At 38.0% G+C, this 101,646-nt stretch overlaps 12 protein-coding genes, 2 long non-coding RNA genes and 1 other non-coding gene across 19 annotated transcripts; 9 read left to right on the forward strand and 6 right to left on the reverse strand.

Moving 5' to 3' along the window:
- Window positions 1-2,018: 2,018 nt before the first annotated feature.
- LOC133712799 (putative NAC domain-containing protein 94) lies at window positions 2,019-4,613 on the forward strand. The gene is made up of 3 exons (XM_062138908.1): window positions 2,019-2,843; window positions 2,944-3,263; window positions 3,698-4,613. Exons 1-3 carry the CDS (start codon window positions 2,636-2,638, stop codon window positions 4,541-4,543), a joined length of 1,374 nt encoding a protein of 457 aa, XP_061994892.1. The 5' UTR covers window positions 2,019-2,635; the 3' UTR covers window positions 4,544-4,613.
- A 7,007-nt stretch (window positions 4,614-11,620) lies between these two features.
- Window positions 11,621-12,669, forward strand: LOC133713098 (glutathione S-transferase U10-like). Its single transcript, XM_062139220.1, has 2 exons — window positions 11,621-12,011; window positions 12,121-12,669. Exons 1-2 carry the CDS (start codon window positions 11,682-11,684, stop codon window positions 12,469-12,471), a joined length of 681 nt encoding a protein of 226 aa, XP_061995204.1. The 5' UTR covers window positions 11,621-11,681; the 3' UTR covers window positions 12,472-12,669.
- A 1,406-nt stretch (window positions 12,670-14,075) lies between these two features.
- Window positions 14,076-15,532, reverse strand: LOC133709637 (large ribosomal subunit protein eL34z). Its single transcript, XM_062135443.1, has 4 exons — window positions 15,374-15,532; window positions 15,182-15,261; window positions 14,523-14,632; window positions 14,076-14,438 (listed from the first exon to the last, which is right to left on the reverse strand). Exons 1-4 carry the CDS (start codon window positions 15,450-15,452, stop codon window positions 14,345-14,347), a joined length of 363 nt encoding a protein of 120 aa, XP_061991427.1. The 5' UTR covers window positions 15,453-15,532; the 3' UTR covers window positions 14,076-14,344.
- LOC133713218 (small nucleolar RNA snoR137) lies at window positions 14,964-15,103 on the reverse strand. The gene has a single exon (XR_009847889.1). It is a non-coding gene; the product is annotated as a small nucleolar RNA snoR137 (small nucleolar RNA).
- A 9,783-nt stretch (window positions 15,533-25,315) lies between the features above and the next one.
- On the forward strand, window positions 25,316-29,261 carry LOC133709775 (uncharacterized). Its single transcript, XM_062135645.1, has 5 exons — window positions 25,316-25,880; window positions 25,986-27,430; window positions 28,046-28,456; window positions 28,571-28,788; window positions 28,865-29,261. The coding sequence occupies exons 1-5, from the start codon at window positions 25,717-25,719 to the stop codon at window positions 29,120-29,122; spliced, it is 2,496 nt and encodes an 831-aa protein (XP_061991629.1). The 5' UTR covers window positions 25,316-25,716; the 3' UTR covers window positions 29,123-29,261.
- A 100-nt stretch (window positions 29,262-29,361) lies between these two features.
- LOC133709776 (uncharacterized) lies at window positions 29,362-30,547 on the reverse strand. Its single transcript, XR_009846376.1, has 2 exons — window positions 30,128-30,547; window positions 29,362-30,027 (listed from the first exon to the last, which is right to left on the reverse strand). It is a non-coding gene; the product is annotated as an uncharacterized LOC133709776 (long non-coding RNA).
- Window positions 30,548-32,671: 2,124 nt separating this feature from the next.
- On the forward strand, window positions 32,672-33,808 carry LOC133712520 (uncharacterized). Its single transcript, XR_009847447.1, has 3 exons — window positions 32,672-32,916; window positions 33,122-33,316; window positions 33,655-33,808. It is a non-coding gene; the product is annotated as an uncharacterized LOC133712520 (long non-coding RNA).
- A 5,067-nt stretch (window positions 33,809-38,875) lies between these two features.
- LOC133710105 (zinc-finger homeodomain protein 11-like) lies at window positions 38,876-40,432 on the reverse strand. Its single transcript, XM_062136095.1, has one exon. It carries the CDS (start codon window positions 40,309-40,311, stop codon window positions 39,184-39,186), a length of 1,128 nt encoding a protein of 375 aa, XP_061992079.1. The 5' UTR covers window positions 40,312-40,432; the 3' UTR covers window positions 38,876-39,183.
- A 9,727-nt stretch (window positions 40,433-50,159) lies between these two features.
- On the reverse strand, window positions 50,160-53,770 carry LOC133710484 (uncharacterized). Its single transcript, XM_062136559.1, has 8 exons — window positions 53,634-53,770; window positions 53,199-53,470; window positions 52,675-52,746; window positions 52,060-52,121; window positions 51,401-51,557; window positions 51,216-51,296; window positions 51,027-51,116; window positions 50,160-50,805 (listed from the first exon to the last, which is right to left on the reverse strand). Exons 2-8 carry the CDS (start codon window positions 53,466-53,468, stop codon window positions 50,683-50,685), a joined length of 855 nt encoding a protein of 284 aa, XP_061992543.1. The 5' UTR covers window positions 53,469-53,470; window positions 53,634-53,770; the 3' UTR covers window positions 50,160-50,682.
- A 2,370-nt stretch (window positions 53,771-56,140) lies between these two features.
- Window positions 56,141-60,348, reverse strand: LOC133708613 (probable apyrase 6). Of its 2 annotated transcripts, XM_062134078.1 has the most exons (9): window positions 59,546-60,348; window positions 59,070-59,182; window positions 58,678-58,785; window positions 58,519-58,573; window positions 57,636-57,827; window positions 57,444-57,541; window positions 57,034-57,230; window positions 56,746-56,830; window positions 56,141-56,651 (listed from the first exon to the last, which is right to left on the reverse strand). In XM_062134078.1, exons 1-9 carry the CDS (start codon window positions 60,144-60,146, stop codon window positions 56,616-56,618), a joined length of 1,485 nt encoding a protein of 494 aa, XP_061990062.1. In that variant the 5' UTR covers window positions 60,147-60,348; the 3' UTR covers window positions 56,141-56,615. The 2 variants fall into 2 exon arrangements, with proteins under 2 accessions (XP_061990062.1, XP_061990061.1); XM_062134077.1 differs by having other exon boundaries at window positions 56,141-56,830; window positions 59,546-60,347.
- Window positions 60,349-63,116: 2,768 nt separating this feature from the next.
- Window positions 63,117-64,675, forward strand: LOC133710496 (amino acid transporter AVT1I-like). 3 transcript variants are annotated; one of them, XM_062136581.1, is made up of 4 exons: window positions 63,117-63,284; window positions 63,377-63,691; window positions 63,779-63,984; window positions 64,070-64,675. In XM_062136581.1, the coding sequence occupies exons 1-4, from the start codon at window positions 63,170-63,172 to the stop codon at window positions 64,583-64,585; spliced, it is 1,152 nt and encodes a 383-aa protein (XP_061992565.1). In that variant the 5' UTR covers window positions 63,117-63,169; the 3' UTR covers window positions 64,586-64,675. The 3 variants fall into 3 exon arrangements, with proteins under 3 accessions (XP_061992565.1, XP_061992566.1, XP_061992564.1); XM_062136582.1 differs by having other exon boundaries at window positions 63,118-63,284; window positions 63,935-63,984; XM_062136580.1 differs by having other exon boundaries at window positions 63,118-63,284; window positions 63,377-63,984.
- Window positions 64,676-66,805: 2,130 nt separating this feature from the next.
- LOC133707973 (pentatricopeptide repeat-containing protein At2g02980, chloroplastic) lies at window positions 66,806-70,464 on the forward strand. 2 transcript variants are annotated; one of them, XM_062133429.1, is made up of 3 exons: window positions 66,806-69,013; window positions 69,861-70,020; window positions 70,272-70,464. In XM_062133429.1, exon 1 carries the CDS (start codon window positions 67,004-67,006, stop codon window positions 68,783-68,785), a length of 1,782 nt encoding a protein of 593 aa, XP_061989413.1. In that variant the 5' UTR covers window positions 66,806-67,003; the 3' UTR covers window positions 68,786-69,013; window positions 69,861-70,020; window positions 70,272-70,464. The 2 variants fall into 2 exon arrangements, with proteins under 2 accessions (XP_061989413.1, XP_061989414.1); XM_062133430.1 differs by lacking the exon at window positions 70,272-70,464 and having other exon boundaries at window positions 69,746-69,875.
- LOC133711084 (extracellular ribonuclease LE-like) lies at window positions 69,964-70,814 on the forward strand. Its single transcript, XM_062137255.1, has 4 exons — window positions 69,964-70,020; window positions 70,272-70,336; window positions 70,434-70,474; window positions 70,588-70,814. Exons 1-4 carry the CDS (start codon window positions 69,964-69,966, stop codon window positions 70,812-70,814), a joined length of 390 nt encoding a protein of 129 aa, XP_061993239.1.
- A 10,617-nt stretch (window positions 70,815-81,431) lies between these two features.
- LOC133710947 (extracellular ribonuclease LE-like) lies at window positions 81,432-83,476 on the forward strand. The gene is made up of 3 exons (XM_062137102.1): window positions 81,432-81,598; window positions 81,740-81,895; window positions 82,876-83,476. Exons 1-3 carry the CDS (start codon window positions 81,482-81,484, stop codon window positions 83,296-83,298), a joined length of 696 nt encoding a protein of 231 aa, XP_061993086.1. The 5' UTR covers window positions 81,432-81,481; the 3' UTR covers window positions 83,299-83,476.
- An 8,650-nt stretch (window positions 83,477-92,126) lies between these two features.
- Window positions 92,127-94,104, forward strand: LOC133712512 (ribonuclease 3-like). Its single transcript, XM_062138618.1, has 4 exons — window positions 92,127-92,382; window positions 92,512-92,667; window positions 93,442-93,640; window positions 93,730-94,104. Exons 1-4 carry the CDS (start codon window positions 92,278-92,280, stop codon window positions 93,951-93,953), a joined length of 684 nt encoding a protein of 227 aa, XP_061994602.1. The 5' UTR covers window positions 92,127-92,277; the 3' UTR covers window positions 93,954-94,104.
- The last annotated feature ends 7,542 nt before the right edge of the window (window positions 94,105-101,646 follow it).

A 101,646-nucleotide genomic window follows, 5' to 3' on the forward strand; every position in this document is an offset into this window, starting at 1 on the left:
TAAAAAAAAAAAAAACTCTTAGTCCATATATATTAGATCAAATTTACGAGGAGGATCCTAATAAAACTCTTAGTTAATATTTTGGAGTTTTAACTTGGGATGATTGGAACCCGAAGCTTTTCCAAAGGGGTGTATGAATTGGAAACGTACGTATATACACACTCTTAAAAGTTAAAATTCAAGTTCAAGAACTGTGGATTCAACAACTCAGTACTAGAGACTCTAAATTAGTGGGAGTAGGGGTTCGAACTATCACTGTGGAAATACTAGAACAAGAGTCCTACGACTTCGGTAGAGACCAAGAGAGTCTCATTTCACCCATCATCAACGGCCAACAAAGTGACGCATGTTTGAATGGAAGCCTGACCAAGTGATCGTTAGGATTTATGCATTGTAATAATGAGATGAGTAAATAACTATGATTCATGAAGATTAGGCAGCCTCGTAATGGGTTTCAATTAAGTGTTGTTGGTAAAATTCATCAACCTTGTTAAGTGGAGTTGCCCCCCCTTGACAATTTACATGGTAATAGTTATGAATGAAATCGACCGAAGTTGAGGAGAGTTACTAATGTTCACGTAGAAAGAGGTAATTTATATATAGATGCTTGAGCTTGAAGAGTTTGACCCAATTTTAAACTTTGGTTGCACGCTTGGGGAAGCAAATCCTAGGTCAATCCACAGACAAAAAGGGTTCCAACCGAGGGTAGGGTTTTGGGAGCTTCACTGGATTTGGAGTCCCGAGTGTGCCATTTGACTATGTGAACTTCCCATTAAATACTTGGTACTTCTTCACTTCACTTGCTCTCCAACCACTGGACATTTTGAGCAAATTCAAGTGTGACAAATTGGACTTCAAATTCATATATATTAGATCAAGTTTATGAGGAGGATCCTAGTCCTTTAAGAGAACTCAAGTAGTAATTAATTGCTCTCATTGTTGAAACCTATTCGGTTTTACGCAAGGCAAGGAAAATTGAGGAATCCCACACTCCACACTTGGTTTTCCAAAGTCCACAAAATCAGAGAAAATTTTAACTTGCACATCTTAATTAAATGACCAAATTAAACCCCCCAAATCCTTTTTCCACTCATGAATACATTTACCAATACACACACATATATAACACGACCTACAAGAGATATATGAACCTTCAAGATTAACAGATCTTATGGTTTAGATATTGACTACGAATTCAAAATAAAAAAATCATCCTACGTCCTAACAAGATGCTGGATAAACTTTAATTCATGAATTTCCTCAAACCTCGCAAGTATAAACAGACTCGAGTCTACATAATTGGTTTTTATGTGATATAAATTGTGATAAACGTACTTGTATATATGTTTGATGAAATGTTTGAAAGAGTAATAAATTATTGTAAGTCACACTTCATTCAAAATTTTCATTCAGTATGTACCTTCTGAAAATTGGAGTACTCGATCAACTTAGTTAAATCAAATAATGGAGAGGTGAATAGTACTCTATAAAAGTTTACATCAATGCAACAGTTAATTAAAATGAGTACAGTCATTATGGTAATTAACATGACTTAGTGAACTAAATAATTTGAGTTCTTACATTTGAGTGTTAATTAGCTACAGCTCTCTGATCCTTGATTTGTGAATGATAGGTGGGATTCTCCTGAAATGTCAAACAATTTCACCATTGATGTAACAAGAGGTCCATAAGCTAGATTTGGACGGTCTGAATATGCCAGATTAAGCTGATGACCTAAAATAGTTATATTGCCCAACCTGACAAAGTCAGTGGAATAGAAGCTGTGAGAATGGAATAGAAACGGGATTTAAGGATTCTGAGAAACTAGTATCACGTATTATAATCCTTTTCTTATATACAAGTCCTCTCTCATAGCTAGGACTCCATTTTTAAAATACGTGTTGGAAGTTGGTTCTGGTTCACGTTTCCAAAAACCAATTCAAACACCTCAAATTTATATAATACTTCTACTTGCTTGAAGTTTGCTTTGTCTTGATTTGCAGTGGATAGACCAAAACGCTCTAATATGATAATAAGAGCAATTAAGATATTTCTTAATCCCTATAAGCTACTGTGATATATGCATGGTAGCTCCTTGAGATTCCACTACTTGGATTAAACAATACCCCAAAATGAGGTTTATTCGAGTCCAAGCTAGCTACTTAGTGAGAAATAATTATAAGAGTACTAGTACTATCTCTCTTAATTGTGTTAACCTATTTTTCTTGACTTCAGGTTTAATTTTCTTGGTAGTTGTTCTTAATTTTGATTTTAAGTGCCTGACCACACTGCTAAATTTCAAGTCACCAGAAAAGGCGGCTGATCCTTCGGGGGCAGACCCCTCTTCAGGAAGCATATATTGGCTACAAATTAAGACCGAGCAGACCCTCACCGTCAACTTGGGCTAATAATCTTGCTTTCACTCCACCTCTCTTCTCTGTACTTCTGTGTGTTCCTCTTGTTTTCTTAGCTAACTAGGGTTTGCTTATTATTACAGTTCAAGACATCTCAGCACGCTTATCCATAGGTAATAAGTTAGCACTAACTTCTTCAGTTTCAGACCTCAAGCAGTTTCGGCAAAAGATTTAGGGTTTAGTTTGGTACTGCTCTAGAAAGGAGAAGTACAAAAGAGGGTATGGATCAGGAGAGAAGTAGCAGCTGTGATATGAGTGCAGCAGATCAAGACAAAATTGATGAAGTGATGCTGCCAGGGTTTCGTTTTCACCCAACAGATGAGGAGCTTGTTGGGTTTTATCTCAAGAGGAAGATCCAGCAACGCCCTCTCTCGATCGAGCTCATCAAGCAACTTGACATCTATAAATTCGATCCATGGGATCTTCCAAGTAAGTTTTAACCTAACCCTACTCAAGTATATGCATGACTTTACATTTCTTCCGTTTCTTATAGTATTAACAATATCTTTCATTCTTTGCATACATGTAGAGTTGGCAGCTAGTGGGGAGAAGGAGTGGTATTTCTACTGCCCGAGGGACAGAAAATACAGAAACAGCACGAGGCCTAACCGGGTCACCGGAGCCGGGTTCTGGAAAGCCACGGGTACCGACCGGCCCATTTACTCGTCGGAAGGTAACTCCAACAAATGTATTGGGTTGAAGAAGTCCCTTGTTTTTTACAAAGGTAGAGCTGCCAAAGGGGTCAAAACCGACTGGATGATGCATGAGTTTCGCTTACCTTCTCTCACCGACTCCTCAGTACTCCCACCAAAGAGATCGTTCATGGACAAAATTGCCATTCCCGCAAATGTATGCAAACCGCAATATGTTTTTAACTGCATCTTAGTTTTGAAATAGAATCTTCTCTTTATGCTCGTGTTTTTTCCGCTAATATTGTGCTTATTTATCTCTTTTATGTACTTCAAGGTCAATAACTATTCATTTTATATTTAAAAGAGAAACAAGAAACGAAGTACTTTTGACGATGTGGTGTTAGCTCAGGGTTAGAGCACTCAATATCTATGTACAAAGTCATGGGTTCTAGTCACCATGGGGGTAGGAGTGAAATCCTTTGATCCTCTTAGAAAAAAAAAAAAAAAAAAAAAAAAAAAAACAAAGTACTTTTGTAGATTCAAAAATACTAGCAGAGAAACATGCAAGAGCAGAAATAGTTTTGCACATATTTATGTATTGCTGGACTAATATGGAACATGTGTACTAATTGCATGTGTTGTAATTTCCAGGACTCATGGGCAATATGCAGGATATTCAAGAAAACAAATTCTAGTGCCCATCAAAGAGCCATTTCTCATCATTCTTGGGTGTCTCAGACCTTGCCTGAACCAAACACATTTCAAGATCATGTGTTAGGCAGCTCCAGATTAGGTGCACAAACCACTAGCACTACTCATTACAGTGGTAACAATATTGACACACAACAGATCTCAACTTCCACCACAACCAGTACTCTTTCCCCAGGAGATTATTATGCTAATAATTCCTACAAAACCTTACACCCATCAATCGCTTGCAATCTTAAACCCTATCATCAGTACTTCCCCATTTCCAACGCCGGAGAGTACTTTAACCCTAATTTCACATTTTCACCTCTGGAGAGTCCGGCAGCCAAATGTTCCGTGGATGTTTCGTCCTTGTTGTTAAACATGTCATCATCGGTCCTTGGAGATTTCGGAACCAAGCGGGCCTCGGCTGAGAGTAGTACTACTTTCGACTTTAGCAGTACTACTGGTTCTCAGGAGCAACAGTGTAATAATGGCTTCTCCTCCTTGACGACATTACCACACCATGACGTGATGCAAGGGAACCAGCTTGGCGTTGTTGGGAGTCATGATCACAGCATCGATGCGTTGATGAAGAATATAACGAATCATGTGAACTCAAACGCGATAGAAACAGATGATCATGGACACTGGGAGAGTAGTCTGCGATCATCGATTGGATTTCCTTTCATGAGTAGTTTACCAGTAATACCTTTGAATATAGGAGGTGGGGATGCATGGAAGTCCAACTTGACGTGGGACTCTTCACCATGTCCGAGTGAAATGTCCACTACCAGATGCTATTCTTAGTTTTTATTATTATTAGTATTGTGTACTAAAAATCATTGTTCCTAGCTTTAATTTTAGTTAACTAGCTAGCTCAAGTTTGATGTTTTGTAGGATTTTTGGCTAGTTCTTAATTAGGCTCTGTATGATTAATCAAATAGATTGAATGTGAGAAAGTTGACATGTTTAAGGTTCTTGCTAACAGCTTTAATGCTCTATCTTTTTGATAAAATGGAACCATACCAATAGTATGTCTTGGTTGATAGATCAAGAATAATACAGAAGACTACTCCAATAATATATTTTTGCTCAGAGTAGTCTGTGCCACATAAAAACACCTTGCCTTGCAGACAATCTATTTTACCTAACCTTATATGCCGAGCACGCAATTCGGCAATTGTGATACGCTAAAGCTAAGTATTTCCACAAGACTCATAGAGACATTCTTACTAGCATAGACAATCAAACTAGGAACACCTACTAAACAACTATGGGTTCCTTCCCCTTAGATGGGTTAGGACCATTGACAACCTCAACTAGGGTGAATTCCGGCAAACCATTCACCAACTTCTCCTATTTTCTTGGAGACTTGCTCTTCTTCGATGGGAACTTATTCATAGGAGAAGCTTGAACAACCTTGAGCTCCTTGGCCTTATTTTTTGTACCTTTCGGACTACGTACCTCTCTTCTTATACACCTGCTTCTTAACAAGTTTCACATTGCACAAACCCATGGTCATAGCATGACAGGACCCGCCCCGGATTTCACCTTGAAATCCAAAGTGGCCCTGCGGGGCCCACCTTAGAAGAAATTCTACCAAAAATTTGGCGGAACTCCCTCTAAAAGTGGACTACCCAAAACCTGTAGAAAAACATTTACACTTCTAAAATAATCCACCCTTAATCTTCTGGAGCCACCCTGCTCCCTATACCACAACATCTCCCATAACACAAAACAATTCTGAACTTAAAAATATTAATCTCATAGGTTATCAGAGCAATCTAATGTACAGGCGTACAAGATAAAGGACCGAGACTTTTATAATGCGGAAGCTATGACAGCTATGCCTCAACCCCATGTACGCTCGACCTCAAGATAAATTGGCCTGTAAACTGGGCATTTGAAACCGAAGGGCCCAGGGGAAAACATTTAAAAACCGTTAGAGTGAGTGGACGAAAATAAGTAATTTCGGATGTATAAGTAAAACTTAATGCTTTCCCAAGTTATTCTCTAAAAACTCGCATGCAGTAACAATCTTGGAAATACTCTTAATCATCATCTTTACTGCAATCTTAATCACGTAAAATAGAACATCTTGCAATCTCTTAAAATCTCCAATCCCTCATATAAGTAATCATATTTCAAATATCATGCAGTGAGATTTCACAATATTTCCAACTCAATCCTTTTCAAGAAAACTCATTTGATGATTAGAAAGGACTGCTGTCTAATCATCTCATGCCATCTGGGAGGGACTGCCACCCAGATGACGCATCGGAAGGGACTGCCAACCGGAATAGGAGGCGGTGGGTAGAAGGGACTGCCAACTAGCCACAGGTAGTTAGAAGGGACTGCCAACTGACTACCTCATGTCATCTGGAAGGGACTGCCAACCAGGTGACGCATCGGAAGGGACTGCCAACTGGATTTAGGAGGCGGTGGGTAGAAGGGACTGCCAACTGACTACCTCATGTCATCTGGAAGGGACTGCCAACCAGGTGACGCATCGGAAGGGATTGCCGGCCGGGATGTAATCTGGAAGGGACTGCCGACCAGACTATTACCTAGAAGGGACTGCCGACTAGGTAATGCATGCATGCGCTGACTTAGTTGCCTCCTCAATAAAATAGAATCAACCTCCTTAAAATAATTGCTTTCGGAAGGAAACCCGTTATTAATCCAATAAGTCATCAATAATTCACCGAAAGCATAACTTAAGAATATCTCGATAACTCAAAACTCAATATCTCAATAAATCCTCGAAAGCATAAATCCTCGGTAAATCAATAAATGCTTTCGGAAAGAAATCTCAATATAACTTCAAAGCTTATAAGTGTGGAGCTCAAAACTCAAGAAATCTCGATAATTCGATCATGCTCAAATATTTGCTAAATCATTCATACTCGTAAATCACCATATAAATCGATATTCGAAATCATTAATTCTCACAATATTTTCTTAATCAATCACTTTCCGAAAATCATTTCCCAACTCAAAACTCATAAATAAATAGCTTGAAAATCTATTGAAAGCCCTCGGGAAGGAAATCCACTAATAATCCCGTAACTCATAGAGCATACTAAATCTCAAGAAATCAAGCTCATAAAATCATAACACTCAATAATTCAAATAATAAATTAAACCTCAATCGGAAAATAATAATATACTGCATGCACAATTAATTTAAAATAAATGTCCACTCACGGTTTGCGGTTACAACGGCCATCCAACTATCCCGTTCTCAAACTCGCATATCCGTCGTCTAGGAACGGCCGGACGCGCCCTCACGCACCGCAACGCCTGGGTTCCACGCGCCGCCGGTCAACCACCATATCTCAACAATTAAGGAGAAGTTTGAACCCGATTTGTGAATAGTGACCTCAAACTTCAAACCGTCGATTCTTCCTCCACGCTTCAAATCGCTGCAAAATACTTGGGGAGCATCATCTACGTCTCAAGGTGCTCCCAAGGACTAAGGTTTGTCGTCTGTGGTGGCCGGAATCGGGAGAAACCGGCGTTGACCTCAATCTGCTACAGTGACCGTCCTCTTCTTCTCGTTTCTGCACCTTCCACAGTTCAAATTAAGCTACCAAACGGACCCAGAAATGAAGAGAAGGAAGAGAGCTTTCCAACGACATCTTAAACGTCAAAATCAGTCGCCGGATGAAGGAGTTATGGCCGGAAAATGGTGAAGAGCAAGGGCGTAGCTAGCCTAGGGCGAGAAGGGTCAATTGACCCTTCTCAATTTTTAGAAAATCTTTAATTAGTCTTAATTATCTATGAATCTTAATGGAATGAAATAAAATTGACCCTTCTCAATTTTTGAAAAATTCTTAATTAATCTTAATTTTTAAAATTTGATATAAATTTATCTTAATTAGTCTTAATTATCCTTGAACTTTAATGGAATGAAATAATATTTTACAATACTTATACACTACATATATCCAATTAATACGAATCTTTTCAAGGTTTTCTTACCTTATTGATCGATATATGCCCATATGTGAATATTTACCATTCTTTGTTAATATGCTAAATCGAAGTAACACATAATTTTTTCTATATTTATCGTTCATCTCAAATCCCAAAATTTATTCAACATGATTTAAGGGTCTTTCAATTTCCGCATTAATATGGGAAATATTACACTTAATTTTCTTATACTAATATATTATTTATTTATTTTTAATAAATCTTTTGTCATTTCTAGAGGATGACTGAAAATGAGTTTAATTTGTTAGTTAATAAAGTTTGACTCTCTTAAGTGAGATTTTTGGCTACGCCACTGAAGAGGTCGGAGAAGAAGAGAGAATCGGGGAGAGAGAAGAGAGAGAGCTCGGTAAGTTTCTGGAAATGGAAACTTACCACAGTAACTCGGCTATTTATAGACAAATTACCATGAACAGTAACTTCTATTTTTCGCTTATAACTTTCGCATACGAATTCCGATTTTTACGTACCACATATGCACGCGCTCGGTTTAACGTCCTCTACCACTTTCATGAAGGAAATTTTCTCAAATTTTGACCCGAACAAAAAGTCAACTTTTAGATCGAAACTGAGTCAAAAGTAAATATGAATGTCGTTTACCGATCGAAAGACTAGTAAACTGGTAAATTTTGGTTCGGGACGTTACATATATAGCATCCACGTTAGTTCTTCCAACTGCCAAGCTCAATCTCATCTTCTTTGGAGAAATGTCATCCTCCTCTACACGCTTACGGCGCATTCCACAAATAGGAGAAGTCACTGCATGATTTGGTGCATGTTCTGTCGAACTGTCTATTCCAACTGCCCCCTTACCTGAGCCATCAAACTTTGGCTCACTACCACAGTCCACCTCATCAGCATTTGAGTCTGTCTGCACCCCACAACTGCCCTCTCCACTACCAACAGAAGGTCATCGGCGTATCTCCTTCCTCACCTTAGGCTTAACAGCCAGCATAAACCTCTCCAAACCAACCTGGGGGGGTATTTTGTGCCCCAAAGACCAACACCGGCCCAGCATGTGGTACCACGTCTACCTGATTCAGGGCACGCTCCAGAATTCGGCGTGCTGAGGGAGTATCAGTTTGCAGCTCTGCAGGCAATGGAGTTCCAGAACACGGAAAACCGACATGAGTGATTAGTCCACAATCCCTGCATCTACCATAGAGATTCTCGAAAAAGAAATCCAAATCCACAACAATACCATCATCTACGGTAAAGCTACGTCGAAAGATGATAGGTTGCAGCAGGTCTAGTTCAACTCGGATTCGGATTCTTCGTGCATCAAACTCTGCCAATCTTTCGAAGACAGCGATCAGTGTGAAAATCCGGTGGTAGTCCACGCACCTTGATCCAGAAATCTAGGGTGGTAAGTGGTACGTCTTTGATCGCACCAACCCCATCATATGGTGCCAAAACCACCGGAGCTCTGTCAAAACCCCACGGACCACCCCGGAGAATCCGGTTACGATCAGTTGGGTCCGACAAGGTAAAGAGGAAGCGATCTTCATGCTCTTGAATGGTGTAGAGTCCATTTAACCGCCATGCTTGCCGGAACATCCTCATAAAAGATCTCTTATTGAAAGCTCTGGCTGTCAAAATTTTTCCAACAAGGCGTCTGAGAGAGACGTAATCCTTCACCACAAGTAGGTGGCAGATCCACCCGCCAGCGTGCATCCGCCAGTCCCAGGGATGCAGCCAGGCGCACGGCCATCTCATCGACGTCCTCCATGCAGTCCGAAAGTAGGGTTTTTGTGAGCTAGGGTTTTCCTCTCTCTCCCGTGTGTGCGGCTAGGGTTTAGAGAAAGAAAAATAAATTGATTGCATTTTATTTGATTAGCTCTAATGCTCTATCACTTGCGTATCATATGTTAATTCGTCTCCATACTCGCAACTACTTCAGTATAACAAGATGTTTTTGGCATAAATAAGGTCAAATTGAAAGCAGAAGACAAAACACAATTTTCTTAAAAAATGCGGTTTTTGTGATTTCTCTGAAATCAGATAAATATGTCTCAGCCATCGAAAATCCACTAAATAACTCAAAAAGTAATGATTTAAATTTTTTAAACGACGCGCACTAGCTAGGTGTAGGAGATTTTGACCTCGATTTTTAAAAATTTCATAGAGCATCTGAATTTATGATATTTTAAAAATCCTTATGATGTTATAGGATTTATAAGTACTCACAAAGTCATTATGATGCTATAAAAATAAAGGGACGGGTGGTAGACTCTTCGCCTACGGGTTTGAGGGTGGGTCTTGTGCTCTACAACATCTACCTTCGAGGAACTAATACAGCCTAATCCCTTATATGTTAAAAGAAAAAAAATTATCCACAAAGTCACAAATGAAAATTTAATTGTTTAAAGGTCATTATGATAAATACACTTTGAACAATCTTTGGGTTCACCCCTAGGGTGAACGAGCATATTCACCGCCATTGTCGATTAACATACTTTTACTTAATAAATTTATAATCCAACGGTCTATATCTTAAATAAGCCTTTATAGATCATCTCTGTAAAAAATCAATTGAATCATAAATCGTTTAATTATCTAATTGAATCAAACAAATGGATGGTTCTAACAACACTTACTATTATGATGAACCGTCCATGTATTTCATAGAAATGAATAACTAAAAGGTCTTCAATTTGATTGATTTTTTACAGATCTAATCTTTGTATTACGTTATACAACATGAATGGTCGGATTAAAAAATTATAAAGTTATTATGCCTTAATCGCAAGAGAGGGTGAACATGCTCATTCACCCAAGGAGTGAACCTAAGAATAATTGTCCATATACCTTTCTTCATCACCAATTATGTAGCATTAAATTATCTTTTAGAAGAGAAAAATGATATTTTTCCTTTGACAGGCATGTTTGTACAAGTCTCAGTCAAAATAGGAAAGAAAGGTACTTTGTCTGCCAAATAGCCTTTATATATATATATATATAGAGCTTCGATCTCCACTGCGGACGTCCGCAGTTTTTCTTAGGTACGGATTTCCAGTTTTTACCCACTTTTCGATCATATTTTCACATCTTAACCATTCAGTTTTTAGGTCCTAATGTATAGATCATCTCTACAAATTTTCAGCCAAATTGATGATCGTTAAGGCATTCAAAACTGCAATTTACCATTATAAACACGAACGGTTCCGGTTCGACAGATTCGGTTCGTTCGCGTAAATTGCAGTTTTGAATGCCTTAACGATTATCAATTTGGCTGAAAATTAATTTGTAGAGATGATCTATACATTAGGACCTAAAAACTGAACGGTTAAGATGTGAAAATATGATCGAAAAGTGGGTCAAATATGGAAATCCGTACCTTTTTGCTTAGGTGCGGATATCCGCACCTGAGCAAGGTTATATATATATATATATATATAGGGGAAGGTTCTGAAGGGGACGTCCGCAACCCAGAAAAAGTGCGAACGTCCCTCCTCCGGGCTCGATCAAGCTTCGATGGCGGCGTTTCTGTTGCCGGATGGAACAGGCCACGATGTGGAGCAGTTCAGAAGCAGTTGGACTCGTCGACGAAGGGTTCGAAGTGGAGCTCGATGAGCTTCCATGGTTTCCGACGACCTCGCCGCACATCTCTGAGAATCCAATCTGCTGAGCCTTCGCCTGGATGGTGACGTCGTTCGGGATGTCCAGGGGGTCGTCCGGCAACTGCAGCACAGCCGTCGCCACCTTGACGCCGGAGGAGGGACGTCCGCACTTTTTCTAGGTTGCGGACGTCCTCTTCAGAACCTTCCCCTATACACACACACACACACACACCAATGACCATGGGTAAGCTGACCTCAGCCATGATGTCAATCTTGTTAGACTATTTTACGCGCGACGACCTTGGTAGGGAGCAATTCATGTATATATTAACCTCTACACACCACAGGAGTATTGCACCGATTCACAGAGAGAGCTAGATAGCTAGAATATGGCTCATGAGCGAAATGATCATCAGGTTGTAATCTACGGATCATGGATTAGTTCATTTACTGCTAGGGTGAAGATAGCCCTAAAACTTAAGGGCATAGATTACGAGTATGTGGAGGAAGATATCACAAACAAGAGTCAGATGATGCTGAACTACAATCCCATCCATAAGAAGGTACCTATTCTTGTTCATCAAGGCAGGCCGATCGTTGAGTCACAAGTCATCCTCGAATATATCGATGAGAATTGGAGCCATGCCCCCAAACTGTTGCCCGAGGATCCTTATGAAAAAGCCAAAATCCGCTTCTGGGCTAAATTCTTTGATGAGAAGGTGAGTACGTGGATTTAAATTACACTACTTTTATAGTTCTACTCCATTGACTGTGTTTTATAAGACTATGCAGGCATGATACTAACAAAATGATGATATATGTTATCAGATAATACCGGTAATACAGGCGATTTTGAGGTCCAAATCAGGGGAAGAGAGAGAGAATCTGATTCAAGAGTTGAGCGAAGTGATTCAGGTTTTTGAAGAAGGGATGAAGAGAGATTATGGAGAGAAACCACCCTTGTTCAATGGAGATTCGTTGGGGTTTATCGGCATCGTGGTCAGCGCATATGTGTGCAGCTACAAGCCAATTCATGAGGCTTTTGCTACGATTCTTTTAGCCGAAAAGAACCCTGCATTTTTCTCATGGGTGAATGAGCTCCTAGAGCATCCTCTTATAAAGGAGACGCAGCCACCTCATGACAGACTGATAGCTAGGTTCCAGCCTCTTCAAACTTGATCTTGGTTGAACCTTGACGGCTTGACGCCCATGATGATATGAATAATCTTGGCAGATTTGTCTTTTTGGCCCCAAGCAGAGTTTCTATATATATTCGGTTTGTGACTTGAGTTCATGTAGAAAGTCATTTGAAATGAATAAGACAATATATATTCGGTGACAATGTATATACAGTTGACCGACTCTTGCAACCATCCAATGATCCAATGACGCTGGTGTATCAAAAACACAACATTGATTTAAAATATATATATATATATATATATATATATAAAAAAAAATAAAATAAAAACTCTTTAGCCCATTTCACCCTTACATACGTCAGTGAGAATCAAAACCATTACCTTTACAATGTTGGAATTATAACTTATCAACAGGTCACAGCTCACCGACAAAACACAATATTAATTGTGCCACAGATAGTTATTAATTGAAGATCAAAACGTTAAAGTTCGATCCCTCTGATTTTTTTCAAACACAAGTTGGCATGCCTGGTTTTAAAATTGCCAATGTACACAACTGGCAGAGTCAAGTTCTCAGATAGTTGAGTCTTTCTTCGTTAGTTGATGTCAGGTTTAAGTGCAAGCTATGTTGAAAGGCTAAAAACAAACATATCGTAAGACTTTCCGGGAGTGACATTTAATAAGGCTAGGAAATAGCGGGTAGAACTGAGAATGGAGCAGGCTTTTTGGTACAAAGGTGACCCAACTTGAGACGGAAAATGGAGCATGAGCAATGTGAGGTTGTGCTCTTTGGAAGATGGGCTGTCGTTTCAGCGTCAGAATCAAGATAACCCTCAAACTGAAGGCCTGAAGGGAATAGAGTATTGAGTATGTAGAGGAAGATATAACAAAACAAAGTCAGATCAGTTACAATCATGTTCAGAGAGAGGTTCCAGTTCTTGTTCATAAAGGAAGGTCCATCGCAGAATCACTTGTCGTCATCGAATACATCAATCAGATCTGGACAGGAACTCACAGGCTGTTGCCGGAGGATATCGGGCAAAAATTTACTATGGGAAGGAACAGTGGGTTTGACATTTTTACTCGGTATTCCGTTCAAATGCTCAAGTTGCTAACCACTCAGCAGTACAGATGATTATGAGTTCCAAAGCAAAAGACAGGGAGAACCCCATGACTCACTTGATTGATGCGTTTGAAGAAGGGATCAAGAAAGATTTTGAGAAGCCACCCCTATCCCTCTCAAGGAATGGGAGATTCCGATAATTGTATCCTGCTCAGCTCATGCGCTTGCAACTATAAGGCTGTTAAGGAGGCTGTTACACGCTGAAAGGAACCCTGCATTTTTAGTTCGATGATCTAGTAGACCCCATGAAAGAGACCTTCTGAGATCACGACAATGCATTTTTCCAGCAGGATCACAATTGAGGCAGATAAAGCAATACTAGTTACTAGTGCTGTTATCATGTTGCATTCCTTTATTGCATTAATGAAATTAAACTTGCACAACATTCTAAATGATTCTTATTTTTCCGGGTAATGAGGACAATGCATTTCTAAATCTTCCTTACAAAACAAAGGAAGCGATTACCAGCTAGTCGTTTTGTGCAAGTTGTGGCAATACAGGGCTTGTGAAGCCAAGCATAACTAAACAAAGACATAAGCATTGCAGGAAACACTACTGATCTGTCATTACACAACAAATTGAAACGTATATCTTACCACCGAAAGACAACAAGCAAATTCAAGGCAGTGGATTTCTCAACGAAAATGTACTCAACATTATAACATAAATCAGCAGTACCAAAACACAGAAAAAGAAATTGGAACACCTCCAACTACTTTCCATAGCCCACTAATAGCCAAAATCACTCTAGAAGCTACTTAAAACTCACTAGACTCTTCATTCAAGCTCAGTGCTTGGCAGATAGCTTTTCCTTAGCCTTCTGAATCTTCAACACCTTTTTCACAATCTTTTGTTCTTCGACCAAAAAGGCGCGGATAATCCTGCAAAACAGTCATAAAAGTATGTTGTAAACATGATCCAATAAACATACTAGAAGTCACTCATAGGGCATATAAGTAACAAACCTCTCCTTGACGGCAGCTCCAGACAATACTCCTCCATAAGCACGGTTGACAGTCCTCCGATTCCTAGACAGTCTAGACCTCTTGTATTCAGCAGGCCTCAAATGAGGGATCTGCAAGCAAAGAGAACAATGTTGAATTGCTGAGGGTATACTCATAGCAAAAGGGCAAGGCAAACTTCATAACCACCACAATTGTCCCCGAACAGAAATGGATTGCAAAGCAGAACTTTAGACGAAAACAACTAAACTACGCAACTGAGCAGGTAGTAAACGAAATGAATCCAATTACCATTAAGGTACCACCGATATCAACGAATAACAAATTAATAAACTGAAAGAAATTTCATTTTCATCTGTAGTGTGCAAACTAAATAACAAAGGATTAACAATCATTCGACCTACAGCATTCCACTAAAACACTAACAGATATCGAGATAACAAAAAATGTACCAGGAGACAGGTAACACAGTGCAAGCAAATACGCACGGTGCTGTTTAATACTGGTAATCCAATCAGTCTATGCTTTGGAAACTTGAACATCCCCAACCAAAATTAACAGGGTGTTCACCATTATAAAGCAACAAAATTCACAAATCCAATCCAAACTCGTATTGCGGCGAACAAAAACATTCAAAATTTCAATTTTCAAAGAAACCATACCCCTTGAATCCTCTTGCCAGTAACAGGACACTTGGGTCCGCTTGCCCTCTTCTTAGTGGTCTGGTACACTAGCTTCCCTCCTATTCATTCACCCAAAACAGCCACCAATTAACACAACGAAATCGAAATCAAAGCCACAAAATTTCAAATTGGGATCCATATGAAAAATAAGGCAGGCGAAATGGGAATTACCAGGGGTTTTGACGATCCTGTGCTGGTTGGACTTGGTGGCGTAGCTGTGACGCGAGCGATACACGAGACGCTGAACCATCTTCGCAGTCGACTCTCTTTCTCTCTCGATTAGGGCTTTAGATGAAGGCGGAGGCTTTATACGACTGAGGTCTCGGGTGCCCTAGAGATCCTAGGGTTGTAATTAGACTCTGGCCTTGCGGGTCTCTGTTCTGTGGACGGTCCAGATTTAGTCTCCACGTTTTGGGCTGAATAGTGGATCAGCTCACAAACACAAGAAATTGACTTCCCAGTGTGAATGTAAAACCCAATTTATTTTCATACATCCTTCAGTCCACAGCCCAAAGAATGCAGCCGGCCCACTTGAAATTTAGTGGGAGTTTTTTTTTAACTTCAACATATTTTATTTTGTTTCAAATTGTTTAACTCATGGGGCTTTAACTTTTAAATCGACGGTTTTAATGACTTATGAGTTAAGAAAAATAAAATATGAGTGCGGCTATTACCATTTTCTTTATTCACTCTACATGCTCAGTACACCCTATATATTAATTTTGATTATTAAATTTACTTATCTTTTGAGTTGAAAAGGTCAATCTCATTACGCATTTCAGCAAGCAGTATAATAATGGTATGCCCATAGGGCCGTCAGAAAAAGTCATTACACAGAGTACACCCAACAAGAGGTATACCACTAAGTACACCCCTAGCACACCCACCTTTTAACCATGAAGCACAAAAACAAACAACAAATAAACTCCGAATTTAAATAAAACTACCTACGAAATCAAGTGTTGTTTGCCGATTCCTTCCACTCAAGCAAAAGATAAAGCCGCCACACTTCCCACAGTTGAGGTTTTCACCTCCCCAACTGGAAGTTGGTCCTCTCTAATAGCCGGAGTCACCTCCGTCTCCTCCATCGAAACCTGCTCACCTTCAGGCTTCCCCATCACAGCAATTGAAGTCATCACCTCTTCACTTGAAGCTTTCCCCACAACTGAAGTCATCACCTCATCAGCTTGAGTAGTTTTTTCTAGGGCTGGAAATTTCAGCCGAGACAAACCAACCAACCGCATTCGTCCCGAACCAAACTGATCGGTAACCGACAATTTCGGTAACCGAAGTATTGGTACGGTATTACCGAACCGAGAGGGAGAAAATGGTACGGTATTGGTACTGATTTTTAGAGAAATACGGTATACCGTACCGTACCATATATTTGATATAATATTTAGGGGCCGTGACCACTTACCCAATTTTAGCCTAAAAATTGCTCACTTACTCCACTAAGAGTTTTTTAACCTCATTTATCCAATCTAACAGTGTTTGACAGTATTGCCCTCATATTCTCTCTCTCTCTCGACTCCCCTTTCCCTCCCAGACTCTCTCTCTCTCTCTCTTTGTTCATTGCAGGAACTTCGCCGCCGAAACCCTCTGGTGAACTACTCAACCACCAAGTCCGATTACGTCCTCTGCCACCTCTAAGTCCGATTACCTCCTCTTCTTGATCTTTCTCTATCATCCCTCTGCCCCTCAATCTCAGATCGGCGATGTGCTGGATCAGTTGCCTTCGTCGCCGACCTCGAATGCATCTCCGATTTCGAGACAACCGCCATGCGATGAAGACGCAATAAGAAGAGGATCGGCGCAATTGCAGCCTCTGCAAGTCCTGCAGTTCAGAATCGGGTTTTGTTCCGGGTCAGGACTCGCACCGGCGTCGTCTGTCCAAAGCTCACGGAGGCACTCTAGTCTCGATCCGGCCAGTCCTGCAACCTCGTCGCCCAAAAGTTGTTCTTTCTGACCTTGCTTCCTGATTTCCGTTGCCGACCAAATCAACTTCTGCACTTTTTTTCTTTCTTTTTTTGTTATCGACGTCTGAACTTTTTTTCTTTTGGTCTGAGATCGATGACGTCTACACCCTTTTTTTTTTTTTTTTGGCCAGACCACATGCCACAATTGTCTAGTATGAGAACATATGCAGAAAAAAATGTTTTAATTCCAGTTATGTACTAGAATAGCATCTATTTGGTAGATTTTGTAGATTGGTGACTGCATGTACTAATATTTAACTGTTGTAAATATTGTCTTCTTGCAAGTTTATTGGGGGGCAATAATACAATTACTGGGGGGCAATAAAATGTTTATTGGGGCAATACTAAGATTATTGGGGGGCAATAATAAGATTATTTATTTGGATAAACCTACTAAAACATTCAAAATTAAAAACATCTTCATTTTTCACTAATTATTGATCCCTAATAAACTTGTTATTGAGGAGCAATAATATGTTTATTGGGAGGCAATAATATGATTATTGGGGGGCAATAATATGATTACTGGGTATTATTGGGGGGTAATAAAATCAGACGCCCGAATCCGGTCACCGGTCCGGTAGCCGGATTTGGGATTCCGGTCACCGATCGCCGGATTCCGGTCACCGGTCGCTGGAGTCTGCTGCCGGTCATTAGTCACCGGAGTCCGGCAAGGTCTCCTATCACTTCTCTCTCTAAGTGACAAAGAATGAGAGGGCAAAAGTGTCCCAAAAATAAATAAAAAGAATAAAAAAAGAATTAATTAGGTATTAGGGAAATAATCCCTTAGAGTGTTATGGGTAAATGGGGTTAAAAAACTTTTAGTGGAGCAAGTGGACAATTTTTAAGCTGAAATTGGGTAAATGATCATTTCCCCTAATATTTATTTATTTTAAATTTTATTTATATTTATCAATCAGAGACTTCAGAGCCGTTGATTTTCAATAGTTTTATTTGATATTACATAACAACCGTTAGATTAAACTTAAACTTTACATATCCCAAAGGGATCAGAATTCAGAATCCCTCAGTCTCTCTCTTTGTCGAACCGAGCCCTACCCTCCCTCTCTCAAACTCTCCTTCGAGGAGTTCGAACGCATCGCGGCATCCCTGAGCCCAAACCTAGACGGCGTCTCCTTCAATCGAACCATTCGATTTCATTTCACATCACATCAAATCCATTCGATTCATTCCCAGATTTCCTATTGCTGGTGAGTACGACCTGCATTTTATAGGTGCGCTGTTGTTTGCTTATTTTGCTTTGCTTCCAATTTCAATGCTTTTGTTTGTTTTGTGTGATTCGTAGATCTGAGTCTGTTGGGTTTTTGGAGAATTTGTTGTTCTGGGTTTGATTCTGGTGCATGCATGTTGGGTTTTTGTTGTTGAACTGTGTGCTATCTGATTTGATGTTAATTCAATTTGGTTGATAAGAAGAAACGAGGAGAAAGGGGACAAAGAATGAGGTTTTGAGGTTGATGTGTTGAAAAGGTTGAGTTCGATGTTTTGATTGTTGTTATTTTAAAAGTGGTTTTGGACTTTGGTATCAGATGAAAAATTGAAGCTTTGTGCGGTAGAGGATGATCTTGTTGACTTTTATGTTTTTCAGGTACAAAGCAGGTTTGGGCTTTTTAAAATTTCAGTTGGGTCGTAGCCGGATTATGGCCCAATTATAAACTCGGTTGGAGGCCCAACCAACCGATACCGAGATCTTGGTATACCGACTTTTGTGGTCGGTAATGGGAGAAGATTTTATGTACCAAACTAGTCTGGTACGGTAGGCGGTTTTGGGCCTGCAGCTCCGGTACCGAACCGAACCCACCCCTAGTTTTTTCCTTCCCCGGAGAGGAATCACTCCCCTCCTCCTCCTCAAGAAGCTTTAGAAAACGCTTCAGTCCTTTCACTTTGACTCGAGCATCCTTCTCCGTATACCCTTTAATCTTATTTTTTGATCCCTTGGGGCGACTTACATTCTTATTTTGTGGCGAAATGATCAGGCGATCATCCTTCTGGTAGAGCTAGGGACAGATTCCCAATCCCATCCATAGCAGGAGAAGGTAGGGCTAGTAACTTCTTCCCAGGCCGCACAAGAGAAAGATCAGCACCACGCTTGTGGCCACTGATAACAACAGAAGCTTCCTGTGTCTTTGTAGTCTCAAATGCTGGCAACTAAAAACCTCCTTGTCTGCATGCTTGTAAGAACCGATCCCCAGGTGATTCATTAAGCATACAGCTAACCAGACTACGTTTCGGTTCCAGATGGGCCCGGTTTCACCAAAGTTTGAAGCAGACATGCAGCCTTGAGTCCGGAATTGAGGTGTTCCGAGAAGAAAGCTGCTTGATCACGATGCTGTGCAGCACGTTCAGCCACCTCCGGAGACAAGAACCCAGCCCTAACATCCGTATCTCTTTGCACCATACCAGTCCGAGCCCTAGAAGTCCCAACAGAATTGAAGAGAGTCAGCCCCGCCATCGCATCCACAGCTGCAGCAGACTTGCGGGCTTCCTCCTCCTTGATGAACAGACGATCACAACCTTCCATTGGGTGATGAAACAACCCACAGTCACGACAAAGCCCTCAGACTTTCTCATATTGGATTGTGACATCTACTTCAACCGAGGAGGAGAAAGAAAAACTTCTGAAAACACTAAACCTTCTCCTGGTGTCAATAACCATCATGATCCTCTATTCCTCATCCTTACGCTTCAAGGCTACCGTATCAAGCCTCAACACCCTACCAATAGCAGATCCGATCATGGATAGGGACAGCTTGTTCTGAAGCGTAGGAAGAAGCCCTCGAACAGTTATCCACAACTCCAGAGAATGAAGAAGGATTGAATCCACATTAGCAATCCCATCATACGGGGCTAAGAGCAGCATAGTGTTACGGTAAAACCATGGGCCTTCGTGCAAATAACGGTTTCGATCTTCTTCCCGATCAAACTAGAAAACAAACGGATTCCCCACCGCTCTGATGGAAAGACCCCCCCTTCATGCGCCATATAGTGGGCATCGATCCAATGAATCCTGCCAGATTTGGCTTCAGAGTAAGCAACTGTCCCACCATGTAATGGTGAGAGTCCTGCAACGCCGCTTCCCTGGCTAAGCCGAGATCGACATGACCGTTGTCGTTGAGAGTAAAAGTAGCCGCAAGGCTGGAGATCGGATCCGTCATGATTGAAGGAACAAGGTTTTTCGAAGGTAGTCTTCGTAAACCCTAGCAGAGCAAAGGAGCGGCTAGGTTTTTTAAGAAATTAAATTTACTTATCTAACCCATATCGATTTATAGAAATATCCTTATATGACATATCTAAATATATGAAAAAATAACGAAAATCTCCCATTTAATTTATACCGATAAAAAAATTAAAATTTATTAAAGTTTCCTAATGAAATCATAATCTGATTTACTTCCATTTTTTTATTTTTTTCTTTCAGTTTCAATGTTAGTCTATTTCAATCAATGTCAAAAGATTAGTAAGTTACCAACTATGAGCAATGAAGAAGATAATGATTTTTTTTTTCATGTTTTAAATTTTTACTTTCAGTGTTCACAAAGAGTATTGCAAAGATTTTGATGAAATTAACACTAATAGTTTTGTGAACTAGACAAAAAAATAGTAATAAATTTTAATTTGGGTGGAGAAGATGAAGATTGATGTTATCCAATGAGAAACTAAGTAGTCTTTGTATGTAATTAATTAGTTATGTATTTCTTTTTTCCTACAGATTTGTATTTTAAAAAATTAGTGTACTTATTAGTCATTTTGCAGTTTGATAATATAATCTTTCAATAATTCAAATGTCTGATAATTAGAGATTTTTACCTAAATTCATAGTCATTTATGAATTGTAAAAACAAACTATAATTGATATTCTTAAATTAATAAGAACGAGAATGATGATTATAAAATGGCCGAAAAAATATTTAATTTGATTATTCTCTTGTAAAATTCCGTCCGTGCATAGTAAATTAAAAAATTAATACACGCCATTGATTGTTCATTACATAATGAAAAGAAAAATCATACTCGAATTTCAAATCGTAAACTCCTGCTTGGAATGAACCTCTATTATTTGATCATATTCTCCAAATACACGAGGGAAGAAGATTCTTTTGGAGTGGAAGAGAATACTTATCGACGGTAGAAGTAGAAGAGAATAAAAGCCTATAGCTATTGGCTATTGCATGGACTCAATCACTCACCAATAAACATTATTCCAACTCATGCACTTTGAACTTTCTCAAAGGCTTTAACCTTCTCCGTCCATCCATGCATAATTTATGGGTTAGGCAGGTCAGTCGACCACTAATTAGATCGACTTTAATTTGTATATCTAGCTAGGCTAGGGCACTTCTTGTCAAAAAAAAAAAAGCTAGGCTAGGGCACTCCGTTACCACTAGCAAATTTGCATTTTTGATTCAATCCCCACGTCAATTCATACCCTGAAAAACTAGCTAGTCAACCTGTATGTGTTTCATGCATCCACTGCAAAGTGCAAACGTACAAATTAAGCACCAGAAATAAAGCCTCATTTTCTTTTCCATACACATGGAAATTGGAAATTTAGAGCACAAAACAAAGTCGGCAGTTGACCTCTTTGGTTGGTTGCGTCTGAATCTGATCATGCTTGTTAATCTTTGAGGGTTCATTGGTTTAGGAAGAAATACATCAAAATCAAAGTCATACACTCGTAATTTCCAGCAAGTGGAAACCCTATTTACCTCTGTGCATGTTCAAATCACCTATTAACGTCATTGCAGCACATTATGTTCATATCTTTTTTTTCAATGGAATTGCACCTTTCATGAATCGCGTTACTGATACAGCACAAGAACTTTACTACGTACATACTAAACTGCAAAATGGGATTTGCTCTATTCACCTCGAGCTAATTTGGATTAACTTTATAGTGCTCGAAAATATGACCGAATTGCCTCTATCCATCGGATTAAAGTCTATGGATTGATAATTTGCACCGCGGAAATTAAACATCTGCTACTCAGCATCAGATTTCATTCCCTCTCTCAAAGAAAAAAAGAAGCATCAGATTTCATGTCAACGTCTTACCAGGACCTCATCTTACACGCGTGCATATTGGAACAATGAAGCTTAATGTATTCTAAGTTGTTATGATTATTACCCTATAATGACATTCTAATTGTTTGGTGATGACAAACAAAGCCGTCCAAAAGGGCCATCAGCACACCGTCCATATATTCTTAATTAATGTAGGGCAACGAGGCATGCACGATGCAACTTATATGTATCGTATGAAACTCGAATTGAAAGCAACTACGGCTAGAAATCTAGTATGGACATCGACCCCAAGTGGTTTCTAGCCTATGGTATCATACATATCATTTAGAGTATATAGACAAGAGCCTTAAAAATATATCAACATGCATAATTTTATGTTACCCTACTTAAAAAGTAAACCAAAAAAATATCATTCACATAGTTTATTGGAGACCATAATTTGAAAACAAAGACGCTAACTCAATATATATATGCTCACAATATTTATATCAGAACTTCAAAAAGAATAAGATCATATTACGAGAAAGAGACAGTCTATGGTATTACATTGACAATGAAATTACAACATTTTTTTACACTATTACATATAAGATAAATTTTATTAACACATCCCTAAATACTTAATACACATTCTAATTTTTTTACATTTAAAATCAGATTATATGGGTAAATGAAATGACTGAAAATACATTCATATTAGAAAATCAACTATAATTAGAATATGTTTAATAGCTTTTAATATTGTTATAAATTCAAGTTGAAATCTTTGTCATGAGTTCATGACAAGAGCTTGATTATTAGCAATTATGCATTACAAAATTCTTATGATCGTTCATATTGTTTCTTGGTAATTAATAGAAAGAAAATAAAACCTATTATGATATATATAAACCCTAATTGGAATCTTCTTCTACAAGCTTGACTACTAGTAATTTTGCATTACAAAATCCTTATGATTGTATATGTTGTTTCATGATAACTAATAGAGAGAAAATAATAACAATGTAGTTATAAACCTAGTTGGGATCCTCTTCATGTGTTCTTGATTATTTTTCAACAATTTTGACTACCAGCAATTTTGAATAACAAAATTGTAAAGATTGTATAGGTCTCATGATTAAATGCATTTAAATTCATTATGATATATATAGAATGTTGTGATTATGATAAAGTTTAGCATGATGATTTTAATATTGATTTATATATAGTGATTTTATATAGAATTTTGAGATTTGAGGATAATTTAGGTAGTTTGAGTGGTGTATTTAATAAAATGATAGAATAAGAAATCAAATGGATGGTGTATTAAGTAAGAGGTGTGTATTAAGTATTTAGAGATGTGCGAATAAAATTTTCCCCTTATAATTGATCTAAAATTACAGCATTAACAACAAATTATTCACAAACTTGTAACAATGTCCTAAATTGAGTAAGGGTAAATTCCTCCTATGGTACCTGAGGTATTGCTACTTGGACAGTTTGATACCCGATGTATTAAAGGGGACAGTTTGGTACCTGAAGTTAGACTATGTTTGACACTTTGGTACTTCTGTTAATTTTTCTGTTAAATGTAAGGATAAAATTGACATTTAGAATATATGTATAAAAACATAATAAAAAAACATGAGTTTGTGGGTTGATTGCCGTTCTTCATAATTTTATAGTATGAATTAATGTTTATGAGTTATGTTGAAGGTGAAATATTCGAATTTTATGTTAAAAAAATATAATAATCAGATATTTTTTTTGTACTACTCTCTATGAATCCACTGATTTTCCTCCAAAACTTAGATTTTTCCTCCTCTTCATAAACACAATGCGATGATATTATTTGGTATTACTTTAGGTCTTCATACCTATAAAATTATGAAGAAAATCAACCCACAAACTCATGTTTTTTTATTATGTTTTTATACATATATTCTAAATGTCAATTTTATCCTTACATTTAACAAACAAATTAACAGAAGTACCAAAGTGTCAAACGGAGTCTAACTTCAAGTACCAAACTGTCCCCTTTAATACATCAGGTATCAAACTGTCCAAGTAGCAATACCTCAGGTACCATAGGAGGAATTTACCCATTGAGTAATTACTTCAAACAGAACTAAGATCACAAAACACAATGACTCATGTTACCATAATGATAGCAATTAAACTTGTCTTCATATATGTAACTATATGTATGACACACATGTAGGCATTATAGAACTTTCCTTACGAGAAATACTTGTACATTATAAGATTTATAAACCATTCAAACTTATCTATTACGAATAACATTTCTTCGATAAATACTTCTTATCTTCCGTTTACTGTTTCCTTTACTTGAAGTCTTGAAATCATAGTGTTTTCAGTTATGTGTTTGGATATATAATCGACTTTTTTTCTTTTTTCTTTTCATAGTGTTTCTCACAGGGTGTCGAGTCACAATGTCACATCCTTCATCATCATCCCTGCCTCCTGGTAATTAGGAAGAACAAACCAAAATGCATACCACCTAGCTACTAGCCTTCCTGATATTTAATTTCCATTATTACAAAAAGCCAGATCACCATTTTTATAAGGGCCGGCTGGATTTCAATTCAACCAAATATTTTTACTGTCAATTCATTTATCAGTTGCAAAAATTGGTAATTACATAACATAGATAGTCACAAGCTTTTACATGAGATGAGGGGCATAAAAACGCAAATCTGATCACTCAAAATATTGCACTTACTTTGATTCCATTTGAGCAAGAAGCTAATAATTTATTTCCAGATTTAAGTTTGTCTTAATAATAATCCATTTTCTCAGGTTAGTATTTCCGTAGTTTTCCACATTTAACGTGCACAATAATACACAGATAATGAAAGTCATCAATGACTTCATATAATTTAGTTAGCAAAATAAGTCCAGAGCTTCAGTTACTTTCTTCTTTTGCTGACCAAAGAAATATTTCAGTTACCTGGTGGTAAGTTACCTAACTTAATTCGGTAATTTTCATCTGAAATTTTCATCCTGCATGTTTATATTTGGTAACCTACCTTTAAACATCTGCAAAGTTAGTAAGCAAAAACCAAGCAAGAGCCTAGAAGAAGCATCCAAAACCCAAAACCCAAAACCCAAACTCGAAGGAAAGGTCTGAAGGTACTATGGAGTTTTGACTTACTCGGGAAACGTGTTGGTCTGTTGCGTCAACATTCCCACCAGAGCTGAAAAGGCAACGCCTTTAACTGTTAGCTAGCTTCACAAATCGAACCGACCCTCCCACGAACGAATAATCTCTCATTTCATTTTCTGCTTCACATTTCTCCTCCAACAATCTCGCCTTTGGCACATTTATTTGCTCTTCCAACTTTGGCTTTAGATTTTTCACCACCATTAATCTCGCTTTCTGTCTCCACTCGTAGTCAGAGAAAGAGTCCCTATCCCAGAATGAATTCTGCTTAATCTTCTCCTTAGCTTTTTGCTCATAATTAATTCTCATAATTGAGAGCTTGTTTCAGTGGAATGATGGTTATTACGAAATTCATGGTGCTGCAAACCCAGTTTGATTTTACTAGCAAACGTGTGTCAAGCGGAAACATGCTTGGAGTCCTCGGTTCCATTTGGGTTTTTGTCTGCAACTACTTGTTCTTTGTGTCTGGACTCATTAGTGGATACATACTTATCAGGTACCTTAAGTTAAATCTGTGTTTTGCTAGTTGAATTTTCAGGTTTTTAATTGTCGTAAACTAATTAATGAACGTTTTTTATTATTATTATTATCATTCTCTCAGATTTCAGGCAGATGATCTCAGAAATCATAACCCTGTTGTTTGTTTGGAGCGTGATCATCAATTTGATGCAAATAGAGACGAAAAAGAAGAGGTGTCTTTGGATTCTCCTATTATAAGAACAAATGATGATCAAAACAGAGCAGAAACAGAGGATTCCGATCAAAACAGAACAGAAAGAGAGGATTCCGGTCAAAACAGAGCAGAAACGAAGAATTCCGATCAAAACAGAGCAGAAACAGAGGGTTCCGATCAAAACAGAGTAGAAACAGAGGATTTCGATCAAAACAGAGCAGAAACGGATAATTCAGATCAAAACAGAGCAGAAACGGAGAATTCCGATCAAAACAGAGCAGAAACACAGAATTCCGGTTTTGTGGAGACCGTCTCTGCAGTAACCACGGATTTGTATGAGTATACTTCTAATAGAGTTATCAATGGCTATATGGAAGAACCAAAAGCCACGAGCTTTATTGTCCAAGAATTCTATGTTGATTGGGGCAGTTCTAAATTCTCTGATTATCAAATTCCTATTAAAGCAGCAGAGGATGATGATGCTGATCAGGAAAAAGTAGTGGATTCTATTGAAAGCGTTGAGGCCCTAGAGAATGGAGAGCACAAGAAACCAGTCACTGATCAAAACCCTCTTGAGGAATTCAGTACTGGGAAGGTTTTAGATGCTGAAATTGAGCTTTGTGAGGTTGAAGAAGACAATTTCTCTGTAGTTTCTGATTCGAAACAAGACCCAGTTAGCTCAAGAAAAGATCATGATGTGGGTTCACTTAACTACGAGTTTTTGATATACAGAAATGTGGTTCAGTTTGATGAGGGACTTGACCCTCAAAGCTCTGGATTCCAGTATGATGAGGAAGATCATAGAGTCCACTTTGGTATGGAAGATGATCAATTGCTTGATGTAAGTATCCCAGATGGAAAATCAGTTGTCTTTTCCGATCAACTCGATGGTTCTGAATCTCCTGATGATGAATACATTGAATTGTTAGAGCCCCAATTGAGAAGTTATAGTCAACGACTTGATCAAGTTGTGGAGAGAGGTGAAGATGAAGAGGAACTAGTCCAAGTTGAGACAGAAGCCACGAGTCCACTAGTACAATCTGCACAAGAAGAAATAGGATTGCACCCTAAAAAGTTTGGATTCTATTCGGATGATGAAAACGAATTGGAGTCTCCTGACGAGCATGATGATCTAATTGAACAGATTAAAAGGGAAATTAAGAATGTGAGAACCGGAGGGCTTCCCACTATTTCAGAAGAAGATCATTCGGAGTCTACAAGAATGGTGGAGAATCTAAAGCTTAAGCCACTGAAGATTGATGAAAAGCTCGAATACAAAGATCGAATCGCAGAGATTCAGAAGGTGTACAAAAGCTACGCAGAGAAAATGCGAAAGCTGGACATCTTGAACAACCAGACCATGCATGCAATTGGTAAGTAATCTTCAAACCTCTTTGTTTTAGTTTGATTTCTCTGTATATTTACATTTGGTGCAACACCATGAAATTAATTTCAGTTTGCATTTTTGTGTTGCGATTTGTTCTGAATCTTAGAGGTCGCGTCTAAAAGATCTCTTATTTTCCGTATCCTAGATTGAGTTTCTTCATCTGTAAGACAGGCCAATAGTAGTGGAATTTCTGATATACTTGTATGGGTGTCTGAATGTGATTTTGTTGTCCCATCTGTTGCAGAATTTTCTTTTCTTTCATAGAATATGCTTCTGAGCCTCTATCAATCTTTATTCCACATCATTCTCCACTAATTAAGGGCATACAAACCCTGTTCTTTTCTTTACATTAATCATAAAGATGTTACATATTTAGCTTTACACCCCAAAGAAAAAAGAAAAAGAAAAAAAAAAGTCTCTGTCAAAGGTGAGTCTATATGCACTATATTGTATAAACCTGTAAAATATTATACATGGCTTTAACCCCACACTCCTTTCTTTTATGAACCTAAAGTACTTGGTCAAAAGGAAGTGAAACAAACTCTAGGTAGTGTCTAGTTGGATACATGTCTCTGCTGATTTGCTTTTTGATGATCCACAGGTTTTCTACAGCTGAAAGACCAAAGTAAGCCAATTTCATTGGAAAAGTCTTCCATTAATCCAATTATGAAGTCTCTTCTTTCGCAGAACCTGTTGAGGTGTAAAGCACAAAGACGACCGACAGTTGACCCTATGCCGAAATTTGAGGGAGACTTGCACAAGGACTTGGAATTGGTGTATGTTGGACAGGTTTGCCTCTCTTGGGAAATTCTTCACTGGCAGCACAGAAAAGCCCAAGAGTTGCAGCAATATGATCATCATCACTATCATGTTGTTGCCACTGAGTTTCAACTGTTTCAAGTGCTCCTGCAAAGATTCATAGAAGACGATCCATTTCAAGGCCCTCGAGTCCGGCACTATGTCCGGAACCGATGTGTCCTTCGTAGTCTTCTTCAAGTTCCAGCCATCAGAGGTACTCTTATGATTGTTCAATGGTTGCACATGTTATGCTATTAGACTGCATAAAGGCATTTTCACATGTCATTGATGTCACAAATAGGGTAATTTAATATAGTTTGCATTGCAGATGATTGCTGGAAGGATAAGAAGCATGACATGGGAGGGGAGGAGGATTTGATAATCTTAAGTGAGATGCTGGTGAAAATCATTGAAGAAACGATGCAGATATTTTGGAAATTTCTTCGCAAGGATGAGAGAAATGCGGTCCTAAAGAGCCTTCAAGAAAGTCAGGTTGAGCATAAGGATTTGGAGCTTCTTGTAGATATCCAGAGAGATCTTCAAAAGGTTTGTTTTATCACATCAATCTCGTATTGTTTAGCGTTATTTTGCTTATAATTTGATCACCAAAATCATATTGCAGAAGGAGAAAAAGCTCAAAGACATACAGAGAAGTGGAAATTGTGTAGTGAAGAAGTTCCAAAAGCAGCATCAAGATCAAGACAGACTCGAGCATAGTTTGTTTGTCGCTCAAGTTGAACTGAGGTTGGTTTCAAGAGTGCTCAACATGTCAAAACTAACATCAGATCAGTTAGTTTGGTGTCATGAAAAGCTAGACAACATCAATTTTGTTCACAGAAAGGTTCTTATGGAGCCTTCGTTTCTTCTTTTTCCATGTTAACATATGCCAAGCCGTATGTGCCTGGTCATTTCTTGACTTGTAAATGTATATACTTGTTTATATCTTGACACATTATTAACAACGGATATAGGATATAGGAATGGTCTAGACTAATAAATAGTAGTAGTCTTCGCACAACTATATGAAGTACACTATTATGTACATAGATCACTTTTATCTCTTTCTGAGTTGCTGATGAAGAAGACCCATTATCAAAAAACAAAACTTGCTCCTACATATATGAGGAATTATAATTTTGAAATTTCAATAACAGATCACAGATGCTGCAATAAGAGAAGGATGGTCAATGATCTTTCTAAATCTTTCAAGGACTAACCCTTAACGATCGACAAACCAGTGGGGCAATTAATTGAAACAAAACATATAAGAGGCATATTAGCAGCCATGTTCTAAGCTTGTCATTGCTCGATCTTACAGCTAGGAGGCGATGGAGAGAGAGAGGGATTTCGAAGAGGGTTACGGTGTTGGGAGAGGTTGAGGTCGTTCCACAGAGGACAGTGGGGATTCGGCGGCAGTGGATGTGGATTGTCATGACAGTAATCGCGATTCATCGGTGGATATTGGTCGTGGACGTGGCTCTTCCATGGAAGGGGATTGCTTGGGCAGGGCTTGTCAGGTGATGCGGGTTTAAGGAGACCGGTGTCGCTGGACCTTGGCCGTTTCACTTCTTTCTGGCATACTCTTGCTCTTATCTATACACTCACAACACCACACTGCATGTAATTTCCATATATTGTGAGATCATACAGTTGATCCTCCTTTGCTAGCTAGGAACATATTCAGTTGTTTGAAACTCCACCCTTTGAAGGGTCTTCTTTAATTTTCCTAAACCTCCCATTCCAAAAGCACCAAAACTTTTAACGCCAGCTGCCATAACATGATATCTGCACTCAATTTATCACAAACGCCAACCAGCAACATCCCTTAGCAACAATCCACTGACCACAGCAATATGTAGTTAATGAAGACATGATTATACAATACCTGTGCAAAGTATAAGTATGGTCCAGTCGTGCCATTTTAGCTCATCAGTCTCAAATTTAGGGAGAAAAATATACGAGTTTGGGTGAGGAGAGAATACAGAGCTAGATAGTTTTCAGAGAGATGGGACACGGAAAGAACAAGTTCGAGCAACCGAAAATTATAAACAGGTGAGGCTTGGACTACTTGTCACACAGCTTCTGTGTGATTTAGAATACTCAATTCAGTCAAATTCTCAAGAACATGTGAGTTGTGGTTGTTGGTTGCAGTTTTGCAGAGCATCAAATCCCGAACCGGTACAGAGTTCCCATGATAATGATGATATTCAGACAAAAAAAAAAAAGGAACAAAGGAACAGAAGCCTGAAAATTCGGTGGCCCAAAATGAATACACGTTTTTGATGATGGGGAAGATTTTAAAGAGGACTCCTCAAATTTCAAATTTGATGATGATGAAATTCGATTATGGTTCGGCTCATTTTCTAGTTTTTTATGTAGGTATGAAATTTTCGAATCAATTTTCTTTTAATTTCGGCCACCAAAAATATTTATGCAATCAGGAGTTTTAAATTGATCTTTATTCTCTTTCACAAAATATCATCTAAATTGGACATGTTAAATGATTCCAATTTCATAATTTTCATTCTAATACTCAACTAACAAAATATTATTTACACAATAAGCCTCAAACAACTCGATTAGGAGTTTAAGATGATAAGCCATGCATGATATAATGTTTTACTAGTGAGACAAACTACTAAAGAAGAAGTCAGAGGCCCAAGCCCTAAAGCAGCTTACTCACCTTCCTTCAAGGCAGTTGGACTGTTAGAGTTTAGATTAGAATTTTAGTGTGAGTGATAAAAAACTAATGGATTAATTGCACTGCACCTAATTATTGATAAATATTGTGTTATATAAATTATACAATGCTAAATGCTAAACTTCTATTGTGGTGAGCTGATCATGACAATGATGTGAGGATTGGCAATAGCTACAGTCTTAAAAATGTGAAACGAGGTGACTTTTAAGTGGCGATTTTGTAAAATATTGTAATACTTATAGTGATTTTCGACATAAACAAAAAAATCTATTTTCGTAGTCTGAACTTAAATCTGATAAGTTCTATAAATGAAAGAAGAACGTGCATGAGCTGATGCACAACAAAAGTTAAAAGAAAGAGAGTTTAAGAACTTTAAGGAGTCATCCATTGCATTTTCCTAAAACCTTCAACTTTCCTAAACTTTCCGATCCAACAAAAGTTGATTACCTTTACTCCTCAAAATTGTCTAACATTCTAACAATAATGGGATCTTCAATGGACTTTTCTGGTTCTTGATCTTGGACTCATGAGTGGTAAACTTGAAATATTTTTTTTGGTACACGTAAACTTGAAATATTTATAGTGCTAGATGCATTTTCAACGTGAAAATAGCTTTGGTCCCCTTTCCATATCTTAAACATAGAAAAACATAGTGGGGAGTTTAAGAACTTGTATAATTTGATATATGAGTTTGTTGTTTCTAAATTTTGTAATACAAATGTAAATGAATGGAGATGAGATTAATGATGATTTTGCTATCAAACTGATTAAACTAGAAAGGAGTAATTGGCCATCTATTTATTGTTAATAGTTTAATCAAGCTATAAAACTATACAATAGTGACTGTGTTTTTGGGATTCAAATCACCTAACTTGGTTCTTTGGACAAGTCTGAGAGGACCTGCAGACTGGCTTTTTTCACCTTGAGGCAAATTAAAGCTCCCACTAATAACTTTGATCCTGTAAACAACATTGGGGAAGGCAGTTTTGGTTGTGTCGACAAGGAACTGTAGTTTTCATTTACTATCTTTGGTTATATGCCTTGATTTCATAATGATTGAAAATTGAATAACCTGTTCAATGCAGGGCATATTATTGGATGGCATTACAATTGCAGTTATAATGAGAAAATCATTTAATTAAACAGTAATGTTCTTTCTTTACTCAGAAATAAAGCAAATTAGAGAAAATGAGAAAGAGAGTGATTTTGGTTTTTGATTAATTAGTCAAACACAAGCTTGGCACTCGGCCTTTGAAAAAATAAATTTTGATATTGTCAGCTTTGTTGTTTCTAATTCAGCTAACCACTATAAATGATTTGAATTAAGGTGTTTATATATGTATGGGGGATTTTGTGTTTGAGAATCCAGATGATACTTTGCAGTCATGGTACATTGATGGTTATAGTTTATTTGTTGATGGGTAAATCAACTTTTCCATTTCAAAAGTTCAGATTAACTATTTTTGCTGTTTGTTAAGTTTCTTAAACAAGATGGTTTTGATATGGACTGTATGGATAGTGGAAATTGGATACGAGCAAGCAGATTAAGATACAATTTGCAGGACACTATTTCACATTGCATTGTTTAAATAAACTCAACTATTCTTAACATGACAAATTTTTTTTGGCAAACTTCAGTAGTAGTTGTCTTAATAACCATGTGACTTATGTGTTCATGGTTCATTTTAATGTGACTTTTGACTTTTCTAACCTCAATTTGACATTTCACAGGTCTATCCAAATTCATGGACTGCAATTTACGTACCTTTGAACAATGTGGGAATGTGGAATGTGAGATATGAGAATTGGGCCCGACAGTACTTAGGCCAGCAGTTCTATCTTCGTGTATACTTCTGTATAATCACATTTCACCTATTTAATTCTAAGATTCTAAGCACACCAAGCAGCTTTTGACAGAAGATGAAACTTCAACATTCTCAAGTCTCCAATCACTCTAAGCATCGCCGATTCTGGTATTTACTAAACACCCAGCCACACATCTCCGTATATTTGCTTTATCGCAAGATTGCAATTACAGTTGGACTTAGAACTTTTGTGGCAAAATATAAGCACTTAATTGATTCAGTAGCATGTGTTTTTGATTAATGTTGACACTATTTTTGGAAGTTAGTTGACTACTCAGCATTTAATGACCATGGTTTCTACTGCCTTTGGCAGAATCAGAAAATGGGACAGTGCCTTGGTTATATCTAGGCTGACCAGTTTACTGTTGCAATCAGAGAAACTTTTGGGAATTTGATGATGTGCTTGAACCTGGTTGTCATTGTTTGTCTTGGTGTTTGGGTAGCGCAGTAGCTGATCATCTCTTTCTACGAGTGCAGCAATTGGATGTTCGCTGAAACAAAGACAAATGTTTGTTTTTAATTTCTTTTGTACACAAAAGATTGACCTTCTATGCACAGAGTAAGCACTGCACACACACTCTAGGTGCATCTCTTAGTTCTCTCACTAATGTAAAGTCTTTGTGTTGTTTCTCTTAATTGTCCATGTATATATTTGTCCTGTTTTGGTTTAGTTATTTAAGCTGCTAATGGGGGTGTGTGTGTTTGGTGGGGTGGTAAGGCTTTGGTCTCATATATAAGAGGTCAGGAGTTCGAGCCCCATCAAGGGTGGGAATGGGGTGGGGTTTTAAAAAAAAAAAAAAACAAAAAAAATTTAAGCTGCTAATGGTTGTTGCTTATTTTTCCCAGGTTCATGTGCTTCCGTCCATTTGGGATCTTTACTTGGGTTTCCAGAGCATTTTTCTCAGTTGTATTTTTTGACTTTGAGTGAATGATGTTCCAAGCAAAAGCGGAGACAAGAAAAAAACAACCCCGCAGCAACGCGCGGGAATGACAACTAGTGTCATATGATTTTGATGAATGGGAGGGTTTCAAAGAGGACTCCTCAATTTTCGATCAATTTTAGTACCATAATTCTTGCTTCATTATTCAATCATAAAAAAAAATTAAAAAAATTAAAAAATCACAATAAACCTCAAATTTATAGATATATGTTTTTGTTTTTCTCCTTTCACACTTTGTAATAACGGATACTAGAAGGGAACTATGCACTTTCGTGCCTCTAGCAAATCCTCTTGACTAGTTACGATGGAGGATTCTCGAGATAAGGGCATGGGAAGCTTTTGGTTCCCGGGTCTCCTTGCCTAGTACTTGACTTTGAGTCTTTTACTACTTGCTTCTTAGTTTTCTCTAGTTGTACACCAATTGAGGTCTCTAGGCGACTAGGTTTACTTTTCAAACGAGAGGTTTTGTAGTGAGGATTTGATCTCCTGTATGTAGGCTCAATAAGTGAGCGCATGTGTTAACAGTGAGGGTCACCTGTCCTTTGTCTGTTAGCTTATACCATGTATGATTTTGGTGTAAGACAGCATTTGATGTACGTGTCTTCTGGCCATGGATAAATGAATGAAATTATCTCTTTTTCTCAAAAAAAAAAAAATAATAATAATAATAACAGATACTAGAAATACGAAAATAAGAATGGCTTAGACTAGGGAAATTGAAATAGCAGTCTCTGCTACAGTTGTCTAGTATAACTTTTTATCTCTCTTATCAAATTATACACAAAATATACCCAGAGCGGAACCAGGATTTGAAACCGGGGGGGGGGGGTCAGGCCTTACTTTAGTTCCGCCCCTATATACCAACACCATAATTCTAAATGCATGCCATAAATGCTTTACGGTGAAAACCTGAAGAGATAATTTCAAAGTTGGATTTGGCCCTATTGGGATTAGTAGAAGAGTACTTTTCACAATCATGAGAACTCTGAATGTCGTTAATGTTGGATGATTTTGTGATGGTGATGCGTCCATCGAAATCTATTTTATTGGGAAAGTAAAAAAAAAAAAGACCAACTAGGTCAGATGCCCAACTGTTTCCTCCTAAGCTGTATTAATTGAAGTGAACTGATCTCCGCACCTTTGACATTGTTAGATTACTTGGGAAGTGGCATCCGCAATTTCAGCAGTGGCAATTCAAACCTCCAGTCAAGGTTTAATTCCAATTTTCCTAAATCTCCCACTCCGAAAGCAACAACAAGATTTTTAACTCCATGCCAGCTGCCATACTCAGTATCGATCTGCACTTAAATTGTAACAAAAATGAATCAACAACAGCCTTTAGCAATCATCCACTGATCGCAGCAATATATAGTCATTCAAGAAAACATGATACAATACCTGCGGCAAGTTCACACTTCATAAATAGGTAAGGTTCGGTCGCGCCATTGTAGGTCATCTGTGTCAAATTTGGGACTAGTGAGTTCGAAAATTTTACGAAAGAGAGATTGAGAGAAGAGAATCCAGGGAGTCTATGAAAGCAGAGACACAAGCGCTTTAAGAAAGAGAGGTGGGAGAGTAAGTGAAAGTAATTGACGTTTATAAAACAAGTGAGGCTTCGAGTACGTACTTACGTACTGATCAGTTATTCAGTCAAATCCATGTGAGTTTGCAGTAGTTCTGCAGAGCATCAAATCCTGAACTTGAACGTATAGAGTCGTTCACATGAAAGCTATGAAGCTATGAAGGGCAAATCTGATTACGGTCAAAGACGCCTGCTCAAAGATGTACGGACGGTCAGGTATTGAGAAATCATGACCATAAATAAAAGGCTAATGGGTGGGTTCTTGACGTTGGTTCTTCACTGCATCATATCCGTTTGTTCTTCCATATACGTTTCTTTTTCTATGGGCTCCAGCGTGAGATTTTGATGGCCCAGAGTGAAAAGCCCAATTATCTGCTTGTACGTGTAAATTATTTTGACGGCCGTAAAAGATCTCCAATCCTTTCTATAATTACTTACATATATATACAAAGTAAAATCACTGTATCACACTATGACAAATTATTGGTTTTATCATCCAGTTACGTCAAACGAGCAGTCAGTTTAGAAAACCATAGCAGGGAAGTTTGAGAACTCATGTCAGATTTATGATATGATTTACATGCTGACACATTAGATTGTTTTTTTTGATATATCAAAAAAAAAATCTGAATCCGGGTTTAGAAGAGAAATTCTCAAATTTGAATCTGAATCGTTTCCAGTAATATGGTTCATTTATTTTTAATTTTTCTATTAATGTAAGACATTTATAAAATAGCAACCAAATCAGTAAACCTTTCCTGATTTTAATACCATAATTTCCATTTATATTTGATCTATCAGATTACTTATATGGGTGAACAAAGAAAATTATAGGGTGGCAATAGCCGTACCCTTACTTATATTTGTCTAATTTAGATAACAACACGGTTTTTTTTTGTTAAAAAAACCCTTAGCCCGTCCATCCTTACATATGCTAGTGAGAATCAAACTCATCTTGGATTTATAACTTTACGTATAGGTCACAGATCACAGCAACAACACGGTTATTAGTAAAGATTACTGCATAGGAAAAAATTTCAATCATTATTCTCAATTGCACAAACAGATTTCAAGTTTAGATAATTCTCTCAACAATGACAAGAGTACAGCTTTATGTCAACCTATAATAAGACCTAAAGGTAAACTTATCAATTAGAAAAACTGCATATAAACTATAAGTTTGTAAACGTCACTGTTAACCTAAACCCTAATTTGACTAACAAGCATTTCCTTTTCTTCAACTTTTCAATACATGTTCCTAAACCTCCCGATCCAAAAACAATTAAACTGTTATCAATTCTATAAGCCATTCTGAATGGCTACAATAAAGTAAACTAACCTAATGCGATCCCTTGCATATCATTTCATGCTATTTAGAAAAGAAGAGGTCACACCGTGAGAGCAATATATATATTGGAAGTGAGCCTTTTTTTTTTTGAGAATGAATATTGGAAGTGAGCCTTAATCCTTGTAACATGTAGAATTTGTGAGCTTGAGGTTCTCACAAAGTAGGTTCCAATAACATACCTTTAGTCCAGCCAAAGCAAACCACATCTTTTGTATTTCATCATCGCCGTCGCCATCGCCATCGCCATGACCATGACAAGGAACAGAAGTTAGGGTTAGGTGTAGGTTACTGAAATGATTAATTACTTCTTAATGGCATCCCACTTCTGATAATCAGACCATTACACATAATTGCAGAATGCAGAGCCAGTTATATAACTACACGTGGCCTTTCTGATAAACATATAAAACCTAAATCATGCTTTTGAAATCATAGAATATCCGAGTTTCTATCGCAGAAAAGAATAAACAACAAGCTGATATCGACGCGTGTGTATAAAGGGGCGGTGGATGGTGGATCAAGCTCGATGCTTATACAAAATCATAATGATTATTAAACTGGATTAGTTTAATTCTTTTCAGAATCAACGACGATCATCATTCCTAAAAAGTAAAAGAACAAAACAATGCTTGCCGTTTTAATCAGCCAACCAAAAAAAGGAAAGCTGGCCGTTTTTTTTTTCATGTTCTGGGCACTGTTTCCACTACCTATTAAACCTTTGTTTAAGCAAATCCCGGTAAACGACTTGCCTTGAAAGCCCAGGGTATCTGTATAAACATTTCTTAATTATACAAATGCATGCAAGCATGACAACACATTCGATCTCTAATACGTGTTTTGTCTGGGTCCATTCCCAGGCCCGAACCAGTTTATATTTAAACCGGAACTATTCAGTCTTCGAATCCAACTTACTACTTTTATACTGCACAACTCTTATATTATTAGTACTTTTTATATCACATTCTGCATTTCTACGTTTTTCTTAATATAATCTGATACCAAGAACAATCATGAAGGGGGGCGCTATAGTTTTATCATCAGAGGCAAGAAATCCGATAAAATAACGTGGAGGCAAATATATTATTGGTACTAATGAGAATAATTCTGAAAATGCCACATGTAATATCATCAGCTTGGTAGTTAGAGAACTTCATATAATGATACCTGCATAATTTACGCGTTGGTCAATTTGGAACATTCGTCTAATTTTTGTTAAATTTGAATACATGATGCGTTCATGACTATATATTTTTTGATTAAATCACCGTAATAACACCTGTAGTATCAAAAATTAGGGTAAATAGTATGTAAAAAAGTAATCTCATATATATTCAACTTGAAAATATGAATTGAACAATTGATTGTTCAACCCGTGAATAATATTATAGAGATTAGCTTTTCAAACTCAAGTAATGTGAGTACTTGAATCAGTTTATTTTTCAAATACATGTACTTGAGACTCAGGTCAACTTTGATCTAATTGGTTTTTATCCACTAACACAAATGCTAGTTTGCAACTTGCAACTCAAGTCTGGTTATGATGGAATTTTGTATTGCATTTTCTTCTCCTCATCAAAAGAAAACTTAAAAAATGACAACAATGTACGTATATCATTTCCTCATGTGCCCTAGCATGCAAATTATACAGTAGATCGAGTAAAAGCGTGCTGGTGTTACAAGAGGTTAGTCAAGTACGATATCATATCACTCGAGAATCTAGAAATGTGACGAGAGTTTATATGACCCAATAAGCTTACCCATAATATTATATAAAATTTGTTGCTCGGTACTTGAAAATTTTAAAAGCTACTATATAAAATTTACTTGACGTTAACCCTAGAGTAAATTAATAACAACACGTTTGCCTCAGTCAGGGTGCACCAAACCCCCATGTCTCATCTAATCTCCATCAAGACCAAGACCGTTTTGGTGAAAGAATTCAATACACTTCGAGCAGAAGCAGGTCTACCCTTAAATGAATAACAACAAAATAGCAGGATGACACAGTTTTAACAAAATTTCGAAAACGAAAGGTGGAGGGATTATATTAAGCATATCCACAAACCTAAAAAAAAAAAAAACACAAGAAATGAAAAAATTCCCTAATGTAGAAAGTTAAATGAAGAAATTCCCTGATATAGATAGTATCCCTTTATAACTTTATTCTTAGGATGAATTTCATTGTCAAACTAAGGAAAAAAATGACCAAACGTGTCTGCAAATCAAAGAAGGCAACTAGCTAGCTTCATATATGATGCTACTAATTAAGTAGAAATTACTATGCCAAAAAAAAAAAAAAAAATTAAGTAGAAATTAAACTTGAATTAACAATGATTAATTCTTGTCTTTAACTGTTAATTAGCCTCTGTTCTCTTCCTCAATCCTCATTCCTCACCAAAGCACTAGTCAGTAAACACCATTAACAAGCTACCAAGAAAACCAGTAAACAAAAGGAGCATCGAAACATCTCCAAGCTCTCAAGCTAACTCTAACTCTCATTGATTTCAAGACGAAGAAGAGGACCCATTGTTGGAAAGATAAAACCTTTGGTGGTGGTGATGATCTCTGCTACTTTCATTGTGGGAGTCGATAATGACATTCACATTGTTGTTGTTGTTGTTCTCCTCAGCAGTGGAATCAAAGCTAGCTCCTCCGCCGGCATCACCGCCGTCGTCACCGTCATTGATCAACCCGGCCGACGACAACAACCTCTGCTTCTTCATCATGTGGTGCTTGTTGTTATGCATCCAAACCTTAAAAACGTTCCGACCAATCCCAATCTCGTCGCAGAAATCCTCGACGAACTTCTCTTCGCTCCTCTGCAGTTTCCAGCCTAGTTTGTCAGCAAAACAGAACATCTTGTCCTTCTGCTCCTGGCTGAACTTGGTCCTCGATCTCTTCCTCCCCGTCTTCCCAGCCGTCGGATTCCGGACCTTCTCATCCGACGGTGGTGGCGCGGTAAACGCGGCGGAGCTGAGGGCGAGGAGCATCTGGGAGGGTGTGCCGAAGAAGGAGGGCGGCACGTGCGAGACCGGCGGCGGAGAGTGCGGGCTCAACGTGGTGCTTGGGCCCGGGCTCGTGCTCCGGCTTGGGCTCGGGCTTGAGCTGTGCTGAGCTGGCGGCGGAGGAAGAAGGCGGTGGTGAGGAGTAGGGCTGACGAGAAGGGCCTTTGGAGGAGTGAACGCGCGTCGTTCGTCAGGCGCGTCGCGGCGGTGGAAGTTGCGGTGGCAGCCGCAGGCGGCGCATTTTAGCGAGGTGGGGTCGGCGGGGTTGGAAATGGGGCTGGGGAAAAACTCACCGCAGCCGTCGAGGGCGTGGCCGCCGAGGCTGGCCGCGTGGTTCTTCAAACATTCTCGGTACACAACCGCCGTATGAGGCGGCGGAGGAAGTGGGTGGTGGGGCTTGAGTGGGCCGTTGTTGAAGGATAAGGACCTAAAGGCGCCAGATTTGGGGTCTGATGTGGGGATGAGCTCAGTGTCTGTATCTGGAGTATTGATGGTGGCGGTGGCGGTGGCGGTGGTAGAAATGGGCTTAAAGTCCATGAATTGGGTTGGGAATCGGGAATCAAATATTAGGGTTTTGTTAAGCTCAAAGTTCTCTACAAAGAATGGGGACCTTTTTGTCTTGGTCATGGAGAGAGATTCATAAAGGAGCAAACTTTGAGAGCTCACCTAAGCTTAAGTAAGAGAGATGATGATGCGGGAGCAGGGAAATATATATATATATATAGATTGGTAATAGATGGGGATTAAACTATTAGTAAAGTTAAACCACCAGATTATGCACTGAACAAATCGAAAATAATTTGCAAGGATTAAATTGTCACTGCCATATTTAAGGGGCTTTAATCGGAGCTTACGTATGAATTTGTTGGAAGCAATAAATTTCTTTTTCATGGAAGTCAGGGATTTAAGTTCTGGGAACCAGCAAGCGAATTGGAAGAGAAAACGTGTCGATGGGGGAATTGGTGAGTACAGAAGGACATTTTGAGCAGTAGCAGCTGGAGCTGGACTGAGCTAGCTCTGCGTATTCTTGCAGACCAAGACAAAGACTGTGGCTTTTTTGCCACAATGCATGGAAATTCAAATCTGTGCTCAGACCATTTCGTACGAATCCGGCCATTTTTGATTTTAGAGGTTCCTGTTTTGAAATTGCTTCACAATTCTGGAGTAGCGTGCACTACACAGTATTATTACGTAATGGAGTCGTATGTGTATGTGTATTGTCTGGAACCATATATAGCTTAGTCTCCATACAATCAACCAACGATTTACGGAGTACTACAGAACTCTCTAGAGAGAGACGTACAGAGAGGGAAATTAGTTAGTGTAATTAATTTATTTACTGTTAATCTAATGATTAAGGGCAGATTTAATTAGTGGGATAAAATTGATGATGGGAAATTGGCACCACGTTTGGAGTTTACTTGATCTTTCAGAAACACAAGTCAGGCTGCTTAATTACAAAGCAAGTAAAATCAATCAAGTCATTAGGACTTACTACCAAAAAAGAGAAAGAGGGCGAATTTGAATTAAGGAGATTAATTGTCGTTTATGGTTCATCTTCAATCATATAATTGTGTCTTATCCTACGACTTGCAATGCTAATTAAGCTATGGGCCCAAGAATGTTATGAAGCAACACGCCATGTTTAATCGGCTTAATATTCATCCTCTTGATCAATTAATTCTCTTTCTCATCCCCCATTTTGGTTGCAATTCTCATTTCTTGAAAATAGTCAAGTTAATACGCGTGTATTAACTATCTAAATAATCCTCTATGCGATCATGTTTATGAATCCGAATCATAAAAACAACGCTTCAAACTATTAAATTTGATACATTCGATCATCTTGAAAACTTTAAAATATCATGAAAAAAAAATAAAAACAAAGGCTGGATTACCCTACACCCTAAAGTGCAGATCAAATTAGCTAGCAATAAGAATCCAAAACAAATCCTCCAATAAGTTAAGACGTGATGATTTTTGTCCTTTTTTTTTTTCTTTCTAATCCTTAATTATGGTCTCTAAAGAATCCAAGAAAGCAGAAAGAATAGAGCTAGCCAGTAGCCACATGAGATTTGCTCAGAATTCTTCCCAACTGGTCGAATGCCATGGAATTATATGAAATCAAATCCATCATATAAAAATTGGATTGTTAAGTACATGAAATGTCTATTAGCTAGTGATAAGTGACTTGTACAACAACCCTGGCTAGTGTTATTAGAGGAGGAGGAGGGGGAGGGAGGTGGTGCATTAAGTCAAGGAAGTGTTAATAATGACTGGAAAACAAGGTTCTGACAAGGAGGTCGTGGTCTAGCAGCATGCGCAATGAAGTGTTGACACAGGCTAAGGCTAAAGCTATCACTCTATACTACTGTTATATATGTCGTCTTGGCTTTTCCCATTACTAAATTTGGCTTCCAAGTTGTCCTCTTTGCTCTGTGCAAGAATCAATTCCAATCCCCCTTTAATTTTTTTCTTTATTTTTGATTTTATCATAACTATCTGTTGATTTTATCATAACTATCTGTAAATAGAAATGGTAGAGTTATTACAACACTATATTGGGATATTACCCCAGGCCCCCATCTTGTATAGGCATAAATGGACAGATAATTTCTGAGGGAATGGAAGTATAGGGTTGTCAATTTCCATAGCATGATTTGAAATCTGTACAAAAGAAACCAAATTGAAAGTATGAGTTTGCAGACCTTTCCGTGAAGGAAATAATTGATACTTATTTTGAGTGAATTCGCAAATATATAGCGCATTTTGTTCATTAAACGAGCTCATTCAAACTCGTTTATTTGGGTAGCACGTACAGTAGTGTCACGGACTTGACAAGAATTGATCGAGTTCTGATGAATGACTTTATATATATATTTGATATATTTAACAGGCCATGACATGATACGAATCTGAAATTGATTTGGTGCTTTGTTATAGTTGGTTCTATATATGCAGTGAAGAAATTGACATCAATTAATCTCAAGAAAGTATGCAGAGTGAGTGGTGTTAGGACCACAGTCATATGTGGACCATGAAATATTTATCCTGCCAGGCAGGAGGGAGGGTAGATTACTTGAAAAATTATGGGTGGATTAGATCGTAAGGATGAGGATCAGCTTCCACCTAAAAGCATTTATGTTCTTATTTCATATATATATATATATATATATATATACACCAAATATTACACAATCAAGATAAGACCCGTCCCCCAATGGTGTGTGAAGCTAAAGCTAAACAAATATCTTGCCGCAAAGGTGAATTACTATATGGATAAGCATTATCCTTAATAGAACAGAATATTTGCATATTTAGTTGGTCTTCTTTAAGTTTTCCCATAATAAAGCGTCCCAAAATGCAGCAACACATATAATCTACGTCTCTGCTTCCGGAAGATTAGAAATCAGGAATCGTTTTCAGATATTGGATTGGTTTTTGCAACTGCATGCGTACGGAGACCTGAGTCTTAACTCTTAACCATTCAATTAGGTAACTTGTACATGCATCTAGATAATGGCTCTTTTTCGTGTCAAATCATGTTAAATCTCATCTTTTATCAATAATGTTGATCTTAAACGAACTAATATTACTACAGGTCGTACTCACCAGTTGCATCATCCCCCAATGCCGAGAATATGAATTATTAATCAAGCAAAAACATGTATGGTTGTCTAACAATGATGAGGGTGTTTTTGCTAATTAATTAGCATACAAATGACCGGAATCAGGTGGCCGGATTAATGTTGCTTAGCGCTTAGTTAACGCTATGATTGATGTCGCTTACAGCATCACATTAATTAATACAGAGAAAACTGCAATGCAAACACAGATCGAGAAGAGGACCAACGTACGTACCACTCCAGAAGGCAGAAGCAACTCCTCCACCACCTTCTGGTTTGCTATGCAATATGCTTGAAGCATTTTGTGTTTAATTAAAACGTCATCGATCAAATTGCTGCTTCTAGTCAAAGAAACAAGACGAGTGTGGGCTATTAAAGATTTGTCTATACGTATAGCCGCAGTGGATCTGATTCTCTTCGAATTCAATCTTCTTTAATTTGCTTGCTTGATCGATCTGAATCGAATTTCTGGTTTGTACTTCTTCTTCTTTATTCGTGCTCATTAGGCGGCGTCCATTAACAGTCAGATCGAGTAGGAGGAGGAACTGCTAAGAGGCTGAGAAGGTATAAATATATGCGCCCCAGATCGATTCCATATTTTCAACTGTAGAACGATCCAAAGTGGCCATAGCATGTGTGTGTGTATATATATATATACTATTATTATTATTATTATTATTTTTTAGCAAAAAAGTCATCCCATTATGTAATTTAGCAAGCAGTTTAACTTCTATGGGGTCGACAGAAATAACCGTTCCGTATAAACTACTACAAAACCACCCCTAATAAAAGAGCAAACAAACTAGTAATCTCCTAGCACACACACATTTTAGGATTAAGCCTAAAACAAAGAAAAGTAGAGCCCCGAAGAAAATAAATTGATAACGAGGTCTCTCTTTTCGTTGCGATCTCTCCACTCAATACAAGAAAAGCATAATCATATTCCTCTTAAACAAAAGAGGAATAATGATCAAATGAAAAATAAAAAATAAAAAGCCCAGAGACCACTTGTAAGCCCAATAAGCCCAGATTGGAGAAACCCTAGCTAGCAGTCTCCACCAACGTTTCCCAGCCGCCGGCAAAGATTTTGTTGTCCACACCACAACCATCAATCCGACCCAGCACCTTCATCGTTGGCAAGATCCAACGCACACTCAGAGATGGCACTGCACCGGCCATCGCCATAACCACCGCTGGAACTGAAGACCACGTCAACCAGAGACCAGCCCGAGGCAAACTACCGCCTCCGCCATCGAAGACCAGATACTGCGCCAACATGAGCCAAAGACAGCCAATTAGACCTGCCCCGAGATCTGCATCACTACCATCATTGGAATACAACGAGGAATTTGAGAAGAAGACGAAGCCGTCAACCCACCAAAATTCACTATTCAGACGCACACAGCCCAACCACCAAGCACCACCACCTCCAATAGAAGCAATCTGGCTGCCGCGCCACTCGCTACCATCACCATCGATCGACGGATCAAGAGCAGATCCTTCCTCACTATCAAGAGGTCCACCAAACCAGATTTGAACAATCAGAGTTCTAATCCCAATCCCACCAACATCAGCAACATCGCCTCCTCTAACCGAAGATAGAGGTGGACGAAGAGATTTGTCGCTGCCGCCATAAGAATAGAGAAGCAAGCGATAAGTTTTGTCGCCGCCGCTCACCGAGGAGACGAAACGACAATATTTCTCTCTATCGAGAGAGAGAGTCAAAGCCATACAGAATAGTATTAGTTATATATATACTTTTTTTTTTTTTGAAAGGTGTATATCTATACTATTATTAAGATAAGAGAGTTTGTTAGTCAAAATCAAAATTTTTGACAGAAATGATCTTAGAAGATTGAAAAACTTTGAGAATTAATTAAATCACAAGGACAATTATGACATTTACAAATATACTTTTATTATAAAAAAATAAAAAATAAAACTCACAACCCACTTTTTACTCCCAGTATCTTCTCTTTGTAATGACGGTTTTCTTTTTTATTTCTGAAAAAATAAAATAAAAAATATTTGCACATGCAGAGCATGTGTGGAAAATGACTCGTATATATATATATATATATATATATATATATATATATATATATATATATATATATATATTTGACAATTAAGATCCAATTTTTGTAATGGTCCGTCCTCAAAGAATTTTTGGGAGAGAAATGTTAAGACTACGCTACCCAAAAAAAAAAAAAAAAAACATGGGATGCTTGTGTGAGCATTGGTGGTCGAGATTTGAATGAATTACGTAACAAATAAAAACTATTGTGGGAAATACCTTCCGAGTGGGAAATACCTTTGCTGAAGAGTAGGACGTCGCAAAAGGGTTGTTGGGTATCATAACCCTTAGAAGCTCCAAAATTTAGGCGAGCAAGGTTAAACTCCTAAGTCCTAACTATCAAAATTTAAAATAATATCTAGAAGAATAAGAGTTCATAATGTGATAATGACGAACTTTCATTGACAAAGAGTGTATCGGTGAAACTTTTATTTTCAGAGAATATCTTTATATATATATATATTTCTTTGTCTCTGTAATTAAAATAAATATTTTCGGCTCCCACTCCGAAATATCTTCCTCAAAAGAGCCCGTTGTCAAAATTTAAAAGAAAAGATAATTAAAGGGACCTCCAACCCCAATCGACTAACATAACCTCCAAAATAATTCAGCCCACAATCCAACCCTGCCCAGCCAGTTGAAGCCTTATAATGGACCCAAAAGCCCATTATTGTGCCCGGACTGCCCAATCAGTTGGAGGGGCCATTACCACTGCCACAATCAGCATCACTTTCACGGCCGTCATAGCTGCAAGCCCAGGACTCCCATCAGTGGTGATCATAGGTAAAAGCTTTGAACTATGCAATATTTTACCAAATTGGTTCTTGTAGAAGCATAAAGGAAAGTGCTTTGGTCTCTTTCAATTGCTATGAAGCTTCCTTACCCAACACCAAAAGAAGAATGAATAAATATTTAATGTAGCTTAATGCTGTAGTGAATATTGTAAAGCCAAGATGATGTTAATGACGTTAATTGGGTACAAAATTTTGTAGAATATTCTGTAAATATTTACTTTCCTTGTATGTGTAGATTAAGTATCCTGTATAATTGTAGGAGATATTTTCCTATTAGGATTACACTTGTACCTCCATATATACCTCCTCTTTTGGAGATGAATAATTATACAAACACATCCAATTTTTATATTCAACTTGGTATCAAAGCAGGTTCAAGGTATAACATTTGATTTAGAAAGCCCTTAAGAACCGGAGGATTACAAAAGAATTTCACTATGATCTGCAAGAACTCTAATACTGATGTGATGCAAACAGAAACAGAACATTGTACTTCAAAAGAATCGAAAATAGAAAAACTGAAAACAACTATATTGTTTCTTTCAAATGGAGGCACCACTATACACATCTCTGCTCTATTGTAAAAAAAAAAAAAAAAAAAAAAAAAAAAAAAAAAAAAACTCTCATGCAAGATAGAGAAAAAGACCAACCAACCAAGCAACCCTCAGAAGATTTCTCAAGAAAGCAGAAGCAATTGACCAGCTTCTGGTTTTCTCTGCATTGCTTGAAGCTGCAGCTTTGTGTTTAATATGTCAGCTTGCTCCTTCTACTCAAAGAAAAACAAGCTGAATGTATTAGCTAAGCCCGGTTGTGGATAGGATCTGATCCTCTTCTCACCTTTCTTTTGCTTGATTGATTTGGATCAAAATTCTTGTTTGTACTTGTTGAATTCTTCTTTCCTGTGTTCATTTCTTCAGTGACGACAGCCTTAAGAATCCGATGATGTTCTTGATTCAGTCTTAGCGCAACGCCTATACTTCGATGGCCAGAAACTTCACTTGGTTGAAATACTAACAACCCAATACAGATAGCAAGGATAAACACTCTATGATTACTCGACACCATGGTTTGATTTTTACAAAAACAAACAATGAGAACAGTTGTAGTATCTTCCTTTGGTTTGAGTATTGAGACCAGTTTGTAGTTTCTAATGGTATGTTCCATTCCTGTAGACATAAGCAGGCTATTTATGTCTTGTTGGGTTTAGGCAGCAGGGGCTTTAAAGTGTAAAAGCAAAGGAGGGACCCAAAACACCAAGAGGAATTTTAGATTCACCTCAAATCATAATAAAGACTGCAATCTAAGCAAATTAAGGCTGTTATTTCAAGAATCTGACATGACATGGATGATGAATAACTAAAGGTATATTTGAACAATACCCTTGACAAGCCAAGCATCTTTTTTCATTTGTTTCCCTACATCCCTATCATTTGCCTTGCTTTTGTCTCTTGGTCTCTTAGTACCCACATGCCACATCACTAGTGTATGCTTCTTATGTGTAAAAATTTAACATCTACTTACTTACTCAAAGTTTAACAGCTTATGATTCTTCAATTTTAACTCAGATTGTGTTCTGCTCTTAAGTTAACTACTACTTTCTGGGCCTTTAAGCTCATAATGTGAGATTTGTAATGGGGGTTTTGTGGTAAAATACAATTCCTTTCCTACTAAGAAAAGGAGGGTACGTTTTGTTTTTTCAAATAGGAATATATGTGACTGGGCAGACACACTACTCAGATGCTGCAATAGTTGCAAGCAAGACATGCATATAAAGAATAGGAGGAGAATTAAGAATGGGAAATAGAGCAGAGAGCAGATCAGAGCAGCCAACAAAAGAAACAAACACTTGCTTTATGCCATTTTAAGATCTCCTCCCTCATCCACTTTAGACTCTTCCAAGCTCTCTTCCCAATGAAACTAAAAAATAATTGAGACCAGTACTTGGTTTCTTGTGCTAAATGTGTTTCTTTATGCTTTACTTTGCTCTTCTTTGGGTTTGGTTGGGTTGCCAATACTGATTAAACCCCCATTCAGTTTGCAACTCCAACTTTTTCTTTGTAACTCATTGTTTAATGAGTATTGCGTTTATAATAGTATAGATCACATGCAACTTGGAACATTCTAAAGCATAAATTCCTACACTTTAATCGAATGTGAGAGACAATGACATGTAGCCTTAGGATCGATTGTGAATGCCGACTGGTCACTGGTCATGGTCCAAAGCAATCAAATCTCACTCAGCTTGAATGGTTTTTTGTTAATGTGCTGATTCTTTGCTTTTTATCCCCCAACTAAAGTGAAAAGAGCTAAATGAGTTGTAGCTTTCTACTCCATTTTTCTCTCCATAAGGTTTAAACCACCCAAAGGAGGTTTCACAAACCAAGCATCACAGAAAACAAGAACATACTCATCCTCCATTAACATTTGCCGCATCAAGAACATGTTCGATCTCTTCCAATGTAACAAAATAACTCGATGTAGACAGAAAATACGATGCCATATTAAGTATTGCTAAAGCCAATGGGATCAAGGTCTCAAAGTTTTATTGAGAAAATTTGGATTCCAAAACCTCCGGGTGTATCCTCCAACAGAACCAAAACTTGTAAGGCTAGCTGTGCCTTCAACTTCAAGTTCCAATTGAAGCCCTTTTGCCAAATTAAGACATAAAAATGCTAGCTAGCTGGGGCCTTTTGCTTCTTTGGGTACATATATATCGTCGTACGGCTACGTACTAAGCTGCCAAGGTAAATCAACCAATGCAACTAGATACTTATTCTTTCATTGTTCTTACTAATCTGGTGAATGTGGATCCCATCCCACATCATTTTAACTAAAAAGCACAAAGAAAATTATGTTAATAATTCGAATTAAGGCTTTAAGTATTCTCGAGGTTGGTCTTAAAGTTGTGGCTTTCTATACCTAAAGTTTAAACCCCCCAACTTAACTGTCTCGGTGCAATGACAGCAATGTTCATGAGGGAGTAAGCTACCAATGGCAATGAGTACCAAAGCAAATTTAAAGAAGATAAAGAGGAAATGAATAGTATTTTAACTATTCATTGAGTAGCATAGCCGATCTTTGCACAATAGCTTCTTCTTTCTCTTTTCTTCTTTTCCTTTCCTTTCATCCTTCAACATTTTTATGTTTAAAGACAATATTCATGGAGATAATGACAATGAAATGTTCTTGGCCTATTATTCATCACAAGTTGCTAAACTTTCTGTTCCCTGAGAAATGCCGACATTTCAGTTCAGAGGAGTACTATTCCAGCATGGCCGGGAGTCCTTCGCGCTCAGGCGCTCACCATGCCCTACTGAACTTTGACACAGGAGAGAAGGTGAGTGCAGATGGCGCTCCGATAATTCGAACATGATCACATTAGGACGCTTCTTCTTGATAAACCTATCTTTAGGATAAAGGTACAACAAAACAAAGGTGGGAACTGCAAACAGAATGTCCCCAAAATATATGCTAAAGAGAGATCGGAGCTTTCCTTTATGTACTTTCCGATCATTCTTCTTGGATCATAATCATACCAAGAGTGTGAGAGAATATATGCTCCCTTCTTTATCAACAAATCCACTGCCCCATCCTAGTCTGGGCCACTGCTTCATGAGATCTATAATGAATCCAAGATCCTATCTTATAAACAATACCAAGTTAACACGGTTCTTAAAGCTACAATCTAAAACTGCTCTTTCTGTAAAGAGTGAACTGTTCTAAACCTGACCAAGTTCATCGGTACAAGCAGCATTTCACGTTCTGAAATTCAGAGGATGAAGACAACAATTCTAAGAGCCTCAGCAACAACCTTGCAAACACAAACTTGATTTGGTTCCGGCTTGAAGCAAAGCCGAAAAATGTTTTTGGAGTATAAAGACAGGCATCGATCATGGGGGATGCCGCGGATGCATATCATAATGCATGACGATGGCAACATTTGTGTCATCAATCATATCCAGAGCCAAATGACAAGAATTACGGAAAATAATTACTGAAGCCTTTAATGAAATGGAAATTGGATAACAAAAAGTATAATACAAAGTAGGAATTACAGCCAATAAATCAAGTTGAACAAGACAACCCGTTCCAGATGACAACCAGCTGTGGCAGAGGTAACCGGAATGAAAATAAATATTTCCTTTTTCTCTGGTTGAATGAAAATAATATAAATACATACATATAATACATGACAACCAGAGATGGAGGTAAACTGGGAAGCCTTTTCAACAAGCCATTTGACAGAAGTCCACGCAGCTATAGCCTTTTCTGTTTTTTTTTTTCTTTCTATTTTCTCTTTTTATATTTTTAGAAAACAATTGTGATTATAATGTTTCCATTTATTGTTCACTACTTTCCGCTACTCGCCCTCACCATGGCACAGAAAACTCTCCAGCATTCTTCCAGACTGTATGAGAATTAGGCAGTTTCTTGCTGTGCAGTCGTTCCGGGGGGCCCTGATGCTACCGCAAACTGCAGACCCCTCCAGACTGTATGAGAATTAGGCAGTTTCTTGCTGTGCAGTCGTTCCGGGGGGCCCTGATGCTACCGCAAACTGCAGACCCCTATGTTGCCCAGATTGAAGAACAAAAGCAACTTGTGTTGCTGCCAACGCTGCAGCTTCCTGTTTCACACAATATAACGACAGAAAAATCAAGGAGAAATCATCAACACAAATTACATGGATCTTGTTGCAGTTTAAAAGTGTTAGGTTCTGTTTTTAAGTTGATATCATGGAATAGACCATGTAATAGTGATTAGCATGCAGCAATATAGTTATAAAACTTACAACAATGAAAGTTACAAAAATTAACATCTAAAAGTAGAATCAACTGACATACTAACCTGTCTTTGCTGTCGACGCTGCAAGATACTGATGGCCCAAGCCATAATGTAGCAGGGCAAAAGAAATCCAGCCGCTCGAAGCAAAAAGAGCTACAGACATTCATTTCATGAACTATTAAATGAGATTCATTTAATACTGAAGTATCAGGTGGGCGAGTTAATAGAAAATGCAAGTTAAAATCCACTTACCGAGAAAATAGCAGATGTATCATCACCGGAATCATCATCTGTGACCCTCAATGCATGTCGCAAGATCAGAAGGGCCATTAGCTGCCAAATGCAGTGAATAAAATTCCAATTAAATTTATTTATAATCACACGAGGAATTGAAATATGGAAAAGAAATTTTTAATCTTGAAAAATCAAGGGCTTACAATTAAGGCAGCGGATCGGAAAAATGGAGCCCCATTACTACTTGAAGCAGCATACTCATCATATTCAGTATCCAGAAACTGACGTTCTGCTTCCGTAATTGACAAGATGCGTGGATCGTCCAAACTCAAAGGAGACCCAGAAAGTGTCCAGCCTCCTCTGTAGGAAACATCCATAACCGAAAGATAATAAGACACGTGCAGAAGCTTATACTGTCTTGCTTATATAATTGGCAAATCACTATAGAAAAATTGGATCCCAGTAATAAACAAACAAGAATACAGGAGAAAACGCTGTAGGATTAAAGTTTAGAAAGTAGATAATTTAGTTGCAGTCCAAGAAACCCTAGAGAAACTCTAGTTATAAAAAGATAAAAGATAATAGAGTACCTACAAAGACGCATTACATTAAAACCTACTATTCCTATTTCCCAGCCCTACGATCATATTAAACCGTAGTCCTCAAAAACGGGAAAGGAACAAATCCCTAACAAGAACTACTACAACCCTAAACTAAATTGGAAAGCCTCTTGGATGCTCCTGCATCAGAATGAGAATGACAGAAGTATTAACTAGCATTGTTACCAAACATTAAAAAGGATATGAAAAGCATAAACATTACCGCTAAAACACAAGGTAAACAAAAATAAAAAAGGACTTACATTTCAATAGTAGTTTCATCAGGATGTGGACGAGGAGGTGCAGTGTAGCCTGGTTGGTAAGGCTGTAGATAATACAAAAGATCACCGTGTAAGCTGGACAGGAAACAAAGAAGTAATACTTGAAATGATTTAAAAACTTCAAGAATAAGTCAGATGCAGCAATATGAACTGCAAAAATTCAGACATCCGGTTTACTCCAAATATGATCAAAGAAAACAGAAGGTCACCTACTTCTTCAAATTCAAAAGGATAACTTATCTACACAATGTTGAATGAAAACAGCAAAAGCATACTTAGCAATGATATCTAAGAACCATGTGCACAAATTTATGCAAATGACTTTCTATTCACCTGTTCAAATCGAATTTTCATGGATACAATCATGGCCCTGCGGTATCATTTAATTCATTAAGTCAAGGTTCATCACACCCTTACCATGTCACATCATAAATCCATATGTAACTGTCATCCATCCTCTCAATACTAGTTCAGATTCCTTTCGGAATGGGGCAGCCCACTCATTCTAATCGGAAATTAGGACTTAACTTTTCAAGAACAGTAGCCAAGAAAGTAAGAAAATCTAATAAAGGCACTCATAAGATTCGAGGAGCCTACCTGATGGCAAATTTCACAAGTTATATCTCCTTTCTCATTGCACCAATGCTGAACACACTTCCTATGAGCATACTGAAAAAAAAAAAAAAAAAAAAGACGGTTAAACTCATTTACAATTCCATCGGAAACACATAACAACAGATGTAACTAAATTTTCAACACAGATAATGAGATTATATTTCACCAACAATAATCAAAAGAAAAGAACGGAAGACTATAAAGCACTAGTTCATCCCATATTTTCTCAGATAATCGACATTCACCAAGACACTTGCAAATAAATTGCAACATTTCTTTCGATTACATCAATGAACAAACAAGGAGGCCGAACAATTAGCACAGAATTTGAGAGGGCATGTCACATTGACTTGATGCCCCTAATTCATGCAAACATTTTCAAGTTTTCAATATCCTCTCTAACCACACGAAACGACACCATAGCTTATAGTCATGTCAAATCAATTTAACTCCACGACGACACAAATTGACCATCAGATACAAACTCAAAACTTATATGTATTTACCTTGAGGCTGCCGCAACAGGCACAAGGAGTTTCCAAATTGTTGACGCTATCCTCATCCTGGCAAATGCGGCACTCCGCCGTCTGAATCAACGGCTCCTGCTCCTCCTCCTCGCCGCAGTCGCCCTCCGCCGCCGCCGACGAGCTAGACGAAGGTCCGGCCTCGGTCTCCGGCGGCGCCGGGTCCTCCACTGCCGCCTTAACGTCGGACGGCGGCTGCGAGGCCATGGGCCTAATGAGACGGTCGACGTACAACACTATGTGATCACTCATTGCTATAATTCACAGAAGAAACCAACAAACAATAAGCAAAAATCAAAAGCCTAATTACCGGGTCAAATTAAAGCCCTAGAAACCCAGGATCGCGCTGGGAGAGAGCACAGCGCGGATCGGAGGTTTCAGAGAGAAAGAGGAAGCGGATTTGGGAGAAGCGTTTACCTCCGAATTTGGAAAACTGCGCTTTGAAAATCTCGGGGGGAAGAGAGAGAATTTCGGTTCGTCTTTTTGGATTTTCCCCAAAATACCAACTTCAACTTGGCTGCCTTTTCCCAAAGTTGGGAATTGCTATATATAGTGCGAGGTGGCTTTTATCCTCCCCTCGGCTTCACCGAACGATCCCGGGGGCATTTTCGTCAGTTTATTTTTCCTTTGCCGCGTAAACGACCCGTTCTTTTATAATTGCAATGCACGGGTGTGTGTCAGTGTTACTGTTAGTCAGCGACTTGGTGCAAGGGGTAAAATTAGAGACATTCTATTTCTTGTCCAAGACGTTGCACAATATGAATTTTCTACCTCATTTACATTCTATTCTATTGTTTGTTTAGTTTCTAAGTTTTAGTTTGGAGAGGATTGTATGCACCAAGTGCACTGTCGGTTATTTTAATCTCTAAAAAAATAACAGTCACTCATCTAATCCACCCATTTATATATTTTAATATCAAAAAAATTACATCCATTCATATTGCAAGTACCCATGCACTGACGGTGCATGGAATACACTCCCGTTTTAGTTTTTCTTGTAATTTCATAAACTCCATTTTGAGTCTTATCCATCGAAGAAGACAGACTTCAAGACTGAAACCTGCCATTATATAATAATGGAAGTGTGATTCTTGATGACAAAAGTGAATAATGCACAAAAGTAAATGACTTCGGAGCATTAGAGTAATTTTTTTTTTCCTTCAATTTTTGAACCAACCAATTCCTACACTTTGAAGACTTCCACCATCGTAGTCTTATGTATTTGCTAGTCTTTACTTATCCAAAAAAAAAAAAAAATTGCTACTAACAATTTTTCAAATTGGAGGTCTGGTAGAGAACATGGTCACTTAAAATGGGTTGTATGATTAGCCCCCTTTTGATAAATTTGGTAGGATTTGACTGGCCTCTGCCCTTTGTCATACAGCTAAGATGGGTAGTTCTTTAGACACCAAGGAAAGGATTTGGGTACCACAAGGCCCAAGGCCTAGACACGTCCAATTGAAAGACGATGAAAACCGGAAAACGAAAATTACGTTGTCAAACAAAAATTAGCCTAGAAGGGGCGTTCGTACTTCATTTTTTTTTTTTTTTTTGAGAAAAGGGCGGTGCGGCAGCCCTCAAGCCTTGATAGCCTTAATTAAAGAAACTGTCGAATACAAGGGGGGGACATTGAGCCTAAACCCCTGATTACAATAAGTAGAATATCCTGAAATACTATCCTGAGTCTCTACTAAATGCTTGTACTCAACAAAGCACCAACTAGCAAAGAGCGCTCTACTGGCGACTCTATTTGCTTTAACTGCATTAACGCAGCGGTGATACAACGGAAAGATAACTTGATCTGCAACCCGACTGCAGCAAAGCATAATTACCATACGCATAGCTTTCCCATCATAATGCCACTGGACACTACATCCGGTGACACATAGTTTCCCTCTGCTACTAAGAGGCAGCGACCATTTGCAAATGCAAGGAACTCGTCGCCTACCTAGAGCAAAACAGGCACACAAGGTGCAATGACTGGCACACAGGCCACTGGCACACAGGCCACTGCCTCCAACCAGAACACGGTTGGAGCTTATTACCGACAAAGCAATAACAGAAAACAAATAACTAAACCAACAAAAAGCAAAGCACAACCAGCAAGGGTCGAAGACCAAAGGCCCGGCCCAATCACCATTCTTCCCAGTAAAGACCTCAAGCGCCACAAGCAGCCATCGCCGCCACCATACTCTCGCTCCTCCGCTCCGCCGCAACGCATCACCACACCACCGCCTTGCCCCACCACACCACCGCCTAGCATCGCTACACCACAGATCGAGCACATCTGACAACAGGGACCAGATCCCAGGGCGGAACAGATCCCTTTCGGGATCGACTCTGTCCAGAGCATGAAGTCGCCGCCATCGCCCAGATCTCTGGTGCTTTGAGGATTCCAGAGTATGCCGCCGGCCAACCGCCCCGTACCGCCGCTCCTCACCTGCACTCGCCCACAACCCGCGAAGGACAGATCGAGATCGCTCTGTCCCACCCGGGAGACAGCCACCATCCACTTGCCCTGGGCCACGTCTCAGCCAGAAACCCTCGCCGGAGTGCACAGAACCATCACCGGCCCGTCCGACGACAACGCCCCAAGGACGCGCCGCCGGACGGAGCATCACTCTCGCTCAACGACACCAGGCGCGTGAGGCGCGTTCTCCTCAGCTTTTTTGCGTGAGGCACTTTTTGTCCGTACTTCATTTTTATAAGCAAAGAAAGAATAATGTTCTCAGGGAACGAGAAGACTGCCTTTTTGTACCATTGCCAGCGGCGGACTTTCAGATGGAACAAGGTTCGTGCTGTTCTTTCATAACAATGATGTCCGGAATTACAATATTCGTTTCTCACTGAAGATTACATTACAACACTCTTTCCATACAACGGTCAAGAGCTTCAGCTAATCCATGGAATTCAGAAACCTGATGTGATGAATGAAGGCTGCTTCAGTATAAGAATAATCAGATGCGAGCAGCAGAGTCCGTGCATTAACATTAACGTATTATCATACAACGATACAGCATTCTAAATCTCTCCCCACAACCAACCTACCCAACTTTTATCCTAACCTCGCGATGGGTGACAAGAGCCTGTGGTATAATCAATAAGAGGTGCTGGGCTCCCTTGAATACAAAATGGGAATCTAATCCTAGCTCCGGCAATTTACTCTACATTCTGTGTGGAAACCCCACAATGTACAATCTCATCTCCAGTTGGTAACTTTCAGAGGGTGGCCTTGGGCACTAAACCGAGGCTGCTAGAGTGAAATTCGATTTACCATATCGCGCCACTCACTCCCTCCACATCTACGTAACAAGTGGACATTTCCTCTAGCAGATTCTATTCAACTTCTACTGATACGAGAGACTATATACCGCCCTTTCTCCAGATCATAAATCGTCTTCAGCTGGGGCTTCCTCCACTTTGACAGAGACCACACTGTAAACAACAAAATTGCAAAGATGAAAATTACTGACAGCAGTGTGGGTGATCCATCACTAATTATGGCGGAAATCCAATCAGTGTGCCCTACGTCCAAGTCAGATGTGCTTTGCAAGATGAAAGCTCCAAGAGCCCAGTCAAGTGGAATACTTCCGACCTGATTTGCAACCCTGATTCTGGTATAGGAGTAATGGCAATCAAATAAGATTCATGTGCACAAAGTCAAATGTAAATAATACGCAGAAACACAAAATAATCCAGTGGGTGAATGATTAACTAAGCCATGAGGCAGAAGAGTTATTATATAGAAAAACAAACTGCATCAAGTCGGTCTTGTCTGTAATCGAGGGTATACAATTCTGCAGTAAAATGAGTATACCTTTCATCATCCAAAGAGATTCCAAGACTGTCATGAAGTAAGGCCACAGAATATGCTGAAGAGAAGCAATACTGCAGCAAAGCTTCTTCATCAAATGCTTGATATCTCTTCTTTAATTTTGACCAATCATCTCCACAGAATTGTTGTCCAGCAATCATCAGATTAGAAAGAAATGCCCTTGGGCCCAAACCAAAGAACTAAGCAAGCAGTAAAAAAGGAGGGCGTAAGAAACACAATATTAAATGCATCAGTTGAGTTAGTGACTTAGTGTATACACTCTTAACAGAAATTTAAAAAAAAAAAAACAAAAAATATCATCGTTACTTCCCCCAAATGAAAATTAGATCAAAATTGCTTAACAAATTAATACTTAATAAACTGATGATGCTGAAGCATGGAGAGGATAAAACCTTGGATGTGTGAAAGAAATTTTCTGTAGCCAGAAACTTCCCCTGAAGCTTTGGTGTGAAAGTTGATCCTATATTGCAGGGTTGATATAAACATTTATCTGATACCAGGCAAAGAGATAATCATTGTCAAAACAAAGCGAAAAGAAAATCTATTGCACACAAATATGGCAGTAAAGTGAAGGAGGGTATAACCTTTTCCTTTTTGCAACATCATGTTTGCAGCAGATCTGCACTCAGAAAAATTGCCCCTCGATTGCAGCGCAGATAAGTATTCATTCTTCTCACCCAACGAACTTGGTGAAAGCTTTGAAGACTCCATTTTATATGAATATCCTTTAGGAGTGCAAGGATCTATTATCATTCTATTCTGAAGTGCTTCTGAAGCTGCATTAAGAGAGGGAGATGTTAGAAATCTAGGAAAATAGTCTGAAGCTGCATTAATAGGGGGAAATGTTAGAAATCCAGGAAAATAGCATGTTATGACAGAGGCAGAACAACAACTACGTCAAACATGAATCTAACAACAGGAGGAATCGACAGCCGAATCAAATTGTAACAATCATTTCCAACCACCTTTAAGTATGGCCTATAAAGTTGTTTCAATATGGTTGTGTAAAATGGAAGAGAGGGAGGGAGTATGAAAAACCAAAGATATGCTGTGTCCCAGTGGCCAGTAAGTCCAATCAGGCCAAATTCCTCTTAAAATGAAGAGCCGATAAAAACGTAGGCAGTTCATACCACCAGTGTAATAGCATTGACCTTTTTGTATAAAATATAAATCCAAACTGTGGTATACTATTTCTAGAATTTTTAAATTGCCACTTGTAACAATCAGCCATAGAAGAATTGAACCAGCAGAAATTCATTCCACTAAAATATACAGACAGATTCTAGTATGATAGACAAGTAAAAACCATATCCCAAATTATGTGCATAATAAAGAGATGTCAAGTTAATGGTTGCCAGACTCGCAAGACTAAATTGGAATTCAATATGAGTCATGACAAGGACAAGTAACTTAAGTTTAATGGCATAAAAATAAGTGCAGAATGCACAGCTTTTCAATATTATTTACCTGAGCTGAAGTCTCCTAATGCAAGTGCTTCCTTCAACGATTCATATGCAACATTCTGCAGTATCAAACTAGTTAGAACTTAAACCCATAATATAGCACCTTAATAAAAAAAAGTATTTCCACTATTCCATTTGTCTAATAAATATGAACAAATTGAACCTGGCCATAATGAAGAAAGCTGTGACTGTAGAGATTGTAGGTGACATTTCCAACTTTGACAGGATGCGCAAACTGCGGAGACATTGGCTCACTTGAAACAAATGTCACCTGAAACATAATCAAAACAATTCTGTGAATAAAAGGAAAAAAAAAAACAATTATTCCCAACAGCACTAAGCAAGTATCACAGTGTTCCGGCTTTTTTATTATATTTTTAGTGATTGTCAATGACAAATGGCTAATCTTATTCGCTAGAAGAAAAAAAAAACCACATTCATAAAGCATGACTTTTCTCTGATTTGTTGTGATGTATTACATGGTTTGGCAAAGACTATGATTCTGAGAGCAGAATTCCAAATTTACAAATGAAAAGCAAATTAATATAACTAAACCTGAGCAGAAGCGCCGCCAAGTTCAATAATCCCAATTGTCTTCAGAGGATCACCACCAAGAGTTCCAAGGGCATGGTTTGCAACAACCCACGCATATAGTCCTTCGTCAGAACCTACATCAACCATAATTTTCAGCACCACGCTTCTAGAAAATAGCTCAGAAAATTCAATAAGTATATGGACATTACAATTGTATAATAAAACTAGCCACACATCTGCTTCTTAACTACACATTTGAGGCAAACATACAATAAGAAACAACGAAACATGTAGGCTTAGCTTATAATATATGAACTTGTAAACTGTTAATCTAGTAAACATACAATCAACTATGCACATTGTGGCTTACATTCAATTCTAGCACTTGAACTTGGCTCATTTCATACAATGCCACTCAAACTAAGCCACATAACTCCATCGAAAAACCGAAACATAATTCACAAAGGCAAATTATATAGCATTTCCCTTGCAAATACCTGTAATGACTGAAGCCCACTCGTCCTGAAACTTAAACCCGGAGCTCCTCAACACCTTTCTGCAAGACTCCAGAATCCGACTCTGAACATCCAAATCCAGCAGCCGGAGCCCCGCTGTGGCCATAAGCCTAACCTCCGTGTTCCCCCACTGCTGCTTCGGAACCCTCCCCTTGGCAAACTCAATAAGCTCCTTCAACGACCCGCCCGCCGCTTTCGGATCCTCCGCAAACGACGACAGCCCCGGGTTGACCCGCAGCGACGCCAACCCGTCCTTGCCGAAATCGAACACGGCGTAATTGGCGGCGTCGACTCCGTACCCGAACACGTGGATTCGGGTGCCCGTACTGCCGCCGTCGATCACAATCCCGTAGCGCTTCGAATTTCTGGAGCTTCTGGTGAAGAAGAGGAGATAGCAGAGGACGAGAGCGGTGGCGATGGTGACGGAGGCGAGGATTACGAAGCTTGATCTGGTGCTCTGCTTGGGGCTGCGGGAGAAGAGATTGGATCGGGTGCTGGGCCGGATTTGGAGCTTGACCGGATCCATATCGTCGTCGGTAGGTTTAGAACTGGTGTCCCCTTTACGGGCGTGCAGTCGTCGCATGAAAAGGTTAAGAATCGGCGCGTGAGGATGAAACGAGAGTCATGTGGCGAAAACGGTGTCGTTGTTAGGGTTTGGGATTGAAATCGAAATCGAAATCGGAAAATGTGGATCGGAGACGGAGAGGGCACTTATCGAAGGAGAAGTCTCGCCCTCTCTCTCTCTCTCTCTCTATCCCTGTGTTTCTGTTTCCTCTGGAAAACAACGACCTTTTTTGATTTTGCGCGTTAGCTCTTTCGGTTCGGGTTCGAATGTCCACGTGTCCGCTCCTGATTCTGTCTTTACTATTTCCCGGTTTGGCCGCTTTTTTTTTTTCTTAAAAAAAAAAAAACAAGTAAATGTTTTCCCCTCCAAAATCAAGGTTTATACACACTCTTCTCTTGTTGTTAGGGTTTTGGTCTGGTGGAGTTGGGTGGTTCTGGATCTTGTCTTTGTAAAGAATGAAGGAGAGGAGTTTGATGTACGTGAACGTGTTCAAAGTTCTTTGTTACTAACTCTCATCGCCTCTTTTTTTAATAATTTGAGTTAATTTTTTCAACTTAAGTGTCGTGAACTTGTGATCTCGATTTTGCCTTTAGAAATAAGCGGTGAATGTTGTATTCGCTTTTCCATGCATTGATGGCACGACTAATCAAATCGTGGTTGCGATAACAAACAAGATGGTCAGTTGACTCGGTTCTTTGTTGTTTAGCTAGGGTTGTCTTCTTAAAGATGATATGTGCTTCATATAATGCTTCAATATGTAAGTCTCGATGATATTTGTAGTTGATCTTCAAATTTTATTTTATCTTTTTTTTTTCTTTTTTTTTTTTTTTTTTTTTTTTACAATAGAGGGGAAACAAACTAATGATGCCTAATTCTATCTCAATTTCCAACTTCCCCTCACTTGGGCTAATCCCAAGAGCTTATCTCTAATTTTATATACTCAAGTGCTTCAATGTGTTAGTCATGATGATATTTGAAGTTTATGTGCTCAAGTGTTCCACATACGATTGTATTACTTTGTAAGTGACTGCTTTGAGTTTTATATAATGTCTCATTATGATAGTTTCACAGATCTGTGATTAAATGTTATTGTGCTAACTTCGTGTCGTGTTGAAGTTGTGTTGTGCGTGAATCACATGTCACAAATATTTTTGATTATGATGGACTAATTAACAGGCCAAGCCCAATAGGTTCATGACTTTTCAGAAATTAAAGCCAGTAGTGAGTTTGTTGATATAATAAAGAATAGCCCAACTCAAATCACCAAACTCCACTCCTTTACAAAGCCACCCACATCAGTTTCTCAACTTTCATTTCAACAGTAACCTGACACCGGCCACTGACAGGTCTCGTTTTCTACTGCTACATCATATCGGGTTTTTCTTTGTTACGTGCCTTTCCACCTCTTTACAAAAAGCTTCTGAATATTCAATATTCCATGCAATGTTAATCTTTACAGTAGAACCATCGAATCATTTTTATAACTTGCGAAAACAATCAAGTTAGGCAGACTCTTTCGGTCTTTCTCTAGAATCTGTGATGTACGCTCCTTTTTGGGTAAAGAAAGGCCAACGTCTTTATTTCTTTAATGAGGAATAGCTCCAAATTATTAAAGATGTTAGGCTTCCCTGAGACTGATGGTTTTCGATTTTGGAATATTTTCGACAATGAAACAACTGTAAATAATCATCTGCATGCTGATTAAATCTGACGAACTCCACACGGTAAGATTGAAGATTCATACCAATGCGTTACGAAACCTAGATGGTGACTGATACCGCCATAAAAAACTGAATGTAAATTTTTCCATTGCTGTAGGTCTATCCGAAAACAGTAACTATCTGCTCTATGCTGCTTCATTCCCCATTATAATGCAATAATGCAAAGCAACTGGAAGCACCTTAATTAGTTTATTTTTTATAATGGTGTCATGGTTCCACTCTTTGCAGAATATTGGTAGTCAAATGTCCTGGCATCATGGGACACTTAAAGCACAAGGTACAATGGATATTGGAATGGATTGGTTTCTAATTGCTTTCTGTAGTGCAAAGTGTGTTCATGCAATACCATCCACCAGCACTAGAACAAAAGCAGTTTTCATATCAAAGAAAAAAATAGTTCTCTACTGTGGCTTTGGATCAGAATTCCCTACAAAGTAGAATTACTCTGCCTAATATGATAATCCACATTGCTAGAAATTTCGTAGTCGTTTACTGATCTGCAAAATAAGAAAATGAGTTTGATTATTGTCTTTTCCATGAAGAATGCTTTTTCTTTGCAGCTAAAGAACGTGCTCAACATACTGATTTTTCAATGATTTCTTTTTGTTACAATTATATATTTTCCCTATAAACAAAAATATTGAAAAGGACATAGCTACGTTAGTGATGCATTAAGATAAGGGAGGGGAGAGCTTTTTCGAGCTGCTGAAGTGTTATTTTGTTATAATTATATGTCATTAAATTACTGAAGGGTGTGAAGTGAAGGACTGAACATACTCTCCAGTAGACAGTTTTTCAATCATGTTGTATTTTGGTTATTGTGAAAGGATGATTATAGAGTTTAGCTACCCTTGCTGTGTTTGGAATTGATTACAGATACTGAGCTATAAGACCAAACTAATTAAGCTATGTATATAAAGCTAGTAAAAGGGCACACGTCTCCTTGACAATTGATGGAGTGATGGACCCTAAAGATTGGAGAAGCTTAATTTCATAAAGAAGCAAAGCAATGGCTATGACATGTGTAAGTGGTATTCCTTTTAGAAAATTCTAGCACATGGACTTGAAATTGTCACCACATTTTAATTTGCAGAGATTCTACTGCCTAATGCTCCTTAACTCATTGCTGATGTTGTTGTGTGGCTATCTACTCATCCTCCTAATTAACCTTCTCTTTTTTTCCAGGGACAAATCATTTTCTTATTGAAATTTCAAACCATTTATGGAAATGCTTGCTAGCTTGTTCACCTATTTGCTTATATATATATTTGGATGTCCCTCTTATATGAAACTAAGAAAACTTAGTAGGCAACACAAAAGATGGAGTTGGACTCCCTCAAAGTAGAGAAGATAGAGAGCCAAATTCAACCACTTGAACCAAACAAAGGCACCACCTTTTTCAGAACCTGTTTCAATGGACTCAACACACTATCAGGTAACTTTTCTCTTCAAAATATGCAGGACAAAACCATTAAGCGAAGATAATGTCTTTAACTCGCTTAATCCATTACCTTGTTAATTTCTCAGGTGTGGGAATACTATCAATTCCATTTGCTCTATCTCAGGGAGGGTGGTTGAGCTTAGTGCTTCTCTTCTCGATAGCAATCCTATGTTGGTATACAGGGCTGCTTCTACAGCGATGTATGGACTCAAATCCGCACATAAAAACTTATCCCGACATTGGTCAAGCTGCTTTTGGACGCAAAGGAAGAGTGGCCATATCCATCTTTATGTATCTTGAGCTGTATTTAGTTGCAGTTGAATTTCTAATACTAGAAGGTGATAACTTAAACCAGTTGTTTCCAAACGTGAGTTTTAACATGGGAGGCCACACAATTGGAGGTAAGCAATGCTTTGTTTTAGCCACTGCCCTTGTAATACTGCCAACTACATGGTTGAAGAGCTTGGGATTGCTGGCATATATTTCAGCTGGAGGGGTTTTGGCTTCGATTATTTTGGTTGCTTGTGTTTTTTGGGTTGGTGCTATTGATAATGTGGGATTTCATGAAAGAGGTGATCTCCTGAATTGGAAAGGATTGCCTACTGCTATCAGCTTGTATTTATTCTGTTACTGTGGTCATGCAGTTTTTCCCACATTATGCAATTCCATGAAAGATAGAAGCCAATTCCCCAAGGTTAAAATTCATAATTTATAATGTTGAAATGATCGGTTTTATTCAAAGGAAATGTTATTAACTTTTGGGTTACTTGATGTTGCAGGTATTGTTTGTTTGCTTCATAACAAGCACCATCACCTATGGATCCATGGCCGTTTTGGGTTACTTGATGTTTGGAGAATATTTGAAGTCCCAAGTGACATTAAATCTTCCTGTACAAAAAATTAGTGCAAAAGTAGCAATTTTCATCACAATAGTTAACCCCCTGACTAAGTATGCAATTATAATCACTCCAATTGCTACTGCTATAGAGGACTCACGCCATTTTTGCAACAGTCATGCTATTATCAGCATCATGGTGAGGACGGGGATTGTGATCAGCACCGTATGTGTGGCATTGATGGTTCCATTTTTCGGCTATGTCATGGCATTCGTCGGTGCTTTTCTGAGTGTAACTGTCTCAATATTATTGCCGTGCCTGTTCTACCTGAAGATTAACAATGTTGCTCGTAGGTTTGACTTCGAGTTGATGACAATTGTTGGGATTATGGTGATGGGATCTTTTGTTGGCGTAGTGGGCACTTACACTTCTCTGAAAGAAATTGTAAACCATCTCTAATATCATAGTGGTGCATTTAAGCTTGTTCACGTATAAATAACTCTGATATAACCACGTTGAACTTCAAGGCCTTGTGTTGTTTTTTGCTCACCTTGGATTTTGTTTTCTTTCTTCTTATCTCATAGGTTGCTTTCTGCTCATCTTGTTTCGGCACTAACAGATTGCTTTATGCAGACATCAAATAACAACTTAGAACAGAAAAAGGTAGCAAAACATCATACTCACATAAGCAAACTCGTATATATCTAGGAAGAACCCATTAATTAATCTCTCCGAAAACCAAACCCCATCACTACACACCCATCATACAGTTCAACTCAACCCGTCACATTCCGGATTTCTTTGAAATTTAAATTCCCTATCCTGAAAGGTCCAATAAGAGTCGCATACTTACATCTTCGCCTCTAATTGCACATTTCATGATAGGAAATTTAAATATCAAAGAATTTCGGAATGTGATGGTAAGGTGAAATAAAAATAGAGTGAAGAAGTTAGGTGAATAAAAAATTTCAACCAAGCAAAGTCCTCACCTGTTGAGTTTTAATATTAATATCACACCTTAGAGCAAATGTACATAGTCAATCGTCAAAACACATATTGTAACGAAAAAATATGAGATTAAACTTAACCTCATTAAGTCAATGCTCATCGATTTAGAGCTAAACTTTTGTCCTCCCTAAGGACAAGAACAACACTTTGCATGTCACATTCCATCACTAAAGCAAAACAATTCGTCTCAAACCGTACTAAATAGTTTTAAAAATTTATATTTATGTTTCGAAATATTTTGAGTACCGCTCAAATGTCAATACAATATAATTAAAAAAAAAATCAATATTTCTATAGTTATTGAAAGGGTTAAACCGTTATTGAAATGGTTAAAGGGTTTTAAGGGACCTGGGGCCCTGAGGTTAAAATATCAGAGTAGGAGAGAGCTGATCGGCGCTTATACGATCATGGTTGGGATTTTAAGGATCCACACTCTTTCAGTGTGCTTCTCCACAATTACGGATTGATCAGTTCACAGAGGATCGGGTAAGTTGTTCAATGAATCTACATTCATTTTGCGGTTAATTATGATTTGGCTCTAATTTTACTTCTGAATTTCGTGTTTACACACTGGATTTACATTTCTATGTTTTATGTTTGGTTTTTCTGTAGCTTTTGTACTTTGGATTTGGACTGGACATTGTTACTGTTGTTGCTATGGACAGTGTTGATAGTAGGATGCCAGTGTCTTGTTGTGATCCTGTTGTTAAGTCAAAACGAGCAGAATCAAAGATTTTCAGTACTAGCATGCATTGATGATCTCAATCCTTTGTCGTTTGCCGAGTTGCAAATATGTTGTTCAATGCAAGTGTGTTTCGAAACGTTGGTGCAATCTTTTGTCTGATCCTTATTTGATTGGTCGCTTTCTAGCTGTGGCTCCAATTGGATCAGATACCCCCAATTGTAACTCGTAGTACTCCCATAGTAAACAGCAATTTCGGACTTGAACTCTTCACTGCTGAGGTGTTTGAGAAACTAAGGAGTTTGTTCAGTTTGAAAAGTAATCCACTAGTGCTAGCAACATGGAATGACTTAGTTCTGGGCTGTTCATTTCGTTCTGATTACCTCAATTACTTCATCTGCAATCCGCGCACCATGCAACTGGTCACTCTTCCTCCTGTCCCTCGGTACCACAGTAGTCAGCCTGTGGGATTCATCTGTGAGCCCTACTACTATAAATAAGGAAGACAGAAGTGGCATTGATCAGCAAAACCAAAGGAAAGTAATTAAAATTAATGCTGATCGAGTTCAGGTTCAAGGTTGTGATAATACTTCGTCCTGAAAAACCTCGCAGGACTCGCTTCAAATTTAAGATTCAGCTAGGTCTTCTCTAGTGAGATTGGTGAGTGGAGAGAATCAATTGTACCATGTGCAAAAGGTTGTCCGTCTTCGCACATCAGTGATTGTGGCTTTGCCGGCAATGGAATGTTGTATTGGAATGCTGATCGATAATGGGATATACTGGTGCTGGGACCATTCACTAATGGTGCTGAAAATCATGGCTATCAATTTCATGGTATACACCAGTTTGCTTAGGTGTGTACGAAGGTTGTCTGCTGTTTTACGATTACGAGTTAGATATTTTGCTGGAGGATGGAAAATTGAAAGTTATGCACTCACTGTAGTGGGTACATACGCTGTAATCGAAAGTTATGCATGTATGGTGTGGTGGATGTAAAATTGAACATGAATTAAGTAATAGAAAAAGACTGTTGAAGATATGAGGCAAATATATAGCATTTTGGTTTTGGCCCTCCCAATTTGAGAGTGTCAACTTTCTTCCATGACCTGCTGAAACTGAAAGAGCCACTGAATGGATAAGACAGAAATTGCTTGTATAAACTCAGCACTACCACTCAAAAAACAGCTATGGCTGTCCAGATAACCCCAGTCTCTCACCCAAAAGCTCACACTCACACTCACTCCCCAATCTCTCTCATCCCTAAATGCACCTCTCTCACAGAACTCCAGCAAATCCACGCCTTGTCCATCAAAACCCATCTCCAATATGACGACTTCTCTGTCCTCGCCAAGCTCATCAACTCCTGCACACTCAACCCAACTAGACACTCCATGGACTATGCCCACCACCTGTTCCACCAAATTCCCCACCCGGACATTGTCGTCTTCAACACCATGGCACGTGGTTACTCACGCTCCGATACCCCATTTCGCGCCATTTCACTCTTTTCCCAGGTTCTATCCTCAGGTCTCTTCCCAGATGACTACACATTCCCGGCACTTCTCAAGGCTTGCGCCGGCTCTAAAGCCTTAGAAGAAGGGAAGCAGTTGCATTGCTATGTTATCAAATATGGAATGCAACTTAGCATATTCGTGTGTCCTGCTCTTATAAATATGTACACTGAGTGCAGTGATGTGGATGCAGCTCGCCGGCTATTTGATAAGATACCGGACCCTTGTGTTGTTGTGCATAATGCTATGATCACAGGGTATGCTAGAAACAGTCGGCCTAATGAGGCATTGGCATTGTTTCGAGAGTTGCAAGCAAGTGGTCTTAAGCCAACCGATGTTACTATGCTTAGTGCTCTTTCGTCGTGTGCTTTGTTAGGTGCTTTGGACTTGGGGAAGTGGATACATGAGTATGTTAAGAAGAATAGGTTTGATAGATATGTTAAAGTGAACACTGCATTAATAGATATGTATTCAAAGTGTGGGAGCCTGGAGGATGCAGTGTCTGTGTTTGAGAACATGAGTGTGAAAGATACACAGGCTTGGTCTGCAATGATTGTGGCGTATGCAACGCATGGGAATGTTTCCAAAGCTATATCGATGTTTGAAGAGATGAAGAAGGCACGAATTCGACCTGATGAGATCACATTTCTGGGACTCTTATATGCGTGTAGTCATGCTGGATTGGTTGAGGAGGGTTGCAAGTATTTCTACAGCATGAGTGAGAACTATGGGATTATACCCAGGATTAAGCATTATGGGTGTGTGGTGGATTTGCTAGGTCGGGCTGGACGTTTAGGGGAGGCTTACAAGTTCATAGTTGAGCTACCAATTAAGCCTACGCCTATAATCTGGCGAACATTGTTATCTGCTTGTTGCAGTCATGGTGATGTAGACATGGGGATGCGGGTGCTTGAGCAAATTTTTGAGTTAGATGACTCTCACGGTGGGGATTATGTGATCATATCTAACTTGTGTGCAAGAGCAGGAAGATGGGAGGATGTTGATTACTTGAGGAAACTGATGAAAGACAGAGGCATTGTAAAGATTCCCGGGTGTAGCGCCATAGAGATGAACAATGTAGTGCATGAATTCTTCTCTGGGGATGGCGAGCGTTCTGTTTCCAAAGTACTGCATCAGGCAGTTGATGAGTTGATTGAAGAATTAAAGCTGGCCGGATATGTTCCAGATACTTCTTTAGTATTTCATTCTGACATGGATGATAGAGATAGAGAGCTTTCTCTTAGATATCATAGTGAGAAATTAGCCATTACTTATGGGCTCTTAAACACAGCTGCTGGGACAACAATTCGAGTGGTGAAGAACCTTAGGGTATGTGGGGATTGCCACTCTGCTGCTAAATACATATCATTGATCTTTAATAGACAAATAGTTCTTAGAGATGTTCAACGGTTCCATCATTTCAAAGATGGCAAGTGTTCTTGTGGGGACTATTGGTAGTTGAACAGGACATCATTTTTATCGTAACAGAGAAACTATATTGGGCTTTCCGGCTTCTCTGGTGACTAGAATCTTCATCGTCTTAGTGGAAGGTGATTCAATGAGGAAAATGAAAGCAGTTGGTTAGCATGGTTAGTAGTCTTGGCCAAATCCTTTTGGTCCATCGTCATGGACGTATTACTGTCATTCAGTAGACATCAATGATTAACTTCCAACTCCAAGGCTGAGGTATGTGTTGGAAATTTATTTCTGCAATTGATTCACTTTGCATACAATTTTAAAGATATACTCTGGTGATATAAAATTGCAATGTAAAATGTTCATGGACTCGCACTGGTGATATAAATTATACTTTTACCAATGTGAACTCTGCTTGTATTTGGTATAGATTTGATCAAGAATCAAGATACTATGTACTTTGTCACCTAAAAACTGTGTTTTTAGTGCTTCTGATCTGTCTATGAGCTTAGATCTTGCATAGGTGAAAGATTAGTTTGACTTGACTCATTAACACCAAGGCTGCATCTGTCATACTCTGACTTACAAACAACATTAACCCAATTTGTACCATCCTAAGCGACATGTATCTTGTTAACCAGGACATACATGAGACAGCTTTGGATATTTCTAGGACACATAGTTGATATATCGTGGGATTTGGATTAATTAAATGTAAATAAGATTATGGCGGCAGGAATAATATAGAAGTAGGAAACTGTGGAAGAGAAGAAACACGGCTTGCCGAGGAGATGTTCCCCTATACTTTTCTGTTTAATTACCTTTAACTACTTCACCATGAACACATTGAACTGCACCTTTTGAATGAGACTAATCCCAAAAACATAGTTTGAGATGGAAATGAAATTCAACCCCTCACCATTCATTTGGCTTTTGATAATACAAAGTCTAGCAGTACTTGGCGTTTCTCAGGATCATGATTTTTTCTATCTCGTACAACAGGTGATCAGTTGGTGGGGTGCCTGAAAAGAAAGATGACCTCAGCTCGTTTTATTTCTTAGTTTTTCAATTTTCATTGAAACTATTCTACTGAAGATTGTATTGTTATTTGATGCAGTGGCCAGGATCCTACGGTGGCCCTCAGCACAATATTTGCTATCCGACTACAGGAAAACCTGCACAAAGTTTCATTATCGGTGGCTTTCGGCCCAATTTTAACGATGGTTCAATCCCAACAACCTACTGCGATCCCAACAACCCCCTTCAATGAAACAAAGGTATACAGTTTGCAACATTGTTTCTCCAAAACTAATTGTCTAGGCAGGAAGAGGCAAGAAGTGAAGAAACTATGTTTTTCATTCCAGATGCAAAATTCGCGATGTGGAGTTCTATATTCCTAACAACATATACATTGAGTTTGCAATTAGATCGAGTAGCAATGATATGATGACACCATGTGTACTACTAGTTCAATTTGATACCCTGTATATTCTAATTAAGTTTGTTAATGCCGATGATGATAATGCAGGTGTCAGGGATAATCGACGATTTGCAAAAATATTGGCCATTGGCTGGCCTGCCCGAGCAGCAACGGTACGCAGCTTTGGGCCGAAGAATGGGAAAAGCATGGCACTTGCTCGCAGTCTGTCATTGATCAGTATAATTACTTCTTTCATGCTACCGGCCTCAGAGATATCTTGAAAGACATCCACGGATACCTTCAAGATTATGGTAACTATTCTCAACCTGTTATCTCTACCTACCTCATCATGTCGTGTGTGTGTGTGTGTGTACTGCAGTCATGCATTTGGAAAATGAACTATTAATGCTGTTACAACTTACAGGAATCCGACCAGATGGGACAGCGTACAACTTAAACACCCTAAAATATTATCTGAGAAAATCATTTCTCGGCCTCAATATAGGGATAGAATACAATGAAGATGCATCTGGAAATAGCCAGTATTACCAGATTCATATTTGTATAGACCCGTCTGGTAAATTCATGATTAAGTGTCCAGTGCTGGCCGATGAGAAATGTGCCGATAGCTTTGTGTTTCCTTCCTTCTAGCTAGTTATTACTTATTAGTACTAAAGAATACTCGAGAGTTCTGCTCCGATATCAAAAAACGTGAGACTGTCACATGACAAGGTGAAAGAGATTATATATAACCAACACATACAAGAAATAATGACCAAAATAACGAAGTTCTATCAAATTATTATATGATCGAAGTGCTTCCTAACTAGTTCACTGTTTCACTAGTGTGAATCCGCAAATTGCTTTGTTGAAGTTGTAAGCTCAAATATATATTGAAAATTATGAAAGAGAATATGCTTTTGAATGCTAAAATTTTCAATGTTAAACCATGTTTGAATATCACATGCAAATCAAGCTTTTGATTTGGAGGTTTCTTATTGGCAGTATTCAAAGTGTTCTGTTCATCATGGAAACGATTTGACTTGCACGCTGTTTCACCAAATTGCTTTGTTTTGTGTGGTGCATGTTATTGGACACCAATAGACTGAGTGTGAAAACCTTTACGTCACCATAACTTGGGAGGCTACTCCATCCACATTATCAGAACTAGTGTAGAGAAGCTTGTCTTGTACCTACTGGCTAAATTAATAGCTGAAATAACATGAAATACATTAGGGTTTAGTTATGGGTGGTTACTGATTTGATTACTTTCTTTGTAAATTTTTTTTTTTTGAGAATATTCTTTCTTTGTAAAAAAAAAAGAGTGGTTTTGACAATAGCATTACATGTACTACGTACCGTAAAAGTAAAAAATAAAAAATAAAAATAAACATGTAAATACAAATTAGTATAGACAAATATAGTTTTGTCATAAAGTAGAGAACAATTAAGAGACAGAAAGGTAAAAGTGTGTGTTTTATTCTCATTAGTAACCATTTGTATAGGAGTTACAGTTAACATCATAAAGACCTTATTAATGAATATTTATGTGTATAACCCCATATATATATAATATTTACAACACACTCCTTAGATGTCCACCAATAAATGATATGGTGTTGGATGCGCTTATTGTTGCCTTGTTATAACCTTGTCAAGTAACAAAAATCCAGTAGAGAAGAACAATCATGGTCGGAGGAGAAAAAGAGTGCAACCAAGTGTGTAGACTCAAACTTAATGTTTTGAGTTATATCTAAGATCATTATGGGCTATGTATTGACATCGAAATACGTTTCATTATACATATAAATAAATTATACCATCGGTCATATTAGAAAGAGACAATTCAAATGAATTTGATTATTAGAAACGTGATGTAGCACTTGGACTTTATCAACCCCTAAGTTACAAAAAGTTGTTCATACCAGTGAATTGAAAGCACTCTGACACAATGTCTCTTTGCAAACATGAGACTATGAATATTTTTCTTTTATACGTGCGACAACTTTTTTATAAGTACAGTGTTACATATACATGTTATATTGACGAGAGGCTTATGACTGGTTGTCTTGGTTATTATGGAGATGTTAAAGGCACATTGCTAATGAAAAGTAAATATTCATATCTTCTGTCTCATTATAAGAATTGCTTAACCAAATCCTTGTCAATTCATATTGCCAAAGGCAAGTCCATGAATGAATAAAAGAGTCTCATGCTCACTCATGGAATCTAAGAGTTTAAATCTCATATATACTCATCCTATTATAGTCAAAACTTATTACCTGAATGAGTACTATGACAATACTAAGATATCGAATTTGAATTATGTTGTAACATATTATAATTTTTGCGAAGTTATAAATTAAATAAGAGCTCCCATTGACCATTTATGAAATTATCAAATTATACAAGTTTTTTTTTTTTTTTTTTAGTGGAAGACGTCAATAGAACCAACACACACCCATGCAGTGTATCCCAGCATAGCCAGACTAATCATGCAGTAAATATACGTGTCAATTCCTATCCCTTTACATTGTTATTCTATAGCTAATGTCTTTATCTATGAAGTTGAGCATATGAAATTGTTTTCTAACCTTTTTTTTTTTTTTTTTTTTTTTTGACTTTGTCAAGGGGGAACCCAAAGGCTTCCTAGGCCCAAGATAAACTCCTCGACGCTCCAACTGTGCATTGCAGCACAGTGTCTGGCCACTTTGACAGCTTCGGGGTTCGAACCTAGGTTGGGGAGCACACCCAACTGGACAAGAACCACTAGGCCACTTGCAGTGGTTTTTGTTTTCTAACCTTATTATGTGAGGTAAGGCTTATTAAAATTGCCTAGTTTTTATGGTATTTATTTAACCTTTACAAGTATGAAAATTCATGATCAGTCCCTTTATGCAAATTAAGCACACATGGTCTCACTTTTATGATAGACACATTGAACCACTATACATGGTGCATTTATTTGATCATATACATGATTTGAAGGTTGCAACAATCTATGAGAGAATCTCATCAGGAGGAGCATCCAAAAGCATGCTAACTAGAACATATGATATGTTGGAGCCATCTATCAAGATCTGCAGCTCTTGAGATAGTTATAACTTTAGCTTTGAGAAACATCAACTGTTATGACAATTGCATGCACCAGAGCATGTCCATAGTTGCACTATGTGCAAAGTGAATAATTGTCATTGCTAGTGATCATGAATATCCATAGTTCAAATCCAAGCCTTCGATATGACAAGGTCTTGAGAGATCCAATTTATGTATGAACATGAGGTTCATAATATTATTGATATGGATCAATAATATACTTGAATTTCAAGTTATTGACAAAGGTTCATGTGAGTATAAGTGTATATGCCAACTAAACAGATGTCAAGACCTGAGAATCATAGCTCTCATCGAATTTGTTGCAGTTAACCTAGTTTTGGTGTGACTGGTCCAAACAAGAATGTGAATCCTTCTGTAATAGGGAGAGTATATTTAATCATAGATTAATAGGATTCTTTGTAATATTAGTAATCTTTGTACTCTTGCCCCTCTACCTAAAGGACATTATTATCAATGGAGAAACACATATCATTCTCACTTATTCTACAAATAAGTTTATTCAAAGTATTTTATCACCTAAAAACTAAGTTTTTAGTGCTTCTGATCTTTCTCTAAGCTTAGGTCTTGCAGATCAGATGAAAGAGTAGTTTGAGTTGACTCATTAACACCAAGGCTGCATCTGTCATATTCTGACTCACAAACAACAATTAGCCAATTTGTACCAACCTAAGCTACATGTATCTTGTTAACCAGATCGAACAGACATGATACATCTATGGAAATTCCTAGGATACATATATAGTTAATAGATCCTCGGTTTTGGATTAATTAGATGTAAATAAGATAATGATCGCAGGAACAATATACAAGTAGGAAACTGTGGAAAAGAAGAAACACGGGCTACGTTGCTGAGGAGGAACTATAGTTTTCTGTTTAATTTTACCTTTAAATACTTCACCATGAACACATTGAAACTGGACCTTTCGAATTAGACTATTCCCAGATAACAGAGGTTGAGATGAAAACGAAATTTGACCATTCACCGTTCATCTCGCTTTTGATAATACAGAGTCTAGCAGTACTTAGCGTTTCTCAGGTATGACTTTTTCTACTTCGTACAACAGGTGATCGTTTGGTGGGCTGTCTGAAAAGGAAGATGACCTCTGCTCGTTTTTTTTTTTTTTTTTTTTTTTTTTTTTTTTGCGATTTTCATTGAAACTATACTACTGAAGATTGTAGCGTTATTTGATGCATGCAGTGGTCAGGATCGTACTCTGGCACTCAGCACATTCGTTGCTATCCAACTACAGGCAAACCTGCACAAAGTTTCATTATCAGTGGCTTTTGGCCCAGTTTTAACAATGGTTCAATCCCAACCTACTGCGATCCCAACAACCACTTCAATGAAACAGAGGTATATAATTTGCAACATTGCTTCTCTATAAAACTAATTTTCTATGCATGAAGAGGCAAGAAAGTATGTACTTCATGTTGGAATTTACTTAGAATATTTCAAAATACCAGCTATATTTGAAACCTCCAATGGACCTTTAATTGTAGATGGTAATAGTCATTAACTCTCTTTGATTGTGATTGACACCAACATTTCATCAATTTACTCATATACCATTATTTGGTCAAAGTCTGCAATTATGGTGGTTCATTCCTTATTTGCTTTATTCCGTTTTGGTTTACTTATCAATGTCAAGATATATATTGCATTTCTGTTACATAAGTTACAGAGTATAAATGTCATTCCTAATTAGACGTTTTGATTCTTCCTAATCAATGTCATAATATTCCTTTCGGTTACATAAGTTACAAGTTTAATTGCTATTATTAAATTGTCATTGCATTGATCATTCCTGCCATATATATAATCCCTAGCTTTTCAGATTGAAATACACAAGAAAAATCAATCCTTTGTTTCCTTTCCGAGCTAAAATTTCTCATGTGTTTCCTTTAATTGTTCTACTCCACCAAAAGAAAGTTTTCAAGTTGTTCGATACGATCCAAGTATTGTGAGTGTACACCTACAAGGATCGAGGTTGTTGTACCCTGGAGGGTAGGCCGTCAACACTTGCTACACCGAGATATAATCTCCGAAGGGCGGACATCTACTCTTAAGGGCAGTGTACCACACGCCTCAACCTACAAGTTCTTACTCAAAGCATCATCCATGTCCAGAATTTCCAACACTTCATTCAAGACCCAAAATTGTTCCCAATGTCGAATTCTATGTTCCTAACAACATCTACATTGAGTTTGCAATTAGATCGAGTAGCAATGATATGATGATACCATGTGGACTACTAGTTCATTTTGATACCTTGTATATTCTAAATTAGTTTGTTAATGAGGATGATGATAATGCAGGTGTCAAAGATAATCGACTATTTGGAAACAGATTGGCCGTCGCTGGCCTGCCCGAGCCGCAACAGTACGCAGCTTTAGGCCGAAGGATGGAAAAAAACATGGCACTTGCTCACAGTCTGTCCTTCATCAGTACAAGTACTTCGCGAACGGTTCGACCCTCAAAGCCTTGGTAGACATCCTCAAAATGCTACAACTTGCTGGTACCTATTTTTTCATCTTTACCTCCCTCGTCATATATATATATATATACAGATCCTATCCAGAGCGAGGCCTCGCTCTGAAATTAAAGTGCGAGGTTGGAGTTTAGGGTCACTTTTCGGTCTCATATCAACATCTCGACCGTTCAGTTTTTAGGTACTAATGTATAGATCATCTCTGCAAAATTTCAGCCAAATTGATGATCTTTAAGGTATCTAACTCACTTAAACCAATGAACGAACTGAATCTGTCCACCCTGAACCGTACTAGGTTTAAGGCAGTTATCAATGCCTTAAAGATCATCAATTTGGCTGAAACTTTGCAGAGATGATCTATACATTAGTACCTAGAAACTGAACGGTCGAGATGTGGATATGAGACCGAAAAGTGACCCTAAACTCCAACCTCGCTCCGAAATTTCAGAGTGAGGCCTCGCTCTGGATAAGATGTCACGCCCCGAATTTTGAATAATAAATTCAAATCCGAAACATGAATAATTACAATTACAAAATCCAAATCTCGAAACTTCGAGTTCATTATTACAATTCACTCTCACAAGCAATATTGTAAAGCTCAAATGAGCATAACACACCTCACAACGTACAATTGCTGTAAAACTCTAACAATTGCTCTAACCGCACGATCACCGTCCTGGTTCTCCTGTCCTGTAGGATTACCCGCTACACAATTTGAATAGTGTACCGGGAGTTGCAACAACACAAAACCCGGTAAGCTTTTGACAGCTAGTATGAGTAAACAAGAAAGAACTGTTGATTTATTAAATTACAAGACCACCACAAACCCACGTTACTTTCTCACACTCATATATATATATATAGACACTTATGAGTTACTCTCAATTTCCCCCATAAGGTCACTCAATATTTGGCAGACAGACTAGAGCTCTAACTGATCGTTTCCACCTACCCGGCGCGAGAGCGTGGTTCACGATTTAATACTATTCAGTTCCACCTACCCGGCGCGAGAGCGTGGTTCGCTGATAGTATGCCATGGTCACCCCGTGACCTATTGATCTCCACAGATCACAACAATTTATTGTTCCTCAACAATAAAACTCAACATCTCTCTCAATATATTGTTTCACAACAATAAACTCAATACCCCTCACAATATATTGTTTCTCAACAATAAACTCAATACCCCTCACAATATATTGTTTCACAACAATAAACTCAATACCCCTCACAATATATTGTTTCTCAACAATAAACTCAATACCCCTCACAATATATTGTTTCTCAACAATAAACTCAACACAACTCCAACAATACATATTATTTCACGTAATAATATATATACAGACATTCACACAGGAATGTCTAATACACCAACAATAGTTCATATGATTGCAAAATAAAGCAATTAAATATATTGGGTTCGTAATATGAACCACGTGAGGTTTACTCACCTCCAATTCCAGCTGCGTCTTCTAAAAGCCACATATCCATCTGAATCGTCCACCAACTCGATTCGTCAATCACCTAATCAGATACTATCTTGACTTAGTAAATTACTCATAAACCACACATATACTGAAATCCAACGGTCGGATTCTAATTATATGATGATCTGACGGTCGAATCTTAATTTAATGATGATCCAACGGTCAGATCCTCACGGATCGCCCTTAGGATCATCCTCCAAAATTATAATGAAGATCCAACGGTCAGATCTTCTCGAATCATCCTTACAAACATCTCCACAAAATTATATGAAAATCTGACGGTCGGATTCTCACGAATCGCCTTCCGAATCACCATTTCTCAATTATACGAAGATCCAACGGTCGGATCTTCGCCCATGACCACACAAAGCCACTGGGACAGTCATAAGATCATCATATCAAAACTACAAGTCCATCTGACGGTCCTAACTTCACATATCACAAATCTAACGATCGAAATCGATCGAAACTTAAAAATTCATAACTTCATCATACGATATCCAAAAATTGCGCATAATATATCAAAATGATCGTATTGAAATATAGAATCTGAAATGTACAGAAACCATATTTTTGATCCCCGGAGGTGGCCGGAAAGGGCCGCCGGAGTTAGTGGCAGAGCCGCCGCCGACCACCGCCAATGGTGTCGGGGCCGGGCTGCCCTTCTTCATCTCAACAAGCTTAACAATTTTCATAACTAGCATGAAGTCTGAAAATGACCGGAAGTAGTCGAAAATTACCTAGAACAGTTGGAGTGGCCGGAATTTTTCCAGAAACCGGCGAAGAAATGCAGAAACCGATATGCTATGATTTCGACGTGAAAACTTCATCCTCCGGCCTCGATCCCTTCTGGAGAGTTGTTAAGAACATCAAGGCGAACTCACTGGTTTAAGAATCAATCAAAACGATGCACTACAGCTCGAGATATCACGATCGAAAGGTTTGATTCTCGATCAAGAACAGTCGAGCTCCGACGAACGTGAAAACCTTCACTCCAGGTGCGATCCTTCTCCGAGCATGATCACTAGGTTGAGGTGAGTTCAAGGAGCTAATGATTGTGAGTTTTGGTGGCCGGAGCTAGGAGAAAACCGGCGTTGACCAAAATCGAGCTTAAATCGAAACCGGGCCGCCGCCGCCGCTAGGGGCCGTGCCGCCGTGCAAGGTTGCCACAGATGGCTTCGGAGGAGTGAGGCGAAGCTGATGGACGTGGTTGCTCGTCCAGAGGTGGCCGGAATTGGAAGATAGACGCCGGCGAAGGATTGCCCAGTTTCCGTCGGTTTCGGACGCGTGAGGAAGAGAGAGAATGTTCAGTTTCCAATTTTGGAAACTTAATGTATTTTTGGAAAATTAACAAAAAAGGAAGCTTTTATATTAAACTGGAAACGTTTTCAAAAAAACATAACTAATTCTTACGAGCTCCGATTTTTGCGTTCCATATATGTACGCGATCGTGTCGACGAGCTCTACAACTTTCATGAAGGAAGTTTTCCCAAATTCCATACGTATAAAAAGTCGATTTTCGCGTGCCCCTAAATAACGTACGTTTTCGAAAATTAATCGTTCGAACTAATTCCACAACTTCTCAGAGCCTCGTACTCGCTCCCACTATTGTGAAATCATTTCTAAAAATCCACGGAAATTAATTTGGATTTTTCGGGGTATTACATAAGATCTGTATATATATATATATATATATATACAGATTTGCTCACATAAGGGACTGTGAGGGACAAATGTATCTTAACCACATGTATTAAATATAAAAGCAGAAATTATAACAACTTAAAACTGTGCATTTATTTTCAGCCGTCAGATTCACTTGTCCCTCACAGTCCCTTAAAAAGTAAAAACTGTCCCTTAGGTGAGCAGGCCTTTATATATATATATATATATATATACATATCCTCCAAAGTGAGGCCTCGCTCTAAAATTAAAGTGCGGGGTTGGAGTTTAGGGTCACTTTTCTGTCTCATATCCACATCTCGACCGTTCAGTTTTTAGGTACTAATGTATAGATCATCTATGCAAAATTTTAGCCAAATTGATGGTCGTTAAGGCATTGATAACTGCCTTAAAGCTAGTACGGTTCAGGTTGGACAGATTCAGTTCGTCCATTTGTTTAAGCAAGTTAGATACCTTAACGGCCATCAATTTGGCTGAAATTTGTATACAGATTCTATCCAGAGCGAGGCCTCGCTCTGAAATTAAAGTGCGAGGTTGGAGTTTAGGGTCACTTTATATATATATATATATATATATATATATATATATATATATATATATATATATATTATTTGATTCATGCATTTGGAAAATAAATTGTATTGATTATTCCAACTTGCAGGAATCCAAGCAGATGGGAAAGTTTAACTTAAACAGCCTAATGAATAATCTGCAATCATCATTTGGCTTACGCAGTGTAGGGATAGAATGCAATGAAGATGCAAATGGGAATAGCCAGTTTTACCAGGTTTATCTTTGTATAGACCCTTCTGGTTATTCTCTCATTCACTGTCCAGTGCTGCCAGATGCAAAATGTTCCGACAGTGTGGTGTTTCCTTCCTTCTAGGTTAGTGGTACTAAAAAAGGCTCGCATGAATTCTGCTCCGATATCAGAAATGTGTCTCCATTCACATAATAAGGCGGAAGAATTGACATATACAAGAAAATGAAATACTCACCGAAATTATCAAAATGTCACTCTATCAAGGTGGAAAAAATTATATGTAATTGACATATACAGAAAAATAAAATACGCACCGAAATTATCAAAATGTAGCTCTATCAAATCATTATTTTAAAGACCTTAATTCATGCTTTCTAACTAGCTAGTTCATGTTTCACTAGTGTGGATCCACAAATGGCTTTTGTTGAAGTTGTAAGGCTCAAATACAAATTCAGAAATGATAGTGAAATAATTGGGGAACATGCAAAGAGAATATGCTTTTGAATGCTAAAATTTTCTGTGTGAAACCATGTTTGAATATCAAAGGCCATACAAGCTTTTGATTTGAAGATCTCTTATTGGCAGTTTATATGAAGTATTCAAAGTTCATCATGGGAACGATTTGACTTGCACGCTATTTCACCAAATGTTTTGTTTTTAATTAGTGCATGTCACAACCACGCAAGACGTGTCCAATATCCTGGAAGGCTACTCGATCCAAATTATTAGAACACTTGTACAGTCACTGGAGTGGCTTGTCTTGTACCTACTGGCTAAATAAACAGCTGAAATAAAAGGTCATAAAAATACTCGTTTGTTTTAAGAATTTGAAGTTTGGAAATTGGAAAGATTATATTTTTTATGCTTGGTGGATGTAGGAAAACATTATTTGTGTCATGAATTTGAAGTTTGGGAATGCAAAGAGTTACATTCTTATGTTTGGTGAATGTAAATCATTGAATGATTTCTTTTGCAAGAAACATATGTGGGAAATTGAATCCCTCCATCCTTGGAAATTAGTTTCCCATTGTTACCAAACGGCGTAGTATGAATTTTGATTTCTCATCTCTATGTCTTTTTCTATAAAGTTTAATCTGCGAACCAAATGAGGCCTTAAAATTTAGTTATAGTAAAGAATATTATAACTAACTTTACTATAACAAACTATAACTAAATTCTTTTGTAAAACAAATTTTAAAAGATAATTTTATTTTTAAAGATGTAAACGATTATTATTTTTTTTTTGAAAGAGACGTAAAGGATAATTTTAAAAATGAGCAGTTCAAATATGGCGATATTAGCATCATTTTTGGATACAAATTGATATAGATGAAGATATTTCCTCATAATAATAGTCGTAAGATCTCCGAATTATAGTGAATCTGCTCACTTTATATGTGAGAGTCCGGAGTAATTGAAAATCTCAATGATCAGATACTACAATTATCTGCATAAATGGATGAATTATGAATGTGAACAGAAAATTAAGAAAAGTGGGGAACCATAAGTGGGAAGAAGCAAATTAAAATCCAAAACAATAAATGTGACAGCAAAAAACAACCACAAAAAAGAAAGGAAAATATGAGCCGACGTATAGCAATTATCATATATGTGCAAGCGTTACACACTTAAATGATGTTGACATCAGATTTTGGGATTAAATGTAGCATATTCGTCCTCCCAAATCTTCCAGTTTGGCCTATAAATACAGCCATATAAGCAGCTCCATAATTCACACCCATTAATCATTACCAGTCGGAGAGTGAGAGATTAAAAATGAAGTCCATCCCCTCAAAAATGGTCAAGCTTCTAATACTAGCACTAGTAGGATCATCATGTCTTTCAGTCCTTTGTGCTGCAGAAGATTTTGATTTCTTCTACTTTGTTCAGCAGGTGAGAAAGAATCATATTCATTTCAGGTTTTGCAGCAAATAATTGAACAATATTTGAACTATTGATTAAAGCTAGACATGATTATCTTCTAATTATATGCATGGTTTTCTAAGTTTTCTTGATTGATCGATGTTAATGCAGTGGCCAGGATCATTCTGTGATACACAGAAAAGTTGCTGCTATCCAACCACAGGGAAGCCTGCAGCAGATTTTGGGATTCATGGGCTCTGGCCAAATTACAAGGATGGTTCATACCCCTCAAACTGTGATCCAAACAACCCCTTTGATCAATCTCAGGTATGGAATTTGATCTGATATATACTAAACATTGCTCGGCATGTATAGATTGCCATCAAAATCATCGATAGATTATACATTAATTAATTTCTTTTCGCATTTTTAAGGCCGGCCACAACATGACATATATTCTTAATTTGGATCAACATGCATGGCCGGTGTGATAGAGTTTCGTTACTCTGGACAGTTTAAGAACAGAAAGGGTCACTGTGCATGTCATGTGAGCAGGATTCAGATTAGCCATTAGCGTAAAGAAAACTAAGCAGGAGTAGTCTATGAACATGGGCACATGGCAAGGCCTGCGTGCAAGCAATGGCCGGGTTATGGTGTGGATCATATTCCCTGCGTGCAAGCAATGCCCTCTTTATCTTTCATTCTTTTACATTTACTTTAGTTTTCAATTGATGACAAAATGAAGGATGTTTTACTTTGTAAATTATGGAAATATGGCAATTAACCAAGCGTCAAATAGAAAATGTTTGGATCAGAGTATAACTTAATGAAGTAATATGGTCGCTGACTTGTTGGCTAAGAGAAGCACTGATCAAGAGCTGGCACTGTGTTGCAATGCACAGTTGGAACATTTCACATGCGCCGAAGGAGTTTATCTTGGGCCTAAGAAGCCTTTGGGTTCCCCTTGACAAAATCAAAAAAAGAGCTGAAATTGTGTACTTTTGACTGTCCTCCAATCTTTGTTGTCCAAACAGTGCTGGATGACATGGATGGCGTTGCTAGGCCTAGAAACTTTGTAACAGCCTCGGGCCCTCGGCTGGTTAGCTTTTCTTTGTTTTTGTTGCTGGGCCTTTGGGCCCCCTTTACACCAAAAAAAAAATCTTCTCTATTAAATTGTTATTAATTATAATTACTACTTTAAAAATGGTGCATGCATGTCACCATTTTTTGTTTTTTACTAAGCACGATAAATTTACCTTTTGCTTTTTACCTCTTTCCTCCTATTGACCATAGTATTTTGGGAACAGGTTTCAGATTTAATTAGCAGTATGCAAGAAGAATGGCCAACACTAGCATGCCCTAGCAGCAGCGGGATTGCGTTCTGGACACACGAGTGGGAAAAACATGGAACCTGCTCCGAGTCTGCCATTAACCAACATAGTTACTTTGCAGCAGGTCTTGACCTCAAGAAGAAGGCCAACCTCCTCCAAGCTCTTCAAAGTGCAGGTATTAAACCCAACGGCGAGTCTTATACCCTGGCGGACATCAAGGGGGCACTGAAAGATGCAATTGGGTACACTCCATATATCGAGTGCAACGTTGATCAGTCCGGCAACAGCCAACTTTACCAGGTCTACTTGTGCGTGGACACTAATGGCTCTGACCTCATTGAGTGCCCAGTTTTTCCCCATGGGAAATGTGGTTCAAGCATCGAGTTTCCTACCTTCTAGAGTATTCGATCTTATAAATATAATGTAGATCGAGAGATCCATCGATGATGACTTGAAGCATTCAAGTATTTGTTAACTACTTTCATGTTTCATAATTCACTGATTGTGAGCAATTTCAAGTACTGTACGCTTTCCTGTTGTGGTCATAAGTGATAACCATTTGGTGCTATAGTCTCTAGTTCTGCTCATGCATGTGAATAAATACTATGATCTTTCATCTTGGGTCACCAAGCTGCAGTAAGCTAGGCTCAAAAGTCACTATTTGATTTCTTTCAACTAAACAAGACTAGCTATATAGATCGATATTAATTGGGTGATCGAGAGTGGTTGGTGTAAGATCAAATATGGACATAACACATATCATCATAAAGTAATTGATGATTAGCTTAATATCAATCCTAGTTTAACATGGATACAAACAGTAAATCAATACTAGTAACTTAATGAATAGTGTATCAATTCATTAAGGATAGTAATCCATTGCTTAGTCGACAAGAAAGGCTACAAGTTGTGATACATTAGGAATCTAAGAGTGAAACCTAAACCGACAAGGAATGCTTTAATGGGAAGCTTCTTGAGGTTTAAGTCTCATATATATACAGATGAATTGGTCCCTGATTACTACCACGACTATTGCATATTGTTCTGTCCATTGAGAAGCAAGTTGGTAAGTAACAGAAGACCATATTCAGTGATCGTGTTTAGCAGCTGCATAAGATGGAATCCATGACAGTGATTGCTGAAGGTAAGCCTTAATCCTATTATGATTGTTGTGCATATGTTGTGAGCATGTAACTATGGTTTTACAATTGGTATCAGAGCATAGGCTCACAAATATGAAAAATCGTTTTAGGGTTTTGCAAAACAAACATAAATTTTTTTAAGGGTTTTTGCTTTACGGGTCAAGTAACTGATCAGATTATTGACCAAGTCACTGGTCATGTAACTGATCAGGTACCTGACCAAGTAAGTAACTGACCAGGTAACTGACCAAGTAACTGGTCAGGTACCTGATCAAGGTAAGTTACTTAAGTCGACTGCTGCATCTGGTTAATTATAAAATTCACGCTTCCGCTATGATTTTTTAGCAGCAAATTGGGGAAAAAGCAAAAACAGGTTTTTCTGTGAAAATTGTTTTCGATTCATAGCATGATAATTAAAGTTTTGATTGTGCCCAAGAACCCTAGTAGCATTCCCGGCGTGCGTTAGGCTAGAGTAGATGGTGACCGGATGAAATTTACAATTTCTTGATTGTTCTGTGGTTTCTTGGAATCGAACCAATTTTGGTTATGCTTGAATATGCATGTTGAATTGATTGATGATGTGGTATTATATCTGTGATTGTGTGAACTTGTATGAAGAACAAAAATCTCCCAGATTTTGTTTACACGTTATTAAAATTGACAGATACAAGAGCTTAACTTTCTTACAAGGATGAATCTGGATAGAATGTAAAGTAAAAGAGCTCATATGTTTTGTGGTTTTCTGTTGGCACAAGTGATTATGATGCACAAAGCATCCTTCATTGATGTTGGCAGAAAACATTGATCAGGTACGTGTAACTGGTCAAGTAACTGACCAAGTAACTGTACTTGATCGAGTAACAAAACTGAAATTGTGTTTTGTGTTTTAAAACTACGCTTCAATTTTATCTTCCAAAGAAGTGGTCAAGTGTGGTTTTAGAATACAAAACAGCAGTATGCATGCTTGATGAAAATAAATTCGGATACTTAGAAATTTTTCTTCTGTCTAAAGATGTGGATAAATTTCTTTGGATAACTTGTTTTCATTGAACATGGCATATTGATAAAGAACTCCAGGATATTAAGTTTCTGCTCAAAAGTGATGCTTAATATTGTTTTTGTTATGGACTGACATGAATGCAAGTATGGTTGTTTAGGTTTTCTGTATGTTCTTGTTTTGGTTACTTAAAGCTAAATAAAACACAGAAAACTTAAACATATTTTCTTTACAAACTGAGAACTCACTCGAATTTTTGTTTTGCTCCTTAGGTAACTCTTACATGAACTTGAACAGTGTCTTGATGTTAACTGGAACCAACTATAGAGCTTGGCTAGACTCTGTGGAAAATTATATGGGAATGCATGAGAACATAGACTACTGCTTTACTGAGGATAAGCCTGAAGAGTTAAATGAAAAGAGCACCAAGAAAGATACTGACCTTTACAAGAAGTGGCATAGATCCAATAGAATGGCTAAGAACCTCATCAGAACATCTATGTCTAAGACTGTCAGGGGAAGTATAGAAGAGCCTGAGCTAGCATCAGATTTTCTGGAACTCATAGGTGCTAAGTTTAAAGAAAGTGAAAAAGCAGAAGCAGCTAGGCTAACCAAGGAGTTTCATGATTTGAAGTACATGGGTTCAGGGGGAGTTAGAGAACATATTATGAAGATGATCAATATAAATGGCAGACTCAGGGAACTCTTAATGGGGGTTAGGGATGAGCAAGTAGTGCATTATGCACTACATTCCTTGCCTAACAGTTTTAGTCATCTTAGGACCAGTTACAACTCTCAAAAGGGAAACTGGACTCTAGATGAACTTATATCCATCTGTGTGGATGAGGAATTTAGGATCAAGGAAGAAAAGGAACCTGCTACAACCATTAACCTCATTGAGAAGCCTAAAAGGAAAAAGCCCCAGAATAAGCTCAAGCCTACCAAAGCCATAACTAAGAGTTCAACAGCTGTAGTGGCCAAGGAAAACAGGCCATTCAGGTTCAAGTGCTACTTTTGCAAAAGAGTAGGACACATGAAAAAGGACTGCACTGGCTATAAGAACTGGTTAGCCAAAAAGGGTAAGATTTTTTCTAATACAGTTTTTTCCTTAGAAATTAATCTTATAAATGTTGAACCACAGTCTTGGTGGATAGATTCAGGCTCACCTATTCATATTACTAATTCTTTGCAGGGATTCATAAGGAGGAGAATCCCAAAAGGTGATGAAGTGAACCTGTGTGTAGGAAATGGCATGAGAGTAGCAGTCAAGGCTATTGGAACCTTAAAGCTCGATTTAGGATTAGGAAAATTATTAGTTCTGGACAATGTTTTTTATGTACCTTCCATGAGAAGGAATTTGGTTTCAGTTTCTCTTTTAGTAAAATCTGGTTGTAGACTTGTTATGGATAGTAATGGAATTCTTATTTCTAAAAATTCTGTTCAAATTGGTTCTGGTGTTATTATGAATGATTATTTACAGTTAAATTGTTCAATGGCTCAACAAGAAATTTTACTTGTTGAAAATAACACTAACAGTACTAGCACTTTAACAGGTGTTAAAAGAACCAAACTAAATGAAAAGTCTGCATTTTTATGGCATAGAAGACTCGGCCATGTTTCAAAAGAGAGACTGAAAATTTTGGTGAAAAACAACATCCTAAATGAACTTGATTTTTCTGATCTAACAGACTGTGTTGAATGCTTTAAGGGAAAAATAACTAATACTAGAAAGAAGACTGCATATAGAAGCCAAAATTTATTAGAACTCATACACACTGATATATGTGGACCATTTAGGCATCAAACTATCTGTGGAAATGTGTATTTTATCACATTCATTGATGACTTTTCTAGATACAGTTATATTTATCTACTTTCAGAAAAGGCACAAGCATTGAAAGCCTTTCAAATCTTTAAGTCTGAAGTAGAAAATCAACTAGAAAAGAAAATCAAAACAGTAAGATCAGATAGAGGAGGTGAGTTCTATGGCAAGTACACTGAATCCGGCCAACAAAAGGGTCCATTTGCCTTGTTTTTACAAGACAATGGAATTAAAGCTCAATATACAACACCCTATAACCCACAACAGAATGGTGTTGCAGAGAGAAAGAATAGGACTCTTTTGAACATGGTTAGATGCATGATGTGTACAACAGGTTTGCCTAAATTTCTGTGGGGTGAGGCTTTAAAAACTGCAAATTATATTTGCAACAGAACACCTAGCAAAGCCATAGAAAATACTGCTTTTGAGCTTTGGTGTGGCAGGAAACCTAGTCTTCATCACTGCCATGTTTGGGGATGCCATGCAGAAGCTAGGATTTATAATCCAAGCTTGAATAAACTTGATCCTAAGACAGTTAGTTGCTATTTTATAGGTTATCCAGATAAATCTAAAGGCTATAAATTATATTCTGCTTATCATTCACCTAGAATTTTTGAAACACATCAAGTAAAGTTTCTAAGTGAAAAAGTTCACAATACAAACCTTGAGGATTTATCCTCAGATTTTGAGGAAATTGTGTCGGATGAGAATATAAGCGTAGCATTGCCTTTAGAACAAGAAGTAACTGATCAAGTCACTGGTCGAGTAACTGACCAAGTAACTGATCACGTACCTATAACTAGTCAAGCAACTGACCATGTCACTGACCGAGTAACTGTCACTGGACAAGTCACTGACCATGTAACTGGTCAAGTATCTGACCAAGTCACTGGTCGAGTACCTGTAACTAGTCATGTCACTGACCAAGTAACTGGTCAAGTACCTGTCACTGGTCATGTCACTGACCACGTAACTGACCAAGTAACTGTCACTGGTCAGGTAACTGACCACGTAACTGACAACCCTCAGCCTAGAAGATCACAGCGAGCAAGAAAACCAACTTATGGGGGGGAAGATAGTGACTACATTGTTTATCTGCAAGAAGCAGAAATTGAAATAGATTGTGCAGAGGACAATGATCCAACTACATTTAACCAGGCCATTGAAAGTAGTGAATCTCATCAATGGCAGCTAGCAATGGAAGCAGAAATTAATTCCATGAGTCAAAATGCAGTTTGGGAATTAGTTGAACCTGACCCAAATCAGAAACCTATAGGTTGTAAATGGGTTTTCAAAACCAAAAGAGATGCAAATGGCAATATAGAGAGACATAAAGCAAGATTAGTTGCCAAGGGTTTTACACAGAAGGAGGGCATTGACTTTACTGAGACTTTTTCTCCAGTTTCTACAAAAGACTCATTTAGAATAATCATGGCTTTAGTTGCTCACTTTGATATGGAGCTACACCAAATGGATGTTAAGACAGCCTTTTTGAATGGTGAACTAGATGAAGTGATTTATATGAAGCAGCCAGAAGGTTTTGTGCAAGCTGGAAGTGAAAACTTAGTATGCAGGTTAAGAAAATCAATTTATGGCCTTAAACAAGCTTCTAGACAGTGGTACAAGAAATTTGATTCTGTGATTTCTACTTTTGGATTTACAGAGAATCTTGTTGATGAGTGTGTTTACTTGAAGACAGTTGGGAACAATTTTATTTTCCTAGTACTTTATGTTGATGATATACTTTTGGCTAGCAGTAACATTAAACTGCTTAAAGACACCAAGAGCTTTCTGTCAAAGAATTTTGACATGAAAGACTTAGGAGAAGCATCCTATGTACTAGGCATTGAGATTAAAAGAGATAGAGCACAGAGACTACTTGGTTTGTCTCAACAGAATTATATTACCAAAGTTTTGAAGAGATTTGGTATGGAGAAGTGTGCAACTGGAGAAGTCCCCATGTCCAAAGGAGATAAACTAACCAAGAAGCAAAGTTCCAAAAGTGATGTTGTGAAAGAAAATATGGAGTCAAAGCCTTATGCTAGACTTGTAGGAAGTCTCATGTATGCACAAGTCTGCACTAGGCCAGACTTGTCTTTTGCAGTAGGGATTTTATCAAGATTTCAGTCTAATCCAAGCCATGAACATTGGGTAGCTGGGAAGAAAGTGTTGAGATACCTGCAGAAAACTAAAAGTCACATGCTAGTTTATAGGCAAGTGGAGGATCTGAACCTCGTTGGATTTTCAGATTCTGATTTCACAGGGAATTATCCAGACTCCAAGAAGTCAACTTGTGGATACGTGTACATGCTAGCAGGAGGTGCAGTTGCTTGGAAAACCATGAAGCAAACTCTAGTTTCAACCTCCACCATGCAAGCTGAATTTATTGCAGTATATGAAACTGTGTGTGAAGGACTTTGGATCAGGAATTTCTTGATGCAGACCAAAGTGTTAAGTCACATTGTGGCAGACACACTTGTGATTTATTGCGATAATGAAGCTGCAGTTTTCTTTAGCAAGAACAGTAAAAGATCAAATAATTCTAAGCATATTGATTTAAAGTATTACAGTGTTAGAGAAAGGGTTAAGCATGGTGAGATAGCTGTTTTGAGCATTGACACGAATTCACAGCTAGCAGACCCCTTCACCAAGGCATTGTCAGTAGCAGCATTCCAGAAGCATACAGCCAACATTGGAGTTTTAGCTAGTCTAGATGCTTAGGTTCAGTAGAGAGTTAATCCAGTTGGAGCAATTTAAATTTCTAAGGTTTTTGAGTTCTTGTATTTTTTTAGTTGTGGTCTTTTGACTTTATTTATCACAACTTGTTTGTAATGACAGATTTTATTATTATCAATAAACTTTTGAGGTATTTCCAGTTATGATTTTGCTGCAGCTTTATTGTTTTATTTTGGAAATTATCATCTTGTTTTGAATATCATACTTGCTATCAGATGGCTTAAATCATGTGAAGCATGATGTTAAGGTTCAAGCAATATTTTTAAGCCATCAGTGTTCAGTGAATTTGCTTGAGTTTCTGGATTTAGAAACATAAAGTAGGACCTAATATATGTTTACTTGTTGATACACATTAACATATATTGTATCACTTCTGGTTGAACATATGTGGATTGCAGAAGCTTATGTTAGTGGTTTTGAAACTCTGCATTTTTGTTAAAATGTATATTGTTTCTTGCTCTGCATAAATAACTGTGATCTGACCATGTTGGAATGGATTTTCGATTTGAGTTTGTTATCTGGCGCGCACTTCAGTAAGTTAAGTAGGTTTTGATGTTCTCTGGTGCAAATCATCGAGCATGATATGTGTGAGTCCAAGGGGGAGATTGTAAGATCAAATATGGACATAACACATATCATCATAAAGTAATTGATGATTAGCTTAATATCAATCCTAGTTTAACATGGATACAAACAGTAAATCAATACTAGTAACTTAATGAATAGTGTATCAATTCATTAAGGATAGTAATCCATTGCTTAGTCGACAAGAAAGGCTACAAGTTGTGATACATTAGGAATCTAAGAGTGAAACCTAAACCGACAAGGAATGCTTTAATGAGAAGCTTCTTGAGGTTTAAGTCTCATATATATACAGATGAATTGGTCCCTGATTACTACCACGACTATTGCATATTGTTCTGTCCATTGAGAAGCAAGTTGGTAAGTAACAGAAGACCATATTCAGTGATCGTGTTTAGCAGCTGCATAAGATGGAATCCATGACAGTGATTGCTGAAGGTAAGCCTTAATCCTATTATGATTGTTGTGCATATGTTGTGAGCATGTAACTATGGTTTTACAGTTGGATGGAGTGAGATTAATTTTCAACCATGGATCCCAAACCAAAAGAAGCCTTAAAGGATTAAGTTGGAGTTTAAGAAACAATTTAGAGCGACTCAAATTGATTTTTGCATATAGTTGGCGGGGAGTGCAAAGAGGATGAAATTCCTTTATAACAAGATCAAAGACGTGGTTGTCTTGAACCATAAATAGAAAGTGGTGAAATGTTAACAAGATTGGGACATCTCTTTCTCTTTGGATGATCCACTTATATACACCAAGACACACCTATCTGTCATTATCCTTTTTAGTTACTTAACTAATTAGTAGGTGTAGATCGATCGATTAAAGAAAAAAACCGGCTTCATATCTCCTAGAAACATAAACACTCTGTTAGACGTCACTATATATTACTAACAAGGGCCATTGACCCTTCTTGCCTCATATAACTATATTCAGTAATATTAGTTCCCTTAGCTTAAAGAACTTGCTAGGTAGCTGTTGTTTTTATAATAAGTTTCCAGATCAGATGGAATTAACTTGATCATCATCATCATCACGATCATCATGAGCAGCTCGATCAATGGCTATCCATTATCTTCATCAACTACTCTTATCTCTTAGCTAGCTGACCCAGTACTCCCATTGACATTGCAAAAATTCATGTGCATTCCTTAATAATTATCATATTTGTGGAACCCTAATTATTCAGATTCCTTTAGCCTGACAAAGATCAATTAATAAAGCACATTCACACATTAATTGCGTAGTTCGTTAAGCCCATGCATGTTTCAGGTATGCGCCTCATGGGTCATGAGTCGTGAACTGTCCGTCCACAACCAAAAATGCCTTGCACGCAACACCAAAGCCATAAGCGTCGTCTAAAGCATCTAGCTAGCTTAGTTTAGTTAACGTTCCCTCTTTATCTGTAAGATTGGCCAGAAAGACTTGAGCTAGCTCCATATATAGCTTAGTATTACTTAAAGACTAATCCAGCTAGCTATAGCATTCCTTGCCGCCACACCAATCGTCTGGTACTGTTGCTTGTGATTTCCAATAGCCATAATTCTGGAATAGTTAATGACTTTAATTAGAACCTTTTTATATTGTAGTTAAACTTTCTCGCAGTTTTCTATTCTCCATTGCTATATCAAACCTAGCTGATGACAAATTATATATGTTTTACTTGTTCACATGGATGTGTTCATATATGGGATCTCATTCCCTTCAATCAACTAATCAAGCCAATTAAAGTTAGATCAAAGTAATAACCTAACTAATTAAAATAGATTAACTGGATAACTCAAACTATCAAAAAAATAGATGGAGGAAGGCACGAAGAAGCAATAAACTGTAATTTTTTTAATGTTAGAGACCGTTAGACACGCAAATGATCATGTAGCTAGTACCTGGTATAAATTCACAAGCTTGGCGATAAATAAGAGCTTATGCTTTCTGGGATATTCCATCCTTATTTTCTTCCATCTTTTGTCTACTTAATTTGCCTATTAATACAGCTTTCAGCTAATCAGCATTGTCATTCTAAAACTAGCAAGCTTTGCGAAAAGTTGTCGATCAGAAACAAAAAGAACAACGTACGTACGTACTCAGCTGGAACAATGAGATACATCACTAGTTTGATTTTGATCAAACTATTGGTAATTCAATACCTGTCAGTTCTTTGCGCTTCGCAGGACTTTGATTTCTTCTACTTCGTTCAACAGGTGAGCTAACAGTATATGGTTCAAACATCGATCTCTTTCGATGTTCCAATCCGATCTGTACGTCTTTAGTTTCAAACCCTAAAAGATAGTTTCTCGTTATTTAACATGCATTTTGATGAATCGATGCAGTGGCCTGGAGCATATTGCGACACAAAGCATAGTTGTTGCTATCCAAAGTCAGGGAAGCCTGCAGCAGATTTCGGCATTCACGGTCTCTGGCCAAACTACAAGGATGGCTCTTACCCTTCAAACTGTGATCCAGACAGTGTCTTCGACAAATCTGAGGTACACGACACCTTTACTTTAATCAACATATATATAACCTTAGTTTTTGGAGTATAACGAGAATTCATAATAATATTAATTGAATATATACTTGTAATTAATCCACATGGAGTACTGGAAGGTGTAGCCAAGCTAGCTAACAATCAGACAAGAACAGAGTACACATTAAAAGAATAATATGCCCTAAATCAGCTCGATCAAATAATTAATTACCCAGGTCCCGGCCAAAAGGAAGCATAAAAATATTAATTGTTTTGTCTTCGATCTCTTTTGGCTCTTCATGAATCCGGGGAACCACAGTGGGAAATCCGAGATGTTCCTTCCTTAACGGCTTAACTTGTACAAAATATATTTGCTCGAGAATTATTTAATTTTACGAAATTGTGTTCGTTCATGAATATAAATATACTCTTATTACTTATGAATTAATATAAATATACTCTTATTACTTATGAATTAAGGGCACAAAAACTCTTTCTGTTTTGCGATAGTACTGTAACGAAAGGTTTTATTAGAGGTATAAGTTTTTAAAGAATTCAAGCATGCATGCAAATTGCTTAAAAGTACTAATATTAAGTACTCCTATATATAACTTGAAAACCAATTCTGTTTAGTTTTAAGCATCAGACAGCACCAAAAATGCTTTTTGCAGTTCTGAAGGTGGATTAGTTAGTTACATTAATTATTAATAACTGTTTTCATGAACCAAAGAACCATTTCATTTGGTGTACGTCTCTAACTAATTTCCTAATATATGACAATGAAAATATATAGATATCAGAGTTGATGGGCAATCTGGAAAAGAGTTGGCCATCTATGAGCTGCCCAAGCAGTAATGGTTACAGGTTCTGGTCACACGAATGGGAGAAGCATGGCACTTGCTCCGAATCTGAACTTGATCAGAAAGATTACTTCCAAGCCGGTCTCAAGCTCAAGGAAAAAGCAAACCTTCTTCAAGCCCTTAAAAAAGCTGGTAATTTAGTTCGTTTATACTCAATTGTTTATAAGAAATTAACCAAGCTAGATTAAAGAAAGCAAAAATCAATGTCCTTGAATTTGCAGGAATAAAACCAGACGATGAACTATACAGCTTAGAAAGCATTGTAGCAGCTATAAAAGAGGGTGTTGGGCATGCCCCCGGGATTGAGTGCAACAAGGATTCAGCTGGTAACAGCCAACTTTACCAAGTTTACTTGTGCGTTGACACTTCTGGCCAAGATATTATCGAGTGCCCAATTCTTCCTAAAGGACGATGTGCTTCCGTGATCCAATTCCCTAAATTTTAATTAGTAGCTGGATCTAGCTATTACCATCCCTCTTTAATTTCATAATTAAATTTTCAGTTCATGTATCGTGAATAATTCAGGATATTTAGCTTCCTTCTTGTTGCTGGTAATAAAACTACATCAAATTTTATGCATGTCGGCGAACCGCGTTAGGGTGATCGATATTAGAAAATACATACGATCGATACTAACTAAAAATGGCTAACATGCTCGTTCATGTCATTAATTTGTGATTAACGAATTATCACTCAACTTTATACGAATCATTTTATTATGTAAATCATTGTGCAAAGATCATCTCTACTAGAAATTAGTCAAATAAATGAACAATTCAACACGAGAATCTTAAGCTATATGTTCAATTGTTTGATATATATATATATATATATATATATATATGACACTACCTAAACCCCTACAGTTGATGATTGCTAAATTGTGATTTAAAAAATGAAAGTTTCCAATTGTAAGCCAAGTGGGTTGAAGATAGCAAGTTAGGGTGACCATACGTAAAAGTTGTTAGTTATTTCTTTCTTCAGCCAAATGAAAGTTCGATTAAACTAAAACGAAAAAGTATAACATATATAAATAGATTTTTTTTTTTTTGGTAGTAAACATATATAAATAGATTGAAGAGATAATGACCAATAACTACAAAATGATACTATTAATTACCAATAGCAGACTCCAAAATATGGAGTCCGTGAGGCCAACAACCATTAGCCCATCGTAAAGAAATAACTCTCAAATATTAAAAAAATTACGAAACATGCCACTGACTAATATAAACCATTTCTCCCAAAATCAAAGTGATCCCAAAATCTAAACCGTCTGAACTAAATAGACATCTAGGGCTCCGGTGAATCTAGGCGACGAAGCAAGGGCGCGAGCGCGACCCCGGCGGTGAACCAAACGCGCGACCCTGAGGCGAAGCAAGGACCCGATCCGGCGGCGAAGTAAGGACCCGATCCGGCGGCGAAGCAAGGACCCAATCCGGTGGCGAAGCAAGCTCGCAACCCCAGCGGCGAAGCAAGCGCTCTACCCAGCGGAGAAACAAGCGCGCGACCCAGCGGAAAAGCAAGGGCGCGACCTAGACGACGAACCAAGCACGCAACCCCGGCGGCGAACCAAGGGCTCGACCCCAGCGGCGAAGTAAGGGCGAGACACCGGTGGGTCAGTAGCTATAGTCTTGAAGGTCAGTAGAGAAATTTGTAGTTACTGAAGGTCAATAGCTATGGTCTGATTTTTATGCAATGCATTCAACACTGTCGAAATTTGATTATGTTTAACAGCCTTACCTGAGAAATTTTGGTTGAGAAATTCTGAGGGTCAGTACCTTCAGCCTCGTGTTGTCATAGTCTCTCCCTCAGGTAAATGATTTTGGTTGAGAAATTTTAATTATTCTCAATGGTTGAGAAATTCTGAGGGTTAGTAGCTTTAACAAATTAAGAAATTAACATTTAGGCTATTGAGGGTCAGTAAATCTATGTGTATTGCAATCTCATTTTTATGTGTAGCTAGGCTGTGAAAATTGATGTTATGTGGCTGATGGAAAATTCTACAATGTGTTAACGTATGACATGCATATAATTGCCTTAAAAGTGGTAAAATGAGTCCTTAAAATAGTAATATTAGTCCTCAAAGTGGTAACATGAGTCCTTAAAGTGGTAAATTTTCTTAGTTACCACATGAGTCCTCAAAATAGTAATATTAGTCCTCAAAGTGGTAACATGAATCCTTAAAGTGGTAAATTTTCTTAGTTTACCACATGAGTCCTCAAAATAGTAATATTAGTCCTCAAAGTGGTAACATGAGTCCTTAAAGTGGTAAAAATAGTTGATGTATGAGAAATGTTAACATACCATAGCTTTACCCGTGGCTGATAATAGTACAAAATGAATTGTCTGAGCTTATTGACAGTCAGTAGCATTAAAATGCTGCAATATGTGCAATCTATGATGATTGAGCGTCAGTAGCATTAAAATTCTGCAACATGTGCAATCTATGATTATATGGACCCTCTAAAGATCATTAGCTTTAGTTTTTGAGGGTCAGTACCTTTAGTTTCTGAGATTTATTTGTTCTGATGGAAAATGATGAGTTCTGTGACCAACAATAGTACAAAATGAATTGTACGAGCTTCAGTTTCTAAGAGTCAGTAACCTTAGTTTCATGATTTCACTAACCCTATGTTTATTGCTAGCTCATTTTTATGTTTATTTCTAAGGGTCAGTAGCTTTAGCTGATTTTATTTGTATGGCAACCTCATTTTTATGTTTATTTCTAAGGGTCAGTAGCTTTAGCTGATTTTATTAGGCTCTGTGGATATTTGATCTTATTATTGTTGTTAGTCTTTATTTTCTGCTTGAAATTCTGGTCATTGATTTGCTGCAACTGTGAGTATCTTTTGATTAGGTTTTTTGCATTCTTATAAGCTATAATGGTTTTTTAATCAAATTGAGGGTCAATACACTATTGAGGGTCAGTAAAGTACTGAGGGTCAGTAAAGTACTGAGGGTCAGTACTCATATATTTGCATTTATCATATACAGATTAATCGCAAATGGCAAGGAGGAAGGCTGCTGCAATAGACAAAGAAGATGTACCGATTGAAGAACATGAGAAGATCCATGGTGGAGAGATTTCTCTTACGTGTAAACAAACAATCCAATAGGTTAATCATTTAGAATTGCCTCTAGAAACTGGAAAGAACTGTAATTCGTGCATGTCAGAATGATACTGAAGCTCAGTACATTAAATCTGCAATGCCTCATAATGATACTGAAGCTCAGTACATTAAGTCTATAGAAGTTATTTTGGTAATTTACTAGTTAACAGAATCAATTCAAAACATGGCTGCATGGGCCTGGACCTTGCGCAGGGTTCAACTACAGTACCGCAAGGGAATTTAAAAAAAACAGGTCTGCTAGTGGTAATAAATGGGCTGAGGTTGTATCTATTGGTAATTTGCTTTAGATTGAATAGCTAAGAAGTTTTATTTATATCTAAATTTGAAATGTAAGAAACAAAAACGTATTCTTATTAGACACACTATCTAAGTACATTTATAAAACAGTTTTATCCTTTAAAAAAAAATAAAACAGTTTTATCACTTTTTCTGATTCCTACAAAGGCCCAAGAAGAAGGATTTATATCTACAGTTATTTCATGTAAAGGTCTTGACTTTACCGAGGACTTGCTAGAAGAGGCAATTTCTTCTATAATTCCACTTCAATTGCATCAAATTGAAAAGTCTGTGAAAATCCCACTTATTGGTCAATTTTAGACATTTTAATTAAAAAGTGAAAGGTCATGATGCATAACAGTGTATCTATATACCACGTTTTAGTGGCCAATCACATCAATTTTGAACCCCTACTTATGTCATAAAGAGGGTGATTCATTTATTCTTCTAATCACCCAATCGTTTCTAGTTTTCTACACAAACGATGGGCCGTAAATTGATGTGTATCACTTTAATTTCTACAAAAGTAGCCCGCCTCTCGGAGCTGGCCCATTAACATTTTCGAAGCAAACACAATTTGGCATTTTGTTGGTGTGTTCAACTTGGTGGTTTGGTATTTTTTCTACAGAGGTTCTCGACATGTAAAATTCCATTAACTTTTTCTTCAAGAAATTGTTTTTTCTTTTCGAGTAAAGAAAATAAATTACAAGCAAAACTCTCTAACACATCAACAGGGCCGGCCCTGTGAATTTGGAGGCTCAAGGCGAGAAAAAATTCGAGACTCCAAAACTCTACTGCTACATGCCTTGGGCAATGGCAAGTTCATCAGAGAACAAAGCAAAACTCGTAATGTTGAGAATAGGAAAGGGCAAATTCTGATATTTTATGATGCATAATTTAGATAGAAAAGGCCAACATAGCCTTTGTATACATGAGTATATAGTACGAAGGGGTGGTTCTACAAGAAACCATAGCTGATTTGAGATTGTACACCTCGGTACAATACGGTTCTTCTTGTTGTCCCTAGCTGCGTTGCCAGCAAGCTCCAAAACCTAAATTCCCAAATTCATAAACCAAATCAGCACAAACGTAAAGATCAAAACTTTAAGCAGCTAATCCCAAACCCATCAAAATATAAAGCTAACAAAACCAAATCAACATCATTCCACCCTTCAACAAACCTTAAACCCAAAATCAAATTTCCAGTCTTTAGCTACAAATATCCAAATTAAACTCAGAAATGTGAAACCCAAACTCCCGATTTGAAAACCAATTAATTCAAAACAAATACAAAATCCCTAAAATCCAGATCCCCAATTCCCGAAACCCTAATTTCTCAATTGAACAAGTATTGAGCAAATTAAGAAAAATTAAAACTCACCTCGGCAGCCAGGTATTCAAGGACAGCCGAAAGATACACCAGAGCTCCGGCGCCGACACGCTCGGCGTACTGGCCGGACTTAAGAAACTGGGCGACCCTACCCACCGGAAATTGAAGCCCAACTTTGCTTGACCTGGACACAGACCTGATTTGAGAGAGAGAGAGAGAGAGAGTGGGTTGGGAGTTGCTCTGTGATGGAATTAGTAAAGCAGTGGGGTTGACCCGATGCTGTGCGCTGATTGGTTAAGAGCAAGGTCACGCAGATTGCCAACATGGCACATAAGACCTTTGGAATTTGAGGCCCCTAAAATATATCTGCAAGCCTACATATTTTTTTTTTAGGCCCCTAAAATTTGAGGCCCTAGGCCTGGGCCTGCTTCGCCTAGGCTCAGGGCCGGCCCTGCTGACATCAAACATGTAGAGAATAAAAAAGGTAAGCATGACTAGCAGAAAGAGGAAAAACATTGATCCAACTTTGAACAGGGTTGTGGTGCCCAACTTTGCAAATTGCATCAGTAAGGAAGTTTGTTTCGCATTTGACATACTTGAAGGAGCTAATATTTTGCAAATGTTTCTAACAATAAATTGTTGAACCTAATTCTAAGCAATGACCTTCTAGTCTTGAATTAGATACATCAAACCTTCAATAAGAAATTGTCCTTCATGGTTCCATACTCATTAACACAAGAGATAAGAGAGACCGATGGAAAGAGTCAAATTAAATAAACGTAAACACAAAAATTTGTCGTTAGTCAAACTTTTCAAGTCTCAAAGATAAAAATGACATATAATGTTTCTCATTAATGCACCTTAAATTTTGAATATAGTGTTGTTGTTTTTTCTTAACAAAGAGATGCATGTCTAAAATGTTTTCTTCCATATGCATATAGAGGTATATTCTAGTCTCCTAGGTGCACCATGTTCCATAACCAAAGAACACAATGTTGTGCGGAAGCGACAAATGATTTCGACATACACGGATCCAATAATGCCGATACTCCCCCCACTTAGACACCCGGTGAAGAACGGGTATAGGGTTTTAATACAAAAGGCCTCGACATTAGTGTGTCTGGTACCATTCCTTATAACCCAATGATGACTCTTCACATTTCTGATGTGAGATTCCAAAGGGCTCTAATCTAAGCCACACTTTTCCGACAATCTCCACTTTGGCTTGATTCGAGCCATCTCCAATTGTCTCATGATCCAACTTCTAATAGCTCCACCTCGACCACAAGCATCTAATTCCAAATCTTGTAATCCCAATCCAAACGGGAGCTCCTCCAAATTGCAACTCGATCGTATGAGACACCAAGTCTCAAGCGTAACTTGGGCTTTGATACCACTTGTTGTGGGGAAGCGGCAAATGATTCCTACACACACAGATCCAATAATGCCGATACTGCCCCCACTTCAGCCACCCGGTGAAGAATGGATATGGGTTTTTAATACAAAAAGCCTCGATATTAGTGTGTCTAGTACCATTCCTTATAACTCAAGGATAACTCTTCACCTTTTTTATGTGGGATTCTAAAGAGTTCTAATCTAAGCCACACTTTTCCGACACACAAAACTATTATTACTAAACACATAAAATTATGGTCTCTAGCAAAAAAAAAAAAAATTTGATTATGATTTTTTATTTTTTTTGTTTGACAAAGAAAGTTTAGTTTAGAACGTTTAGAGAGAGCTGCTGCCCAATAATCAAGACTCCATTGAAGCACCATCAAGGCTCGCAATGTAAAAACTAAAAACTCAACTTCCAATCCAGCAGCTGACCGCAGACAGATTATGAGAGTGGACAAACTACACTGGTCCTAAGGTTTCCCACCTTAAAGAATCCGCATGTATTCGCCAATGGCCTCTTATAAACCTGTATTGCTCAATTCTGCTTGTCAGCATATTGGTGGACCTATAAACCCTACGTGTTCCCCGATAGTAGCCACACAATTGTTAACCTATGCTCTCTTTTTTTTTGGTCGTGAAACTGATATTCATAAAGCCAAAAGGCATATGGAGGCCCAAACAAAGCCAAGGGCAGGCAACAAACCCCTCAAAGTCAGAAATTCATAAGAATTAAGACATGAGTAAGATAATAACTAAAAAACCAAATTAAAACTTAAAAGCCCAAGCAGCCCAAAAAAACCCAAGCCCTAATCAAAGCTTCTTCTTCCTCTCCACTTTGCAGCCGCCATAGCAGATTCGTCACCGGAGCTCCGACAGAAATCGCGAGCAAGGATTGGTAACCAAGGGTGGTCTGCAGAGGTGAGGATACGGACAGAACCGCCATACATTCTCCAGTTGACTGATTACGAAAAGATCTCGCATAAAAGGATAACAACAACCAAACCAAAATAGATCTTAGCAAAGAAATCTGAGATCTGAAGAGGTGGTTGCAGAGGTGTACGAAATCTTCCATGGCAGGACAAGGTAGACAAGAAGAAGGAGATTTGTTCACGGTTTGGGAATCTTGAGGAGCAAATGAAGAACAAAAACTGAGAATGACCATGAGAACAAATCTGTCCTAAACCCTAAACCCTAAACCTATGCTCTCTAGCAAACAAAAAAGATAAATGATAATGAGTTTTTTTTTTTTTATTGTAAAAAAATGATAATGATTTTAAACATTACAACGTGACATTTGACAAGAAATAATGTAACATTTGTTTGGTGGATCTGATCCCTTTCTGAAATCCAATTCTAGGTCCCTACACGTGCCTTCACTGTCAGTTTAGTAGGTCCTATTCCAACCCAAACCTCCTCACCTCCCCCATAACCCCTAAAAATTAGTCCTTCATTATTATGGTTCACGATTTCACCATCAAGTTTGGTCGCCTGTCGGTGCTCCTCCTCTACGTAAAAAGCCAGTAATCCATTAGCATCAAACCAACGTTAAGCCTCCTAATGTGCCCACGTGGCACACTCCCATTCGTCCTTCTCCTTGCTTTCGCAAAGCTACCCGGTGGGCCTGTGTCCATTGCCCAAGCTTAAAGCTCAGTCTTAAGTTTTGAAAATTACATTTCACCCGCAAACCACGGACCGTAAAATCCTCCCGTCCTGCCACTTCAAGGGCAAAAAGGTCATTTCAGATAATTTAACGCCGATTCTCTTTTACTCGAGCTACCGGCCTCGGGCTGTACTACTAGGTACTAATTTTCACCAGTTACCGCCTTCGATGTTAATGAGGGCGGGGCCGGTGTGGGCCCCGGACCGTTATAATTTTCATCGGCCCGTTTAACTTTTTGTGATTTGTTTGGAGCTGTTTGACTGACGGACGGTGACGGTTTCCGTCTGCCAGATGGAATAAAGAGAATAAAGCAAAAAAAAAAAAAACAAAAGTTAGGCTT

Source organism: Rosa rugosa, chromosome 5, assembly GCF_958449725.1.
Source record: "Rosa rugosa chromosome 5, drRosRugo1.1, whole genome shotgun sequence".
Taxonomy (NCBI): domain Eukaryota; kingdom Viridiplantae; phylum Streptophyta; class Magnoliopsida; order Rosales; family Rosaceae; genus Rosa; species Rosa rugosa.

Coding starts and splice junctions, on each gene's coding strand:
- LOC133708613 (XM_062134077.1), bottom strand. CDS start 60,146: ATGCGACGACTGCACGCCCGTAAAGGGGACACCAGTTCTAAACCTACC. Junction 57,542..57,635: donor GATGTTGCAAAAAGGAAAAG/GTTATACCCTCC, acceptor GCCTGGTATCAG/ATAAATGTTTATATCAACCC. Junction 57,231..57,443: donor ATTTCTTTCACACATCCAAG/GTTTTATCCTCT, acceptor CTGCTTGCTTAG/TTCTTTGGTTTGGGCCCAAG.
- LOC133710947 (XM_062137102.1), top strand. CDS start 81,482: ATGAAGTCCATCCCCTCAAAAATGGTCAAGCTTCTAATACTAGCACTA. Junction 81,599..81,739: donor TCTTCTACTTTGTTCAGCAG/GTGAGAAAGAAT, acceptor ATGTTAATGCAG/TGGCCAGGATCATTCTGTGA. Junction 81,896..82,875: donor ACCCCTTTGATCAATCTCAG/GTATGGAATTTG, acceptor TTTTGGGAACAG/GTTTCAGATTTAATTAGCAG.
- LOC133712799 (XM_062138908.1), top strand. CDS start 2,636: ATGGATCAGGAGAGAAGTAGCAGCTGTGATATGAGTGCAGCAGATCAA. Junction 2,844..2,943: donor CGATCCATGGGATCTTCCAA/GTAAGTTTTAAC, acceptor GCATACATGTAG/AGTTGGCAGCTAGTGGGGAG. Junction 3,264..3,697: donor AAATTGCCATTCCCGCAAAT/GTATGCAAACCG, acceptor TGTAATTTCCAG/GACTCATGGGCAATATGCAG.
- LOC133710484 (XM_062136559.1), bottom strand. CDS start 53,468: ATGAGTGATCACATAGTGTTGTACGTCGACCGTCTCATTAGGCCCATG. Junction 52,747..53,198: donor CCTGTTGCGGCAGCCTCAAG/GTAAATACATAT, acceptor TTTTTTTTTCAG/TATGCTCATAGGAAGTGTGT. Junction 51,297..51,400: donor TCCGATCCGCTGCCTTAATT/GTAAGCCCTTGA, acceptor TGCATTTGGCAG/CTAATGGCCCTTCTGATCTT.
- LOC133713098 (XM_062139220.1), top strand. CDS start 11,682: ATGGCTCATGAGCGAAATGATCATCAGGTTGTAATCTACGGATCATGG. Junction 12,012..12,120: donor CTAAATTCTTTGATGAGAAG/GTGAGTACGTGG, acceptor ATATGTTATCAG/ATAATACCGGTAATACAGGC.
- LOC133709775 (XM_062135645.1), top strand. CDS start 25,717: ATGATGGTTATTACGAAATTCATGGTGCTGCAAACCCAGTTTGATTTT. Junction 28,457..28,570: donor TCAAGTTCCAGCCATCAGAG/GTACTCTTATGA, acceptor TTTGCATTGCAG/ATGATTGCTGGAAGGATAAG. Junction 28,789..28,864: donor TCCAGAGAGATCTTCAAAAG/GTTTGTTTTATC, acceptor ATCATATTGCAG/AAGGAGAAAAAGCTCAAAGA.
- LOC133710105 (XM_062136095.1), bottom strand. CDS start 40,311: ATGACCAAGACAAAAAGGTCCCCATTCTTTGTAGAGAACTTTGAGCTT.
- LOC133707973 (XM_062133429.1), top strand. CDS start 67,004: ATGGCTGTCCAGATAACCCCAGTCTCTCACCCAAAAGCTCACACTCAC.
- LOC133711084 (XM_062137255.1), top strand. CDS start 69,964: ATGGTTCAATCCCAACAACCTACTGCGATCCCAACAACCCCCTTCAAT. Junction 70,021..70,271: donor CCCCCTTCAATGAAACAAAG/GTATACAGTTTG, acceptor ATGATAATGCAG/GTGTCAGGGATAATCGACGA. Junction 70,337..70,433: donor GGCCTGCCCGAGCAGCAACG/GTACGCAGCTTT, acceptor TACCGGCCTCAG/AGATATCTTGAAAGACATCC.
- LOC133710496 (XM_062136580.1), top strand. CDS start 63,170: ATGGAGTTGGACTCCCTCAAAGTAGAGAAGATAGAGAGCCAAATTCAA. Junction 63,285..63,376: donor TGGACTCAACACACTATCAG/GTAACTTTTCTC, acceptor TTAATTTCTCAG/GTGTGGGAATACTATCAATT. Junction 63,985..64,069: donor ATAGAAGCCAATTCCCCAAG/GTTAAAATTCAT, acceptor TTGATGTTGCAG/GTATTGTTTGTTTGCTTCAT.
- LOC133709637 (XM_062135443.1), bottom strand. CDS start 15,452: ATGGTTCAGCGTCTCGTGTATCGCTCGCGTCACAGCTACGCCACCAAG. Junction 15,262..15,373: donor CAGGATCGTCAAAACCCCTG/GTAATTCCCATT, acceptor GTGAATGAATAG/GAGGGAAGCTAGTGTACCAG. Junction 14,439..14,522: donor GGAGCTGCCGTCAAGGAGAG/GTTTGTTACTTA, acceptor ACTGTTTTGCAG/GATTATCCGCGCCTTTTTGG.
- LOC133712512 (XM_062138618.1), top strand. CDS start 92,278: ATGAGATACATCACTAGTTTGATTTTGATCAAACTATTGGTAATTCAA. Junction 92,383..92,511: donor TCTTCTACTTCGTTCAACAG/GTGAGCTAACAG, acceptor GAATCGATGCAG/TGGCCTGGAGCATATTGCGA. Junction 92,668..93,441: donor GTGTCTTCGACAAATCTGAG/GTACACGACACC, acceptor GAAAATATATAG/ATATCAGAGTTGATGGGCAA.